Genomic DNA, 143236 nt, shown 5'->3' on the forward strand with positions numbered 1-143236 from the left:
GGAAATACCAGCTACACCACCCGTGGACTCAGATGACCCCTCTGAAGGCTGGGCTGAGCCTCAGGCCCACGCCAGGCCACCTAGGGGAACTGCCTGTGGCCAGTGCTCATCATCTGCCTGGGAGACATTCTCAGGTAGGAGAAAGATCATGACCACAGGGTAAGGAGTTGCCAGTGTCCAACCCCAGAGGCCACTGGCACTGCGTGGCCCTCGGCTCTTTCACTGGAAAGGTAGGAAAAGTGAGAAGTCCCTGAAAAATAGTAAGATCCCCATGTACCTCAGCAGTCACTCCAAGACTAGGCTGGGTAACACATGTCAGGCACCTGTATTAGCACCTGACATGTAGTAGGTCAACAGAATCCCCTCCTCTGCCCCTTCCTAAAACAACATTTACTTATGCTCACACAGAGCAGAGTCCCTGGTGTAAAAATCACAGCACTGGACTGGAGTGAAGACACAAGGTTTTGGATCCCTGCTGCTGACCCCTGGGCTACGACACGGTTGCTCTGTACCTTAGGGTTAACTCATGTATAAGACACTTCAGGTCTTTTGGGACACAAACATCTTCCTACTGCACACCACAGTCACTACCTAAAAATGAAATTGGCTGTGCTTCCAAGGAATCATCATTGTAAGCAGAGAAAAATCTAGATCCACCCAAAATGTTCTTAAAACATGGAAAAGGGATGGGCATTTGGCACAGCAGTTAAGATGTTACTTGGCACACTAGCAGCCCAGGTCAGAATGCCCGGTTAGAGTCCCAGACACTCTGCCTCCTATCCAGCTTCCTGCTAGTGCACATCCTGGGAGACAGCAGATGATGGCTCAGGTACTTGGGTCCCTGCCACCAATGTGGGAGCCTGGAGGGAATTCCTGGATCCTTTCTTCGGCCTGGCCCAGCCCTGGTGGGAGGAGGCAGATGAGTTAATAACAGCCAATAGAAGGGTAAATCTCTTTAAGATGGCACAAAAGGCTTCAGTCCTCCCAAAAGCTGCCTTTAGCAAGACAAAAGTGCCAATCCCACTCCTTTCCCATGAGAATAGCAAGGAAGTAGTGATTCCACCCACTGAGTTTTCAGTTTAGAGTGAAAACAGAAAGAAGGCCCTTTTTGTTTTATCAGGAGCAGACAAGACAGGACAGACAAGATTACAAACCCAGCCTTTTGATGCGTTTTGTCTCAGCCTCCTAACTGACTGTTAGCTACTATTCTGTTTTTTACCCCAAAGTCGTACTTAAGAGACTGGACAGTTTCTGGGGGCTGTCTCTCTTGGATAACCCTCCTGGCTGCAGTGGCAGCAGGTTTCTGACTTAAATAAAATAAAGCTCACTTTGCTCACTGCTGTGTCCAGGTGGAAATGCTTCTTTCACGGGAGACAAAGAACTGAGGATGCCTTTCTTCACTGCTGTTTTACCCGGAATACTGGCTGTGGCAGCCATTTTGGAGAGTGAACCAGCAGATGGAAGATCTCTCTTTCTCCCCCTCTCTCTCATTCTTATTCTCACTCTCACTGTCTTATTTTCTGTCACCCTGCCTTTCAAATAAAATGAAAACAAATTTTAATTTTTTTTAAATATGTAAAAGCTTTCCAAGGGCTCTTGAGGCAACAGTCATGTTTGTTCTTGAGTGTTGATTATGTGTGAGATCAGAGGACAAAAAACTCATTTACCTGTACACATGTGTGTACTTCTTGGTATGTATACTGTTTTTCAACAAAAATTTTTCTTATAAATGTGAAACTGTACATATTATATTGTGTCTTTTTTATTTATTTTTATTTGACAGGTAGAGTTATAGAGAGTAAGAGAGAGACAGAGAAAAAGGTCTTTCTTCTGTTGGTTCATTCCCCTAATGGCCACGATGGCCGGCGCTATGCCGATCCGAAGCCAGAAGCTGGGTGCTTCCTCCTATTCTCCCATGCAGGTGCAGGTACCCAAGCACTTGGGCCATCGTCCACTGCCCTCCCGGGCCACAGCAGAGAGCTGGACTGGAAGAGGAGCAAATGGGACTAGTATCCAGTGCCCCAACCTGAACCTGGGGTGCCGGTGCCACAAGTGGAACATTAGCCAAGTGAGTCACAGCGCTGGCCTTCAACAAAGTTGTTTAAAAAGGGGGGGGGGGCGTTGCAGCTCAATAGGCTAATCCTCTGCCTGTGGTGCCAGCACACCGGGTTCTAGTCCTGGTTGGGTTGCTGGACTCTGTCCACGTCACTCCGTTTCCTGTCCAGCTCTCTGCTATGACCCAGGGGAGCAGTAGAGGATGGCCCAAGTCCTTGGGCTCTGCAGCTGCATGGGAGACCAGGAGGAGCACCTGGCTCCTGGCTTTGGATTAGCGTGGTGGGCGGACCTGAGCAGTCATTGGGGGGTGATCCAATGGAAGGAAGACCTTTCTCTCTGTCTCTCTCTCTCACTGTTCACTCTACCTGTCAAAAAAATAAAAAATAAAAAATAAAAAAATAAAAAGGGGGGAGGGCTCTGAGGGCAAGATCAGCAAGAAAAGTACGCATGCTGAGTTGTCATAGCTCAAGTTTTTGCATCTATGTCATTTTATAAAATATGCCCCCCACCACTACCACAGAAAACTGTCCAAGGCTCCTGCTCTAAAGGCAACATAATTTGTTTGGCACAGATCACCACAGAACTCAATCACTCGGCCTGTGACACTGCCTATGGTGGAGTAGGATCCCTGGGGTAAGCAGTCCCAGAGAAGGAATGTTCTTCCAGATTCTATCTGGAAAGCCTGGCTCTGCTCAGCACACTGTGGGTAACTGGAATCAAGCAAAGCAACCGTGGGATGCTAGTTAGCAAACTGACAGAAAATCAAGAGGATAGGAGGGAAGAGACAGGACAAAGAGCACTCTTTTCTCTTCTCCCCTCTTACTTTCTCAGCCTGCCTTGGGGGAAGCGTGGAAGACAGCACCGGAGAGCAGGTAACAGAAGGGCGATAGCTGTGAGAGGCCTCATTTGTCCTGCAGGTGGAGCAGCAGGGACATTGAGAGTTACACACAGAGGGGAAGAGGGGGGAAATGAGGGAGGGAGGGATATATATAGAGGGAGACAGAGACAGAGAGACAGAGAAAGTCTTCCACCTGCTGGAACACTGGCAGCAGTGAGCTGAGTGGAGAGTATTGGAAGCCAGGAGCCAGGAGCCTCGCCAGGAACTCCTCACGGGTGCAGAGGCACAAGGACTTGGGGCGTCTTCTGCTGCCTTCGCAGACCACTGCAGAGAGCTGCATCGGAAGTGAAGCAGCCATACTCGAACCGGCGCCCATATGGGATGCCTGCATTGTGGTGGTGCCTTTACCGGCTACCTCACAGTGCCAACCCTCCCAGAAGTCGTTCGCCGTGGGATCCAGGCAGGAGGCAGGAGGCAGGAGCTTCATTGAGGACCCCCACGAGGCAGGGAGGTGGGGTCCCTGGTCACAGCCTGGAGAGGCCGGACTGGAAGTGGCCTTGGATGCTGCAGTGTGCTGGTGCGTCCTGGGTTGCCACGGTGATGGCCCGTGGAGAGTGCGCCTGCGCCTGGCACCTTGACCCGGAAGTGCACCTGCACTCCTGGCCCCTACTGCCAGGCAATGCTCTGCTGGCAGTCAGCGCCGCATCCGCTCCTGCCAGAGAGCCAGCGCAAGCCTTGAGGAGAGGAGCCGTCCTCGACGCTGCTGGCCGAGCCTGAGGGAGACCCAGCAGCCCCAGGGTCAGGCCGGGATCAGAGGCTGCGTGTCCGAGGCTTCCGTGCCGTTTCCCAGGCGTGTTGCTCTTCATTGGCCCCTTCTGGAAGCAACGGCCTTCGCAGACCTCTGACCAGGCAGCAGACCAGAACCCCCTTGGAGGTGAGTGAGGCGCGGCTGTTGCGGTTTCTGTTGGGCGTCTTGTTGGGTCCCGAAGGTGCGCGTAGAGAAGTGGTCGTGCTGTGTGGACGGTCTGGAAGGGTCCCCAGGGTGCGAGCAGCTGAGCGAGAGCAGAGGTGGCTTGGTCTCCTCCCGGAACGGCCCAGGTTCCCGTCTGTTTGCTTTTTGAGGGCCCAGCCGCCCTGCTCTAGACGTCAGAGACTGCTGATGGGAGGAACGAGAGCGAAAGTGCATGTCTGTTTCCTGGTCTAGGAGGCCAGTTTCAGGTTCCTCCCGTTGGGTGTGATGTTAGCGCTCTGTGGGCTTTTCATGAAAGAGCGTTGTCGGGCCGAGGTGTATGTTCCATTCCTGATGTGATGATTTGTGTTTTAGTATCCCAGAAGTCATGGAAGTTTTTGTGAACTAGGTTTTCTGTGTCTATCGGGATACTTTGTGGGCTTCCCCCATGTGTGTTCTGTTCCGGGAATGATTGATTTTGTAGGGTAGCCACCCTTGCATTTCCGGAGTAACTCTCAGTTGGACACGGTATGCTAAGCTTTGGTTGTGCTTCTGGATGGCGTCTGGTAATATTTTGTTGAGGCATGTGACACATTCGTGACGGATATGTGTGTGGCATTTTCCTTATGATGTGCTTGTGTTGGATGCTGGGATAAGGCTGGTCTGATGGAATGAAATGGAAGGCTTTTCTTCTTCATCTCCCTTTTGGAAGGGTTTGAGAATCACAGATTTTAATTATCTTTTCCATGGGAGTTCTCACCCGTGGAGCCATCTGGTCCTGTGAACTCCACTCCGGCTCTGTTCAGGGCCTCAGATAGGTGGGAGGAGGCCATTGCCAGGCAGGCGCTGACTCCTGGTTCCACGACTTACTAGCTGCTTGGCTTTGGGCAAATTGCTGGAACTCTCTGTGCTGTAATCGGCTCTTTTGTGACTTGGGATGGAGCGTCTCTGTTGGGAAGTTGCTCCAATTCTTGCCCTGCTTTCCTGGGGCTGTTCCTGCTGGATGATCCTTCTGGATAGTCCCTGCCTTGCCAAGTGAGCACGGTGGTGGTGTGGAGAGGCAGAGCTCACCTAATTAGTGTGGGCGGGCTAGTTTTTCCTTAGCTTGGCCAAACTCTTTGTAGGCATCTGATGCCTGCCAATGGGCATGGCTGCCACAGAGTTAATCTGCTGCCCCAGGGAGTCTGAGATTAGCCTGGGACTTGGGGACACACAGTCCCTGTGATTTGCTGCCCCTGTCATCAGGAAACATTACTGCCCAGTGTTGGGCACCATGAGGGTATCTGCATTGGCTCAGAACACACCTTTCTTTGTCAGGTGGGCCACAGGCCTTGGTGTGGTTGGTCTTGCAAGTGGATGTGCAGGCTGGACCCACAGGCTTCTCCCTGCATGAAACCAGGTTAGGGGGACAGGGGCCTAGACTTAGAGAGCTGTTAGTGCAGGTTTATACAAATGTGTGTGTGTGTGCAGGCTCAAGGGGACTTCCCAAAGGTCATGGAAGAACAGAACTAAAAGTAATTCATTTGGTGCCAAACATTTTTGAAATCCATGCTTGCTTTATTCATAATGTACATTTCTCTTGAACAATCTGAAGTTTCCTCATATGAAAGCATTTCAATTTTTTTGGCATCAAAATAAACTTACCATTTCATTCTATTTTCTGTGAACATCTTGAAGTATCCTTGTGTGTATTTCTTTATAAAAGCATGATAAAAGCTCATTGCAGAAAATTAAAAAAATGTAAAACCATTTGAAATTACCCATGATCCCCTGACTCAAAGCAAACTGATATTAGTGTACAGATATATTTTCTTTTATTTTTCTACTTGAGTACTTTGATGCATTTGAAATCACATTGTACATTCAGTGTGGCATCCTGTTTTTTTTTTCCCCATGGAACTTGTTTTGATCTGTTCTAATTATAAACTGATAGCCGTGACTTGGTCCACGCTATTGTCACTATTGTCTGCTCCCCCGTGTCAGGTCCTGTTCATGACTGGAGGGGCAAACTCTGGTGGCAGCTAGTGCTAGAGTGAGCCTGCTGACTGATGGGCCAGGGTCCTACATTCTGCAGGGTTATTAAATGCTCACGCGGCCCTGGGGAGGGACTACTTACTTAGGAGGACAAGGAGAGAGGTGTTTCTGAGGCACGGGTTGGAATCACTAACACTGGCCAAGTGCTGCTCTAGACCAGGTTGTGTTCTAAGCACTTGGCTTCCATTACCTTGTTGACCTGGCATGACAGCCCATCTTACAGATGGCTAAACTGACAATCACAGAAGTTTGGTGGCTCACCTAGGACACGCAGGCAGGGCCGGTAGGTGAGCCCAGGTGCCCTGTCCTGAAGCATGTGCTCCTAACCCTCACGGTGCCTGCCTCTCCAGGCAGGTGCTGGGTCTCAGTGCTGGGGGCTGTTACCTTCCATTGATTGATTGATTGGTAGCAGAATGAGTCCCTTGGATATAGTGTCCTACTTGTCGGGGCGCGGAAGGGTTGTGTGTATGTGTGTGTGTGTGTGTGGGGGGGAGACAAGGCCCATAGGAACGCAGCCCGTGAGTGGGGCTGTGAAGGACAGGTGGGACCCCACTGTGGAGACAGTGGGTCTGGCCATGTCCACAGAGGCAGCAGGCTGTGCTGGTGGAGGAGAGCTGGCAGCATGTGGGGCTGGAGTGCCCTCCTGAGGTGCCTCAGTGTGTGTGCTCCTCCTGCTGCAGGTGCGCTGGCTCAGAGCCTGCCTATGCTTCTTGCCCATGCCCGGCTGTGTGAATGGGCAGCTGACACAGTGGCTGCTGTTTACAGACTGTGCTCTTAGAAACAGCTTGGAGAGGATGTTGGGAGGTGCGGTTTTGCAAGGCTTGGTGACTTGTCTGACATGGGCTGTGCTTAGGAAGGGGGTGGCTGCTGGTGTGGCTCATGCACAGGCCATGGAGGCAGTCAGCTTGCATTTCCTGTGTTCTTGGGGCCTTGGAACTGGCCCCAGCAAGCAGGGCCCACTTGGCTTTCTGTCACCTGGCATCTCTTACCCGTTCCATTCCTGAATGAATTGACTGAGCTAAAAAACAAAAAAGTGGAGTTCATTAAAATCCACGTAACATGTCTGTAGACTTCCTGGGTCGCTGGAGGGTCTCGGTCCCATCCGTGGTGCGAGAGGAATGGCATAACTTCTGACTCGAGCTGGTACAGCACCCAGAGTAGGTGTCCCAGGGTAGTTTGGACCTCACTCAGGGCTGCGGTGCAGACTGGAGAGTAGGAACACACACAAGGCTTCAGCGATCTTTGTGTGCCCACCAAGGATAGCTACTGTGAACATCTGAAGTCCCCACGTGCTGCAGCTACACAGGAGGCAGACCACAAAGCCAGTTTGTTAAAGCAGTTTTGAGCGTGACATCTGTTAAGCTTTGCCACATACCAAGATCATGCTGGACACAGCACAAGTCCAGAATCTTCCTCCTACTAACCATCCCTGGCTTCTCCTCCTCCCCTCAAGTCTCTCTGGGAAGGTTGCCTCATGCTACAGACCTGGATGCTGGGCTCTGCAGTGCACTGCCCAGGAGCCATGACCGACCCACCCTTCATGTGACCGATGTGTCTGTGTCATTCTGCTGGCTGGCCAAACACTGGACCTCACTGCTCAGGGCTGTGCAGCATCTGTGCTTTCCCCTGTGAGCAGGAGGGCAGTGGGGCTGGGAGCTTCTCAGTGGAGCAGAGTTGGAAGGGGACCTTGTGGTGCAGCCATTGGAGGTTGTCAGTTTTCCCAGGTGTGCTGGCTGCAGAGAATACTGGGCCTTGGTTGGCTGTCTGACACCTCACTCCCAGTTGCTAATGAAGGAGGGATGGCCGCTTCCCAGGTCACACTGGGTGTCCCTTGTGTCTCTTCCTGTCCTTCTAGAGGATGCCATGCTGTCAGTGATGATGACCCCCCATTCCCTGCAGAGGTCACCGTGTGCAGCCTCTGCACCAGCCCCCGATGCAGTGGCCATAGCCCCTATGCTGTCTGTGGACAAACGTTGTCTCCGAGGATTTACCATTCTGCAGTGTGCTCCAGGCCCCAGGCCGCTTCCTCTCAGGCCCTGCCTGAGGCTTAGCTCTTAGCTTTGTGTTTCTGATTCCGATTTCTTTCTCTGAAGCATTGTCCCAGTTTGGTCTCTCTGAATCTGTTGTGAATTTTCTATGCTGTTGGGTGGATTTCCACTTGAATCTTTTTCCTCCTTCCAGTTTCTTAAGATGTACATTGCTGTTTGAGTGTTTTCAGGTAAAATTGGGGTCATGGATCCGATGTCTGTTTTCTGTGTAGCAATACAGTTTCCCATGTGAAATTAGTCCTGCCAACATGGAAAACTGTATGGATGTACCCACTACTGGTAACATATTGAAGGAAACAAAGTCATTGTGTAAACAGAGAGGATTTCACAGGCTTATGCTTACTGCAGTAGGATGCACAGTAGGCAGGCTATGCAGTCTGTATATGCATGTTATGGTGTCCATAGCCCATAATGTCTTTATTCAGTCTTCAGGTGATGGGCATGTTGGCTGATTGCATATCTTTTCTATTGTGAAGTGAGCTGTAGTAAATATGGGGGCAGAGATAACTCTTTTTTTTCATATGCTGATTTCATTTCCCTTGGGTATATGCCTTGTGTGGAATGGCTGTCTCATATGGTAGGTCTGTATTCAAATTTCTGACTTATCTCCATACTGTCTTCCACAGTGGTGATACCAGTTTACATTCCGACCAGCAGTGGATGAGGGTGCCTCTTCCCACACATCCTCAAGGCCGTTGTAGTATCGATTTGCATTTCCCTGATGGCTAGTGATCCTGAGCATTTCTGCATGTGTTTATTGGCCGTTGAGATTTCCTTTCTTGAAATATTTGGCATGTTTAAGTTCCTTGGCCAATTATTGTGTGGGTTGTTTGTTTTGCTGTTGTTGAGTTTCTTGAAAGTTTCTGGCAGTTGATTCTTTATCAGTTGCACGCTTTGCAACTGTTAGTTTGCCTCTTCACTTTGCTGAGTGTCTCTTTGGCAGTGCAGAAGCTGCTCAATTTGTTGTTGTTGTGTTTTGTGTGTGTGTGTCCTCTTCTATTTCATTCTTTAATCTTTTGTGATTCCCATATATTGAACATCCTTGTTTAAATCTATTCCAAGCTATTTTATTTTCTTTGTAGCTTTGTGAACGGGATTGGTCTTTGAAGTCCTTTGTCAGCCATGACATTGTCTGTGTATACAAATAGGCTGCTGATGTTCTCTCCTGCCACTTTACCACACTCTGCTCTGAGTTTCGATAGTCTCTTAGTGGAGTCTTTTGTCCCCGCATGTACACATTCCTTCCAGGGAGATGAGCCATTACACTCCACAGCATTTCAGGACCAGGATTGTCTAATGATTTAACCCTTTACTTACAAATCACCGGCAACAAGTCATCCTTTGTAGGCTTGGGAAGATGTCACCTCTCACTCTTGCTTAAATAGTCCCAGATTCAGAAAAGTCTACTGTTTAAGCTTTCCAACAAATGTCCTGTCATCCAAGTGTGCGAGGGTGTGCACCCATGCAGACACATGCACATATGTAGCCACAGCCACACACTCCTGGATGTCTTTTTTTCTTCTACAAGAGTGCTTGCTGACTCCATGCCAGCGTAATTGAAGATTCATGCAGGTTTTGATTGGGCCGAGCTTCTTGGGCTGCGTCTTTCCCACGGGTGCTGGAGCTCAGCCCGAGTGCAGGGAGAAGCCGGCAAGCACAGGCAGAGCTGAGCAGTTCCTGCATCGTCTTCCAGTGCTACTTTGTGTTAAGATGCTGACACCACTTTTTTCAGGGGGAGAATGAGTGACGTGTGCCCCACAGTTGACTTCTGTTTCTTCTTTTTCCTCTGGCCGCACGTCCCTCTGTGGGATTTTGAGAAGGTGCTTTCCTCATTCTGTCTGGTAGCACAGAAACAAACAGGAAGGGCCTCCTTTGAGGCAGGGCCTGGTCTAAATCTGGTGCTCACAGCTGTGTCTTAGCCATAAAGGCTTTGGTTGTTTGGCGTCAGATGGTCCCTGAGTGTGCGCTGCCTGTGACTTGCACACATCATTTAAGGCACAGAGTTTCCTACAACAGAAGCAGAGTGTTCAGTGTCTGTCTGAGTGTCCTCATGCTGGCCTCCCAGGGTTCTGTGTGTGAGACCTGGAGTGTCACTGACATTCTGGCCTTGTGCCGGGGTGGATCGTAAAACAGGCAGCAGTTTCCATACCTCTTCTCGTGCACTGCTCCTTTTGCACCTGTGTGGGGGATGGCCCAGCCCCTTACAGTCCTCCACTGCAGGCAACAGCTTTACCCACTACGCCACAGGGCCGGCACCTTGAACTCTTTTTTTTTTTAAAAAAAATATTTATTTTATTTTATTTATTTGAAAGGCAGAGTGAGAGAGTGAGAGAGACTGAGAGAGAGAGCGAAATATTTCATCTGCTGGTTCACTCTCCAGAGGGTCATGATGGCCAGAACTGAACCAAACTGAAGCCAGGAGCCAGCTGCTTCTTCTGGGTCACCCACATGGGTGGCAGGGACCCAAGCACTTGCGCCATCCTTTGCTGCTTTGCCATGCAATCAGCAGGGAGCTGAATCAGAAGTGGAACAACTGGGACTCGAATGGGTGCCTATGTGAGATACTGACATCACTGGTGGAGGCTTAGCGTGCCCTGCCAAAGTGCCCTCCCCCACCTCTCTTGAACATTTTAAAATCATTTTCCTCTGCTCAGTTTCTTAGCCTACACTCAGAGGCTCCCTGCCCACATTTCTCCCTCTGTTCTCCCCTGGTGCCCAATGTGCTTCAGGGACTGTGAACTGTGTCCTATGGGGCTGAGGATGTGGTGCTGAAGCTGGACAGGGGCAGGTGCAGCATGTCCTGTCCAAGCAGAGGGACAGGGCGGGGCTGTCCAGGGAGGGGTTAGGTGCTCCACTCCCCTTCCCCGCCATTACTATCTCTGCCTGTCCAGGTGTCTGTCCTTTGCCATCAGCTGTTCATCTTTTGCTGGGTGAGCCCACAGTGAGTGCCTCCCACTGCTGGTGATGCCTGTGCCCTGGAGACTGCAGGATGAGTTGGACCCACCTCTGTGCCACTAGGCTCCAGGCCTCTGCACTCACTGCTTGCTGGGCTCCACTCATTCCTGGCTGTCCTCTGTGCATGTCCAGTTCTGTCCTCTCCGCAGCCCAGGCCATGTGTCCCCTCCCGAATGCTTAGCTTCCCCATCCAGCGGAATTCCACCTCTCCAGCCTCACACGGTCTGCTTGTCCTCTGTTGCAGAGATGCTCACCTCACTTGGCAACAGTTGAATGTATGTGCACCACGTTTACATGCCAGTCCCCACCAGGCATGTGCTTAGTACATAATCACTGCTGGGGGGCTCCTGGTGCGGTGTAGGAGTCAGACCCGCTCATCTAATGGAATGGAGCTCTTGTTATACATCCTGTGTTTTCCTGCTCCACACCACTTGCCACAGTGAGTGGATTTCTGGGTGTGTCTCCTAGAAGGACCTGGAAACTCCTGAGTGACTAAGAGCCTTCCAGCCTGTGGGCCTACTGTGTGCCAGATGGCAGTGGCTTTCATACCAGGGTCATGATGGAGAAGTTTGATCTTAAGAGAAAGTGGAAGGCCTTTAGGCGCAACACTGTGGGCTTGCTAAGTTCCGTTGGTTGGGAGTACAGATGGGACCTAAATGAGCAGGCAAGAAGGGCAGGAGAACACAGGATGCCTGGCCCTGCAGCTCGGAGACCACTGGATGGCAGATTCCCAGGCGGTTATCCCGGGTTCTCGGTGCACAACACTCAAGAAAAGAATTATAATTGGAAGAATGGCACCGTTTCACAGGCTTGCAGTCAGGGTTGGACCGCAGAGTGCTGGATGCTGTGTGGTCTTGGTGCCCTCCTGATGATGGGATGGGGAGCAGAGCCCATGCAGAAGTCAGGGAGAAAATATATGCACCGATCTTAGTAGGTACCTGCTCAGGGGAGCACGCACAGACACCAGCTGCCTGGCTCTTGGTGTTTTGGTGACAGCACTTAGCACTGAGCCCACGTTTGCCGCCTGTTCCTCCCCTTCCTTTGGGGTTGTGGTTGGCCGATGCCTCCTGCAGGTCTGCTACAGTCAGGGTTGATGTTCCTCACACCTCCCTTCTCCATCACACACACCGCCTCTCGGTCCCCCTGCCCCTAGGGCTCAGTGGCCTCAGCCCCAGAGTTCATCTCTCTAGTGAAGCACTTTTGAGGAAGGAAAAGCCCTCTGGACAGGCGAGGAGAGTGCTGTAGCTGGTTGTAACATGTAGCCCTCTGCCCCACTAGTTATGGATTTCTGATAGGCTAGATGGGCAGCCGCCAAGTCTGGGACCCAGCAGTTCAAGCCATTGGGCAATGAGTATTTCTTTAGTTCTGGGCCCCCAGATGTGGGCAGTGAATTCAGCAGGCAGTTACTGTCCCCATTCTCTATGATGCAGTGGTGGTGATATTTACACATTACTCAGATTAACAGGAGCCTCATCTCCATCTGGTCTATGTTGGGGGCTTCCGCTGTGCAGTCAGACCTGTCCCCTGAACCCTCTCGAGGGCAGGGGTCACGTCTTCCTGGTGTCCTTGTCTTCAGAACCTTGCCTCCTGCCTGCCATGAGGCTCCTCGGTGGCTGTGCAATGAATGCTCCTTGCACGAGTGAAATGGGCAGTGTGGAATGCGAGAAGCAAACCTCACTGGGGCCTGGGCTTTCTCATCCATCATCCCATCCGTTTATGGGTGCCGCGTTGCTGTGCTAAGACTTTGCATCACTTCGTGTTAGCATCATGCCGACTCCATTACCACCTGCTCTGCGGACAGGGCATCTTGGCTCACAGAGGACTCACAGCCCTCCCTGTCCTGAGAGCTGCTGAAGGGCAAAGCTGGGCATTACACTCAGGTCGGCGCATTTGAGAGCTGCCATACTTCAGTGTTCCGTGTTGTTTTCTGCATTCCCTCTGTGAAGTTCCCTTGTACACATCCTCCAATTTGGAGTTCACTCTGGCTCTGTTCAGGGCCTCAGCTAGGCAGGAGGAGGCCATTGCCATGCAGACTCCTGGTTCCACGACTTCCCAGCTGCTTGACTTTGGGCAAATTGCTGGAACTCTCTGTGCTGGAATCAGTTTTTTTTTTTTTTTTTTTTTTTTTTTTTACAAGCAGAATTAGAGAGAGAGAGAGAGAGAGACAGAGAGAAATGTCTTCCTTTTTCCATTGGTTCACTCCCCAAGTGGCTGCTATGGCAGGCTCATTGTGCCAACCGAAAGCAGGAGCCAGGTGCTTCCTCCTGGTCTCTAATGCGGGTGCAGGGCCCAAGGACCTGGGCGATCCTCCACTGCAGTCCCGGGTCACAGCAGAGAGCTGGACTGGAAGAGGAGCAACTGGGACAGCATCCCGCACCCCAACCGGGACTGGAACCCACTGTGCCGGCGCTGCAGGCAGAGGAACAGCCTAGTCAGGCACGGCGCCAAGCTTTAATCGTCTCTTTTATGACTTGGGATGGAGCATCTCTGTTGGGAAGCTGCTCACTAAACAGTTGCTCCAATTCCTGCCCTGCTTTCCTGGGGCTGTTCCTGCTGAATGGTCCCTCCGGATGGTCCCTGCCTTGTCAAGTGAGTGCAGTAGTGGTGTGGAGAGGCAGAGCTCACCTAATTAGTGTGGGCGGGCTAGTTTTTCCTTAGCCTGTTCAAACTCTTTGTAGGCATCTGATCGCCTGCCCATGGGCATGGCTGCCACAGAGTTAATCTGCTGCCCCAGGGATGTTTAATCAGCTGGCTTAGACGAGCCTGGGACTTGGGGATACACAGTCCCTGTGATTTGCTGCTCCTGTCATCAGGAAACATTACTGCCCATCCACAGCGTGGGGCACCATGAGGGCATCTGCATTGGCTCAGCACCCACCTCTCACTGTTGGGTGGGCCACAGGCCTTGGTGTGGTTGGTCTTGCATGTGGATGTGCAGGCTGGACCCACAGGCTTCTCCCTGCATGAAACCAGGTTAGGGGGACAGGGGCCTAGACTTAAAGAGCTGTTAGTGCAGGTTTATACAAATATGTGTGTGTGTGTATGTGTGTGTGTGTGTATGCAGGTTCAAGGGGACTTCCCAAAAGTCATGGAAGAACAGAACTAAAAGTAATTTATTTTGGTGCCAAACATTTTTGAAATCCATGCATGCTTTATTCATAATATACATTTCTCATCAACGCTTTGAAGGTTCCTCATATGCAAGAATTTCAATTTTTTTAGCATCAAAATAAACTTACCATTTAATTCTATTTTCTGTGAACTTGTATCCTTGTGTGTATTTCTTTATAAAAGCATGGTAAGACTCATTGCAGAAAATTCAAAAAATACAAAACCATTTGAAATTACCCATGATCCCATGACTCAAAGCAAACTGATATTAGTGTACAGATATATTTTCTTTTATGTTTCTATTTGAGTACTATTATGCATTTGAAATTACATTGTACATTCAGGGTGGCATCCTGTTTTTTTTTTTTTTCCTGTGGATCTTGTTTCCATCTGTTCTAATTATAAACCAAATTATAAACCGAATGCCAGGACTTGGCCCATGCTTTTGTCGCTATTGTCTGCTCCCCCATGCCAGGGCCTGTTCATGGCTGGAGGAGCAGAACTCTGGTGGCAGCTAGTGCTAGAGTGCGCCTGCTGACTGATGGGCCAAGGTCCCACACTCTGCAGGGCTATCAAATGCTCATGTGGCCCTGGGGAGGGACTACTCACTTAGGACAAGGAGAGAGGGGTTTTTGAGGCACAGGAGGAATCACTAAGACTGGCCAAGTGCTGTTCTAGACCGGGTTGTGTTCTAAGCACTTGGATTCTATTATCTCATTGACCTGGCATGACAGCCCATCTTACAGATGGCTAAACTGACAGACACAGAAGTTCCGTGGCTCACCTAGGATACGCAGGCAGGGCTGGCAGGTGAGCCTAGGTGCCCTGTCCTGAAGTAGGCGCTCCTAACCCTCACGGTGCCTGCCTCTCCAGGCAGGTGCTGGGTCTCAGTGCTGGGGGCTGTTACCTTCCATTGATTGATTGATTGGTAGGAGAATAAGTCCCTTGGATATAGTGTCCTACTTGTCAGGGCATGGAAGGGTTTTGTGTATGTGTGTGTGTGTGTGGGGGCAGGGCACACAGGAACGCAACGCATGATTGGGGCTGTGGAGAAACCATTTTGCACAGTGCTCCAGGCCCAAGGCCGCTTCCTTGCCGGCCCTGCCTGAGGCTCAGCTCTTAGCTTTGTGTTTCTGATTCTGGATTCCTTTCTCTGAAGCGGTGTCCCTGCTTAACGCGGGTCTGTTTCCCTCACAGCAGTACAATACAGAAAATGTTCATGGTGGGGAAACTTAGCTTCACTTGCCAGTGCCACAGACCTTCATTTCGTCCGCAGGTCCCATGGCTCCCCAGGAGGGATGGTGGCCTGGCGGGGGCCTGTGGCCGGGCGTGATGCATTCTCCCTCCTCTTTGTGCCTCATGGCCTCTTCTGATTCAGGACTTTTCCTGGGACCTTTTTCTCTCTGACATCTTGAATGTTTCTCGTCTTTGTTTTTGAGCGTGTGCCAGAATTTCCAGCCAGTTTTGTGTCAGTCTCATTGTGCCTCTGCTTTGCCATCACCATCACCATCACCATCACTATTGTTGTTATCATTGCAGAGAAACTGTACGGTGACTTCCTGAGCTGGAAGCTGGAAGAAACCCTCACCCAGTTTCCCCTGCAGCCTGGGCAGGCAGCCACCTTCAAGGTCACCATGAAAGAGAGCCTGGACTTCTGCCAGGAGTGTCTCCTGCAGGACCTGAGTGATGGTAAGCAGCTCCCTCGTTTCTGAGAGCTCACCTGCTCCCAGGTGTGCACTGTAGTCAGCTCACTGAGGTGCCTGCCACCGGCCATGTGACTCGCCCATCCGAGACCTCACCCCGGCACTTTGTTAGCAGTGTGGCTTACTGCAGGCACATTATAGAGACAATTTCTCAATTCCCACTCTTGACTGTCTTGTCCTGATTTGCTAGGTGGTCGTCCTAAGGGAGTGGAATGCTGTGATTTTTACCCCCAAGTGTACCCACTGTGTCGTTGGGATACACAGTGGTGATGATGGAGTTCTCCCATCTGGTGATGCCAGTAAGGAGATGGAGCCAGGGGCAATGGGAATTGTAACTTCTGCAGCAACAAGCCAGGCTGCGTGGGGACATGAGTTCACGGGTTAGCTGTGTCAGGTTGTCACATGCTCTTCTTGAGGCCTTTGGGGGTGTGTTAGTCAGCTCAGGCTGCTGTAACAAACCCCACAGCTGGCCTGGCCCAACCACAGGCATTGATTTTCTGATGGTTCACAGCATTGCAAGTCCGACCCAGGTGCTAGCATGGTTGGGTTCCTGGTGAGGGCGGCTATCTTCTTGCTGTGTTCTCATGGGGTGCAGACAGATCAGCTCTCTGGTATTTCTTCCCCTGCCCTTTTTTTGTGTTTTAAGATTTATTTATTTACTTGAAGGGCAGTTACGGGTGTAGGGTGAGGGAGACACACACGGGGACGCGTGTGTGCACACAAAAACACACAGAGAGGGAGAGAAGAAAGATCTTCCATCTGCTGCTCCACTCCCCAAATAGCCACAAGGGCTGGGACTGTGCGTGGCAGAAGTCAGGAACCTGGAACACCATCTAGGTTTCCAGTGTGTGTGTCAGGGGCCCAAGCATGGGCCATCTCCTGCTCCTTTTCCTGGCACGTTAGCAGGGAACTGGATCAGAAGTGGAGCAGCCAATACTTGAACCGGTGTTCACATGGGGTGCTGGGGACACAGGCAGTGACTTAGCCCCTGTGCTGTAACACCAGTCCCAGTAAGAACATTTCAATCCTGTCTTTTAAGGACTTTGGAGTCCTCATATACAGTACGTGACTTTCGTCTCCTTGAACATGCTTTAAATGACAGACCCTCCTGTGGGTGTTTTGGGTCCGGGTATTCCTGGGTGCGCTGCAGCTGCCATTCCTTGTCTGTTCACCTGCCAAGGGGCATTCATGCGTTTCCATTGTCTTGGATGTGATGAGCAGTTCTGTAGTGGACATGTGAGTGCAGACATGGCTGTGCCATATACATGCATGTATTCGTGTATATACCACATACACACATTACACTCACATGTACATATCGCATACATGTACACAAACACATCACACATATACACGTCACATACATATTTCACGCAATACATGCATGTAAATATACATATTACATGCACATGTACATAAATCTGGACGTGAGCTGGTGGGGTCATGGGAGAGGTTGAGTTGTTTTTAGCTTTTTGGGACCCGCCATGATTGTTTTCAACATGCTGTACTGACATACGTTCCCTTGAGAAGTGTGCTAGACCCCTCTTTCTTTTTTTATTTTTTATTTTTTATTTATTTATTTTTTTTGACAGGCAGAGTGGACAGTGAGAGAGAGAGAGACAGAGAGAAAGGTCTTCCCTTGCCGTTGGTTCACCCTCCAATGGCCGCCGCGGCCAGCGCGATGTGGCCGGCGCACCGCGCTGATCCGATGGCAGGAGCCAGGAGCCAGGTGCTTTTCCTGGTCTCCCATGGGGTGCAGGGCCCAAGCACCTGGGCCATCCTCCACTGCACTCCCGGGCCACAGCAGAGGGCTGGCCTGGAAGAGGGGCAACCGGGACAGAATCCGGCACCCCGACCGGGACTAGAACCCGGTGTACCGGCGCCGCTAGGCGGAGGATTAGCCTAGTGAGCCACGGCGCCGGCCTAGACCCCTCTTTCTGCACCTGTGGCCTGGGTCTTTTGGTAACAGCCAGTCTGGTGGAGTGACATGCCATCTTATATGGTTTTATTTTTGTATATCTATTTTTTTGACAGGCAGAGTGGACAGTGAGAGAGAGAGAGAGAGAAAGGTGTTCCTTTTGCCATTGGTTCACCTTCCAATGGTCGCCGCAACCAGCACGCTGCAGCCAGCGCACCACGCTGATCCGAAGGCAGGAGCCAGGTGCTTCTCCTGGTCTCCCATGCAGGTGCATGGCCCAAGGATTTGGGCCATCCTCCACTGCACTCCCGGGCCATAGCAGAGAGATGGCCTGGAAGAGGGACAACCGGGACAGAATCTGGCACCCCTACCGGGACTAGAACACGGTGTGCTGGCGCCGCAAGGCGGAGGATTAGCCTATTGAGCCACGGCGCCGGCCTTGTTTATCTATTTTGAAGATTTCAATGTTTATTTGAAAGTAGAAGTTGGAAGAGAGAGGGAGGGACAGAGATAGGGCTCTTTCATCTGCTGGTTTGCTCCTCCACTGCTTTTCCTAGGTCATTAGCATAAGCTGGATTGGAAGTGAAGCGAGTGGGACAAAAACCAGTGCCCATGTAGGATGTCAGTGGCTGTCAGTCTGCCCCTCTCAGAAGCATTTATCTGTGGAGCACATGTGGGCCCCGTTTGCTCCCTGGCAAGGACTCACATGGCTCACAGGCTTCTGGAATGAGGTGTTGCTGTTTGCAGCAGAGAACAGGCTGCTGCATGCCTCAGGGGCACGGGGGAGTCCGTGGTGCCGTGTAGGAGGCTGTGCTGGGCTCTGTCTTCCTGTGATTCCTGTTGACTCTCCCAGCAACAAGTGTAGCAGAGAGCAGGCTGCTGGATGCTGCAGGGGCCCGGAGGGAGTCCATGGTACTGGGCATTGTTTTATGCACTCTCCCACCAACAAGTACAGCAGAGAGTAGGCTGCTGGATGCCGTGGAGGCATGGGGGAGTCCATGGTGCTGGGCGTCGTTAGGTGCCCTCTCCCATCAACTCTGTAAGGTAGATACTGGTATTTCAATCCCTGCTTGGTAGAAAGAATTGGAAAGACTATATTGCTTAAAGATAGAAGAGAAAGAACAATCCAGTGCTACGCACTGTCCTTTTTTTAAAGATATATTTTATTTATTTGAAAGCCAGAGTTACAGAGAGAGCTAGAGACAGAGAGAGAGATCTTCCATCCACTGGTTCACTCATAGATGGCCGCAATGGTCAGAGATGTGTTGATCTGAAGCCAGGAGCTTCTTCCTGGTCTCCCAGGTAGGTACAGGGGCCCAAGGACTTGGGCCATCCTCCACTGCTTTCCCAGGCCATAGCAGAGAGCTAGATTGGAAGAGGAGCAGCCGGGACTACAACTGGCACCCATATGGGATGCTGGCACTTCAGGCCAGGGCTTTAACCTGCTTTTCCACAGAGTCGTCCCACGCTGTCTTTAATCATATAAGTTCTTGGAAAAATAGAATGAAAATAAACTTATTTTGGTGCAGAAAAATGGAAATTCATGAATAGATGTTTTTCATAAAATTCATTTTCCATGAACTTCCTGAAGACTCCTTGTACTCTGGATTAACAGAAAAGGTTAAAGATATTTTAGGAACGATTGGAGAAATTTAATGTATGCTGTACTCGACCTGATGTTGCTGTATAATCACAACTATACTGAGTGTGATTATGGAAGTGAAATTATATCAGAATGTTTTGTTCTTAGGAAACACATGCAGGTTAGTTATGGGTAAAAGAGCATCATGTCTGCATTTGTTTGATATAGTTCAGGAGACAAAAAGACAGTGAATATGAAGTAAAGTGAATGTTGAATTGTTCCAAAATAGTAATTGTAGATAAAGAGTTGATGGATGGCTATTTGTACTCGTTTCTATGCAATTTAGAAACTTTTTTTTGTTTTATTTCAGGGGAGGAGGGAGATAGGGAGGGAGGGAGGGAGGGAGGGAGAGAGAGAGAGAGGAGAGAAGTCTTAAATCTGCTGGTCCATTACCCAATTGGCTGCCATGGGCGGAGCTGAGAGTGTCTGATGCCAGGAGCCAGGATCCTCGCTGGGATATCCTCCTGGGTGAGAGGTACAAGGACTTGGGGCGTCTTCTGCTGCCTTCGCAGACCACAGCAGAGAGCTGTGTCGGAAGTGGGGCAGCCGTACTCGAACCGGCGCCCATATGGGAAGCCGGCATTTCGGGCGGTGGCTTTACCTGCTACCTCAGAGTGCTGACCCTCCCGGAAGCCGTTCACCATGGGCTCCAGCTGTCTGCTAACCTGCCTGGGAAAGCAGAGGGAGACAGTCCAAGATTTAGGCCCCTGAACCCAGAATGGAGTGCTGGCTAAAGTCCCTGGCTTCTGCTTCAGCCCCTGGCTTCTGTCCAGTCCCGGCCTTTGTAGCCACCTCGGGGGTGAACCCCCAGATGGAAGACCACTCAAAGAGAGAGAGAGAGAGAGAGAGAGAGAGAGCTGGCGAAGTCCCCTGCACTGCTTCTCTCCCCAAGTGGCTGCAACGAGCGGCCAGCACTGGGCCAGGCAGAAGCCAGGAGGCAGGAGGCAGGAGGCAGGAGGCAGGAGCTCCATTGAGGACTCCCACGAGGCAGGGAGGTGGGGTCCAGAGAACGTGGGCCATCAATATCTGCGTCCCTGGTTACAGCCTGGAGAGGCAGGACTGGAAGCGGCCTTGGGGCTTCGGACACTGGATGCCACAGTGTGCAGGTGCGTCCTGGGGTGCCATGGTGATGGCCGGTGGGGAGTGCGCCTGCGCTTGGCGCGGTGACCCGGAAGTGCATCCGCACGCACACTGGGCGCGACTGCCAGGCAGTGCTCTGCTGGGAGTCAGCGTCGCGTCCTCTCCTGCCCCAGAGTCTGTGCAAGCCGTGAGGGGAGGAGCCGTCCTCGACGCTGCTGGCCGAGCCTGAGGGAGACCCAGCGTCCCCAGGGTCAGGCTAGGATCAGAGGCTGCGTGTCTGAAACTGCCGCGCTGGTTCCCAGGCGCATTGCTCTTCATTGGCCCCTTCCGGAAGCAACGGCCTTCGCGGACCTCTGACCCGGAAGCAGCCCGGGCCGCCGTTGGAGGTGAGTGACGCGCGGCTGTGGCGGTTACCCGCTGGGCGTCTTGGCTGTCCGCGTGCCTGTTGCTCTTGCGTCCTGAAGGCACGGATGGAGTCGCGGTCGTGCTGTGCGGACGGTCTGGAAGGGTCCCCAGGGTGCGAGCAGCTGGGCGAGAGCAGAGGTGGCTTGGTCTCCTCCCGGAACGGCCCCGCGTTCCCGTCTGTTTGCTTTTTGAGGGCCCAGCCGCCCTGCTCTAGACGTCAGAGACTGTTGATGGGAGGAAGGAGAGCGAAAGCGCGTGTCTGTTTCCTGGTCTAGGAGGCCGGTTTCGGGTTTCTCGCGTTGTTTGTGATGTTAGCGCTCTGTGGGCTTTTCATGAAAGAACCTTGTCAGGCTGAGGTGTAAGTTCCGTTCCTGATGTGATGATTTGTGTTTTAGTATCGCAGATGTCATGGACGTTTTTGTTAACTAGGTTTTCTGTGTATGTCAGGATACTTTGTGGGCTTTCCTCATGTGTATTCTGTTCTGGGATCATTGCTTTTGTAGGGTAGCCACCTTTGCATTTCCGGAGTAACTGTCAGTTGCGCACAGTGTGCTAAGCTTTGGTTGTGCTTCTGGATGTCGTCTGGTAATATTTTGTTGAGGCATGTGACACATTCGTGACGGGTATGTGTGTGCCATTTTCCTTATGATGTGCTTGTATTGGATGTTGGGATAAGGTTGGCCTGATGGAATGAAATGGAAGGCTTTTCCTCTTTATCACTTGGTGGAAGGGTTTGCGAATCACGGATTTTAATTATCTTTTCCATGGGCGTTCTCACCTGTGGATCCCTCTGGAGGTGGACTTTTCTTCATGTCTGTTTGGTTTGTTTGATTTGGGTTCCCTGCTACTACAGTCTCTTTGCAAATCATAAATGTATTCAGAGTTTCTTGTTTCACTGTATTTAGTTTTAGTGGTTTTTGTCTTTCTGAGAATCAACTCACTCTATCTGGGTTGACCAAATCCTTGGGCCGTGGTTTTTCCCCTTGGGCCGTGGTTTTTCCATAGTGTTTTTGGATTATTTTTTTGGCAAGGTTGGTAGCGATGTCCTCTCTGTCATTTCTGTTGTCAAGTCTCTTGAGTCTGTTCTCCTTTTTTCCCCTGTTTCCTGTGGATAAATGTTTTGTCAGGTTGACTGAGTTTTCAAGCACTGTAGTTTGGTCTCTCTGAATGTCTGTTGTGATATTTTCTATGCCGTTGGGTGGATTTCCGCTTGAATCTTTTTCATCCTTACAGTTTCTTAAGATGTACTTTGCCGTTCGAGTGTTTTCAGGTAAAATTGGGTTTATGGATCCGATGTCTGTATTCTGTAATATATACCTGTATAGCAATAGAATTTCTCACGTGAGATTAGTCCTGTCAAGATGGAAAATGTATGGATGTGCCCACTACTGGGAACATATTGAAGGAAACAAAGTCATTGTGTAGACAGAGAGGTTTTCACAGGCGTGTGCTTATTGCAGTGGATGCACAGTAGGCAGGCTATGCAGTCGGTATATGCATGTATGGTGTCCATAGCCCATAATGTCTTTATTCAGTCTTCAGGTGATGGGCGTGTTGCTGATTGCATATCTTTGCTAGTGTGAAGTAAGCTGTAGTAAATAGGGGGGCAGAGATAACTCTTTTTTTTGTATGCTGATTTCATTTCCCTTGGGTATATGCCTTGTGTGGAATGGCTGTCTCATATAGTATGTCTGTATTCAAATTTCTTTTTTTTAACTTTTATTTAATGAATATAAATTTCCAAAGTACAGCTTATAGATTACAATGGCTTCCCCCCCATAATGTCCCTCCCACCCGCAACCCTCCCCTTTCCCACTCCCTCTCCCCTTCCATTCACATCATGATTCATTTTCGATTCTCTTTATATACAGTAGGTCAGTTTAGCATACATTAAGTAAAGATTTCAACAGTTTGGTCCCACACAGAAACATAAAGTGAAAAATACTGTTTGAGTACTAGTTATAGCATTAAATCTCAATGTACAGCACACTAAGGCCAAAGATCCTACATGAAGAGTAAGTGCACAGTGACTCCTGTTGTTGACTTAACAAATTGACAGTCTTTTTTATGGCATCAGTAATCACCCTAGGCTCTTGTCATGAGCTGCCAAGGCTATGGAAGCCCCTTGAGTTCACCGACTTTGATCATATTTAGACAAGGTCATGTTCAAAGTGGAGGTTCTCTCCTCCCTTCAGAGAAAGGTACCTCCTTCTTTGATGATCTGTTTCTGACTTATCTCCATACTGTCTTCCACAGTGGTGATACCAGTTTACATTCCGACCAGCAATGGATGAGGGTGCCTCTTCCCCCAAATCCTTAAGGCCGTTGTAGTATCAATTTGCATTTCCCTGATGGCTAGTGATCCTGAGCATTTCTGCATGTGTTTATTGGCCGTTGAGATTTCCTTTCTTGAAATATTTGGCATGTTTAAGTTCCTTGGCCAATTATTGTGTGGGTTGTTTGTTTTGCTGTTGTTGAGTTTCTTGAAAGTTTCTGGCAGTTGATTCTTTATCAGTTGCATGCTTTGCAACTGTTAGTTTGCCTCTTCACTTTGCTGAGTGTCTCTTTGGCAGTGCAGAAGCTGCTCAATTTGTTGTTGTTGTGTTTTGTGTGTGTGTGTGTGTGTCCTCTTCTATTTCATTCTTTAATCTTTTGTGATTCCCATATATTGAACATCCTTGTTTAAATCTATTCCAAGCTATTTTATTTTCTTTGTAGCTTTGTGAACGGGATTGGTCTTTGAAGTCCTTTGTCAGCCATGACATTGTCTGTGTATACAAATAGGCTGCTGATGTTCTCTCCTGCCACTTTACCACACTCTGCTCTGAGTTTCGATAGTCTCTTAGTGGAGTCTTTTGTCCCCGCATGTACACATTCCTTCCAGGGAGATGAGCCATTACACTCCACAGCATTTCAGGACCAGGATTGTCTAATGATTTAACCCTTTACTTACAAATCACCGGCAACAAGTCATCCTTTGTAGGCTTGGGAAGATGTCACCTCTCACTCTTGCTTAAATAGTCCCAGATTCAGAAAAGTCTACTGTTTAAGCTTTCCAACAAATGTCCTGTCATCCAAGTGTGCGAGGGTGTGCACCCATGCAGACATGCAGACACATGCACATATGTAGCCACAGCTACACACACTCCTGGATGTCTTTTTTCTTCTACAAGAGTGCTTGCTGACTCCATGCCAGCGTAATTGAAGATTCATGCAGGTTTTGATTGGGCCGAGCTTCTTGGGCTGTATCTTTCCCACGGATGCTGGAGCTCAGCTCGAGTGCAGGGAGAAGCCGGCAAGCACAGGCAGAGCTGAGCGGTCCCTGCATCGTCTTCCAGTGCTACTCAGTGTTAAGATGCTGACACCACTTTTTTCAGGGGGAGAATGAGTGACGTGTGCCCCACAGTTGACTTCTGTTTCTTCTTTTTCCTCTGGCCGCACGTCCCTCTGTGGGATTTTGAGAAGGTGCTTTCCTCATTCTGTCTGGTAGCACAGAAACAAACAGGAAGGGCCTCTTGCGAGGCAGGGCCTGGTCTTGAATATGGTGCCCGAGCTGTGTAGCTTTCTGTGATACTGCAGCCACAGAGACTGCTCACTGGCCTGCCTTCTGTATGTCTATCTATCTATCTCTCTATATATCTATCTCTATCATCTATCTATCTTACAAAAATTGTATTTATTTACTTTAAAGGCCGAGTTACAAAGAGTGGGGGAAAGACAAAGAAAGAGATCTTCCATCTTCTGGTTCACTCCCCAAATGGTTGTAATGGCCGTGGCGTGGCCAGGTTGAAACCAGGAACCTGGAACTCCATCCAGTTTTCCCATGTGGTGCAGGGGCCCAAACAAGTAGGCCATACTCTCCTGCTTCCCAGGTGCATTAACAGGGAGCTGGATTGGCAGAGGAGCAGCCAGGACTTGAACTGGTAGCCATATGGGATGCCTGCACTGCAGGCACCAGCTTTACCCACTATGCCACAGGGCCGGCACCTTGAACTCTTTTTTTAAAAAAAAATATTTATTTTGTTTTATTTATTGGAAAGGCAGAGTAAGAGAGTGAGAGTGAAATATTTCATCTGCTGGTTCACTCTTCAGAGGGTCACGACGGCCAGAACTGAACCAAACTGAAGCCAGGAGCCAGCCGCTTCTTCTGGGTCTCCCACATGGGTGGCAGGGACCCAAGCACTTGCGCCATCCTTTGCTGCTTTGCCATGCAATCAGCAGGGAGCTGAATCAGAAGTGGAACAACTGGGACTCAAATGGGAGCCTATGTGAGATACTGACATTGCTGGTGGAGTCTTAGCCTGCCCTGCCAAAGTGCCTTCCCCTGTTCATGGCTGGAGCGGCAAAACTCTGGTGGCAGCTAGTGGCAGAGTGGGTCTGCTGACTGCTTAGCCGGGGTCCCACACTCTGCAGGGCTAGCTCATCCTCATGTGGTCCTGGGGAGGGACTACTCACTTAGGACAAAGAGAGAGGGGTTTTTGAGGCACGGGAGGAATCACTAAGACTGGCCAAGTGCTGTTCTATTCCCGTTGTGTTCTAAGCACTTGGCTTCCATTACCTCATTGACCTGGCATGACAGCCCATCTTACAGATGGATAATCTGACAGTCACAGGAGTTTGGTGGCTCACCTAGGACACGCAGGCAGGGCTGGCAGGTGAGCCTAGGTGCCCTGTCCTAAAGCAGTTGCTCCTAACCCTCATGGTGCCTGCCTCTCCAGGCAGGTGCTGGGTCTCAGTGCTGGGAGCTGGTGCCTTCCATTGATTGATTGATTGGTAGGAGAATAAGTCCCTTGGATATAGTGTCCTACTTGTCAGGGTGTGGAAGGGTTGTGTATATGTGTGTTGGGGGCGGGACAAGGCCCACAGGAATGCAGCCTGTGGAGGACAGGTGGGACCCTAATGTGCCTGCCACCAGCCATGTTACTCACCCATCCGAGACCTTTTCCCAGCACTTTGTTAGCAGCGTGGCTTACTGCAGGCACATTATAGAGACAATTTCTCAATTGCCACTCTTGACTGTCTTGTCCTGATTTGCTAAGTGGTTGTCCTAAGGGAGTGGAGTGCTGTGATTTTTCCCCAGAAGTGTACCTGCTGTGTTGGTGGGACACACGGTGGCAATGATGGAGTTCTCCCATCTGGTGATGCCAGTAAGGAGACGGAGCCGGGGCAATGCAGCACCAGGCCTGGCCGTGTGGGGACATGAGTTCATGGGTTAGTTGTGTCAGGTTGTCACATGCTCTTCTGGAAGCCTTGGGAGTGCGTTATACAGCTCAGGCTGCTGTAAAAAACCCCACACCTGGCCTGGCCCAACCACAGGCACTGCTTCTCTGACGGTTCTCAATATTGCAAGTCCGACCCAGGTGCTAGCATGGTTGGGTTCCTGGTGAGGGCGGCCATCTTCTTGCTGTGTTCTCATGCGGTGCAGACAGATCAGCTCTCTGGTATTTCTTCCGTGCCCCCTTTTTTTTAGATTTATTTATTTATTTACTTGAAGGGCATTTATGGGTTTGGGGTGAGAAGACACACACAGGGATGTGTGTGCGCGCACACACACACACACACACAGGGAGAGAAGAAAGATCTTCCATCTGCTGGTGCACTCCCCAAATAGCCACAAGGGCTGGGACTGTGCGTGGCAGAAGTCAGGAACCTGAAACACCATCTAGGTTTCCAGTGTGTGTGTCAGGGCCCCAAGCATGGGCCATCTCCTGCTCCTTTTCCATGCATGTTAGTAGAGAACTGGATCAGAAGTGGAGCAGCCAATACTTGAACCGGTGTTCACATGGGGTGCTGGGGACACAGGCGGTAACTTAACCCCCTGTGCTGTAACACCAGCCCTAGTAAGAACATTTCAATCCTGTCTTTTAAGGACTTTGGAGTCCTCGTATACAGTGTGTGACTTTCGTCTCCTTGAACATGCTTTAAATGACAGACCCTCCTGTGGGTGTTTTGGGTCCGGGTATTCCTGGGTGTGCTGCAGCTGCCATTCCTTGTCCATTCACCTGCCAAGGGGCATTCATGCGTTTCCATTGTCTTGAATGTGATGAGCATTTCTGTAGTGGACATGTGAGTGCAGACATGGCTGTGCCATATACATGTATGTATTCGTGTATATACCACATACACACATTACATTCACATGTAATGCTCTTTCGTCTGCTGGTTTGCTCCCCAGATGGCTGCAATGGTTAGAGCTGTGCCAGGCCAAAGCTAGGAACCGGGAGCTCCTGGATGCAGGGGCCCATACACATAGGCCGTCCTCCACTGCTTTTCCTAGGTCATTAGCAGAGAGCTGTTTTGGAAGTGAAGCGAGTGGGACAAAAACCAGTGCCCATGTGGGATGTCAGCCTCTCAGGTGGCAGCTTACCCACCATGTCACAACACTGGCCTCTCTGTTGTGATTTTAATATGCATTTTTCTGATAATTGGTGATGGTTACTTGTATGTCTTCTTTTGAGAAATGTCCATTCAGGGGCTGTTTGTTCTCTTGTTACTGATTCATTTGAGTTCTTTGTATTTAGGTAGTAGCCTCTCACCTGATAAATGATTTCAAATATTCTCTCTCAGTGTGTGGGTCAGTTCTGTTTGAGAGAACTGTAGCTTGTTTCCTTTGCTTGGAGAAGGATTTTCTTGTATGCAATCTCATATGTTTATTTGTGTTTTTGTTGCCCACACATTTGGGGTCACATCCAAGAAATTACTGCTCAGACCAATGCCATGGACCTTCCCCTCTGCTTTTCTCTAGTCATTTTAGAGTTTTGGGTGTTATGATTAAGAATTTATTTATTCATATACTTACTGGGATATGTGTGTATGTATGTGTGAATGTGTACCTATATAGATATCAAGTCTCTAGCACAAACCACTATCACAGGCATTTAATTTTAATTTATTTTCATCTTATTTGAAAGGCAAAGGAGGCTGAGAGAGAGAGAAAGAGAGAGGGAGAGAGAGAGAGGAGAGGGATCTCCCATTTTCTAGTTCACTCCCACAGTGCCCAAAATGGCCCAGGGGCTGAAACTAGCAATCAGGAACTCAATCCAGGTCTCTGACAATGGTGGCAAGAACCCAGTTATTTGAGCCATCACCACTGCTTATAAGGGTCTGCCCTGGCAGGAAGCTGGAGTCAGGAGCCCGAGCCCTGATGTGTGACATGGGTGTCCGAAGCACTAGGCCAGATGCCATCATTTAGAAGGTGCGTGGCACAAAGACACCGTCTCCTTCTGTCCTGTGTTCCCAGTGTTTTGGCTGTGACAGGCAAAGGGTTTTGTGTCTTGTGGTATGGATCATGAACGGGGCCTCTTTCTCCTGCTCCTCCCCTGAGTGTGTGGGTTCTGAGTTGTGTTCCTGTTCTTTCCTGTTTTTTTTTTTTTTTTTTTTTTTTGACAAGCAGAGTTAGTGAGAGAGAGAGACAGAGAGAAAGGTCCGCCCTTTGTTGGTTCTCCCCCATATGTTCGCCACAGCCGGCACGCTGCGCCGATCCGAAGCCAGAACTCAGACGCCTTCCCCGGTCTCCCATGTGGGTGCAGGGCCCAAGCACTTGGGCCATCCTCCACTGCCCTCCCGGGCCACAGTAGAGAGCTGGACTGGAAGAGGAGCAACCGGGACAGAATCCGGCGCCCCAACCGGGACCAGAACCCAGGGTAACAGTGCCGCAAGTGGAGGATCTGCCTAGCGAGCCATGGCGCCAGCCCATGTCCTTTCTTGAGAGCATGTCCCCCTCAGAATTCCCCCCAGGTTCTCTGGGGAGTTGTTGAAGTTCTCAGAGTTCTGATTGTGCCTCTGTGGCTCAGCTCCCTGCATGGCCGTTTCATCTGCTTTCCTGTAGCAGGGAGCTTGTTGGGGTCTCTCTTGCTACTCCATGTTGTGCAGCTGGGGCTGCTGGAACAGAGCACCACAGGACGTGTGGCTCAGGCAGCAGAAATTGCTTTCCCATGTTTGGAGACTGGGAAGGCCGAGAGCACGGTGTGGCAGAGTGGGTTTCCTGCTCGCTGTGTCCTCACTGGAGGAGGCCTAGGGGAACTCTGGTGTTTCTATCTCTTCTTATCATGGGAGACCCCACCCTCCTGAGCTTAGCCACCCTGGCCACCTCCCAAAGGCCTCGCCTCCTCACGCCCTTGCCTTGGGGTCCAGGGCCTCAGGACATGGGTTTTAGAGGGACAGACAGTTCAGTCCATGGCAGCGTGCATAGAATTTGCTGTCTCTGCAGTGTTTGACAAACCATCGGGAAGTTCCTTTGGCTCGTGCTGGTGCTTAAGAAAACATTCTCTTTATGTTGTTCACAAGCAGGCTTAGCACTGCGCGCATTAGCAACGGAGACAGTCAAGGGGACGTCTTACCAGGCTTCAAGCATCAGATGTGGTGGATTTTCTCGGTTTGTGGGGTGTTCTGTGCCTCTGCACTGCGTGTTCCTCTCAGTGGGCAGTGGGTAAACAGATCCCGACTTCTCCCCCATAAGGGAGTTGGGCATAATGAGTGGTGCCCAGGGCCGGGGTCCTGGGCAGACTCGGCAGTCAGACTCCCAGTGGAGTTTGTTTATGAGCAGCAGGGGGCAGTACCACCCATGTAATGTCGTTCCCTAGGAACAGCATAGAAGCTTCCAGTGGACATCTGAGCTGTGTGGGTTCTGGTGGCACCTTCAGTGCTCGATGCTGACCTGCTTGGTGGTGTGGTTGCCTTGGCGTCTGTCATGGGAAAGGCTCAGGCATTCCCTCTGCCATCCTAAGTGAAGAACGAAGTGGCAGTTTGTGGCTCACATATGGGAACACCTTCCTCTGTCTTTTGAAATGAAAGCAAATCAGAAGTAGCATGCTGGATACCCTGTGGTTTGTGAATGCAATGAGGGAGCCACACACATACATGGGACAGGACATGTGTGTGTGTGATGCCCTCCTTGCTGACCATGGTTAACAGAAGTGCAATGCTGATTGTTTGCACAGAAAAAGGCAGAACAGGCCAGTGTCATGGGAGAGCAAGGTGGACAGCCAAGGCCCTTGGGGATTTTGGTCCAGGCTGTGAATTATCGCTTGCAGTTCCACCGGTGCAGTCAGGAGGCCACCGTGAAGCCCTCGTCTAGGAACAGCTTCAGGCTCGGGGGCAGAGTCTCATCTGTGGCCTCCTGCAAGCAGGAGTTGACCCTGCAATGGCTGTCAGTCTGCCCCTCTCAGAAGCATTTATCTGTGGAGCACATGTGGGCCCCATTTGCTCCCTGGCAAGGACTCACATGGCTCACAGGCTTCTGGAATGAGGTGTTGCTGTTTGCAGCAGAGAACAGGCTGCTGCATACCTCATGGGGGAGTCCATGGTGCGGTGCATGAGGCTGTGCTGGGCTCTTTCTTCCTGTGATTCCTGTTCACTCTCCCAACAACAAGTGCAGCAGAGAGCAGGCTGCTGGATGCTGTGGGGGCCCGGAGGGAGTCCATGGTACTGGGCATTGTTTTATGCACTCTCCCACCAACAAGTACAGCAGAGAGTAGGCTGCTGGATGCCGTGGAGGCATGGGGGAAGTCCATGGTATTAGGCATCATTAGGTGCCCTCTCCCATCAACTCTGTAAGGTAGATACTTGTATTTCAGTCCCCGCTCAGTAGAAAGAGTTGGAAAGACTGTTCTTGATTAAAGATAGAAGAGAGAGAAGAATCCAGTGCTATGCACTGTCCTTTTTTTTTTTAAAGATTTATTTTATTTATTTGAAAGCCAGAGTTACAGATAGAGGTAGAGACAGAGAGAGATCGTCCATCCACTGCTTCATTTTCCAGATAGCCGCAGTGGCTGGAGATGCGCTGATCCGAAGCCAGGAGCTTCTTCCTGGTCTCCCAGGTAGGTACAGGGGCCCAAGGACTTGGGCCATCCTCCACTGCTTTCCCAGGCCATAGCAGAGAGCTAGATTGGAAGAGGAGCAGCCGGGACTACAACTGGCACCCATATGGGATGCCGGCACTTCAGGACAGGGCTTTAACCTGCTTTTCCACAGCGCTGTCCCACGCTGTCCTTAATCATATAAGTTCTTGGAAAAATAGAATGAAAATAAACTTATTTTGGTGCAAAAAAATGGAAATCCAAGAATAGATGTTTTTCATAAAATTCATTTTCCATGAACTTCCTGAAGACACTCTTTGTATTCTGAATTAAAAGAAAAGGTTAAAGATATTTTAGGAACGATTGGAGAAATTTAATGTATGCTGTACTCGACCTGATGTTGCTGTATAATCACATCTATACTGAGTGTGATTATGAAAGTGAAATCATATCAGAATGCTTTTGTTCTTAGGAAACATGCAGGTTAGTTATGGGTAAAAGAGCATCATGTCTGCATTTGTTTGATATAGTTCAGGAGACATAGAGACTGTGAAAGTGAAGTAAAGTGAATGTTGAATTGTTCCAAAATAGTAATTGTAGATAAAGAGTTGATGGATGGCTATTTGTACTCTTTTCTATGTAATTTAAAAACGTTTTTTGTTTTATTTCAGGGGAGGAAGAGAGATAGGGAGGGAAGGAGGGAGGGAGGGAGAGAGAGAGAGCAGAGAAGTCTTCCATCTGCTGGTCCATTACTCAATTGGCTGCAATGGGCATAGCTGAGAGTATTTGAAGCCAGGAGCCAGGAGCCTCGCTGAGATCTCCTCATGGGTGCAGAGGTACAAGGACTTGGGGCGTCTTCTGCTGCCTTTGCAGACCACAGCAGAGAGCTGCATCTGAAGTGAGTGAGCACCCATACTCGAACTGGCGCTCATATGGGAAGCCGGCACTTCGGGCGGTGGCTTTACTCACTACCTCAGAGTGCCGACTCTCCCAGAAGCCGTTCACTGTGGACTCCAGCTGTCTGCTAACCTGCTTGGGAATGCAAAGGGAGACGGCCCAAGGACTTAGGCCCCTGAACCCAGAATGGAGTGCCGGCTAAAGTCCCTGGCTTCTGCTTCAGCCCCTGGCTTCTGTCCAATCCCGGCCTTTGTAGCCACCTCGGGGGTGAACCCCCAGATGGACAATCCCTCAGAGAGAGAGAGAGAGAGAGAGAGAGAGAGAGCGAGCGCTGGCGATGTCCCCTGCACTGCTTCTCTCCCCAAGTGGCTGCAACGAACGGCCAGCTGTGGGCCAGGCAGAAGCCAGGAGGCAGGAGCTCCATTTAGGTCTCCCATGAGGCAGGGAGGTGGGGTCCAGAGAACCTGGGTCATCCGCGTCTGCGTCGCTGGTTACAGCCTGGAGAGGCAGGACTGGAAGAGGCCTTGGGGCTTCGGACACTGGATGCCGCAGTGTACAGGTGCGTCCTGGGGTGCCATGGTGATGGCCGGTGGGTAGTGTGCCTGCGCCTGGCGCCGGTGACCCGGAAGTGCACCTGCACGTTGGCGCCAACTGCCCCGTGGTGTTCATTTGGGAGTCAGCGCCGTGTCCTCTCCTGCTGGACAGCCTGCGCAAGCCGTGAGGAGAGGAGCCGTCCATGACACTGCTGGCCGAGCCTGAGGGAGACCCAGCGGCCCCAGGGTCAGGCCGGGATCAGGAGAGGCTGCGTGTCCTAGGCTGCCACGCCATTTCCCAGGCGCATTGCTCTTGTTTGGCTCCTTCCGGAAGCAACGGCCTTCGCGGACCTCTGACCCGGAAGCAGCCGGGGCCACCGTTGGAGGTGAGTGACGCGCGGCTGTGGCGGTTACCCGCTGGGCGTCTTGGCTGTCCGCGTGCCTGTTGCTCTTGCGTCCTGAAGGCGCAGATGGAGTCGCGGTCGTGCTGTGCGGACGGTCTGGAAGGGTCCCCAGGGTGCGAGCAGCTGGGCGAGAGCAGAGGTGACTCGGTCTCCTCCCGGAACGGCCCCGCGTTGCCGTCTGTTTGCTTTTTGAGGGCCCAGCCGCCCTGCTCTAGACGTCAGAGACTGTTGATGGGAGGAAGGAGAGCGAAAGCGCGTGTCTGTTTCCTGGTCTAGGAGGCCCGTTTCGGGTTCCTCGCATTGGTTGTGATATTAGTGGTCTGTGGGTTTTTCATGAAAGAGCCTTGTCAGGCTGAGGTGTACATTCCGTTCCTGATGTGATGATTTGTGTTTTAGTATCGCAGACGTCATGGAAGTTTTTGTGAACTAGGTTTTCTGTGTCTATCGGGATACTTTGTGGGCTTCCCCCATGTGTATTCTGTTCCGGGAATGATTGCTTTTGTAGGGTAGCCACCCTTGCATTTCCGGAGTAACTGTCAGCTGCGCACAGTGTGCTAAGCTTTGGTTGTGCTTCTGGATGTCGTCTGGTAATATTTTGTTGAGGCATGTGACACATTCGTGACGGGTATGTGTGTGCCATTTTCCTTATGATGTGCTTGTGTTGGATGTTGGGATAAGGCTGGCCTGATGGAATGAAATGGAAGGATTTTCCTCTTCATCTCCTTTTGGAAGGGTTTGCGAATCACAGATTTTAATTATCTTTTCCATGGGAGTTCTCACCGGTGGAGCCATCTGGTCCTGGACTTTTCTTCATGTCTGTTTGGTTTGTTTGATTTGGTTTCCCTGCTACTACAGTCTCTTTGCACATGGCTGGCTCGTTTAGGATGTCTATACCACTTTACATTCCCACCAGCAGTGGATGAGGGTGCCTTTTCCCCCACATCCTAAGGCTATTGTAGTATTGATTTGTATTTCCCTGACGGCTAGTGATCCTGATCAGTTTTGCCTGTGTGTGTTGGCCATTTATATTTCCTTTACTGAAATATTCCTGTTGAAGTCCTTTGCCCTTTTTTTTGAGTGGGTGGTTTGTTTTGCTGTTGTTGAGTTTCTTGAAAGTTTCTGGTAGTTGATCCTTTATCAGTTGCATGCTTTGCAGATAATTTCTCCCTTTCTGTTAGTTGCCTCTTCACATTGCTGAGTGTTTCTTTTGCAGTGCAGAAGCTTCTCTGTTTGTTGTTGTTTTCCTCTTCTATCCCTTTCTTTAATCATGTGTGATTCTCAGATATTGAACATCCTTGGTTAAATTTATTCCAAGCATTTTAGTTATTCTGTAATTATGTGGACAGGATTGGTCTCAGAAGTTCTTTCTCAGCCATGACCTTGTTTGTGTATAAAAAGGCTATTGATTTTCTGTCCTGCCATTTTACCAACCTCTAGTCTTTGTTTCAATAGTGGAATCTTTTGGATCTCATGTATATAGAATCATGTCATCTGCAAATAGGGATAGTTGGACTTCCTCCCTACCAATTTTTATCTAACACTGAGAAATGAGTGGGAAAGTACCAACATGATAACATGCTCATGGAAAAAGTCAGATGCTATCTTTCTGTATTCTCTCTTGCTTTGTGGAAGACATGATTTGTCCTGTTTCAAACATGATCCATACATTAAATGCAGGGCTAGACTGTGGAAGGTGGGTATTGGGAAGTAGACCTGTTCAGTGGAGAACTGTGTAGATCACAGGTGTTTCAACTCCTTGTGTGAGTGGGTACATAAGTGTTGAATAAATAAATTACAAAGATTTCCTGGTGTGTAAGTCAGAGGTAAACCACACAGAATGTTTTAAGGAAGAAGACAATGAATGGTTACCTGAATGTTTTCTAAGACGGAGTTAAATACTTTTTCAAATTCTGTGTTAATAGGGTATTTAATGCATACAGTTGCAAATTTGACATAGCTCTAGTAGATGGCCTTGATGTAGTATTTCATTTATAGCTATATCTCCCTTTTTAAAAATTTTTACTTCTTCTCAAATATCTTGTTATTTGAAATTCATAGTTATACACAGAGAGGATAAGATGCAGAGAGAGAAAGAGAAAGAGAGAGAGAGAGAGAGAGAGAGAGAGAGAGAGAGACAGATAGGTTTTCCATCTGCTTGTCCACTCCCTAGTTGGCTGCAATGGCCAGAGCAGAGCGAATCCAAAGCCGGGATCCAGGAGCCTCCCCGGGATCTCCTGCATGGTTGCAGGGGCCCAAGGACTTGGGCCATCTTGTACTGCTTTCCCAGACCACAGCAGAGATCTTCATCAGAGTGGAGCAGCCAGGACTCGAACCAGCGCCCATATGGGAAGCCAACACTGCAGGCAGTGGCTTTATCTGCTACCCCACCGTGCCAGGCCCTCCCAGAAGCCATTCCCCGTGTGATCCAGCTGGCTGCTAACATGACTCAGAAAGCAGACGGAGATGGTCCAAGGTCTTAGGCCCCTGAACCCAGAATTGAGCACTGGATAAAGTCCGTGGCTCCTCTTCCCAGACCTTGAACACTGAGAGGAACTGGAATGTTGCTGTGTGACAGAGGCCTCCTGCAATTTCTGTGAGCTGTACTGAGTCCCCATGACTCTGCTTCATGTTTCTTTGGTACTACACTTTCAGAACTGTACTGGCAAATGACTTTGGGGACAGTCTGTTCTTGCTCTGTTGCTGCTCTGAGCCTTCAATCAAGGTCCACACAAGGCCAATGATAGAAATGTTGCATCCAGAACAGCCCCCTTATTACTAAGATGACCTCCAGGCCCCATAAATGGATCTTGGATCAGAGGTCAAGACTTTCTGTGCAACTTGAACATTTCCTGCCTTGGGAAGTTCACTGCCCCCACCCCCAGGACATGTTCTGAGCTGCTTGGTCCTAGGTGTAGAGGCTCTGGCCGCTGGGAATGTTGTACTGAGTTGACTTCTGAGTGTCCAGATGCCAGAAAACATGTAACAGAGTTCCGCAGATCTGTGCGACCACTTGGATATCCAACTGTGATGGGAGGCACACATGGTGGATTTGTGAGTGCTACTTCAGGGTGGAGCTGAGTGCTTCCTGTGGGGAATGTGGGATCTTGCTGGGATGCCAGGATGGCACAGCAACCCATGTTGCTCTGGTGGCTCTCGCTGAATCTGTGTGTAGCTTAGATGGTAAAACTGTGTCTTTTCACTAGTATGGAGCAGACCCTCAGAAGGGTGGGGAGATGGTCTTATGAGAACTTAATGCTGCCGGCGCCGCAGCTCAATAGGCTAATCCTCCACCTGCGGCGCCGGCACCCCAGGTTCTAGTCCCAGTCAGGGCGCCGGATTCTGTCCCGGTTGCCCCTCTTCGAGGCCAGCTGTCTGCTATGGCCCAGGAGTGTAGTGGAGGATGGCTCAAGTCCTTGGGCCCTGCACCCGCATGGGATACCAGGAGAAGCACCTGGCTCCTGGCTTTGGATCAGCGCAATGTGCCGTCCACAGCGCGGCAACCATTGGAGGGTGAACCAACGGCAAAAGGAAGACCTTTCTTTCTCTCTCTCTCTCCTCTCTCTCTCACTCTCACTCTTACTGTCCACTCTGCCTGTCAAAAAAAAAAAAAAAAAGAACTTAATGCTAGGGCTGGTGCTGTGACACAATGGATTAAAGATTTGGTCTGCAGTTCTGGCATCCCATGTGGGTGCTAGTTCGTGTCCCAGCTGCTCCACTTCCGATACAGCTCTCTGCTATGTCCTGGGAAAGCAGCAGAAGATGGCGCGAATCCTTGGGCCCCAGCATCCACATGGGAGACCCAGAAGAAGATTCTGGCTCCTGGCTTTGGATCAGCTCAGCACTGGCCATTGCAGTCATTTGGGGAGTGAACCAGCTGTTGGAAGACCTCTTTCTCTCTCTCTCTGACTTTACCTCTCTATGTAACTCTTTCAAATAAATAAAATAAATGCTTTTAATGAAAGAAGTCAATGATAATCTGTGCATTTGTTTTAACTTGGAAAGGAAATCTCATTCCTCTGCTTCAAGTCAGCTTGCAATTCAGGAACGGCAGCATTTTTGTGCATTTGGAGAATCTCTAGGCTTCTTGTTTCTTCTCTACTGGCTTCTCCCTTGAAATTATCATGTAGCATCATCCTTTGCTCTGTTAGGATCCATTTTTAAAACCATGTTTTTTCTCTTCTTCATGAGGATACTTCAGAAAGTTTATGGAAAATGGAATAAAAGATAACTTTGTTTTGGTATAAAATTTTTTTGAAACTCATGCATTTTTTTGTAATACATATTTTTCATATAATGTTTGAAGATCCCACGTGTATCCTAACAAGTCTTTACAAATCTTTATTTTTTTTTTGACAGGCAGAGTGGACAGTGAGAGAGAGAGACAGAGAGAAAGGTCTTCCTTTACCGTTGGTTTACCCTCCAATGCCGCTGAGGCCGGCGTGCTGTGGCCAGTGCACTGTGCCAATCTGAAGCCAGGAGCCAGATGTTTCTCTTGTTCTCCTGTGTGGGTACAGGACCCAAGGACTTGGGCCATCCTCCATTGTACCCCTAGGCCACAGCAGAGAGCTGGACTGGAAGAGGGGCAACCGGGACAGAATCTGGTGCCCCAACTGGAACTAGAACCCGGTATGCCAGTGCTGCAGGTGAAGGATTAGCCTATTGAGCCGCGGTGCCGGCCTACAAATCTTTGTGATTGTCTTGTTCCTTTAGTTATTAGGAATAAGTTATTTTGTTAGGTTGAAATTAGCTTATTTGAATTAGTGACGGATCATATTTGCTGTGACATAAAGAATTCCTTTATGGATAATTAAAGCAATTTTAGTGGTGTGATCTAAAGGAGAAAACAATATTGCTCGAGCTATTAACACCAGGGGACTTCTTGCTGACCTCTTACAGTGCCCTGTAGACTGTACATTATTGCACTCTTGAGGATCCAGGGGCTGAAGTCTGACCTGAAGTTATTAAAGAGAATGCCCCATGTGCAAAAGTCATAAAAAAGCAGAGAAATAGAGAAATATAAGTAGCAATAAATGAGAATACAGAAAAGACTTCTAGAATTGAACTGACCACAAGGTTTGCTGGGATTTTTTGAGCAGTACAGCACTAGGTTGTCTGTATTGGGCACCAGGTACAATCACTACAGACTTGTGAAATTAAAAACTCTATGAAGTTCTGCAGAATTGTGTTTGAGACTCACTAATAGGACCCAACCTACAAGGAATGCAGATGAGACAGAGCATCTCTGACCTTAACAGTAGCGATGTGATTGGTCATTCTTTACTTTCCGTTTATATTGCTATAGCAACTTTAAAATGCCTTTTATTTAAAAACCTGAGGAAATGTATGTAAAAAGTCTTTTGGCAATCTTTTGTTATCAGTAAATTCACCATCTTAAGTTTATTATAACTTATTGAACCCGTGGTACTAGGAACTGGATAGAACTTTGCAGTATTAGAATACAATTTGCTGCTTGCTTGAACCTGAGGGAGTTGGAGCTTACCCAGCATAATTAGAAATGTAGCCTCTATTTGAAGCCTTGGCAAGAACAATAATTTAGGATTGTGGCTTTGTGGCACTGGTAGAACATGTTGTTCAGTCCTGAGTTTGGACACCTTGTTTGTATATGACAGAAAAACAGCTTTCAGAAACTTGCTGGCGGATAAAGTGTCCATTTCACAATCTGGTGGTTTCATTGCTTTTTTTCTAAAGGTTTCATTTTCCCTTCAAGTGCTGGCATGTTCATTTTATCAAAGCTGGCATTTTCTCATCTTTAAAAGTAAATCTTGAGTATGTGCTAGGGAATATACAAGCATGTTGTGTGAGCATAATTACAAGGATGAACTGCTTTGCTTTTGAGTAGTAATGGACCAACCCTTGATGTGATAAGAAACATAGTTTTTATTCTATCTTGTGGTTCAAAGCCTGCTTACTACTGCTCCTGATCATAATCTTAGTCCTTTTTGTCAAACGGGTTAAAGTCCAGCCCACCTTTTTATCCACCTTCTCTCTGAAAAGCAGTGGGAGATAGAGCAAATTTTTAAAAATTGATGTATTTATTTGTGAGGTAGAGTTACAGACAGAGGTCTTCCATCCACTGGTTTGCTGCCTACATGGTTACAGTGGCCAGAGCTGAACCGATTGAAAAGCTGGAGCCAGGAGCTTCTTTGAGGTCCCCTACATGGTTTCAGAGGCCCAAGAACTTAGGCTATCTACTGCTGCTTTCCCAGGCCATAAGCAGAAAGCTGGATTGGAAGAATAGCATCCGGGACACGAACCTGCACCCATAAGGGATGCTGGTGCTGCAGGTGACAGCTTTACCTAATTTACCACAGTGTTGGCGCACAGAGCAAATTTTTAAGTCAGAGCATTTGATTCTAATTCTGCATTCTGAGGACAAAACTTAATTTCTCCATGCCCTAGTTTCGTCTTCTGTGAAAGCCAAAGTACTTCTTAGAGAGTATTCGTGGGTGTAAGTTAAATGTAATGCTCCTGAGAAGCTTAAAGCATATACGTGATGACCTCTTTAGACTTAACAGTGATTTAAAAATGTTTCTCAAAGGACATCATGTTAAGTGAAAATAAGCCACTTGAGATTTAATAACGATTTAAACATGTTTCAAAAGGATATGATGTTAAGTGGAACAGGCCAGACAGATAAATACTTCCCATTATCCCTCAGAAGTGGAAGCTAAAAACCTCAGTTTGAACACAAACGATGTTTATTCGAAGATGGGCGGTGGGGATAGAGGGAGTTGGATAACACACACCAAATCAGAGTTTGATCAAAAACCCCATCCCTGGTGTTCAGGCATGGCTGGCTGACTGTATGTCACAGTAACTCATTATGGGTTACATGAACAAGCAGAATGGGGCTGTTTCAGGACTCCAGTATCCAAAAAGTGGTATCAGGCAAAGGAATGTTGGCTACCCTGATTTTAGCGGTAGATATTGTATATGCGTTTGGAAATGTCACACCGTAGCCCATGAAGATTTATGATTATTATTAACAATAAAGTATGTCAAAATTCAAGGGTTTTTAAAAATATTTTAAAATATTTATTTATTTATTTGAAAGTCAGAGTTACAAAGAGAGATGAGAGGCAGAAAGAGAGAGAGAGAGAGAGAGTGAGTGAGTTCTTCCTTCCGGTGGTTCACTCCCTAATTGTCTGCAATGGCTGGAGCTGCGCCGATCCGAAGCCAGGAGCCAGGAGCTTCCTTGGGGTCTCCCATGTGGGTGCAGGGGCCCAAGGACTTGGGTCATCTTCTACTGCTTTCCCAGGCCATAGCAGAGAGCTGGATCAGAAGTGGAGCAGCCGGGTCTTGATCTGGTGCCTATATAGGATGCCAGCACTTCAGGCCAGGGCGTTAACCCACTGCACCACAGCACCAGCCCCCAAAAGATATTTTTGAAAGGCATAATTACAGAGAGGGAGAGAGAGAGAGTCAGACAGACAGGAATTGAGGGAGGGAGAGAGGGAGAAGGGGTATCTTCGACCCTCTGGTTCACTCCTCAAATGGCTGTAGTGACTGGAGCTGGGTGCATCTGAAGCCAAGAGCCAGGAGCCAGGTTTCCCATTAGGGGTTGCTGGAGTCCAAGAGTTGGGCCATCCTCTGCTGCTCTCCCAGGCACATGAGCAGGGCGCTGGATTGGAATCGGAGTACCAAGAATCAAACTGCTGCCCATATGGTATTCTGGCACCACAGAAGTCACCACTACACCACAGCGCTCGCTCCTAAGTTTTTTGTTTGTTTTGTTTTCGCTTTTAATTCTTCCTATGGCTTTATCCATGAGCAGAGGATAGGGCAAGTGTTCCCAGCCTCATTGGGTCAGAAGTAAATAAAGTCTGAAATAATGGCTGCATTTGTTCATCTGGAACGTGATACCAGAGCCCAGAAATTTAGTTTTATAAATATTGAAAATGTTTGGCTCTAGGGTTTAAATGAAATTAGGATCTTTTTTTGTTATTCTGAATGTGTTTTACTTGTCCCTAAAGTGTGCACATTACAAAATTATGATTTAGAAAGTGGAAGTTGAAAAAAAGAAAATGGAAGTTACCCCTCAGTTCTATTTGGAGATGTCCAAGGCACTGTTGACAGTTTTGTGTGCCCCTTTACAGGTGCTTTCCCTGCATTAATAAAAGTGTGTGTTTGTGTTTGTGTGTGGAGGGGTATTTGTATGTGTACAGTGCTCACATGCACATAGAAATGACTTTGTGCAGAACTGTGCTCTTAATAGGATGGTTTTCCATCTTCCCTTTTATACTTGCCAGTATAGTAATTTTTGTATCATTATAAACATATAGATCTAATTCTCTTCAGTGGCTGTATAAGATTACATTGTATTCCAACATAAGTGGTTGCTATTTTAATGAGAATTCTGATTTTTCACCATTAAAATAATACTGCAGTGAGAAACCTGGAATATCCATACCTGAGCATCCCTGGAACTGCTGTTTTGATGACCTGTGTTATTTGAGAATCACTAGGTCAAGTACAGTCCTGTTTAACATGTTGCTAGGTCCTTCTAAATTATCCTCCAGGGATAATTGCATCCATCTACACTTCCACAAACAGTGAGGTAAATTTGTGCTTTCCATCAACACCAGGTTTTTGTAATTCACATTCCTTTCAGTGATGCATCTCTGCTTTGGCACAAGACATCTGGAAGGGGAGAGCTGCCCTTCCATCACTGCCTGTTGGCACACCAAGGGCAGGCAGTGTAGAGGAGTCTGTTAAAGCTAACAGGGAGGTGAGCATCTGCAAAGCTAGAAACAGAGGTGTTTGGCTTCCATTCCTGTTTATTAATTCAGATAATGTTTATTGAAAGCTGTTACTGGCCAGGGACCCTGGGAATAGCATGATAAACAAGACCACACTCTGCCTTCACAAGCTTGCATTCTAGAGTGGGTCAGCCTTGAACACATCCAGTAGGATATAATGTCAAATATGGTGGAGACTTCAGATGAAAAATAAAGCAGAGAAAAGGACAAGGGAGGAGGTGTGTGTAGGGAGACCAGGTGCAGGAGAGGATGCCACTCGGATGGTCTTGGAAGGTTCTCTGCTGATGGGACTCTTGAATACAGACCCACATGCAGTAAAGCCTGAGCCCCACTGATAACCTGTAGAAGCCCACTGATAACCTGTAGAAGGCCCCATCCAGCTGGGTCTGGCAATAGCAAGTACAGAAGGCCTGAGAAAAGAGCCAGTAAGGCAGGTTCCAGAAGAAGCCCAGGAACTGCACTGACTTTTGATTTGCTAGAGGGAGATAATTGAGCTACTTACTTTCTTTGTCAAATGCCGTGTTCAGGCGAATGAAACTGTGAACGGCATGTGTGTCTTTGAAAGAGTGAGGCTGTTCATGTACAGCAGCACTTGAACCACTAGAACGCAGCATCTTAACCACTAGACAGGAAGTCTCTGTCAGCATTCTGTAGAATGAAGTGGCGTTGCATGCCAGCTCTCTCTACCACAAGGCGGACTTTGTTGAAATTTACACAGGTGTTGAACAGACCTCCGCACCTTCAGTGTGGAAAAGACAAGAGCAGTGCACTCTTGTGCCTGACTTCCCTTCGTTCTACCTCTTTGTGTTGTACATTATTAAATGTGCTTTCAAAGCTCTGGTGCTCACAGCTGAAAATAAAGTAGTAGGTTGGAGGACAGTCACAGACAGCACTGTCCACTCAGCAGGTCAGGTAGTTTCTCCTTAACCATCATACCAAATGCTCTTCTCCACCCATTATTAACTCTCGTCCTTTCAGGGTTATTAGCTGTGTTATAAAATTTCTAGATTTCTGGGTGGTTTTGTAAATCTTAAAGTAAAAATTAAGAACATTGGTTGCTGGTGTTGTGGCTTAGGTGGTAAAGCCGCCGCCCGTGATGCCAGCATCCCATATAGACACTGATTCAAAGTCCCAGCTAAACTTCCAATCCAGCTCTCTGCTAATGCACTTGGGAGGGCAGCACAAGGTAGCCCAAGTGCTTGGGTTGCTGCATCCACATGGGAAAGCCAGAAGAGGCTCCTGGCTCTTGGCTTCGGTCTGGCACGGCCCTGGCCGTCGTGTCCATTTGGGGAGTGAACTAGTGTGTGGAAGACCTCTCTCTTTCTCTGTCTCTCCCTCTCTTTCTGTAAGTCTGCCTTTAAAATATATGAAATGTTTTAAAACAAGAACCTTTAACCATTCAAAGAAAGCCTCAAGTAGAAAGAAAAAGAATCTTGCTGAGCCACAGTACTCAGTGACCCAAAACCTTGACTGAAATTTTTGTTGAAGTTTGCTGATAAAGTGTTCACCAGAAATGACACATACTGACTTGTGTGAAGTGAGCTGGTAGATATTCTTGAAACTGTAAAAATCACTTCTGCTAGTTTTTACACGATGTACCTGTTATACTCTTGAGCTACGTGAGAGCTGTTGTGTAGAGATGTTATTACTGGCAAAGTGGTCACACGGCACAGCTCCCGTGGGCACCGTAACACTCTGTGACTGGCATTTCCAGGGCTGGTGCTGTGCACACCTGGGAAGTCTTACCCACAGGTGGTGTGGTATCTGCACAATGTCTGCATGATGGTTCTCTTTTCATTTAGATGGTTGACGGGGTTCTGTTGGTACACAGTCTCTCAACTTGTGACATTTCAATATTGCTCATTCACATGTTTTTGAGTCCCCTCGGGGGTTTGGGTACATTTATGGCCCTGAGGGGTTGCCCACTTTTCTAGAGACAAGCATAGGCCGAACCTTGCCTCCTGGAACTTTGTCTGAGTTAGAAACGTCTTAGAGTTATTGTACATCCTTGAAATTTTGTATTTAATGGTGTATCTTCAAGCAGAGGAATCTTATAAAGATAGTGCAGCAGTCATAGACTTTTTTTTAAAACTTTATTTTTTTTTATTTTTGACAGGCAGAGTGGACAGTGAGAGAGACAGAGAGAAAGGTCTTCCTTTTGCTGTTGGTTCACCCTCAAATGGCCACTACGGCCGGCATACCATGCATATCTGAAGCCAGGAGCCACGTGCTTCTCCTTGTCTCCCATGCGGGTGCAGGGCCCAAGCACTTGGGCCATCCTCCACTGCACTTCTGGGCCATAGCAGAGAGCTGGCCTGGAAGAGGGGCAACCGGGATAGAATCCGGCACCCCGACCGGGACTAGAACCCGGTGTGCTGGCGCTGCAAAGCGGAGGATTAGCCTATTGAGCCACGGTGCCAGCTTAACTTTTATTTAATGAATATAAATTTCCAAAGTATAGCTTATGGATTATAATCGCTTTTTCCCCTCCGTAACTTCCCTCCCAGCAGCAACCCTCCCCTCTCCCACACCCTCTCCCCTTCCAATCACATCAACATTCATGTAAAAGAAGTATTTATTTATTTATTTGTGTTTTTTTATTCTTTCTTTTTTTAAACATTTATTTAATGAATATAAATTTCCAAAGTACAGCTTATGGATACAATGGCTTCCCCCCCATAATGTCCCTCCCACCCGCAACCCTCCCCTTTCCCACTCCCTCTCCCCTTCCATTCACATCATGATTCATTTTCGATTCTCTTTATATACAGAAGGTCAGTTTAGCATATATTAAGTAAAGATTTCAACAGTTTGCTCCCACAGAGAAACATAAAGTGAAAAATACTGTTTGAGTACTAGTTATAGCATTAAATCTCAATGTACAGCACACTAAGGCCAAAGATCCTACATGAGGAGTAAGTGCACAGTGACTCCTATTGTTGACTTAACAAATTGACACTCTTTTTTATGGCATCAGTAATCACCCTAGGCTCTTGTCATGAGATGCCAAGGCTATGAAAGCCCCTTGAGTTCACCGACTCTGATCATATTTAGACAAGGCCATGGTCAAAGTGGAAGTTCTCTCCTCCCTTCAGAGAAAGGTACCTCCTTCTTTGATGATCCGTTCTTTCCACTGGGATCTCACTCGCGGAGATCTTTCATTTAGGTTTTTTTTTTTTCCCCCCAGAGTGTCTTGGCTTTCCATGCTTAAAATACTCTCATGGGCCTCTCAGCTGGATCCACATGCCTTAAGGGCTGATTCTGAGGCCAGAGTGCTGTTTAGGACATCTGCCATTCTATGGGTCTGCTGTGTATCTCACTTCCCATGTTGGATCATTCTCTCCCATTTTTATTCTATCAGCTAGTATTTGCAGACACTATTGTTTATGTGATCCCTTTGGTTCTTAGTCCTATCATTATGATCAATTGTGAACAGAAATTGATCACTGGGACTAGTGAGATGGCATTGGTACATGCCACCTTGATGGGATTGAATTGGAATCCCCTGGTATGTTTCTAACTCTACCGTTTGAGGTAAGTCAGCTTGAGCATGTCCCAAATTGCACATCTCTTCCCTCTCTTATTCCCACTCTTATATTTAACAGTGATCACTTTTCAGTTAAGTTTCAGCACTTAAGTATAATTGTGTATTGATTATAGTATTCAACCAAAAGTATTAAGTAGAACAAACAAACAAAAAATACTAAGAGGGATAACATATTAAGTTGCTCATCAACAGTCAGGGTGAGGGCTGATCATGTCACCGTTTCTCCTAGTGTTCATTTCACTTTAACAGGTTTCCTTTTTGGTGCTCAGTTAGTTGTCACCTATCAGGGAGAACAAGTGGTATTTGTCCCTTTGGGATTGGCTTATTTCACTCAGCATAATGTTTTCCAAATTCCTAACAGGGATCACCTTTCAGTTAAAATTTAAAAACCTAAGAATAATTGTGTGTTAATTACAGAGTACAACCAATGGTACTAGAATAAAAAAAAAATACTATAGTTGATAAAGTATTACACTCTACATCAACCGTCCTTTCACCTTACACAAAAATTCACTCAACATGGATTAAAGACTTAAATCTATGACCTGACACCATCAAATTATTAGAGAGCATTGGAAAAACCCTGCAAGATATAGGTACCGGCAATGACTTCTTGGAAAACACCTCAGAAGCACAGGCAGTCAAAACCAAAATCAACTATTGGGATTGCATCAAATTGAGAAGTTTCTGTACTGCAAAGGAAACAGGAAAGTGAAGAGGCAACCAACAGAATGGGAAAATATATTTGCAAACTATGCAACTGATAAAGGGTTGATAACCAGAATCTACAAAGAAATCAAGAAACTCCACAACATCAAAACAAACAACCCACTTAAGAGATGGGCCAGGGACCTCAATAGACAGTTTTCAAAAGAGGAAATCCAAATGGCAAACAGACACATGAAAAAATGTTCAAGATCACTAGCAATCATGGAAATGCAAACCAAAACCACAATGAGGTTTCACCTCACCCCAGTTAGAATGGCTCACATTCAGAAATCTACCAACAATAGATGCTGGAGAGGATGTGGGGAAAAAGGGACACTAACCCACTGTTGGTGGGAATGCAAATTGGTTAAGCCACTATGGAAGTCAGTCTGGAGATTCCTCAGAAACCTGAATATAACCCTACCATTCAACCCAGCCATCCCACTCCTTGGAATTTACCCAAAGGAAATGAAATTGGCAAACAAACAAGCTGTCTGCACATTAATGTTTATCGCAGCTCAATTCACAATAGCTAAGACCTGGAACCAACCCAAATGCCCATCAACAGTAGACTGGATAAAGAAATTATGGGACATATACTCTATCGAATACTATACAGCAGTCAAAAACAATGAAACCCGGTCATTTGCAACAAGATGGAGGAATTTGGAAAACATCATGCTGAGTGAATTAAGGCAGTCCCAAAGGGACAAATACCATATGTTCTCCCTGATCAGCAACAACTAACTGAGCAACAAAGGGGAAACTTGTTGAAGTGAAATGGACACTATGAGAAACAGTGACTTCAAGAAGTATTTATAAAGATGTCTCTGTTCTTTCCTCTTGGAAAGACAAGATCTGAAAGTTAAGAGTGGTGATAATTTGGTATATAAAATGTATGGCAAATTTCTATGATTAATGGTTGTCCCCATTCAGTTAGAATTTTTCTTAAATTTTATTTGAGGAATACGACTTCATGCATTTCATATATACAAATTTGGGAACATGGTGATTCTTCCCACCCTACATCCCACTCATACTTCCACCTTTCTCCTTCCTCACTCTACCATTCCCATTCTTATTTTTTTACAAATTAATCAGTTAATTTTATATACGTAAGATTAACAGTACACTAAGTAGAGAGTTCACCAAAATTGTGAAGAAAAAAGAAAAACAAACAAACGAAAAACATTGTTCTTCAACAGTCAAGACAAGGGCTATTCAAAACCATTACATCTTAAAGTGTCAGTTTCACTTAGTTACCACAGATTAGAGAGAACAGTATTTTTTGTGTGTGTGTGTGTGTGACTGGCTTATTTCACTAAATATAATGTTTTCAGCTGCATCCGTTTTTTTTTTTTTTTGCAAATGACAAGATTTCATTTTTTACTGCTATGTAGTATTTCACAGTGTATAGATACTATAGTTTTTTTATTTTTATTTATTTTTTTATTTAATAAACGTGAATTTACAAAGTGCAACTTTTGTATTGTTGTGCCCCCCCAACCTCCCTCCCTCCCACGGCCCTCCCCTCTTCCAATCCCTCTCCCATCCTGCCCTTCATTAAGTTTCATTTTCAATTACCTTCATATACAGAAGATCAACTTAGTATGCACTAAGCGAGGATTTCAACAGGCTGCACACATACAACTGCACAAGGTATAGGGCATTGTTCGACTAGTAGTGTTGTTTTTAAGTTTCATAGTAAAACACATTAAGGACAGAGATCCTACATGGGGAGCCTGTACTCAGTGACTCCGGTTGTTGATTTAACAATTGGCATTCTTATTTATGACATCAGCAATCACCCGAGACTCTTGCTATGAGCTGTCTAGGCTATGGAAGCCCCTAGAGTTCACCAACTCTGAACTTGTTTAGTCAAGGCCATATCACAGTGGAGGTTCCTTCCTCCCTTCAGAGAAAGGTACCTCCCTCATTGATGGCCTGTTCCTTCTGCTGGGGTCTTGTTCACCAGGATCTTTCATATAGATTGTTTTTTGCTACCGTGTTATGGCTTCCCATGCCTGTGAGACTCTCACGGACCTTTTAGCTAGATCCGAATGTCCCAAGGGTTGATTCTGAGGCAGGAGTGCTATTTTGGGCATTTGCCATTCTGTGAGTCTGCTGTGTGTATAGACTTATTTTTATTATTCTATTTTTATTAAAGAGGAGGGAGTAAAGTATTATTGGTCAGTGCCCATGGTGCTTAATGTGGAATCTGGAGGTGGAGATGGTGTTTTCTTACTTATATATAGTTTATGATTTCCAATTATCGCCAAGAAGTAAACACTAGAATTAGGTCTAGGCTGTGGATCTGGCTGGTATGCCTCTGTTTTAAATTTCATCTCACATCTGTTTAGCATCAAGATTTCCAGTTTTCCAAGGCTGGCCACAAACTTAAACCAATTGTTAGAAGAAAAGATACAGTAGTGGTAACGATGATGCTAAATGAATCATTTGTGTGATATCTGACACCTCATCATCTAGTTGAAATAGCTTTTGTTTTCTTGTTTACTGGAATGAAAATAATTCTGACTTACCGAAACTATACATTTGCATTCCTTCCACATATGAGACATTCTATTTCTGAATCACTGGGCTTCTAAAATTCTGTGGGTAGGGGCTAGTGTAGTGGTGCAGGGGGTTAAGCCACCACCTGCAATGCCAGCATCCCATACTTGTTTTCTTTCTGTAATGCAGTAGTTAAAAACAACCACCACTCCCAATGCATGAGTCGTGTGAAAGCAATTTCACTTTATTTAACACTCTCAGGAGAAAAAGCAGATGAGTATATATGGTACCTAAAGAGAAAAACTCTGTCAAATTTTAAATGGAATGGTGGAATAAATTCCATGACAAAAGTGAAACAAACAATCGACCTGTGGTCCCCCTGCACTGGAGCACTGGAGCCTGGCCTCGCTTCCTACTTGGGACTGACAGCAAGAGCTCAGGAGAAGCCTGGAGCCATATGCCCTGTGCAGGCCCGTGCAGGCTTGGTCTTTGTTTTCTGATTGGACAATCAGAACTAATGCATGCCATTGAATTCTGAGTTTATGAAAAGGGTGCTCAGTGCTGCTGTTTCGCTTTTCTTGGTGTCCAGCATTATGGAGTTCTTCATTGGAATGTGTGCTAAGCCGTGGCACTAAGAATAAGGAGGTGAGCAGCCAAGAACAACACTGCAGGAAGGGCCGGACTGCTGGTGTTGGGGAGTGGCAGTGGATTCAACAGGACCCTCAGGTTTGACCATCCTCACCTGGTGAGTCTTCTTGAAATGTTTGTGCGTATCATATGCCGGTCCTGGACACAGGCAGGGGACACATGGGGCTTCAGAAGCCAGGGGGAAGGAAGAAAAATTGTGTATTATATTGTACGTTATAAATTAAATACTATATTTTATATTATAAATTTTTATTATGTAAGTTTCATATCATATGTTCTAAATAGATTTTAAATTGTGTTTTGTAAAACGTACATGTGCTCGGAGGTATCATGTACAGTTCCAGGAGGTGTGAGCCTACCTGGCTGAATTCTGATGCCAGGATGGGCGAACCAGCAGGTGAGTCATCTTTTGGGTGGGCAATTAAGATGCCCAGTGACTGTGTTAATTTCCAGGTCTCTTGTTTTATTTTCTGGGTTTATAGTTCTACTTAGTGTATAGGAGCTGAGAAAATGGATCTGGTCATCCAGAAAGGAAGTTCCTGCTCGCAGGATTTGCTTCCTGTTTTTCCTAATTTGCTAAGATAATTTATCTCAATTTGCATTGAAGGTTCTGCCACACAGCAGTGATAGCATTGAGTGGTAAACCCAAAAAGATGGTTGTATATTGTTATTGTTGCCCCACTGAAATCTGATTCTGCCTCTGTGCTATCCAGTGTTTCCCTAATTTTTTGAAAAAGTTCCTGAGGATTACATTGTTATATTGTGTTAATGAATGTGGTTATGTGGGGAGACATATCATGTAAAATTTACATGTCCCAGTCATATTATTGCATTGACTAGGAGTATGGGGACTCTGTTTATCATCAGAAGCACCTAGATCAGAGGATGGCACCAAAATTTTTAGAAGTCAGCATTACTTCCTAAGTATATTTGTTGCAGTTATAAAACTATAAGGTTCTGAATAACTCAGTACAGGTTCTTTTACTTCTAAATTAGATTTTGAAATATGAAGTATTGAAATCATTTGGATTATGATATGTCGCTCCCCATCTTCGTGGAGGAACGACACAGGACCCTGCGTTGTTCTTTCGTCTGCTCAGCCCTCCCTGGGTTTGCTGCTGGTTCTTCCCGGGTTGGCTACCGTCCCTTCCACCTCCATGGAAGGGCGGTTCCCCCTGCCACTTTCCCCACTTCCGCGGGGGAGTGGCACACCGCCGGCCGGCTCTCTCGGGGGCTGCACAGGTGTTCCTTCAGATAGATGTTCCTCTTAGATGTTCCTGGTGCATGCCGTCTCTCTCCTCCTTTATAGTCCTCTTCCACCAATCCCAACTCCGCTACCCACACGCTGAGTACGCTGCTCTCCTCCAATCAGGAGCAGGTCCTACAGTTTATTGGTTGAACTGGAGGCAGCTATGTAGAAGCTGTTTCCTCCTCTCCCAGCGCCATATTGTGGGAGAGCAGATGCATAGAATAAGTCTTAATTCCAGTAACAGTCTAGTCTGAGTTGCTCCCCACAATGATATGTTTAGAGAATTTTTAGGTCTGAGAAGGCAGGGGCATTGTTTCAGTACAGTATCCACAATGGTTGCCACGTAATTGGTTCTAAAATTTCAGTTGATGAAATGAAATCCCTATTTGTCCCTGTGTTTTAAACAACACAAAATTTAAAAATCCATAGGTATTGTGTTTTGTGGTTTGGTTCTTACAGTATGTGGTGAATTATGTCTCCCTTCCTTCTGGTTAGCAGTTACTAGTGTTGGCACCCAAGGGTCATTCCTTGAACCTCATCTTATGAGATGCTGACCAGTGACTACTCAGAAACCACCCCTTGGTGCAAGTCCTCATGGATGTTCCAGTTTCCTCATTATCCACTCTTGGTGTTCCTTTTAGTCCTGATTGTTCAAATCTAGAAGTTGAAATGACTCCATATTAAGTCTAACTGTTGTTCACACTGTTCTCATCCTAGATAGCCTTATCTCTATACCGTGTTTCAGGAAGGCCTTGGCTTTTTCTCCCATCATTAGCTAGACCTGTTTATATTGCCTATGGTTTTCTCCTTTTGGCTATTTTCAAACTTGATTCCTTGATTCCATAATTCCTTTCCCTCACACACAACACACCAAGAAAAATCTGTTCTTTTGTTTTCTCATGCTCCCAATCCACAGATGTTCTCTGATAACAATCACCAGGCATCTCAAAGGCTGGCTGGTCCCTACACCCTTCTCAAAGCCACAGGAATGTGTGATTCTTTTGCTTTTTGCTTTTATGTCTCAATTCCGTCACCTTTTCCACACCTCTGCTCCTGTGACCACCATTAAACTTTAGCATCTCCCACAAAAATCCTAGGCTAGCAATTTCTAGTGTACTACTAAGAAGTTGTTAAAATATAGAAGCTTTCTGGGGAAATTCCAAAATTAGAGTGGTTTATGCCAAACATCTTAAGATGCTTTTCCTCTGTTTAACGAAAGTCACATATGTGGGGGAAAACTAGATGGAGAGTTTGCTACAAACAATGCCTTTGTTTCACCTTTATACAATTTTGTTTGTGAGTTATGTAGGCCTCAGTGATTATGAATGGGAAAACTAAAACTGACTTGCAGTTCAACATTGGAAATATTTTGAAGCTTTCTACTGAAGTGCTGTAGTGTGAGAACAGGCATGGAGTCCAGGAGATCCTTCAATGGATTGGTATATGTGTAGTTTTCAGAATGCTGCTTTCAAAGACATTTAAACTTTGTAAGCATTATCTTACATATGATGTTAAATTTCAAATTGCTGCTTCAGCAAACATTGAGCTTTATGTGATTGGTAACCTCTCCTACACTAATGAATCTCCTTGCTTGATTTCCTCCCTGATTACTGTGGAAGATTGTCGCGTCCCTCAACCAGCAAAGAAGACACAACCCGAACTCTTCTTCAAGCAGTTTATTCAGGAACCTTGAACAAGCTTCTTCTTCCGCCTCCTTCCCTCTCCCATCCCTCTTATAGCCATCAGCACACCAATCAAAAGCAGCCAAGTGGCAAGGATTGATAGGTACAGCAATGTGGAAGCCAGAAGGGAGCTCAACCATCTTATTAGGAGTTGTTTGTTTCTCGCCAGTCCTTCCAGGAGAAAGGAGCCGGCGCCATCTTTAGGGCACAGTGCAATGGCTCCCCACAGTTCCCCCTTTTTGTTTTAGAACCAGGCATCTAAGGATTACAGGAGAAGGTAGGGGTTTGTCCCCCACTGCCAGGCATCCACCTGGAACAGCATCCTTTTCGCGGGGGTGGGATCTGGGATGCCAACCCACATGCAGACAGACTTGCCTTCCAGAGAACGTAATGGCTCGTTCTCTCTGCAGTGCTTTGCCTCGCACCCTGCACCCATGCCTAGCATTCAAGGAAGGCCAGCCATGCTTGAGGCGATTGTCCAGCCTCAAGGGCATAAAAGGCTTGAGCTATCATGGCCAATTCCCGCCGATGAGCTGTCCTCATCCTGCACAAACACCACAGGCAAAATAACACAACAAGTAACAGCAACCCCGTCAAAGCTCCAAGTCCCGCCCACTCCTTCAGGTTGGAGATGGCTGTGCGGATCCAGGATGACAATCCAGATGGGAAGGAGACATCCACACGTGTGGAGTTGATGGTGACCACAGCAAGGCGCAGTTGCTTCAAGGTGTAGTCAAATTCTGCGGACCAATTCTGCAAGAGCATCTGAGACAACTGTTTAGAGTAATTTGCTTCCTGAGTCATGTTATCGTACTGAACAGAGGTCACACACAACCCTGAAAATTTCCACTCACATCCTAGCTGAGCAAGCTGCCAGAGTATCCACCTGCTCCTGTACCAAATCCACACGCTGATTAACAATCATCAAGCCTCCCTTTATTTGTGCATTTAAGGATGTCTGAGTATCCAAAGCAGCAGCCACAGAGGCCGTTAAATTATTCAGGGTATTAGCAGTTTGAATTGTCCCTGTGAGCGCTATAGCAGCTGTTATAGCGCCCACAGCTGCAATGGAAATGGCAGTTATAATGGCTGCAGTAATGATCCCAATCAGCAATGTTATCATAATGAAGATTGAGGGGCTGCTTTGTGACATTGTCTGTTTGCCGCACCAGTCGCTCAGGTAACCATCGAGAATATAGAAACATGTCCACGTCCCCATATTAAAACAGGGTCAGGTCCATACCATTGAGCAGTTAGAGGGTCTTTCCACTTCACATAGACTTGTTGTCTTTTGGTTTCAGGATGCCAGTGACGATCAGCTGCAGTTTTCCCTTGATTATCCAGTATTAGAGAATTTAAAATGAAAAGAGCATGTGATAGCCATTTTTGTGGGGAATATGCCATGGTCCCGTATTCCCCCTTTTTTATTTTTTGTAAATAATTTTTTAATGTGGCATGTGCTCGTTCCACAATACCTTGTCCCTGGGGATTATAAGGAATCCTGGTGATGAGAGATGTGGAAGTTAGTACAGAAGTGCTTAAAAGAGTTGGAAGTATATGCTGGGCCATTATTAGTTTTTATCTGTATAGGGGTTCCTAGAACAGCAAAGGCCTGAAGGCAATGAGAGATGTTTGGCAGCCTCGCCGCATTGCGGGGTGGCAAAAACAAAACCTGAACATGTATCTAAAGAAACATGTATGTATTTTAGTTTACCAAATTCAGAAAAATGGGTAACATCCATCTGCCAAAGCTGATTAGGCATAAAACCTCTAGGATTTACACCATAATAAGGGACCGGGAGAAATGTGACACAGGAAGGGCAGGATTTTACAATTTGCCTTGCCTGTTCCGGGTGATTCAGTATCTTACTGGTAAGGTTTGGACATTGAGGTGATGCAAATCATGACCATGGGATGCTTCTTAGACTTTGTCAGTCCCTCTTTAAAGGATCTGGCTTCTGAGCCAGAGACTGGAGCAGCTAGAAAGAAACTCGTTTATAACTGAAGTTTAGCATCATTTCACATCTTGGCACCACTTTTAATCTAAACAGCCCGATTGGTTATTATCTCTGCAAGATGAGAGATATATCTTTTGACATCTCCAGGGGCCCTCTGGAGATACCAAAAGTCCAGAGAATTTAGAACTTTGCTTTTCAGAAAGTCTGTTAAAGGTGCCAAGAGAACTTAGAGTATCTGGTCAAAATAGAATTCCTTAGCATTTAGTCAGGGCGATTTTAACACTTTTAGACCAGATCTGATCATAATAATATTCAGCATAACTTTTTAAGACTTAATACTTTTTATCAATCATAACTTAATAGACAGTAGTGTTAAAAAGAGACGTTACAGTTTTTGCAACAACAGATTTTAAGATTTACAATTGAGACCATTTCCAGATAATTACTAACATTAGTACACATTTTTTTTTTAACTTTTATTTAATGAATATACGTTTCCAAAGTACGAATAATGGATTACTATGGCTTCCCCCCCATACCGTCCCTCCCACCCACAACCCTCCCCTTTCCCACTCCCTCTCCCCTTCCATTCACATCAAGATTCATTTTCGATTATCTTAATATACAGAAGATCAGCTTAGTATACATTAAGTAAGGATTTCAACAGTTTGCTCCCACACAGAAACATAAAGTGAAAAATAATAGATGATTTTTTTTAATGATGATGAAATCAGATCAGACCTATTGTCATGTTTAATCCCAGTGAGAGTCAAGTTGGGTGTTGATAGTTTCTTTTTTTTTTTTTTTTTTACAGAGGATCAGTTTAGTATGCATTAAGTAAAGATTTCAACAGTTTGCACCCCCATAGAAACACAAAGTGAAATATATTATTTGAGTACTCGTTATAGCATTAAATCTCAATGCACAGCACATTAAGGACAGAGATCCTACATGAGGAGTAAGTGCACAGTGACTCCTGTTGTTGACTTTACCAATTGACACTCCTGTCTATGGCATCAGTAATCTCCCTATGCTCCAGTCATGAGTTTCCAAGGCTATGGAAGCCCCTTGAGTTCTCTGACTCTTATCTTGTTTAGACAAGGTCATAGTCAAAGTGGAGGTTCTCTCCTCCCTTCAGAGAAAGGTACCTCCTTCTTTGAAGACCTGTTCTTTCCACTGGGATCTCACTCACAGAGATCTTTTGCCAGAGTGTCTTGGCTTTCCATGCCTGAAATACTCTCATGGGCTTTTCAGCCAGATCTGAATGCCTTTAGGGCTGATTCTGAGGCCAGAGTGCTATTTAGGGCATCTGCCATTCTATGAGTCTGCTGAGTATCTCACTTCCCATGTTGGATCACTCTCCCCTTTATTTATTCTATCGGTTAGTGTTAGCAGGTACTAGACTTGCTTATGTGCTCCCTTTGACTCTTAGTCCTTTCATTATGATCAATTGCGAACTGAAATTGATCACTTGGACTAGTGAGATGGCATTGGTACATGCCACCTTGATGGGATTAAATTGGAGTCCCCTGGTATGTTTCTAACTCTACCATTTGGGGCAAGTCAGCTTGAGCATGTCCCAAATTATATATCTCTTCCCTCTCTTATTCCTACTCTTATGTTTAACAGGGATCACATTTCAGTTAAATTTCAACACTTAAGAATAACTGTGTGATAATTACAGAATTAAATCAGTCATATTAAGTAGAACAGACAAAAAAACTACTAAGAGGGATAATGTATTAAGTTGTTCATTAACAGTCAGGGCTGTTAAAAAAATTTTAAAAAATTTTAAAAAATCCCATTGTTATAACAGAAGATCAGACTTCAACTTTAGGTTAGTGTAATTTTGGCATTAACATTTAACTTATAGAAAATTCTGTAAACAATGTTTTAAAATCGTAAACTTTTTACAACTTTTCATGACTTGCTCACACCTTCTGAAACTTTATACCTGTAGTTACTTTTACAGTCTTGAATTATCATGTATGGACAACCTATGAGAATACATGCTGGCAAACTTAAAAGTCTCTCTTATCAAATTTAAGATGTTAAAAGTACACATAATACATTTTCCATATTTTACTTAGCACCGATGCCTGGATAACTTAAAACACTGAGCTATTAATGAATACCACACCATTATCTGAATTAAAAGTCAAAATTACATTTCCATGCTTTTAAGTAACATAAGGATAACACCACTTGGGCAGCAACAGTCACTAGTGCATATTTACAACTTTGAAAAGATCTTCATCCTTAAGAGAAACAAGTTTAAAGCATATCAAAGACATGTAAATGTAAAACTGAGCACGTGAACCAAAGGGCATTTGCATTAACCCAATTTTCTGAACCAATCTGTATTGGCTTACTTGAGTTAACAACATAAAGGCTTGTATACACAGAATTTACTCTCATTTTTATAAGACTACTCTAGCTGAAAAGCAAAAACATGAAGACAACATAGATTTGACATCATTTACTACATTTTAATATACTTTGTATAATTTGAATTGACTCAAACAGCTGTTACTTTAACAAATTTAGAGTCCCATCCTTTGAGAGTTCCAGGGATCCGTCTGGAAGCCCCAAAGTTGAAAGACTCGGTTTAGAATTTAAACTATCAGAGAGTCAAACCATTTTAGTCAAAAATTAGTACGTTTAACCAAGGCTGTGGACTAGATCTAATCAGAGTTAGGTAATCACTCAAACATTAAAGATATAATGTAAACAGCTTCATGGTGCAGTTTTTCCAATCAAGACTCATACTGGCAATAGAAAAATGCGAAACCTTCAAGACACATGAAAACTCTCATTAGATAAGTTAGCTACAGCAGCACAGAAAAGAATTGATTATCAGCGTATGAGCCCATTGCTTAAGTTTTTATTAACTGTAAAGAGAAAAACCCATCAAGTTGGAAAGGGTTATCGAATTAAGACTTTTCTCTAGGTCAAGATACCTGTGGAATTTTTCCTCTCTCTTTCTCCTGGCCTGTCACGTCCCCCTTTTTGTTTTAAAAGATATTCTTTCAGTGTGCGGTGTGCTCGCTCAATTATGCCCTGGCCCTGAGGATTGTACGGCAATCCATGGACAAGTTGAACCTCCATTTTTTGGCAAAAGGTGGTAAAGGTTTGAGATGTATAGGCCGGGCCATTATCAGTTTTTAGCACCTGGGGTCTCCCCCAGGCGGCCCATGCATCCAGACAATGAGCAATCACCTGACGTTAGGGATGCAATTGGGCTAGAAGGTTTAATCGGTCCTGCGGTTTCCAATATCTTTAATGCGTTCACCACATATAAGGAATCTGACAACAAGTTAAAGGCAAAAGAGCACTGCTTAAGGACTTTAATAACTATTTTTAATTCCACAACTTGAGGTGAGCCTGGCTGAAACTGATGAAATACTGGGTCATTACCCTCTACCATATAAACCCCACAGCCTGTTTTTGACCCATCCGTAAATATATTTGGAGCACCTGGTAATGGCTCAGCGGCTGTAATTTTTGGAAATCCTCATTTGCCGATTGAATTCCCGTACTTGCTTTATACCAGACACTTTGTTATCGCCACACTCTTCAGACTCACTGCTGCTTTCTGAGCTACTTTCTGCACTAGTACTACTTACTAAGGAGGGGCTGCGCAACTCGGAAAGATCAGGGTACAGTTTTTTCCTAGTTGTTTTCTGACTCTCCTTCAAAGTTTTCCCTTTTTCACTGGCAGCTCTCTCGGAGTGCTCTTCCTGAAGCTCCTCCAAGGCAGCTTGACCGCTCAGAATAGTTTCACTATACCGCTCATCCTCGAGGCATGCTCGCACTAACTTCCATATTGGTCTCACTCCCCTTTCGAGATTACCCTGTTCGAATGCAAAATCCAAATCCCTGCCTAGTTTGTCCCATGAAGGGATAGTAAGGCTTCCCGAAACCCCATACCAGGGTGCAATGGTATCGCAGTTACGTAAAAACCTATGCAATGTACTAGGCTTAAGTTTCAAACCGTTTTCTCAAAGCAGCGCATTCAGTGCCAGAAAAATTTGATGGGACTGTGAATTACCCATCGTCAAAAATTGTACTCTTTCCCTGGCCACGGGTCAGAGCTCCTTCTGCTTTTGTCGCAGAACTTCCTCTGCTTTAATCGCAGAGCTATCCTCCCACTATTGTCGCAGGACTACCCGCTCTTATCGCGGATCCCCACCTTATTTTCCTGGGGGACTTACCAGCGCTGCCCTGACTGCAGGAAGTTCTGAGTTCGCGTTTGAGATGGTTCCCCGTACGGGCCACCAGTTGTCGCGTCCCTCGACCAGCAAGGAAGACACAACCCGAACTCTTCTTCAAGCAGTTTATTCAGGAACTTTGAACAAGCTTCTTCTTCTGCCTCCTTCCCTCTCCCATCCCTCTTATAGCCATCAGCACACCAATCAAAAGCAGCCAAGTGGGAAGGATTGATAGGTACAGCAATGTGGAAGCCAGAAGGGAGCTCAGCCATCTCCTTATTAGGAGTTGTTTGTTTCTCGCCAGTCCTTCCGGGAGAAAGGAGCCGGCGCCGTCTTTAGGGCGCAGTGCAATGGCTCCCCACAGAAGATGGCATGTGAGTGTCAAATGGGGAAAGAAAGGTTGTTTGAAGATTAATTTATGTATTTGAAAGGCAGAGCTATACAGAGGTTGGGGCAGAGAGAGAGAAAGAGAGAAGTCTTCTATTTACTGGTTCACTCCCCATAGGGCTGCAATGGCCAGAGCTGAACTGATATGTAGCCAGGAGCCCGGAGCTTCTTCTGGGTCTCTCACGTGGGTGCAGGGGCCCAAGCACTTGGGCCATCTTCCTCTTTCCTAGGCCATATCACAGAGCTGGATTGGAAGTGGAGCAGTGGGGACTCAAACAAGCGCTCTTATGAGACGCTGGCACTGCAGGCAGAAGCTTTTCCTGCTCTGCCACAGTGCCTTCCCCAAGAAATATTCTTGTGATAGACTAATGTTCATGGTGTATAGCCCTCTGCTCTATGCAGGTGGAATTTGAGTAATTCTTGGCAGACCCCTACATTTTGAGGTACATAGAAATAACATGATAAATGTAATGAGATGCACAGTTTTCCAGCAGAATACCTCATGATATCTGCTGGGGTCCTGCCATTTATGAAAATGGGTTGTAAAGCAACCTGATCAGTGAAGACATTGCCACCTATTGATCCAGTGAAGCAAGTGCAGAGTGAGCACCTCTAACCCTGGCAGAGGCTCCACCCCTGGTGACTAAGATGCTGTAGACCTGTGCTGCTACTCATTCCACGGGGAAGGCCCTGCCATACTGCTGTGAGCATCCTGGTTTAATATTTTGATATTGTCATGTTTTGGTTTGTTCTTCAACTTAAATACAAGGAATCTCCATTTGGTTTGTATATTTCATCTTGCAGTTTTCACAGCTAAATTTTTTAAGTAATTTTTATTTATTTAAAGGTGAACAGATATCATGTATTTCATATACAGAGATTGAGGAGTGTAGTGATACTTCCCACCTTTTCTTCCTCCCCCCCAGCATCCTGCCCTCCTTCCTCCTTCCTTTCTTGTGATTATAAAATGAACTGAAAGAATGTCATTGTGAAAATTATAGGAAAGTGTAAATTCTAAACCTTGACCGAACTAACTCCATAATGTGTAGTCCCCAGTATGATCTCAAAATGCAGATTGTGTTGTTTAAAAATTGTCATGCATTTAAATATGGAAACCCTAGGAATTTAGGTTGAGTTTAGGTGAGAAACTACCATGGTGCCTCCCCAAACGTGTGTTCTCTAAACATAATGTGCCCACAACCAAGTATTGCTTTGAACCAAAGGCCACTGTGGTCACCAGTGATGGGAAATGGAAGGCTTTTTAGGGCAGTGAACCTGAGGGCTGTGACCAAGACCTGTCCCAGTGAGTCAGTGAGAGCTCAGACTGTGCACTTGCCCCATCTTCCTATCAGACTTCATTTACAAAGCACAAATTCAAGTTAAATCCAGTAGGAATTTGGACAGCAGGGAGTGTACTCTTTAGAGTTGGGTCCAGTTGCAGTGTCACTGGTCACATACTGATGAAGCGGGCCCTGCATTTTCAGTTCCATAGTGTAATTGGGCTAACTCTCAACCTGCCTGTAATATGTAACTGTGTTGTATGCACATAGGAATGTACACACCTTGGTGGGCGTATAGCATGTATTAATTTATAATTCTCATTTCACTTTTCACTTTCCTGGTTTCCTTCAGATTCACTTCCTTTCCTTTTCTATTTCTGAGTTTTCAGTTTGAGGGAGGTGAGATGGCAGTGTAATATGTTACTTGGATATTGTCTTAAATATTCTCTTGATAGACTTCCTGAATCTTTATTTTCAAGATATAAACCGCCTGAAATTTAGTTTAGTCAAGTTAATGAATTTTTTTTAAGATTTATTTATTTGAAAGAGTTATACAGAGAGAGAAGGAGAAGCAGAGAGAGAGGTCTTTCATCTGCTGGATCATTCCCCAGTTGGCCTCAATGGCCAGAACTGTGCTGATGTGAAACCAGGAGCCAGGAGGCAGGAGCTTCTTCCAGGTCTCCCACGTGGGTGCAAGGGCCCAAGGACATGTGCCATCCTTTACTGCTTTCCCAGGCCATAGCAGAGAGCTGGATAGGAAGTGGAGCAGCCGGAACTTTAACCAGTTCCCATATGGGATGCTGGCACTGCATTTGGTAGCTCACCTGCTATGGCACAGTGCCAGCCCCAGTCATGACTGTTTTAAAATCATTTCTGTCCCATGAAGCCCACCCAAACCCCACAATATTAACCTAAGTTCCTTAGTTTTATTTGCATCTTAAGAATAGGAACCTATCTTTGCATGTTTTATTTTTCCAGCCTTATTACAGTATAACTGAGAAACAAAAATTGTATATATTCAAGGCACGCAGTGTGTATTTTGATATGAGTCTGATCTTTAGAATGCATTTTCACACAAACTTTTTGACTCTCCTGGTACTTACAGTACCCCATGAGAGGATTAGTACAATGAAGCTAGTTAACAAATTTATCACTCTTACAGTGTTTTTTAAATTATTTTATTTATTTATTTATTTATTTATTTATTTATTTATGTGTTTTTCCACAAAACCTTTATTTAAGGTTTAGATACTTCATGCATTCCTTCAGTACAGCTTTAGCAGCATAGTCATTCTTCCTACTATACCTGCCCTCTGATTTACACACCTATACTTTTTATAGTGTTTTTAAAAGAATATTGACCTAGGAAATTACAAGTACAGAATATAGTGGGAACTGGTTACCCGATGTATGTTTTAGATTTTTCAAAACCTTATCTCATAATTGTAAATTTGATTTTTTTAAGATTTATTTGAAAGGCAGGGGCCGGCACCATGGCTCACTTGGTTAATCCTCCACTGTGGTGTTGGCATCCCATGTGGGCGCCGGGTTCTAGTTCCAGTTCCTCCTCTTCCAGTCCAGTTCTCTGCTGTGACCTGGGACGGCAGTGGAGATTGGTCCAAGTGCTTGGGCCCCTGTACCCACTTGGGAGACCAGGAGGAAGCATCTGGCTCCTGACTTTGAATCAGCACAGTGCAAGCCGTAGGGACCATTTGGGGAGTGAACCAACAGAAGGGAGACCTTTCTCTCTGTCTCTCTCTCACTGTCAATAACTGTACCTGTCAAATCCAAAAAGAAACGCAGGAAACAGAGAAAGAGAGTAAGACAGAGAGAAAGTGAGTGAGAGGATGAGGGATATCTCATCTCATGCATAATTTCACTCCTCAAATGTCCTCAGTGGCAGGGCTGGGCCCCAGGTCTCCCACTTTGGCACAGGGGCCCAATTCATGGGGTCATCTTCTAGTGCTTTCCCAGGCACATTAGCAGGGAGGTGAATGGGAAGTGGAGCAGCTGGGACTCGGTCTGGTGCCCATAGGAGATGGTGGCAGTCCAGGTGGAGGCTCAAGCTTTTACACCCCAGCTCCAGCACCATAACCATATATTTGTATCTTTTGACTAACATCTCTTCATTTTCCTGCTCCCAGTTCATCAAAACACCATCCTGCTCTCTGTGTTAGTTTGACTTTTGTATATTCCACATGTAAGTGTGCTCATGTGGTGTTTCCTATTTCTGTGTCTTGTTTCATTCCTGTAATGTCCTATAGTTCCATGCTTTTGGATCCATCTTGTGACAAGTAGTAGTATTTCCTTTCTTTTTAAGGTTGGCGAGGATTCCATTGTGTGTGTATCCCATTTTTCCTTATGGGTCCATCAACAAACATTTGGGTTATTTCCTTATCGTAGAATTGTGAATGATGCTGAAGTGAATGTGGGGGTGCATACAGTTCTGTGAGATGATGATTTTCTTTTGGATTCATGGCATTTGGGTAGTGAACTACTAGATGGGTGGTATCGCTCTCTCTCCCTCTCTCCCTCTCTCTCCCTCTCTTCCTCTCTCTATTTCTCTCTCTCTCTTCCCCCCTACCCCTTATTGATTCTCTGTTTTGCTTTTGAAACCAATTGCAATATTAAAACTAGGTGGAAAAATGGATACAGATGAGTATCACAGTAGCAGTAGATTACTGAGTAATTTCCTAGAATCACACAGGTGGATGTGTGTAGCTCACAGTGATCCATTATATCTGTTGTTAGAAAATGAAATAAAGGAGCTCAAGGCTCTGTCCTTAAAATAATGTCAAAAGATTAATGTAGACTTGATTAGTACAAATTTTATATGAGTATTGAAATGTCACACCAGCCCATAAATATGTACAACTCTTGTTGATAAAATGTACATAAAAATACCAACATGTTACTTGGTGTATAAAGTTAAGGGGTTTAAATGATTAATGTCACAACTAATATTATGGTATTTGAAGATGGTTAATTAAGACAAGCAAAAACAGAACCTGTAAATAACTGAACTGTTCTTTCTTGTCATGTTCAGTCAAAAGGCTACTATGCTGTGTTTTAAGTTGGTGACAGATATTTATTTTAGATTGTTTCTTTTAATTAAGAAAAATGGTAGTATATTTTCATGTGTATGTGAAATTGAATAGCATCAGAGCAATACAATGAATACAAGATAAGCTTTTTTTCATATTTGGGATTTTACTGATTTTTGAGAATCACTACAGAGACATTTCAATTTGTGTACTGTTCTTAACAAACCAAAAATTTAAAAAGTGAGGGCTTCCAAATGATAGAGTTAGAAATGTGCCAGGGGATTCTAATTCAATCCCATGAAGGTGGCATGTACCAATGCCATCTAGCTTCAGTTCACAATTGGCCATAATGATAGGTCTAAGAGTCAAAGGGATCACACAAACAAGACTAGTGTCTGCTAATACTAATTGATAGAATAAAAAAAGGGAGAGAACAATCCAACATGGGAAGCGGGATACACAGCAGACTCACAGAATGGCTGATGTCCTAAATAGCACTCTGGCCTCAGAATCAGCCCTTAAGGCATTCGGATCTGGCTGAAGAGCCCAGGAGAGTATTTTAGACATGGATAGCCAAGACACTCTGGAAAAAAAAAAGAAGACCTAAATGAAAGATCTCTGTGAGTGAGATCCCAGTGGAAAGAACGGGGCTATCAAAGAAGGAGGTACCTTTCTCTGAAGGGAGGAGTGAACTTCCACTTTGATTATGGCCTTGTCTAAATCATATTGGAATTTGTGGACTCAAGGAGCTTCCATAGCCTTGGCAGCTCAAGACGAAGAGCATAGGGTGATCACTGATGTCAAATATAAGAGTGTCAGTTGTTAACAACAGGTGTCACTGTGCACTTGCTTCCCATGTAGGACCTCTGTCTTTAATGTGTTATACTATGAGAATTAACGGTAAAACTAGTCTTCAAACAGTACTTTAAACTTTGTGTTTAATGTGTGGGTGCAGTCTGTTGAAACCTTTACTTAGTATAGAACTGATCTTCTGTATATAAAGATAATTAAAAATGAATCTCAAGAATGGGAAGGAAGAGGGAGTAGGAGTTGGGATGGTTTGTGGGTGGGAGGGCGGGTATGGGGGGAAGAGAAGAACTGCTATAATCCAAAAGTTGTACTTGTGAGATCTATGTTTATGAAATCAAAGGTTTCTATAAAAATGTCTACTATACCCATACACAGTAAATTTTAAAATGATCATTCTTAAGAATTTGTTTGAAAAAGATATAAAAGAAAGTTTCACAAAACTATATTTGCAGCAATACTGATACACACAGGCATTAATTATTTTTCTGATTTTCTTTTGTTGTCGTCTGATTTTTTAAAAGAAAATTTTAGCTCCCATGTATAAAGGAGAACATCTAATATTTGTCTTTCTGTGTCAGGATAATTTCACTGACCATGAAGTCTTTTAGTTGCAGTGATTTTGATGCTAATAACAGGATTTCATTTTTTAGTACTGTAATATTCAATTCTACATATATACATCCAATTTTGCCAGAACCACTTGCTGACTAGATTATGATTTTTTTCCAGTGTATATTCTGGGCACTTTCATGAAAAATCAATTGGTTTTGCCTGTTTGTATTAATTAATTAATTTCCACTGTCATGCTGCTTTGATTGCTACAGCTTTGTAGTAAGCTTTGAAGTCAGGTACTCTGACGTCTCCAAGTTGATTTTTTTTATTTTGCTCAGGATCATTTTGGCAATTATTGATATTTTGTGATTTCTTAGGGAATTTAGGATTATTTTCTCATTCTGTAAAAAAATGTCATTGATGTTTGATAGGAATTTCATTTATTTTGTAGGTTCTTTTAAGTAATATAGGTATTTTAATTATACTAATTCTTCCAATCCGTGAGCAAGTTATATTTTTCCATTTTGAGAGTCCTTGATGATTTATTTCTTCAACGTTTTAGAATTTTCATTGTAGAAATGTGCCAGGGGATTCCAATACAATCCCATCAAGCTGGCATGTACCAATGCCAACTCACTAGTCCAAGTGATCAATTTCAGTTCACAACTGATCACACTGATAGGTCTAAGAGTCAAAGGGATCACACAAACAAGACTAGTGTCTGCTAATAATAACTGATAGAATAAAAAAAGGGAGAGAACAATCCAACATGGGAAGCGGGATACACAGCAGACTCATAGAATGGCCGATGTCCTAAACAGCACTCTGGCCTCAGATTCAGCCCTTAAGGCATTCGGATCTGGCTGAAGAGCCCAGGAGAGTATTTTAGACATGGATAGCCAAGACACTCTGGAAAAAAAAAAGAAGACCTAAATGAAAGATCTCTGTGAGTGAGATCCCAGTGGAAAGAACGGGGCCATCAAAGAAGGAGGTACCTTTCTCTGAAGTGAGGAGAGAACTTCCACTTTGACTATGACCCTGTCGGAATAAGATCAAAGTCAGAGAACTCAAAAGGCTTCCATAGCCTTGGCAACTCATGACTAGAGCCTAGTTAGATTACTGATGCCAAAAACAAGAGTGTCAAATTGTTAAGTCAACAACAGGAGTCACTGTGTACCTACTTCTCATGTGGGAACTGTCCTTAATGTGTTGCCCAATGTGAAGAAATGCTATAACTAGTACTGAAACAGTATTTTACACTTTGTGTTTCTGTGTGGGTGCAAACTGATGAAATCTTTACTTAATATATACTAAATTGATCTTCTGTATATAAAGATAATTGAAAAAGAATCTTGATGTGAATGGAATGGGAGAGGAAGCAGGAGATGGGTGGGGTGCGAGTGGGAGGGAATTTATAGGGGGTGAAGCCATTGTAATCCATAATCTGTACTTTGGAAATTTATATTTACTAAATAAAAGTTAAAAAAAAAGAATTTTCATTGTAGATATCTTTCACTTAATTGGTTGCATTTATTCCTAAATGTTTTATTTTTGTCCCTATCATTTATGGGATTAATTTTTAGATTTCATTTTTGCCAAGTTGGTTATTAGAATATAAAAAGCTACTGTTTTTGTATATTCATTTGTAACCTGTAACTTCACTGAATTGGTTTTTCATCCTGAACCATTTTTTGGTGGAGAGTTTAGATTTTTCCATGCACAGCATCGTGTATTCTACAGTGTTGTTGAATTCAGTTATTGTTAACAGTTGTGTTGAGGAATATTTAATGTCATAAATATAAGAGCATGTCAAAAAGGTTACCTTTGGAAAATTTCTCTGTCGTTTGCTATATGGGAATTAGAGTAGTACCTGGTAGACCTGTGGATTGCCATTGCTAATGGGTGCATGCACCCACCCAGCTTCCAGTGGGCTATTTGGTCCTCCAGTGCTCATGGTCTGTTAACAGGATCTGGCTGGCCTTCAGTTGTCACCTAGCATCCACCTGTGACACTATGTTGAGGACATCGTTTCAACTGAAAATCAAGAGGAGGAGGAAAAATGGGCCTCTAACATCAGCAACTGACTTCTTGACCAAGTGGGCGTGGACCTTAGTTCCATACGAGATGAGAGCTTGCAACCTCAATATTTTGGTTTATCACGGCTTTCCATGTCCCTCCAGAGACTCCCAGTGAGACAGTGAGGCTTCTTAAGGGAAGGCCTATACTCAAGGTTGTGTGCAGAGTGTTGCTGGCAGCAGCATCTAAGTAACATGGTCTCATGGGATCATTTCAGACATTTGTACCTCCACCTGGGTAATGCAGAGTCTGGATGCACCAGATGACCGCTGGCTGCCCCTCACATGCTGCTAAGTACCACCCAGGAAATGGTTAAAAAGTTGATGCCTTGTCTGCAACTGTCTCAGATGGTGAAGTGCCATATCTCAGACACCAAGGAAAGTCCACACAGATGTACACCCCTTGCTGTGGATGGAGACACAAAGCCTGCTCAAAGACTGGACAGGGACACGTAGAAAAGGGCAACCTTGCTGTGTTCCTGACAGGAAGTAGTCTATAAATCACTGGGCAACAGAGTTGGCAGCTGGCAGCTCTCTCTGAACTACATCAAGATCCTGTTCAACTTGTCTGGAAAGCACAAACAGATGGTGTCATGTTGGCACAGAGGGTGAACATAAACTGTCCCTTTTTCTACTGCAGTGGGTGTCCAGAGCATGTGAAACACCACACTACAGCAAGAGCATCTTTATTTCAATGGACGGTGTACAATTAAGAACAAAAGAGTGCTACTGAGGCTGTTAGGCATTCTTCAGCGAGTATGTGCAGCCACTACCCCTGAATGGCAAAGCTGCCCCTTGGACAGTCCCCAACAAGCTACCTTGGACCCAGTGGAATCATTTATCTGCTTACTTAAGCATTATTCATTATGTTTCATTGAAAGACAAGAAAACAGATTTCCCATTGGCTGGATCACTCCACTTGAGTGGCTGGGGCCCAAGTATCTGAGCCATCCTCTGTTGTTTCCCAGGGTATGCATAAGCAGGAACCTGGATTTGAATGCACGACAGGTATTGATCCTAGATACTGTGTAATGGGATGCTGGCACCAAAAATGATGTCTTTAATTGCCGTGCCAATACAGTGTATTCAAGCCTTTAATTTTTGATTATTGGAATGGTAGTGCGAGATAGAGAAAGATATTTCCATCTGTTGGCCTCATCACCAAAGCCTGCAAACATTATGGAAGGGCTAGGCCAAAGTCAGAAGCCAAGAACTCCATCCAGCTCTGTCACATTAGTGGAAGAGACCTAAGTAAGTGACCAATGCCTGCTCTCCATTAGAGTGTACATTAGCAGGAAATCTGACTGCAGGAAGATTATACTGAAATCCAGGCACTCTGATATGGGGCGTGGGTAAACCAAATGGCATCTTAACAACTCTGTCACAGTTCCTTGGCCACTGTTTTATTTCAGTGATTTTTATTTGGAAAAAATATTGAGGGAGAGACATAGAGATATCATCCAATCCACTACCTCACTCTCCAAATGGCTGCAACAGCTACAATTAGCCAAGGTGAAGCCAGGAGCAGGAACTCCATCTCCTCATACATGAGTTGCAGAGTCCTGAGATCTTCCAACATCACCCACTGTCTATCCATGCACCTTAGGAAAAAGCTGGACTGGAAGTATAGTAGCTGGGGCATGACAATATGAAATGGAAGCATTGTTATCTGAAGCCTTACCTGCTGTACCATAGCAGAGAGCTGGATGGGAAGTGGAGCAGGTGGATCTCGAACCAGCACCCATATGGGATGCTGGCACTTCAGGCCAGGGTGTTAATCCGCTGCACGATAGCACCAGCCCCACCATTTACTTTTTAATTTAAAGGCCAACAGTGCACCTTTATGAGACTTTCAGTGGGCTGCTTCTGTGGTCCTCCAGGGCTCATGGTCGGTTAACAGGATCGGGCTGGCCTTCAGTTGTCACCTAGCATCCACTTGTGACACTATGTTGAGGACATCGTTTCAACTGAAAATCAAGAGGAGGAGGAAAAATGGACCTCAAACATCAGCAGCTGACTTCTTGTCCAAGTGGCTATGGACCTTAGTTCCATACGAGATGAGATCTTGCAACCTCAAATTTTTGGTCTATATTTTGAAAAACGAATTCAGAAAAAATCCCCAACAAATCCACATATATCTCCTTTTCCTCAGTGATACAGTTGCAACCAAGGAAGCCCAGCACATTTTCACCTTCTGATAACACCAATTTCTTCACCTCTAGTGAACCCTAAGACCCACCTATCTCACCAGTCACCCACAAGGATGCACCTTGGTCAGGCATACTTCCAAAGAAAAAGCTAAGGACTACTCTATGGATAGTTTTTGGTTCTGAGGGTCACGTGGGTACAGGATTTCAAATTAACTCTGAGGTTTTAGTGACACTACTGTTTGACTCACAGAGTTTGGACTACCTCCGTCAGCATCATGAGCTGGGTCCTGGCCTCCAGCCCCTGAGAATCTCTTGTTAAATGGAAGTGGTATTTTCAGAGACCAGACACACCCACACCCTGAGGAGTCTATGTCCTTATTGAGGATGTCAGACACTGTCTTTTTGGAGACCCACCATCAGTCATCTCACATCAGATACCTCCTTCCAGATACAGGGGTAGTGTCATGTGTCTCAAGGGGCAGAACTTGTGATCATCCTACTTGTTGTTGAGCAGTCCACCCTCACTCAAGGCCATCTTGAAATTCACATGTCCACCAATTCTAGGGACATCACCAATTGCTAATGGCCTTTGTGTGGCTTGAAACTGGACCATGCATACCCTTACATTGGAGTACCTCCTTTGGTGGATCACTGTTGATATCTTTGCTACTGGCGTATCCTCACGGACCAACTCAGCTATTTTGATTGCCAAAATTCGACTGCCTTTTAATGTAGCAAAACTGCACTGTATGTTATCTGCATCCTTGCTTTCATAGTGGAGCCTCCCATGCTTGTGTGGTTTGGGACATCATAGGCCTATCAACTTGGATTTGAGCTTGTAGCTTATCTTTTGTATCCAAATCAGTTGTGGAAGTCTCCCAGGAATGCCCACAGTACAGACAAAACTGTCATTCCTCCTTCTCGCATGGTTGCATTTAGAGCGGTGATTATTCACATGCTACCTGGCAAGTGGATTTTATTGAACCTGTTGTAGCAAATGGCAGGTACTTACTGTTATGTAAGCCTACACCAGACTTCTCGTTGCTTCTTTGTTAATGGCTGAAATTGTCATCAGATTCTAAGTACTTCATCCCTGGTGCATTAAACATGGGACGAAAAGTATCTGAAATACTTAGTTCCTGTCCATTTGGTGTATGCACAGTGATGGAGTTTCTAGTTCATATAAAGATTTTTTTGAAAATTTTGAAAATAATAATTGTACATACTTAAGGGCTACTGTGTGCCATTTTGGTACATGTCTGCAGTGTGTCCTGATTAAAAATGGGATGATCAATATTTCCCTTTATTTGTCAGTACTTATGATTGAAGTCTTGGAATTTCTTCTATATGTTCATTCAACACATACTCAGTTATTGTGAGCTATCTTCTCCATTATTCTGTGTAACATTAGAAAGTTACTCCTTGATCTAACTCTGATTTGGTCCCCATCATCCAAACTCCTTGCATTTTTCCCTCCAATCTCTTACATCCCTTATTAATTATTATGTATTCAGATAGGTGTATTTTAAAGATCTATTTCCTTTTATTTGAAAAGCTGAGCTACAGAGAGAGGGAGAGACAGAGAGATGTTTTCCTTCTGCTCATTCATTACCCAAATGGCTGCAACAATTGCATCAGAGCAAATTCAAAGCCAGGAGCCAGGAGCTTTTTCTGGGTCTCCCAAAGTGGATGTAGGGGCCCAAGCACTAGGGCCATCTTCCATTGCTTTCTCAACCCATAACCAGTGTGCTGGTTCAGAAGAGGAGCAGCAAGGATATGAACTGGTGGGTGCCCATTTGGGATTCTGGCACCACAGGCAGAGCCTTAACCTACCATGCCACAGCACTGGCCCTCGATTGTTTTAGCTTGTGTTTGTGAGGGAGTGGGTACAGTATTTGTCTTTTTATGTCTGTATTGTTTTCACTTACTTCCAGTTCCATACATCTAGCTTCAAGTGTCAGGGCGTCATTCTTTTCAAATGGCTGGATAGTCTTCTGTTTCATATATATGCAACAAACTCTTGACCCCTTTGTCTGATGAACTCTCAACTCATTTTGTTTGCCAAAATACTATTCCCTTTTAGTGAGACAAAAATGCAGTCTACTTTTTCTGCATCCCTGCCCTCATAGTGGAGACTGTGGTACCAAAATGAGTTTGAACTCTTGGGCATATCTGATTTGGGGACATTTTCCTATTGTGGTACCAGAATGAGTTTCTTGACCCAGGCATATCTGATTTGGAGACATCTTATGGCTGTCATTTTGGATTTCTGATTGTGGTTTTCCTATTCCATCCAACTCAGTTGGAAAGTCCCCCAGGAATGCCTGCTTTGCAGACAAAACTTCCATCATTCCTTTTTCTCCCGTGGTGGCATTTGGAGAGGTGATTACTCTCACATGCTACCTGGCGGGTGGATTTTATTGGTCTGCTGTTGCAAGAGGTAAGTGATTATTATCCTTGATAACCACACCGGGCTGCTCCCTGTTTTTTCCTTCATGGCTGAAAATGTGCTTCAAACATGAGACTATAGATACATGAACTACTTAGTTCCTTTCTGTGGGACATGTACCCAGTGGTGGTGTTGCAGGTTCATGGTATGGTTCTGTTTTCTGAAAATTTTGACATTAACGATAATGTCACCTACCTAATGGCTACAGTGTTATGTCTCGGTGCATGTCTGCAATGTGTCCTGATGAAAAATGTGATAATCAGCATTTCCCTTCCTTTGTCAATATTTTATGATGGAAGACTTGGAATTTCTTCTGTATGTTCATATAATACATCCTAGGATATTGTGAGCTAGTCTCCTCACTGTGCTGTGTAACAATAGGAACTTTGATCTAACTGATTTTGTGCCCTTCATCAAAACTCCCTTCATCCCCCATAGTGCCTGCCATCCTTTATTAACCATTATGCATTCAGGGTTTTAGCTTGCTTATGTGAAGGTTTGCATGTGTTGTCTTTCTGTAGCTGGCTTTTTTCATTTAACGTGATATCCTCCAGTTGCATACATTTTGCTGCAAAGGACAGGATTTCATTTTTAAATGGCTGAATAGTATTCCATTTAGTATATACACAACAAATTCTTGATGTCTTCATCTGCTGATGGATACATTGGTTGATTCCATATCTTGGCTGTTGTTAGCAATGCTGCAGTAATCATGGTGGAGCAGGTATCTCTTAGATACAATGATTTCATGATTTTGGACGTATACTGAGTATTGAGATTGTTGAGTCATATGGCAGTTCTGTTCTTAGTTTTTAGAAATCTCCACGGTGTTTGCTGCAGTTGTTGTACTCATTTGGATTCCAATGCGAGTTCTCCTTTCTCCATATCCTTGGGTGTCACTCCCCCTCTTCCTGGAGGAACGACACAGGACCCTGCGCTGTTCTTTCATCTGCTCGGCCCTCCCCGGCTTTGCTGCTGGTTCTTCCCGGGTTGGCTACCGTCCCTTCCACCTCCGTGGAAGGGCGGTTCCCCCTGCCACTTTCCCCACTTCTGCGGGGGAGCAGCACACCACCGGCTGGCTCTCTCGGGGGCTGCTCAGGTGTTCCTTCAGATGTTCCTCATAGATGTTCCTGGTGCATGTTGTCTCTCTCCTCCTTTATAGTCCTCTTCCACCAATCCCAACTCTGCTACCCACACGCCGAGTATGCTGCTCTCCTCCAATCAGGAGCAGGATCAGCTCCTGCAGGTCATCACTCAAGTTGGCGAGAGGCAGCTGCGTAGAAGTTGTTACTCCCTTCTCAGCGCCATATTGTGGGAGAGCAGATGCATAGAATAAGTCTTAATTCCAGTAACAGTCTAGTCCGAGTTGCTCACAGTTGCTCCCGACACTTGGGAGAATTTTTTACTTTTTCTTTATGATAGGCATTTTAGCATTATGAGGTGATATCTCTTTGGGGTTTTGATTTGCATTTTTTAAAGATTTTTTTATTTATTTGAGAGGCAGAGTTAACAGACACAGAGGGAGGCAGACAAAGGTCTTCCATACGCTGGTTCACTCCCCAGATGGCCTCAATGGCGAGAGCTGAGCCCAACCAAACCAGGAGCCAGGAGCTTCTTCCAGGTCTCCCACGTGGTTGCAGGGACACAAGCAGTTCGGCCATCTTCCACTGCTTTCCAGGCCATATGCAGAGAGCAGAATCAGAAGAGCATCCAGGACATGAACCAGTGCCCACATGGGATGCCGGCCCCGCAGGTAGAGGCTTCACTTACTGTGCCACAATGTGAGCCCCTATCTTCATTTCTCTGATGGGTAGTAATAGTTTTTTTCATATATTTGTTGGCTATTTGTATTTTTTCTTTTGAGGATTGTCTTTTTAGGTCCCTTGTGCCCATTCCTTAACTGCATTAGATGCTTGATTTTGAGTTTGTTGAGTTCCTGATATATTCTGAATATTAATCCTTTGTTGGATAAGTAGTTTGCAAGTATTTTATCCCTTTCCATTGGTTGTTTATTTGCTCTATTACTGTTTTCTTTGCTGTACAGAAGCTTCAGTGTTTGTTGTAGTCCCATTCATCTAGTTTTACTCTTGCTGCCTGAACTTCTGGGGTTTTAACCAAAAAGTCATTGCCTCTACCACTCTTAAGAGATGTCTCCCTATGTTTTATTCCAGCAATTTTGTATTTTCAGGTCTCAGATTTAGGTCTTTGATCCATCTGAGTTGATTTTTATGTGTGGTGAAACATAGACATTTAATTTCATTCTTCTACATATGTATATCCGGTATTATCAGCACCACTTATTTAAAAGACTGTGGGATTCTCATCAAAAATCAGTTAGCTGTTACGTATGTATGTTCGTATTTATGTATTTTTTTTCTCTGTTTTCATTGATCTTTGTATTCATCTCATTCCAGTTTCATACTATTTTATTTACTAGACCTTTGTGAAATCAGGTATTGTTATGCCTCCAGGCCCCCAGCTTTGTATATTTTTTTTTGTGTAGGATCACTTTGGCTGCTCTGGGTCTTCTGTAGTTCCATATGAATGTTAGAATTTTCTTTTTCTGAATGTATAAAAATGTCATTAGTATTTTGATAGGACTTGCATTGAATATGTAAATTTCCTAAGGAATATGAACATTTTAATGTTAATCCTTCTAATTCATGAACAGAGGATGTCTTTCCATTTTCATGTGTCTTTGATGATTGTCAGCTTTTTTGCCACCAACGACTGGCCAGGACGCTGATGAAGGGTTCACAGAGGAGACTGAGAAGAATCAGGTTAAATGCTCTTTATTGTTTCACCAGCACCAGGAGGGAAGGCCACTCAGCTGGCTCCTGAAGGCACTAGGCTGTACAGACCAGGAGCTTCTCCCAGGGGGCACTAGGCTCTATGGACCGAGGAGGGAGGCTGAGTAGGGCTCTTATTTACAAGCGTCTGAGGGTCTTCTTATGTATACTTGTTTGGGGTCAGCCCTGCCTTTGTTCCCTCCCTTTGTTCCCCATAGTCATGGCAGCAATGGTTACGTAGTTATAACAACAATTTGCGCTTAGGCCATTTCCTCTTGCAAGCTTTGCTACAGCACAGTTTCTTTCCCTGATAAATGATGAGTTTCGTTTATTCGCAAATGGATCCCTAAAAGTCCTCCCTTTTCTTTTTCTTTAAATGTTCTCATAGCCCTGTAAAGCCCGTTGAGCCGTTGGGCCAAAGGGATGAGCATTCTTGAGCATATCCTGGATTGATTTCCAGATTCGAGGTCTTCTTTTTCTTCTATTTCTGGTGGGCTGGGTTCCTCTCGGAGGGCCAGATATCCCTTGGCAAAATTTTGTCCAATTGGGAAGAGGTGCTGTAAGATAGGCAAGCATACAAGGACTATACAAAATATTGCTCCTATTTTAAACCATTTCCAGGATGGGAGTCAAGAGGAAACTGTGTCAGTCAGAGTATTTATTGTCTGTCCCACTGTTTTGACTTGACCTACCTTACCTACCTTAAATGCAGCTATATTTTGAAGCTGTATTATATGTAGAGCTCTCTTAGCCTCAGATGAGCGGTTGCATTTACCCACTCTAGGCAGGTAGAATGATTGTGTTTGAACATATCAGCTAGTTGTGTTGCATTAGGAATGGATAGATTGATCCACGGAATGGTGGTAATGCAAACTCTTCCAGTAGTTTCACACTTGAGTTCTCTTTCCAAAGCTAATATGGTAATTATTTGTTCTATTTGTACCATGCATGCTTCGAGCATTTGGAGCCCCATAGCATGTGTCTTAAGCAGTGCTGACTGCTCACCTAGCTGAGCCCACTGCTCCTGAATTATCTTCAGGAGGGACTCCAAAGCATCTCCCTGTATTTGGGTAGTGCTTAGAGCCAGTGCTCCAGTCACAATGCCAGCTACCGTGGCTGCTGACACTGCTGTAGCGACAATGGCTGCTGTTACTCCAAAGTCTCTTTTTTTGCACATCGGTTTTATTACTATAGTCAAATCAGACATATTTACTGGTACATATGTGAATGGAGTTGCCTTTACCACCATATGTGGAGCCAAGAATGTTATCATTCTCTCTTCCCATTCCAGGTCCCTTATATAACAACCGATCTCCTTTTTATAATCTAATGGATGTGTGCATCTAGTATACAATACCTCCCCTTCGGTTCTGCATGTCCAATTTCCTGGGTCTTCCCTTACTGGAGTTTTTACAAAATGTTTGTGGAATATTTCATATCCTGCCTGCCAAAAACAATGTGTTGATTGATTATTACTTGGAGGTCTGCATCTAATATATCTATGCTTTGAGCCATTTTTACAAATAAAAGACACAGAAAACTCATCTCGAATTGTTGACCATTGTATTTTATATGTCTCGTTCATATACATGGTATATCCAAAGTCTGGAGTTGATAACTTATAGGGAATGTTTGATTCATTAAGGTAGTAACTCTCATTTTCATAATAGAAGGAACACTCTACATGACTAATTCTCTCTAGATCCTTTTCTTGTCCCTCCCCTATTTGGACTCCCCTGTTTTTTGAAGGTCATCCACACTAAAGAGTCCTTTACAGCTGCCCGGGAGCAATTGATATGCCCCTGAATCTTTGTTATAGTAAGACTGGGATCTATGTCATGGGCAAATGCAGTTTCCCATTCTGAGTAATCCATCCTCTCCTTAGTATTATTAACATATGGTTCGAAATATGAATGTTCTAACCCTAATAGGGTTAGATCTGGCCCTAAGAAAGGTATTTCTTCTGTGCACGTTGTTGCTACCCACGAAGTACAGTTAGGCTTTCCCCAGTAAAATTTGTCATCTCTGTTCAGGCTATATATGTCTTATATTCTAAGCATTTAATTAAGGCAAATGGGGGTCTGACACACAGTCTACTTAATCCTGCTTCAAACATTGTTTGTTTTAACTCATCACACACTTCATAAATAGTTCCTTCCAGTGGGCATCCTCTCATTGTGCAAGTTAAGGGAGTATTTTTCTTAATCTCTGTGATGTCTATACATTCCATGGATCCTGCATCAGTCAAAAGGATATACTTTGTTTTGTTATTAGATTTAAGGGCCCTGTCAGTTTTGGTACTACACCACTGCATGTCCAATTTGTATAATTATTGTGTGCATGACAAGTATAATTACCACATTCTATTTTAGACCTTTTACAGTTGCTAGAGAAAAATTGCTCTATTAAATTTCTCTAAGATCCACCAATTCCTTAGCACGGGTTAACCAAGGAATAGTATAATTTTTTACTTTTGTCTTAATGAGAGATAGAGTCCCTGTGGGCTCACATCCTGACCTTGGTATGTTTGATTCACAGGTAAAGGGTACATTATCAAGGTATGTATAGGCTGGTGGGTTTTCGACTAAGCCTGACACTTGTTCTTCTGTTTTTACATTGGGCAATACAATTAAGATGATAATGGTCATTATCAATCTGTAAGCTCTGAGCATAGGTAGTTCAAATCTTTCCCACAATCCCATTAAGTTACCTAATACTTTAAATTGTTTAAGTGTTTGCTTGCCTTCAATTAACTTACCTTTATCTAGGTCCCATCTCTTTAATTCTTCTTTTACCTGTTGTAGATGTTCTTGTAGTCAGGCTGCTAATTCATCTTGTTGGTCCTGACAATCCCTCAAAAGGATTTACAAGTGGTGTATTTTCTTCCTCACTTAATTGTTTAAATATATACTGTTCATAAAGGTCTTTTGCTTCTCTTCCTTTAATGTACATTTCTCCATTTGCTGCTGCTGTTGCCATCTCTGGAGTTCTTTAGTCCTAGCTCTGGAATATGAAATCCCTAATTCTTTCTGTAAAAAGCACAACTGACAGTGGTATCTACATTTCTTACAAACACATGAATTCTTTTGACAGGATAATTGCAATTGATATTCCATTAGTGCCTAATTGGAAATTCCCAAGTCTTGAGGTAAGATCAACACTTATATATGTCCTTATAGGCGAACTATCCAAAGGTTCCATTATGTGTGCATGCTTCAAAAGGAAAATTAGTGGTTGTTACAATGTTTATGTTAAGGCTGCCAATCTTTTCAATGTTCCTTGAGGTGTTAAGCAGCACACCAAAAATGTTCTGCATATCACACCTTCTTCCAATTTTCCTGTTCTAATCACCTTTTTCCAATTTTTACTTTTCTTGCAATACCAGCAACTAGTTGCCCTCGAAGCAAGCCCATACATTCCAGGTACCCACCGTTGCTCTGCTAATGGTCTAACATCCCTGTCAAATTTCCCATATTCTCCATTTTCTGTTATTATAGTCCTAGGATCTTTGGTTGTTAGAATAGCACTAGTCCATGGCCAATGATCATACAATTTTTCACTAAATTTTCATGGGGGATTTCGTATGAATCTTCTAATTTATAAGCTAAACATATTTGGCTGTGATCTATTCTTTTTTTGTTGTTGTTTTTGACAGGCAGAGTGGACAGTGAGAGAGAGAGACAGAGAGAAAGGTCTTCCTTTGCCATTGGTTCACCCTCCAATGGCCACCGCGGCTGGCGTGCTGCGGCCGGCGCACCGCACTGATCCGATGGCAGGAGCCAGGTACTTATCCTGGTCTCTCATGGGGTGCAGGGCCCAAGTACTTGGGCCATCCTCCACTGCACTCCCTGGCCACAGCAGAGATCTGGCCTGGAAGAGGGGCAACCGGGACAGAATCCGGTGCCCCGACCGGGACTAGAACCCGGTGTGCTGGCGCCGCAAGGCAGAGGATTAGCCTAGTGAGCCGCGGCGCCGGCAGGGCTGTGGTCTATTCTTGTCCAATCTCTAACTTGTGTCTTCTGGAGCTGGAACCATCCAAACATGTCTTTGGGGCAAGCTAATAATCCCCTTTTCAGATGTGTTGATCACTACTGCTCCTTCTGCTCTCCAAAGGATGGCAGTGGGCCCTTTCCAGTCTTTACTGTTTGGTAATCTGTAAAAGCAAGAATATTTTTCTGCATGTAGTTTTTGTACTGGTAGCTTTTGATTAGAAGCAGTCCATTGTTGATAATAATATCTCTCCATTGGGGTGTATCCTCCTATTCCTCCCCTTCTTTTTTTGTTAAGAGCTATTAGTGCCAATTGTAATTGAGCCTCAGTAGTCTGTACCTCGTCCGTAAATTTGTCCATCATACTTTTCAATGTTTGATTGGCTCGCTCTATCATTCCCTGGGGTTGTGGGCAATATGGAGTACCAGTTGTATGGTTGATATTTAAATATTTACATAGTCCCTCAACAAAAACCAGAGAAACAGTCTGCCTTACTCACCTTTCCAATGTATCTGAGTCCATCCAAGTCATGGCACCAATGATGCTGCAAGAATTTCAAGTCTATTCTTTGTCTCACAGCAATAAATAATCCCAACATGGATGATGAGGGTGGGGGAGCAAAAGCAAAAGTAGGTTTTCTTGAGAAAATGATACTCCTGCTAGCCAGGAGGGGGACTAAGGGAGGGGTCCAATAAGGCCTGGGTACAAGTATAATTAGGGAGTTATATTAATGGATTCATTTTCTAAACAGAATCAAACACCACATTTCTGTATCTTCTCTCTTGGGAAATGGCCATAACCCCTAACCATGTAAAAATGTTACCTTATTGACCATCTGAAAAATGGGACAGTATATTCCCTCTCTGCCTGTAATTTCTTTTACTGCATCCTCACCTTCCCTCCTCCCAGACAGGATTCCATGAATAACCCTTCATTGTTTCACTTCTCATATAAGGGCCCCTTCTCTTGGGCATTTCACAAGAGGCTACTGAGAGGCCACTTTCTGGACTCAAGGGCTTTCCTCTGGGGCTGGCCAGATACAACACATCCAGGTGAAGAATTTGACAATACTCCTGCCAATCCCTGGGCGACCCTTGCTCTTTTTAGCCTGAGTGTCTGAGGTCCCTGCCTCCTCCCTCCACCTCCTCCTCCTCCTGCTGTTTGCCTGGGATGCTCTGTTTCTCTGATGCTGCCTGGGAGCAGCTCCTGACTTCTAAATCATCCTCACTGCTGTTGGTGCTTAGTGTGGTGGAGAGGGAGGTCAGAGGATCCTGGCTGAGGACTGCACAGGCAGTGGGGATTCTTGTCAACATGACCAGTTGGGAACTATCTGTCCTGCAGGACTCACTGCTACTCATACTGGGAGTCCCATGGCAAGGATTCTGCCCCGATTGGTCTTCTGCAAGTATTAGTGGTTGGGAGTTGAAAGCAGCACACTCATGGGCTCTGCTGTTGAGTGTCCCTGGAGGCAATGGAGAATGGGACAGCTTTGAACACCAGGGATGGCATGAGGCATGGGCTTCACTTTGTTGTGGCCTTTCTGAAGTCCTGGGGACAAGGCACTGGCTTGTAGCCTGGGTGGCAGGGAGCCTGCTTTATGGTCCAGCTGGAATCCCAGGTCCTCAAAAGACCTTAGAGCTTCAGGACACTGAGGAGATACTAAAGGCTCCACTTCACTATGCCCACGTATTTCTTGCATGCTGTAGCCCTGCTATTGGGATTTCACCCAGTGTGGCACAGAAGACAAGGGGTCATCCCATTCTTTAAGGCACAGTTGAGTGCATAGGCCCCCTGGGAATTCCTGTATTTCCTGTTCCTGGGGGAAAAACAGAAACCCTTCACTTGTTTCAGGTACTTCATGTCCTGCACTGAGCCACTGGTAGCCCATGGTGTCTGCCACTGTGGGCCTCACTTCCGGGTCATGGGTCAGTAACCTTTCCAACAGGTTACTAAGCTCTAGGTTTACATAGGTGGGAATTTGGTAGAGTCCGGACAGGATGTTTTCCTTCAGCTGCACAAAATCCTCCCCATCAAAAGGTAGTGACCATGTCACCATGGTGTACAGGACCACACCCAGACTCCAGACATCGGCCTTGTACCCACTGAACTCCTCCTCTAAGAATTCCTCAGGGGCACAATACTCAAATGTCCCACACAAATCTTTCAGGTTTTCTCCATCAGCCAATTTGCAGGTGAGCACAGAATTGGTCAACTTAATATTTAGATTGGCATCTAGAAGGAGATTTTCTAATTTTAGATCTCTGTGCATGATACACTGCTCATGGCAGTAATGCACAGCTAATAAAGTTTGGTTAAACAGCTGATGTATCTCTTCATCCTGTAGGCAGCCTTGCTCTATCATGTACCACCTAAGGCCCCCCCTGATAGCATACTCCATAAAAATGTAGTCTCTCTCTTTTGTGTGCCTTAGCTGCAACAGTTTTATAATGTGAGGGTGATGCAGCCCCTTCATTATTTCTGCTTCTGCCTGCTGCTCACTACGGGGCAGCAGGTCCAATGGAGCTCCTCAGGGCCAGCCTGGGGATCTCAGGGGCCAAGTGGGATGATGAATGTTGGCGGCAAAGGAACCACACCAGAGCCGGGAGATCAGTCAATGCCCAGGGCGCAGCTGGGTTCTCGACTTTATTGGGAGGGGGAAAAGCTTTTATAGACATAAAAAGGGGGCTGTCCAAGGCACAAGGGAACCGAGCCAACCAGCTGAAAGGTCAGGCAGGACGTGAGCCGGGCACACCCTCAAGGGCCTATCACAGCCGAGGACATAAACTGTTCACGAGTACGGAAGTCTCCTGTCAGGCTAGGTACCTCCCCCGGGGGCCATCTTGGGTTGTTGGAAATGCTGTCACTGGAATTCGGAAGTGCGGCAAACTCGAGCAAAGGCTTAGCGGCCTTGTTTCCTTTCAGTTGGAGCCCCCTGCATCTCCCCCTTTTCTTTTACTTTGAGGGTAACCGTGCCTGTCTTAGGTTGTCCCCCCCCTCCAGTAACTAGAAGTTGCCCATCATTGGAGAAGCCAGGAGCAAGGGCCTGGCCATCCTGTCTTAGGTTGACCATTCCCGGGGGATCTTACCCATCATTGGCTACCAGCACCCTATTTAGGAAATGAGAGGGTAAGCAGAGAGGTTTGGCTAGTAACCCAGGGGGTATCCTGTTGACTAACAAGGGCCTTGTACCTTACTTCCAGCTGGTTGACATGGATTGAACAAAGCTATTTTCTAACAAAGGAACCTAAGGCGTTAACCACGCAGGGGCCTATGAGCAGAAGTGCAATTATGGCAGTGATTGGACCAAACAACGGCAGGAGGTAGGGCAGCCACTCTCCCCACATCCCTCCCCAGCCATTATAAAAGTCCATTAGGCGTCGCTGGCGACTTTCAAGGCTGTCTTGAAGTTGTTTAATTCGATCCTGGACGACTCCAGATTGGTTAACAAAAAAGCAGCACTCCTCCTTGAGGAAGACACAAAGGCCTCCCTCCTTTGCCGTTAGTAAATCCAATCCTCTTCTGTTTTGAAGGACTACTGAGGCCAGGGAGGAGATCTGTTCCTGTAAGACTCTAAGCAATTGGGTTATTTCTCGCAGGTCCCCAACAACCTGAGAATGTAATCGGTTGTTGAGATAAAAGGCGGAGATCCCAGCCACACTGGTACCCACCCCAACAGAAACACCCAACCCCACAAGCAAGGGGATAAGGGCTGGCATCTGGGCTATCTGGGCTTTTCCAGTGAGGGGAATTGGAAGGGGCTAGTAGCCAAGGCAATTTCAATCTGTGGAAGCAACAAAACAGGGGAGCAGGTTTGATCGCTTCTCATGGTACGGGTTAATAGATGCTGGCATAGGAACAAGCAGTTCCAGGTGTGCAATAAGACCGATTAGGCAGTAGAGTTGTATTACCTATTTTTGAGACGTTGGTTGACACACCCCCTGCTCAAAGGACAGGGGATTTGTCAGGGGGCATGGGACAAGAGAGCTAGCATTTAACTCCATGCCAACAAGCATAATAGGGGGTCTCCTTTGGTGAGGTATGCATAGCCAGCAGCTTTGCTGAACAAGTAACGCGACAATCATTCTTCCCGGTGGCGGGTGTTGACACGATGTGATTTCTGCCCAGTGCTCTGAATGTCAAAGTAAAGAAATTCAATGAAGCATGGAGAAGCCAGCGGGAGCGCTGGGAGGCCGGCGGTGGCCCTTAAAAATCTGGGGAAGAGGGTGGAAATCTCACGGCGGGCCGTACCCATATCCTCAGCAGGTCTCCAAGGTGAACAGGCTCTGGCATGTTGGAACAATGTAAATGTTAAAAAGGACAATTACAATTGGGTTAATTTCTATAAAGGAAAAACTCCATGTCTATTGCCAGGCTCTGTTGGCTGGTCTCAAAGTGGCAGCGCACAAGATTGTGCAAAATTCGAATTTGGACTTACACTCCCATGGACTGGGTAACTCTCCTCCCCCTTGCCTTATCTCAGAATTTGAACTTTACCTTAGAACCAGGTCTGGTCCAAAGTCTACTCTCCCTGTCTTATCAATGAAACAAATCGGGTATCCCACCCTTCTGATGGCTCTTCTGTTTTATCTCGTGCAAGCCAGAAGATATTGCTTTGTAACTTGCTGAACTTATTTTGCAATTTGTTTTAACAAATTTCTGGGTGGTCAGTACTCAATGAAACAGTAATAGGTAATTAAAACTTGTTTTAGATAAGTACAATTTTAATTTTAATTAAATTCAGATACAGATATATAATATCAGCATCTTAAGTCATTTAGGTGTAACTGCTAATTTAAATTGGGTGAAGACAAAATGACATAAGTGTCTAAATGTAAACTTTGGTACTTTCAACATTTTATGTCTATAAAAAAACTACTTGAATTTGCTAACATGTTTTCATAGATTGTCCATATAAAAATAGTTCAACATCACTTAAAAGTAATTAATGCTGAAATTTGATGTGTTACCTTGTTTAAAAATGTTGTCTTGATTTAAATATTTTAATAGGTTATTTCAAAATGTAAAGCAAGAAAATTGACAGATGAAAAACATCACAAGTATAAAAATAAAATTTTCAAGTAAGTTAAAGAGGGTGTGTAAAAGTCACACAAAGTTATAAGAAAAAAATTTTTGGACATGAAAGCTATTACTGATTCTCTGTTAGAGCAATAAATTAATCTCTTATGTTCTCTTGATGTGTCTGTTAAATTCTAATTGTTTAAAAACAAGTGAGTTTTTATTAAGAGCTATGGGTTATTTAAATATGTGCTTATTTTCAAACCTTTAAATAATTACCTTGTAACAGTGATCAAATTTGGCCTGTATTATGTATGATATAAAATAGTATTGATACAAATGTCTGAAAATTATAAAGTCTGGTAATTTAGTGTTACTAAACATAATGGTCATCTTGGTGAAGGGGCCCCAGAGGCCTAGAAGAGTTAAGTGTGCCTTGTAAAATCCTACAGGTGCTTTCAAAAATGCTATGTAAAGTAAACAAGTGTCTCTTCTTGGTTAACAAGTTTGTAATTTTAAATATGACAACTTAAGGTCTTTTGTCATCACAGTTTTGTATATCAGATTTACTGCTCATAAAACTAAAGCATTGTTGGTTCTGTGTTTAACTGTCCTCCTATAGGTTGCAATGAACTTTTTCCAGCTACATCTGTTGTATTCAGTACTTTGGGATGACTCTCTAAACTGATAAAGCCAATAATGTATTACAGGTACCAACTGGAAAAAAGTATATTTAACTGAGGTTACTAAGATCAGAAAGTAATTAAAATCAATTGGTGATTTATAAAAAAGGTTAAAGATTCTAACAATTATCACCGAAACTGCTTTATTGTTCTGGTGTATGTGACCCTGTAGTTTGCTGTGAAACTAAATGCATTTATCTAATCAACTCCTCTGTAGCATTTATGTATGTTTTTCTAATGTCTCTGCTGGTCTAAATGTTCTGTATACAAGAAAGTTATTTCAAGTGTTACATATTGCTGTAGAGCTTGATTATATTGTTATCTGTAACAGAATGTTTCCCGTAAATTTAAAAGGCTAAAGTTGATTGAAAATTTGTGTAACCTAAACCTCTGTAAACTTGTTAAAAGAAAAAAAAACCTGAAAATATTTTATATACTTGTGCTTAAATTTGCTGGTTAAACAAGCTACACCATGTTGGTTATTTAAGAGATGTTTCCGAGTACATGTATTCTTAAAATTTGTGAAGGACATTGGACCTTTTGGTAGGTTATTTCCTAAGTTGTTGTCTAATAATTGAATCTCCTTGCTAAGTTTTCATTTGATATTATTCTTAAAATGTTTGTGTGTGAAAGAACTGCCCTGACTTTTTGACCCTATTGCCATATATGATTATTCCTTGTGAGATTACTTAATTATTTGGATTAAAGACTAGCGTAGAAAATTAAAGCCACTGCCAGGCAACACCACACAGAGTAACATATCTGTTTTGCCTCTGGTGGTGCAAGGTTTTTTAAGCATGGCTGGTAACTGGTAAGATTTTGTAGTGACAATCTGGCAATATCCTTGCATAGCTATTTGGGTAAGGACATAAGTCAGTTCTGTTAAAGGTCAACCATGTTCAGAAATCAGAGTAACTCAGCCCAGCTAAATATTCATAAGAAACATGCCTATAACTCTGGACTTCTAGACAACAAAAAATAGAGATGGGACTTAGCACCCCCTTGACTTGCATTCTCTGGTCTACTTTAACAAGAACCAGGAGGAAAAGAAAACTGGACATCAGAAGCAATGTAAAGATGGGTGGCAGGCCTATTACAGGCAGCTCTGAACAGTGATCTGCCCTCAGGAAGACCCAACAGGCCAGGCCACTGCAGTGGCATTCGATGTGGTAAGCCTGGGCTTCAGCAGAAGTCAGCTTATAAAGAGCCTTGGCAGCTCTGCCAGCCATGAGTTGGATCACTGGAAATGGACCTGCCCTGGAGTTGGAGGACTTCAGGTCAGAGCCACAGATTTTATTGGCTCTAAGCTGAAAAGCCCTTCTCTTAGCCCAGCCTTCAAAGTGACCGCCACTGTTGAGAGAATGGCCAAGTAGGGTCAGTGACATTGCAGACAGAGCTTTAAATTTGCTGTTGGAGATGCCACCTACCTTTACCTGGCCAGCTCTCCTCCCCGGCCAGGTAAGTAATCAAAGTTAACAGAGTGCCTTCCCCAAGGAGGTTCACACCTCCCTTAAAATGTACCCTATGTAAAAAGATAGATAGGTCTAGGTCCCTTAATTTACAAGGCCTAAAGCCACCAGGTTATTATCAAGCCCCTTTTATCAGGTTCTCTTTGCCTCTCAATCGGAAAACTTATTTATAACTTGAACAACACCTTTCTTGACTCCTCTAATAGCAACTCTGTCCTTTGTTCTGGACCCTGTCTGGCCCACTCCTTGGCCTCATTCCTTTGTGATTTCATTGCGTATTAAAGTCAGTGGTATACAGACATTCTGTACGTATCCTGTGGGGGCAGCAGCAGTATCTTTTAAACAGTATTACGGTAAGTAGTGTACTTCAAAATGTAAATTACCTTGTTCAAAACTGTGACTTTAACATCTGTGTAATTAGTGCATATGGTATCTACTCTCCATTATCAAGATAAATCATTATTAGGTAAATTTGGCTAGTTCTGTGAGCAGTGTTTCCTATTAAATATTAACTGCTGTCTCAGTTACACATAGCAACAGCAGCTCCGCTTCGTTCAGGAAAAGTAAATGCACAAAGTTAAAAAGTTAAAAGACATGCTGAAAATAACTGGTCATTATTCTGTGTATAAAAGTAGAGCAGAAATTAAACACTGAGGATTTCTGTGAATTCTTTGTTTTATGTAGTAGATTGGTATTTATACTCCCAACGTGTGTACTGATAATCATCTCCCACACTAATGAGTGGCTTTTCTCCTGGTTTGGGCTGGAATCTGCTTTATTCTCATCCTGTCTCTATACTACAGTGTCTGTTTAAGTGTTTACAGCTGGTTATGGAGCGAACCAAGGCCTTCGGTAACCAGTCGGTCAACCAAATACTACTACAGGAAGGTGCTCGGCTCCCCACCCAGGAGACAGTGGCTTAAGACATCACCCCATGGCAATGAAGAGTGCCTCTTTGCTCCACGTCAACAGGGGTGGCTCTGAAGATGGATTGTCATCCCTCTGCACCTCTTGGACTTCTGGGACTGATGTGGTGGGCTGTGCGCCACTCTGGAAAAGAATGCTGCTTTTACGCTGATTACTCGGGCCTAATTACAGATAACATGGCTGGGTAAAGTTAGGGAGGGGTTGGCAAAACGAAAAAGAGGCCTCTCAGGGTGGTTTGAGTCTATCAGGACTCATAGGGCCCCTTGTTCTCTGGATTTTAATTTTAACCTTTGGCCCTTGCATTGTTAACAAACTTGTACAGCTTATGAAACAAAGATTGGGCACCATTCAATTAATGGTCCAACAGTCCCAATATAAACCCTTAAATGTTTGTAAAACCTATAAAATGTCAGTCCAAAACCCATGATTGGTTTTTTCAAATATGTACAAAAACAAGGGGGGGAATGAAGAGCCAAAGTGACTCCATTTTAAAACAATAAAAAAAGCAGCCTCCGTTTCCCATAACAGACCCGAGTCTGTAAAAGCAGGCATTCAGGCATTCCGAAGATATCAAAGCTTACCAGGGACAGCTAGCTCGGTAGACCAAGGACAGCACAGTAAAGATTGCTAAACAAAGTAACTCCCTGTACCCAAAGCTCCTGTGCTGTAAGTCCCCGCTGTAATGTATATGTAATGTATAGCTTCCATGCTATATGTAACTCTTTTCCTGCTGATGTAGCCCTTTTTTCCTTTAAAAACTCTCCCAAACACCGGGGCCTCACTCCTTCCTTCGCTGCGCAGGTTGGTTGGATGGCGTCCCTGTTGCGGCTTTGTACTCCCGAATAAACCTTGCTTTTGCAGTTCAGTGTGATCAACTCTCTGGGGGACTCTGTGGGGATCTAACGATCTGGGCACAACACTCCCACCCCTGCAATCTGACACTAGGAACACTTACTAGTCACCTGAGTTAACAACAAAAACTGTGAAACAAAAATCAAGAAGACACAGTATGCTAATATTTCTAACAGATAATGCTAATGATATGAACTACAGTATACTAATACTGTATACTAATACAGTATACTAATCACTAAAATCAGTTGTATCAAAATTAAGAATTAAAAGAAAACACACAGGATGTTAAAAATGGTAAAGTGAAACAACAACTATCTTAACTATGGCAACAGTTCTAATCAGTAAGTCTTACAGTGATCTTATCTAAATCAAAGGATCAAAAATGAGAAAAAATCAAAAACATGGGGGAGACACAGCAAGAGTAATAAGTGAAAACAGTATAAAATACATTTAGCCAGAAACAATAAAAACAAAACAGAAAATAAAAAAAAAACATGAAAAAAAGTAAATACACAAGAATACAAAGTAGAAATAGGCAGCGGAGAGAAATTGACAAAATAGAAAAATAATAAAATAAATAGAAAAAAAAAGAACCAATGTAGTAAAAAGAACAAAGACATCAGACAGACAAAACAACAATACAAACGACAAGACAAGGGAAAACCAGTAATGTCAACCAAGTTCTTCAGGCTGCCTCCACAGAACTTCCTGGGCCAACTGAACAAGAACTGAGGCCAAGCCAGGGAACTGTTAAGGCAGTTGGAATGACATAACAGTGGCTCCCCTGATGTCAGAGCAAGATACAAACCAATCACAGCTGGGGATACACCATGGTGGTTTTCTGAAGAAACTTTTACTTGGTTAAAGTGAAAGGACCCCCAAAATTTTTTGCTTAAGTTGGTGATAGTAATTGATATTTAGGTTTTGATAAATTGACACCTGAAGGCTGTTTCAATGGGCTTTTCATTTCTAGTATAAAATTTGTAAATAACTCTTGGCTTTGGTAGGACTCCTCAAGCCTACACTCAGAATATCTAACATGCTAGGTCTCAACACGTTGGTACCACTTCACTGGCAAAATGACAACAAAATTTATGCTTGCCAAGTCACCATCAGGTGCATGGTTCATATCCATAGAGCTGAGAGGGAGGTTTCTTTCATCATTTACCCTGAAGTTCATCATCAGATTGCTCCTCAGTAACACTGGAAAGCTGCACAGTAGTGGGCTGATATAGTCCAGTGCAGACGTCAAAGTAAGAGCAAACTGTGAAATCTATAGCCTTCCAAAACTGTTCAGATCATAAGGAGGAAGAGAAGACATTCCAGGATATTCCAGTCCTTTGGGTTACCGTAACAAGACCCTGACCTGGGTGACCGAAAAAGAACAGGAATTCATTTTTCACTGTTTTGGAAGTTGGGAAGTCTGGCTCAAGGCCCAACAGATTTACGATCTGGCAAGGGTTCACTCTCTGCTTCTAAGATGGTACCTTCTTAAAGAAAAAAAAACACTGATAAGGAAATCAAAGGCTGGTGGCTTAGTGTGGGCAATTCAGCCCATGTGTAGGCGTTGAAATGTTGCACAATTTTGCCCAATACCCAGATACTACTTCCAGAAAAATACGGTGCCTTCTTAAGTTTCCTCATGAGGAATGGCCTTCTAAAGCTGTCTTCACCTTATAGAAAGTCCCCCATCCTGGGGCTGCTGTCATGGGTGGGGTAAGCCACCACCTGTGATGCCAGCATCCCATATGGGTGCCAGTCCTAGTTGTAAGGGTGTTGGTGGTAGGGAGAAGACGACACAGAATTACTTACATAGCTGTTCCATAGGGGAAATACAAATCTCCATAGAGAGGCTCCTTTAAAGAGCTGAAATTCTATGAACAATTGTTCAATGAGGCTACAGCCGCCTAGAAAGAGCATGGGCTTCAGCATCAGATCTGGTCACACCCAGCTCTGTCATAGCTGCTTTAAACTAGGCAAGTTTCTGAATTTCTCTGAGCCATTCTTCTATAAAATAGAGACAACAGCACCCACCTTGTATGGGATTAAATAATCTAAATCGCACAATGGCAAATGTGGCACTCAAAAAAATTTAGCTATGGGGACCATTATTCAGAAAAATGTATCTGAATCCTCAATTCTGTAGTCAAAAAAAACTCTAAAAATATAAATTTAGCTTATTTAAGTTTTATATTTTAAGTCATTTAACAACCTATTTTTCTTCACACTTTCCCCCATATTATACTGTTCGAGTCATCTTCAGGCTTTTTTTATTGTTTCAATATACATATATAAGTACTGATCCTTTCATTTTCTATTTTCACCCTTATTTCCACTCCCCTTTTTCATTTCCTCTTGGTTCATGTCCATTAAACAACTCAGATGTATTATACACCTAACAAGTACAGTGTTCTAACCCTATTTTTTAATTAACTCAGTTGACACACTCTTCTCCATCAGGATGGTTCTACTAAAACCATCTAAGGTTTTTTATTTTCCCCAAATTTGAAAGCTACATGTAACCATCCAATTTCCCCTTCCTGTAATGTTTCAAAAACTCTTCATTGTTAAGGGGCTAAATTTAGCATGACATCTAATAAATAAGGAAAATGAGGACCGAGAACTTTGACACAGAGAGGACCACAGGGAAGTAAATGTCTGAGAATCCTAATAGTACATGATCTTGACTTATGAGAGGGTTTGTTACTAGAGTAAGTATGAAAGAAACAGCCTTCTTCTAATTCATGAAAAGAGGATGTCTTTCCATTTCCATTTGTCTTTGATGATTTATTTCATCAGTGCTTTATACCTTTATTGTGATCTTTCACTTATTTGGTTAACTTTATTACTAAATATGTAATTTTTGTAGCTATTGTAAAATTAGGCTTCTTTTTGCCTGTTTCATACTGTTTTATTTTATTTATTTTTTTTGACAGGCAGAGTGGGCAGTGAGAGAGACAAAGAGAAAGGTCTTCTTTTTTCCGTTGGTTCACCCCCCAATGGCCGCTTTGGCTGGTGCACTGTGACTGGCGCTCCGTGCTGATATGAAGCCAGGAGCCAGGTGCTTCTCCTGCTCTCCCATGCGGGTGCAGGGCCCAAGGACTTGGGCCATCCTCCACAGCATTCCCAGGCCATAGCAGAGAGCTGGACAGGAAGAGGAGCAACCGGGACAGAATCTGGCTCCCTGACCAGGACTAGAATCTGGTGTGTCAGCGCCGCAGGCAGAGGATTAGCCTGTTGAGCCACGGCGCCGGCCACTTTTTATTTTATTTAAGATATACAAACTTCATATATTTCATATGTACAGATTCAGGAAGGTGATGATACTTTCCACTCTACTCTCCATCCCGCTCATATTCCCACCCTTCTTCCTTTTCCCTCTACTATTCCCATTCTTACTTTTTATAAAGATCTTAAACGTAACTTTACAGAGGATCATTATTAGTGTGTAATTGTTTTGTACATTGATTTTGTATCCTGCAACTTATTGGTTTATCATTCCCAACATGTTTTTACTGCAGTGTTTTAAGTTTTCCTGTCTAAAATCATGTCTTCTGAAAAAACAGATATTTTGACTTCCTCCTTCCCAATTTTCATCCATTATTTCTTTAGTTTGCCTGAGTACTCTTGTGAGTACTTGAGATACTGTATTGACTAAGAATGGTTTATGTGGAGTTCTTTTCTTGTTCAACACTCAGGAGAAATGTTTTCAGGTTTTTCCCATTCAGTATGGTATTGGCTATTGTTTTATCATATAGCTTTGATAATTTTAAGCTATGTTTCCTCTGTACCTTGTTAGTTCCATTTTTTTCTTTATCATGAAGGGATGTTGAATCTTGTGACGGAAGCATCCACTGCATCTATTAAGATGTGCATTTGTTTTATGTTGTTCATTCTGCTGATGTGATTTCGTTGATTTTTATAGATGTTGAACCACACGTGCATGCATGTGATAAAACCCACTTCATCATATTACATGATGTGTGTGTGTGTGTATATATATATATATATATATATATATATGAAGATTTTTCTAAAGCCATGAGAACAAGCATCCTGACAAAAGGAACTAAAAATATATTCCAAAATTTTGCTGGAAAGGAATCATGCTTTCCTTGGTTGTTTCTACACAATAAGCAGTAGCTTTCTGCATGTTCTTATATATTCGAATCCTCTCTGATAGGACTGCTGGCCAGAATCAGTAAAGTGTCATTAGGTTTGCATATTTGATTTATTACATGCTGTCTTTCTGTGACCTTGGGAAATGTTTTCAACTTTCTGGGATTGAAAAAGCATAGGTAGTGAGTTCAAGCATTCTTATTTCAAACACTGTCTAGGCTGTGAGGCTCTGGAAATGTTACGAAGTCTTAGTTTGGTTGTACTGTTTGTGCAACTCAGATCTAAAATGATTTCTTCTAAAAAGTTTAGATGCAGAGATTTTTTTTTATGAGTCAACATACACATGAAGAACCCTCACGTCATCAGATTGTTTTGTGTGCTCATTTTTAATAAAATACCTATTTTCAACTTTATACAATTTAAGGGGTGGAGTGTTCTAAGTTTAGAGTCTGTTTATCATAAAAGTCATGACGTTTGGCCGGCACCGCGGCTCACTAGGCTAATCCTCTGCCTTGCGGCGCCGGCACACCGGGTTCTAGTCCTGGTTGGGACACTGGATTCTGTCCCAGTTGCCCCTCTTCCAGGCCAGCTCTCTGCTGTGGCCAGGGAGTGCAATGGAGGATGGCCCAAGTACTTGGGCCCTGCACCCACATGGGAGACCAGGATAAATACCTGGCTCCTGCCATTGGATCAGCGCGGTGCGCCAGCCGCAGCGCACCGGCCACGGCAGCCATTGGAGGGTGAACCAACGGCAAAAGGAAGACCTTTCTCTCTGTCTCTCTCACTGTCCAAAAAAAAAAAAAATCATGACTTTTGTTCCTTCAAATGAGGGAAATAATCTTTGTAGCTAATCTCAGGTGATACCAAGTTGGCAGTATATTACTTGATAAATTCAGAGCTCCTTCAATTTCCTGATTAGTAGTGTATTTATAGTGAACGGCACACAGTTGAATGCTTCAGAAGATTTATCTACTTATCTGAAAGGTGGAGTTAGAGAGGGAGAAGCAGAAAGAGAAGCTTTCTATCAGCTGGTTCACTCCCCAAATGGCTGCAATGGCCAGGGATGGGCCAGGCTGAAGCCAGAAGCCAGGATCTTCATGTGGGTGTCCCACATGGGTGCAGGGGCCCAAGAACTTGTGGCCATTTTCCATCGCCCTCCTAGATGCATTAGCAGTGAGCCAGATCAGAAGTGGAGCAGCCGGGACTCTAACCGCCACCCAGCTGGGATGCCGGCACTCCAGATGGTGGCTTAACTCACTACATCACAGCACCATTGCCGCACAGTTGAATTTTTAATGTTATGCGTACCTGCTGACATCATGTCTTTCTTCAGATAAGGGAAATCCCTCTTTTCACAAGGACGATTACATAAAGAAGTTGGCAGGTGTATCTGTTGTCTTCTTTTCCTGAGTGTTTGGTTATCTTTGCAAGAACTCCTTTTCCTTCTCAGAAACAAACATCTGAGGTGTTACTGAGATGAACATTCCATTTCTTTATATGTTAATGGTTTATTGTCATTGGAGAAAGTCTTCATTGATTTTTCTCATCAGTACAATCCCAGACATTCACCTGAAAATCCACCCCAGCCGTTCTTTGTTCTTTATGGTGAGAGCTTTTGTGTTTAGATAACGAAAATTTGAGGGGTTCCAAGCTGTGGTGTAATGGTAAAGCTGCTGCCTGTAGTGCTAGCATCTCATGTGAGTGCTGGTTCAAGTCCTGGCTGCTCCACTTCGATCCAGCTCCCTGCTATGGCCTGTGAAAGCAGTAGAAGATGGCCCAAGTCCTTGGGCTCCTGTACCCACGTGGAAGACCTGGAGCAGTCTCCTGGCTCCTGGCACAACAGCTGGAGCTTTTCAGAGCTGTTCAAAGCTTTGAATCGGTGCAGCATCAGCTGTTGTGGCCAACTGGGTAGTGATCCAGCAGACGGAATACCCTCTCTCTCTGCCTCTGCTTCTCTCTCTGTGTAACTCCAACTTTAAATAAATTAATAAAGATTAAAAAATTAACATTTTGAGCTATGTTTTACTTTTGCCCAATAATTTTATTGAAAAGTGCTTTGAAAAAAAAGTGTTTTGAGAAATCAAAAATAAAACTATCCATGAAAAACTTACTTATTCTTACTATATTACAGCTATTTTTACTGTATTTTGCAGCTAGATTTTAATATTTTAATAGTAAAACATGCATTAGAATTTTGCCTATTTTTCTTTCCTACAAGGTTAGTTACTTCAATCTAATTCACGCAGATGGTATTTATCCTATAGTAGAATGGAGAAAAAGTATATAGATAAAAATGCAAACGTGCAAATTTTCAACTTCAAATATGTAAATAATTTCTTTTTCAAGATTGGTGTTTATTTGAGAGGTAGAGGAAGAGACAGAGAGAAGAAAAGACAGAGAAAAAAAGTCTTCCATCTTCTGGGTCGCTCCCCAAATGGCTGCTACAGTCAGAGCTGAGCTGATTGGAAACCAGGAGCCAAGAGCCTCCTTGGGGTCTCCCACATGGGTGCAGGGGCCTAAGCACTTGTGCCAACTTTCTTTGGTTTTCCTGGGCATAGCAGAGAGCTGGATTGGAAGAGATGCAGCCAGGTCAAACTGCTGCCTATATGGGACATGGGTGCTGCAGGTGGTGACTTAGCCCATTACACTACTGCACTGGCCCCAGTAATTCCTTTTGTAAGTTAAATGTATCATATTTGTTAGAGAGATGCTCTTTACACACACTCACTCACACTCAAAAGTTTGTAACCAAAAAGTCATATTTGTATTTGATGTTTGGAAAATACAGCAAGTCTATCTGCAAAGACACTTACGCAGGTCAAGGGTACACAATAATGAGACATTTATTAGGATGACTTTATGGAGAAGGTGATCTGCATGAATGAGAGCCATCAGAATAAAACCATCTTCTGTAATTTTGATCAAAGCTTTCTTATTCTTTTCTTGCTTAGTCTAATAAGGAATGAAATTGATAACAAATAGATGATCTGTTTCATAGTATTACATACATTTTACTAACACCATATGTGTTGAAAGTGATATTTGTAGGAGAAACAAGGTTGCGACTTCCAAACAAATTATGATAATTGTTGAAACTTAAAAGGTACCGATGATTTTGGAAGAGAATTTTAGAAGGAGTAGATAAGCACCAGTGATGATCTAGTTACACAGATTATTTCTCAGAAGTTGTGACGCTTTATAAAAACTACAGCATTAAGATTTGTAGTTCTAGTTAGTCCCATTTAAAAAGTTTTGCTTTTGTGGCCTGAGATTTTGGAGCTTTCCTCCTACATTGTCACCTAGGAGTTTTACCATTTCTATTCTTACAGTTACTCATTTTGAGTTGTTTCATATGGTAGAATGATCCAGTTCCATTCTTTTGCCTATAGAAATCCAGTTTATCCATAACTATCATTTTAAAAGATTTATTTTATCCTTTTGAAAGGCAGAGTTAGAGAGAGGAAGATCCAGAGACCTTCCATCTGCTGGTTCACTCCCCAAATGGATGCAATGGCCAGGGCTGGGCCAGACCAAAGCCAGGAGCCAGGAGCTACTGCCAGGTCTCCCATGCGAGTGCTGGGGCACACGTACTTGTTCCATCTTCAACTGATTTCTGGAAATGGAGCAGCTTGGACTCTAACCAGTGACCATATGGGATGTCATCATTCTAGGCAGCAGCTCAACTTGTTATGCCACAATTCCGGCCCCCATTTATTTATTTTTTAAGAAGTTGAAAATTTTATTTTGCTGCAGATTTGTTGCTTCACTGTATGAAATACCATTAGCAAAGACAGCACATTGAAAAGTTAATATGGTATTGTTCTCTTATATTGTAAAACTAGCAAAATCCTTTCTCTGCTTCCAGCTATTTTCTTTTAAGGGAAAGAGTTTATTGGGGGAAACCCAACAGACTGGATAGAAGGGACGAAGAAGGAAAAAGGCAGAAAGAGAACGCAAGAGAGAGACAGAGATCAGGAGATGGAGAGGAAGAGAGAGCTGTGCGCTCAGGAAGAGCTCCCTTTAAAACATTGCCAGGGGGTGGGCAGGGAAGTAGAAGCTGCGAATCCCATTAGGATGTGGATGGGGCTGATGTTGATGTTTGGACCATGTGGCCACCTGGCTTCCTGTCATGGCGGTGGGGGCTGGGGCATAGGATGGTGTCAGGGTGTAGATCACGCAGTAGATAAGACTGCATCATTTTACTAACATTCCCCCCATTTGTTTTTTTTTATTTATTTTTTGACAGGCAGAGTGGACAGTGAGAGACAGAGAGAAAGGTCTTCCTTTGCCGTTGGTTCACTCTCCAATGGCTGCTGCAGCCGGCACACTGCAGCCGGCACACCGCGCTGATCTGAAGCCAGGAGCCAGGTACTTATCCTGGTCTTCCATGTGGGTGCAGGGCCCAAGCACTTGGGCCATCCTTCACTGCACTCCCTGGCCACAGCAGAGAGCTGGCCTGGAAGAGGGGCAACCGGGACAGAATCTGGTGCCCCGACAGGGACTAGAACCCGGTGTGCCAGCGCCACAAGGTGGAGGATTAGCCTAGTGAGCCGCGGCGCCGGCCTCCCCCATTTGTTTTTTATGAAGCAGTTTTATGGGATTACATTAGCCCCAAAAGTCCAGGAGGGGTAGAGGGATGATGATCTGTCTTAAGCTACTTCCTGCTGACATGGGGTGATGAGGTACTTTTCGCTGGCATGGGGCAATGTCTCAAGCCACTGTCTCCCAGATGGGGAGGCAAGTATATCCCTGTAACAGCATTTGGTTGACCAGCTGGTTGCTGAAGGCCTTGGTTCGTTCCATAATCAGTAAGTAAATATAGTAGTATAAAAGACAGGGTGAGACTAGCAACCAATGATCCTAAGAGTGGCTTTAACCCGGTAATGAGAGGATTTCATAGAGGAGAGGAAATGTTTTAGTTTCATGATCAGAAAATCGGAGATATAAAACTGATGATAAGACTTCGAATAGGCGTGTTTAAAATTATAAGCTCATTAACCAACAGGAGACACTTACTTCACACAGTTTCAAAAGCAGCTAAAGGATTTTACAAAACACTTAACCCTTAAGGCCTCTGGGCCTTTCTCATTAAGATAACCATCACATCTAATAACACGAGATCATTAGACTTTTTATCTTTCAGACATTTGTATCAGTAGCATTTTATAGTATAAAAACTTAAAATATAACACCACTTCACATCTTAACAGTACTTCTAACATAATCCAAATAGCCTGATTAGTTGGTGTCTCTGTGTCTTTGACAGTTTCCAGGGACCCATCTGGAAATTGTCAAAGTCTAGATTTTTGAAATTTTGATTTTTTGAATGCCTGTCAAGGATGCCAAGAAGGCTCGAAAATCCAAAATATCTCATTTAAATAGGATGCCTTAACATCGTAACATAATATAGACCAAATTTGATGAGTTACAAGGTTATTATTCAAATGTTTTAGAATAAGCATATATTTAAATAACCCATAGCTCTTAATAAAAAACTCATCTGATTTGAAACGATTAGAATTTAACAGAGACATTAAGAGAACATAATAGACTAGCTTAACTGTTTTATCAGAGGATCAGATTCTATGTCATAGGAAAATAATTAATAGTTTTTGTGTCCAAAATTTCTTTCTTTCATAACATTCTGTGACTTCCACATACACTCTTCAACTTACTGGAAATGTTACATCATTTCCATTCCAGTCTAGAGTAAACAAGGCATCAGGATGAAGTAATTCTTACAAACCATGTCCTTACTTTATTCAAAAGAACTCTTTCCTTCTTAACCTTCCTTACCGATAACACTCTTTCCTTCTTAACCTTCCTTACCAAGTGCACATTTCCATACTTGTGATGTGTTCTGTCTGCCAATGTCCTTGATTTACATTTTGAAATCACCTGTTAAAAATCTCCAAATTAAGACAACATTATTAAATAAGGTAACACATCAAATTTCAGCCTGAATTACGTTAAGTAGTGTTGAACTATTTTTCTGGACAGTTTATGAAAACACATTTGTTAAACCAAATATTTTTTCTTTAGATATTACATGCTGAGTACCAAAGTTTACATTTAGATGGCATTTATCTCATTTGACTTTACCCAGTTTAAATTAGCAGTTACACCTAAATGACTTAAGATGCTATTATATCTCTGAATTCAATTAAAATTAAAATTCCATTTATCTAAAACAAGTACTAATTATCCAGTGCTGTTTCATTGAGAATTGGTTATCTGGAAACCTGTTAAAATACATTGGGGTCGTCACCCAAGCGCACACTGGAGCCCAGGGCTTATGCTGTAGAAGGGAAACAGGAAGTTGAGTCGTCACCCCCATCCACTGTTGCCCGGACACGGTGTCTGTAGAGACTAAAAGCCTTTGGGAGTTGTGGCTGGCGCCCAGTACTAGGACTTCCAGATGAACGTATAGAAGAGTAGAACCACAACTTGAAGTAAAAGTGATGGTGAGAATTTATGGTTCTTCACCTTAGCTCGGAATTTGGAAGGCTGGTGTTTGGATGGAGATCATGGAGGTTTTGGTGTTTTGGAAGGAGTTCTGGGGGTGTGTTTTGTCACTGGAAGAAATCCAGGACCCCAGAGCAGCTCAGAGATTCCCAAAGGGAGCGCAAAGTCACTAGGGGAGCCTGGATCCGAGTCATGGCACCAGTGTAAGGCCACCACAAAACACAGCAAACTCCAGAGTAAGTGAAAGAGTTTATGGGGGGAACCCAGCAGACTGGAGGGAAGGGGCGAAGAAGGAAAAAAGTCAAAAGGAGAGCGGAAGAGAGAGACAGAAACAGAGCTCCAGTTATTTCCAATGCAAAAATTATTACATATTTTTACTTCAATCCAGAGATGGATGTCAGCAAGCTACAGTTTTATGTAAGGCTTAAGATAGCAATGTTATCCTTGAGTCATGTGATATGTATAAGTATTTTTACCACACATAATTCCATAAATTCTCAATACTAGAGCCTAGTGTAAAAAATCACAGAGCATTGTGAAAAAGATCCATTTATTGTTTAGTATGCATACTGTATGTATTTGCAATCATGACAGAGTTAGGTATAATTTCACGCAGTCACAGATTTGCAAGTAGTATCTCTTCCCATACAAACTCCTGAGAAGTGCTATTTTAAGTTTATCAACCTCTAATTTAAGAGAACTGCACTGGATTAAATTATTCCATGCTATCTCATTGAGGGGCTGTGCTGTATTCTTCAGTATTTTTTATTTTCTACATTTCTCAGGCTTCTCTCCTCATTCATTCATCTAGCTCTGAAGGGTTATTCAGTTTCTTCTTGCTCAGCAACCATGTGCATAACAAGATATGTTGACAAATCCTTGCTTTTCTGCAAGGGCTTGTTTCATTTCTGTTAGTTCTGATATAGGAGAATAGATATTGTACACAATCAAGTTTCACACTTTGCAAAGCACCAAACTCATCTTGTTTCTGTTTTGTCCCATCTACAGATAGACTGCAGTAAACAACATCTCCCAAAGCTTCCTGTGCAAAATTGCTGATTCCCACTGTCCCAGCACCATTTATCTGTTGCTCTCCATTGGCTTTATCTGTTGCTTTCTCATTGGATTATCATGTTACTGTAGCTACTGTAGGTGACTAGCTAGTGTTCCCAGTGTCCCAGTACACTAGGTAGAAGAGATATCCTGACGACGAAAGGCGTCAGATCCTCCCACACTGAGAAGGAGGTGTTCCGTGGATATGAGGTCCTCGGGATCATTGGCAAGGGCAGCTTTGGGCAGGTGAAGCTGGCCCTCCATCTGGAGAGCAGAACCAAGGGGGCTGTGGAGATCACTGCCAGAGGTGACAGGGATTCTTCCAAGTTCCCGCAAGCATGGGTAGAAGCAGAAATTATGCATTCTCTGTATCACCCTAACATTATAAAGCTGTTACAGGTAGACTACACAGCAGATAGAGCCTGTCTTTTCATTGGGTATTTTAGCGGGGTGGGGGTGGACCTTGAAAAGTTTGTCGAGGTGTGCAGCCACCTTCATGAAGAAGCATGTTGGTACTTCATTCAGACATTAGCAGCAGTGAAGTACTACCACACGCAACACATTGTTCACAGAGCCTTAAAATTGGAAAATCTCCTTCTGGACTGATCTGTTAAGCTAATTGACTTTGGCTTTAGCCAAAAACTAACTGAAGGCCAACAACTAAAGTCGTTGTGGGGGACACTTGAATATTACACCCCAGAAGAATTCCTAGATAAGGAGTTTGATGGGTATAAAGCCGACATGTGGAGCCTGGGCCTGGTCCTGTTCACCATAGCAACAGGTGGGTGCCCTTTGAAGGGGAGAGCTTTGGGCACCTGAAGGAAGCGATCCTGGCTGGCTCGTAACCTAATCCCCTCCTATATAAGTGAGGAACTGGAGAGATGCTGGATTGGTTAATGACTTTTGACCCTGCTGAGGGGCCCACAGTGGCAGATGCTATGGGCCACAAGTGGCTCAGCATAGAGCAGAAAAAGGGCCCAAAGCAAGTGACATCACACTTTTCAGTCTCTGAGTTCTCCCAAGAACCAGGAAATTGATGAAGCTGTGGAGAACCTGGTGTCTCTGGAGGGCCTTAAAGAACTGGACTGCCCCATTCCCCGCCCCCCCCACCATGCAATGCTGGGGAAAATACCAGCCAAAGGCTTACAGCAGAGACGTAGAAAATCAAACTGACATGGGGATCCTGAAAGTCAGAAATACCTGCCAGGCCTTGTCTTCCAGCTGGGCTGTGAGGAGGAGGATGGCTGCTTGTCCCCTGCTCTGAGCTGTGGGAAATCCCAGCCAAAGACTTACAGCACACAAGGAGAAAACGAAATTGACATGCGGTTCCTAGGTCCTTCCAAAATTGCTGAAGGTCAGCAATACCTGTCAGTCCTTGTCTTCCAGCTGGGCCGTGAGGAAGAGGATGGCTGCTTGTCCCCTGTACTGGGCTGTGGGAAATCCCAGGAGGGCCTCAGTGGAGCAGCAAGAACTGAGCTCACTCAAGGGGAGCTTCTAGGATCTGCTCAGTACGCTGAGGCTCAAAACTACCTGTGGAGCTGGGCTTCCAGCTGATCCATAAAGCAGTGTCCCTGACGCCCAGTCTTCAGGCCAGTGCTGTGTCCCCAGTGCTGCCTGAAGGTCATAAGGCCTGAATGCCTGCCCTGGAGCCCACAGGATGGACAGATCCCCACCTGGTCTGATGAGGATCCACACTTCCTGGCCAGTCCTGAGGTACAAGAGCCCCTTGACCTCTGTGTCCAGTCTCAACACCAGCAGCAGTGAGGCCCGCAGTTCAGATAGTCCTCAACCTGGCATAAGGAGGAGGACCTACACTCCCAGTTCTCAGGTACAACAGCCCTGTGTCCTCCAAGTTGGAAATATTGCTGACTTAAAAGGAAGATTTGAAACTGAGGACTGTTGGTGAACAACAATTGTGTGCTGGCACCTAGGATACTGATTAAACCTTCTGCTTGTCAACAGCAGGACACGAAGGCTCAGTGTCTGCAGAAGCAGTCTCCCCATCTCTTATTTGGGCTATGGAGACAGCATGTCTTCATCTGAGGATGTCAGAAGAGAACCTCGAAAAGATGATGGACACACCGATGCAGAGGACCTGAATTTGCCTTCTTCAAGTCAGAAAATGACTCCTGAATCAAAGGTTTAGAAAAGAAAGTTTCCTCAGAACAATTGAAAGCCTCTCATCAGAATTGTGAATAGCATTTTCAAGAGACTTCAGAAAGGTATAACTAAGATGCTTATGTAATGAATTTTCTGCTTGTTCATATTCAGAACTGGCCTTGAGAATAAAGACAGTGGACGATGGCCCTCAAAAAAAAAGTCAGACTCACCCTGGCCTAATGCTGACCAGGGTGAGCACTGTGATGGCAGCTGAGGACAAGTTCTCAAACAGGTAAACACCTGTGAGTTTCTGAAAATGACCCCACTCCTGGGACAAAATGACAGAAGATTCGCTGGAGGATCCACAGCCTCCCTAGGGCCAGGCAGTGGCTCACTCCTTCTCTTCCCCAGGCCCCTCCATGGTGACTCTGCAACCAAGGAGGGGGGTGCTGGTGAGAGGCCATGGACACTCAGGGACTGGTGGAACCAGGGCAGCCCTTTGGTGTTCTGTGTGCTGAGGAAGCCCATGACCCTGCAGCTATGGGGGCAGCACATGAAGCAGAATCCCAACTCGTAGATCTGCAGCCTCCAGTTCTGTAACTGCTCATACTCAGCAATGATGTGTGCTGCCTGCTGGGCCAGCCAGACCTCCAGGGCTCACAGCTCCTTGAAGCTGAAAGGCAAAAATCCCATCATGACACAATCCCAAAGAACCACAGGGAACTGCTCCCCACAGTTCCTGTCCATCAGATCAGAGGGATCAGCCCCACAGGCAGTGCCTGAAACCAAGATCCCTGAATGGTGAACTGTGCAGAGGATAGGGACAATGAATAGCCCCACCCCACTTCCCTAGGAAGGTCACTCTTCATCCTCCTTGGCCATCCAGCTGTCCTCCCATGACCATCACTGCACCTGTGCAGAAGGCTCCCTGGGAACCACATGCCTGGTGGGTTCACAGATGGGCTCACCCCACACCTGAATTCAGTGCTCACCATATTGCCTGCCCAGACATCCATGTCCTTAACACAGGCTCACACACAGGCACCTACGCTCCAGGGTCACTCTGAGGAAGCAACGGCATGACTATATCCATGGTCATCACACAATGGTCACCACTGAAGACTCAGCCAGCATCACCCTCAGCAGCAGCCCAGAGAGGCCAGGGCCACCCACCTGGAAGCAAATGTCCCCAAGTCAGCAGGACGCACAGAGCTGGATCCACCCAGCTCTGCCAAACATGCCTCCTGTCTAGAAAATGATCCCCAGGTCAGGCAGTTACTGGACACAGTGGTCCTCTAACTGCCACAGAACACAGAAAGAGGGGGTTCTGGGTAATGGAAGCATTGTGGAGTTCTAGCAGCCCTGTCCCAGTGGTGCCCTCCCAGGTCAGGAGGGCCGAGTGTCAGCCTCCTCAACCTCAGAATAAACAAAATCCCCTACAGGGGGCTGCTGTGGTCTTTCCAAGGCTCAGAAAGAGGGAAGAACTGTGGCAAATGTGCCACGACCTAGCTCTGCCACCACCCTCTGTCACCTGCTTGATAAATCCCAACCTTCTTCAGGGCTCTACCTGTAACCTGTCCTCTTCCTCCAATACACCTCTATTTTGTAACAATGTGTTGTTGTTGTTGTTATTTGTTTTATTTGTAAATCAGAGCAACAGAGAAAAAGAGGGAGAGAGGTTTTTATAACCTCTGGTTTACTCCTCAAATGGCTGCGACAGCTAGGTGTCAGCCAGGCATTCTGTATTCTTCCATGGGTGTCAGGGACTTGAGAACTTGGGTCATCCTCTGCTACCTTCCCAGTCACATTAGCTGGGAGCTGAATTGGAAGTGGAGCAGCCAGGATTCAAACCAGCCCTCCAGTATGGGATGCCCGTTTCCCAAGCAGTAGCTTAATCTGCTATGCCATTGCATTGTAACAACTTTCAAAGCCTTGGCATTTTGAATTTCAGTTAGTGTAATGAGTTCCCCCCAACACCTCACCCAGCTCCCTGAGTTCAGTATGTGCCCACCCCTGAAGTAAGCAGGATTCCCATGGCTACAAACTTCTGACAGAGGACAAGTCTCAGCCCTGCTGATCCATTCTGTGTCCTCCCACTCTGCTCCTGTCCTGTTCTCTGTAGTGCTGTCAGCATCGGTCACCAGAGAGTTTTCCCAGGATGACAGAGAAGGGAGCAGATGGCTGAGCATGGCCTTCTTTGTGTCCTGTGTCAGCCCCACCTAGTCTGTCTGTGGGAGGAACTGGGCCTCTACCCTGGGTGCAGATGAGGGGTTAAGAGATGAAACACTGATTTCAGCACAGGTACTTGATACACATGTAGGTAACACTGAAGCTGATACAATAATGGCCTGGCAAGTGTGGAGGAGGGCAGGAGCACCTGGGAGAGCTGGGTGCTGGGGAGACCACCAGGGAATGCTAGGGATCCCTGTCCCCAGGAGCAGCTTAGCCTCCCCTAATGCCGTGTTCCTCCAGATCACCTCTGGCCCCTGCAGCAGTGTGGAGAACCTGGTGGGTTTGGTCCAGCTTTGTGGCTTGCTCCTGCTGCATTCCAGCGGCTTCTGCTCTTCCCAATGCAGCGGGGCCTGAACTGCACTCTTTGTGGAGTGAGCATGTGTGAATCTGTGTGTGCGTTTGTGTGTAAGTGTGTATGTCCTAGCTCTGTGGTTTCTGCTCCAACTGGGCCTGGCTGCTCCACACATGAGCATACAAGTCCTTGTCACTATCACCAATGGCATGAGTCTGGCATCAGAATTGCTGTGGATACTCCCCAATTTCCCCACCACATTTTCGTGGGACATCCTTGGGGTACAGATGGAGATTCGTGGATGCTCCGCAGTTTCCCCCCACACTTCCCTGGGACATTCTAGGGGAACAGATGGAGGGTGGCAGAGTTCACAGCCCCATATTTAAGCTCAACCTCAGATGGAGGGGGTGCAGGTAGTGTGTCAGGTGTTAGGTCTACCCAGCATGGCAGGAAGCCACACACAGTCAAGAATTCAAGTCCCGGCCGGCGCAGCAGCTCACTAGGCTAAACCTCCGCCTTGAAGTGCGGGCACACCAGGTTCTAGTCCCGGTTGGGACGCCGGATTCTGTCCCGGTTGCCCCTCTTCCAGGCCAGCTGTGTGCTATGGCCAGGGAGTGCAGTGGAGGATGGCCCAAGTGCTTGGGCCCTGCACCCCATGGGAGACCAGGATAAGTACCTGGCTCCTGCCTTCGGAATAGCACGGTGCGCTGGCTGCAGCGTGCCGGCCACGGCAGCCATTGGAGGGTGAACCAACGGCAAAGGAAGACCTTTCTCTCTTTCTCTCTCACTGTCCACTCTGCCTGTCAAAAAAAAAAAAAATTCAAGTCCCCTTCGGAGAAGCCCTTGTGGAAAATGCTGAGATGAGGTGCCCCAAGCTGGTGGGGGACCAGGGAATGAAAGCTCTGTTCTCACCCAAGGTCATGGGGCAGCTGCCTGATGTCGTCCTGCTGATGTAACCTAGGGTTAAGGCTATTTAGGAGGAAGTTGGTCGGACTCACCTGAGGAAGGTCACTTCTGTTCTGTGGGATGTCAGCTTGTGCTTGTGGGGGGTCCAATCTGTCTTTCTCCACTGCTGCCATCTTTATGAGCCCTGCAGAAGAAATGGAAGTGAGTCAGGGTAATGTTTCACTCCAGCCTTTGGCACCATAACCTCAGGCCACCCTTAACTGCTCTTCAAACCTGGCCCTGTCATTGATAACCCCAGACCCATTTGTGTCCTGGGATCAGGCACAGGGCCCCTCAGGGATATGTGGTAGCACCGGGTTCTCACTAGAAGGCCTGCTCCTTTGACTGACAGTTGTTCAGACATCACCAAGGATGCAGTTAGATCTGGATCTCTCAGGTCTCCATTCCACACCCTCCTGCATGTCACCTCCTCTTGGCACAGCCTCTTTTTGCTCATCTGCTGTAACCATTAACCTTTCCCTGACACAGGGACCACAGTGTCCAGAGACCCTACGGAATGAATGTTGTCCGTGCCACATTCTGTTTAGGATGCACCATCAGCTTCCTCATTCCACAGACACCCACCTGTGTCCACGAGCCTACTCATATGCCCCATTCACTCCCTTCTCTGCCCCATCTTGAGTTCCCAAACAGCACTTGCTGCCCCTTCTAGAAAGTTCTCTTCAGGAGGGTGAGTGGTGAAGCATCCTGGGAACCCAGAGAAATTGCAGAGCCATCATATCCACCCGCTTCGGGTTCTTTTTGACACTTACTGTGTGCAGCTACCACTCATTGTGTTTATCTCCTTACTTCTCTAAAGTCACAGGCAAGGGTGATGTCTTTCTGGTTTGCATCTTATTGCCTGATGCATGGCTGAAGCCTAATAAGTAAAACAGATTGAAACATGTACGATTCACAAACACACTGGTGTCGAGTGGCATTGTAGGCAATAAAGATTCCTAGGTTTAAGTGCAAGCATTTCTCACAGCTCTTGTTCCACAGCTGTCAGCAGCTGAGTCCAAGTGTGAGAAGAGTTGCTGAACTGTGCCTTCTGCACCCAGACGATTACTCACTGTCATTGTGTTTACTGTTAAATGTTCATGCTACCCAAAGTGATTTACAGATTCAATATAATCCCTATTAGTATATATCAAGAACATTTTCCAAAAGATAGAAACAAACCCTACTTGAGTATGCAGAGCTGAAGTAATCTTGCGTGAAAAGTGGTAGTAACTATCTGACTTTATTCTACAAAGCTCTGGTTATAAAAATAGCATGATATTGTCATAAAAGCACACACAACAGAAGAACAGGTGTCAACATTGTGTTGCAGTGGGTTAAGCTGCTGCCTGCAAAGCCAGCATCCCATATGGGTGCCAGTTCAAATCCCAGATGCTCCACTTCTGTTTCAGTTCCCTGCTAATGTGTCTAATCCTTGGGCTCCTAAACCTACCTAGGTGACCCAGATGGAATCTTGTGGCTTTGGCCTGGCTCAGCCCTGGATGTTGTGGTTATTTGGGGAGTGAACCAGTGGATTAAAGATCCCTCCTCCCTCTCCCTCCCTCACCTCTCCCCGCACCTTCTAAGTAAATAAGTAAATCTTAAAAAAATCTAAAGAAACAGCCTAGAAATAAACCCACCACCCACCTTGCCTTTTGGGTGTTAAGAATGTACTTTGGCAAAACAATCATCTCTTCAGTGAAAATCATTTGGGAAAACTGGGTATCGCATGCAGCAGAAGAAACTGGATGCTCTCTCTGAACATGTTCATAAATAAACTAACATGGATCAAAGTTCTAAATTTAAGACCTGAAGCTAGGCTGGCACCACGGCTCAATAGGCTAATCCTCCACCTAGCGGCGCCGGCACACCGGGTTCTAGTCCCGGTCGGGGCGCCGGATTCTGTCCTGGTTGCCCCTCTTCCAGGCCAGCTCTCCTGCTATGGCCCAGGAAGGCAGTGGAAGATGGCCCAAGTGCTTGGGCCCTGCACCCGCATGGGAGACCAGGAGAAGCACCTGGCTCCTCCTAGCTTCGGATCTGCGCAGTGTGCTGGCCGCAGCGTGCCAGCCGTGGCGGCCATTGGAGGGTGAACCAACGGCAAAAGGAAGACCTTTCTCTCTGTCTCTCTCTCTCTTCACTATCCACTCTGCCTGTCAAAAAAATAAATAAATAAAAGCCCTGAAGCTATGAACTAGTAAAAACAAACACGGAGGAAATTCTTCACTGTATTGGAATGGGCACCCATTATTTTCATCAGACCCCAAAAGCATAGGAAAGGAAGCAAACATAGTCGAATGTGATTTCATCAAATTAAAAAACTTCTGTATTCCAAAGGAAGCAAAGACTAGGGTGAGGAGACAACCTACAGAGCAGAGGAAATATTTGCATGGTATACTTTGAGAACGGATTGGTAATGCTATGTAAGAAAAAATCAGTAGCAAAATTAACATGATTCTATTATAATAGAATGCACAGATTAAGCAGAAGTTATTTCAAGGAAGACAGAAGTGACCATCAGGGATATGAAAAAGTGTTCAACATCACATCATCAGGGTGATGGAGATCAAATCCACAGTAAGATATCAATCACGACACTCCAGTTATCTCGCTGTCATCAAAAAGACAAAAGATAAGGGTTCCATGGTATAGCTCTACACAGGAGATAGAAGTGGTGGTCTGTTTCACAGGAGGGTGACTACAGATAATGATAATGTACTGTGCATTAAAAATATTAGAAGATAGGATTGTGAATATTTTCAGCATGCAAAATGATACCTGTTTGAAGAGATAGATTTGTTTAACCTGATTTGAACCTGTGTAAAAACACTATGTATCTCAAAATATAACATAGTAGTCTATAAATATGTATAATTTTTGTTTGGTGGTTAAAATTTTAAAAGTATATAAATAATAAAATCCAAAGAAAAAGAGAAAAATTATCCCAAAGGAAGTAAGTTCAAATAACAATGATCATAGCAGGCATCATACAATAGAAGAATTAACAATTTTCAACGTTATTTGAAATAAATCAACCAAATATTTACACTAGTATTAGAAAAGCTATTATTTTATTTCTTCATCATATATTAGAATTATATACGAGAAAATTGAGAAAAATTCAGTGTATTAAGGTAGGCCTCAGGATATGAAGTGAGCATGCAAAATTCAGTGGTATTTCTATTAGAAAGAAATGAAAATGAAATAATTTACAGAAGAATTAAAAATCATAAAATACTTGGGAATTTTTAAAAAAGATTTATTTATTTATCTGAAAGGCAGAGTTACAGAGAGGCAGAGGAAGGGGGTGGGGGCCTTCCATCCACTGGTTCACTCCTCAAATGGCTGCAACCACTGGAGCTCCACTGATCTGAAGCCAGGAGCCAAGAACTTCTTCCAGAACTCCTATGCAGGTGCCAGGGCCCAAGGACTTGGGCCATCTTCTACTGCTTTTCCAGCCATAGCAGCGAACTGGATGGGAAGTGGAGTAGTTGGGACTCGAAATGGCACCCAAATGGGATGCGTTACCTGCTACGCCACATTGTCAGCCCTGGGAAAAGATAAAAGCCATATAATACCCCTATGCTAAGAATAAAATAGTACTGTGAGAATTTAAAGAAGATCCAGTTGAATGGGAGAGACATATGTTTATGATTTTAAAAATGTTTTTGTGATATACATTCTCCAAATTTGATTTAAAATATATAGAAATGCCATCAATCCTTACAACTGTGTGTGTATTCATGTGAAAATCCATCTGCTAATTGAAAATGTATTTGAGAATGCATAAAGCATGAAATAATCTAACAGATTTTGAAAAAGAACAAATATTGTGATATTAAACTGCCAGTATCAAAACTTACAATAGAGCTGCACTAATACAAATCTATGATCAAAAGAAGAGGTGAAGGAGTCAAGAAAGAGACACAAGCATGCAGGGCATGAGATTTCTGGTCATATGCTTAGGGGAACCTAGGCCTGGTTCCTGGGTGCATTCTGGACCCACGTTCTATTGGGTTTCCATGTCCACAGGCCCAGAATCTCTGAGAGCAGCTCTTTGTGTTAACCTCAGACCAGCTGGAAGAACCTTCTGGGAAATCCTTAGCTGTGAGGAGATGAAAATGCATTCTGTTATTTATTTGTTTGCCAGACTGAGCCACAGTATTTCTTCATTTCTTTGAAAAAAATTTTTTTCTCAGAACTAGACAGTTTGGGAATTAAAATATGGTAACCATGGAAATTAGAGTCCTTGGCATCTCAAAATTATTTTAGGTAGTAGTTCATTTCTATAGTGAGCTTATCAAAATATTTTTAAAGTCTTTAATTCCTGTGATGTGTGGTTGCTGAACTTTTTGCAGCATTATCTATGGTCATAGTGTTACTGATATTTTCTTAAACAGCAAACTGTTACAAACACTCCTTTAAACACAGACATTTCTGGTGGATGTGATGGTCACGTCATGATAAAGAGTTTTCCAAGAGTTGATTCTGATCACAGTTTCTTACATACTGGTTGCTCCAATGAAATGACATGTCCATGAGTCTTCCTAGATCAACATTCTATGTGGGCCAGCGCTGCGGCTTAGTAGGTGAATCCTCCGCCTTGCAGCAATGGCACACCAGGTTCTAGTCCCGGTTGGGGCACCAGATTCTGTCCCGGTTGCTCCTCTTCCAGGCCAGCTCTCTGCTGTGTCCAGGGAGTGCAGTGGAGGATGGCCCAAGTGCTTGGGCCCTGCACCCCATGGAAGACCAGGATAAACACCTGGCTCCTGCCTTTAGATAGGTGCGGTGCGCCGGCCGCAGCGTGCCGGCTGCGGCGGCCATTGAAGGGTGAACCAACGGCAAAAGGAAGACCTTTCTCTCTGTCTCTCTCTCTCACTGTCCACTCTGCCTGTCAAAAAAAAATTCTATGTGGGATCTTCAGTTCATTTTATGAACTTAAGGGAAGATAATTCTTTACTGATGGTCTGTGAAATAGAAAAGTTTTACTCAAGAAAATATAGGAAGTTGATTACAGATTACATACGATTTTGTCATTAAAAGCAATGTGTAATGGAAAACCAACAGGAAATTTTAACAAGGAGTATATAAATTGATAGAACTTGTGAATTTTAAGCACATTAAATCTGCAATATGGAAAATGGAATACAGACAGTTAAGGGTATAATATGTCAGATTCTAATAAGAGATACATTAATACAAGACTATTAAATGAACCAAGAGCACTGAAATTATTATTTTCCTGTGTTCCAGAAGAGAGATTGTTGTGTATCAACTGATTGCAGAAAGTTGATATGGAGAAGTGGATGGAATTAAAATCAGATTTGGATATAAAGTCAATAAAACTATTAACTAATTGAGCACCTAGGTTTATTCAAATATGATGGATAGATAAATGTGTGTGTGTGTGTGTGTGTGTGTGTGTGTGTGTGGAGAGAGAGAGAGAGAGAGAGAGAGAGAGAGAGAGAGAGAAAGAGAGAACGCGAGCGAGCCCTGAGAGGGAGAGGAAGAGGTATAGAGAGAATTAGACACAGGCACCAAGAGCTGGAACAGGTAAGTTTGGTGCTTCCTATTAGACATACTTCAGCATGTCATGTAGCGAAGTGAATTTAGAAGACAATCTGAATATAAGTGATTTCAGCTTAGGGAGAGAGGGATATCCAGATTTTATCAGCTTCCCAATGGTCTCTGAAATTGGGAGACTGAGGGATATCCCCCAGGATGCAAGTGTTGATCAAGGAGGCTTGTCTTGCCGTTTCCTGCAACAGATCCAAGACACAAAAATCAATTACTTCTTACAGCTTCCAGCGCACATGTCACTCCTGAGGGTAAGTCTTCCCTGATTTTTGCCCAGTGTTAACGTGTCCGTCTCTAAGTCCCCTGTAGACCACAATACATGTCTTTGTCACTGCACTCATAGTATTGATTGATTCATACAGAGATGTTTCCATAGCAGTCTTCCCCATGGGCTTCCCATGGGTGTTCATGCACTACTAGTTCCAGAAATTCTGGTGTGTTCTGTGTGCTAAGGCTCAGCTCAGTGTTGTATTTAGGGGGAAGAGAGACCTGATCCATCCCTGTGAGTTACTGACCAATCCTGGAGACTCTCTGTAGAGAGACTGGGAGATGATAACCGTGAGATCAAGAGGAGAGTCCTGTAGAACCTTGCCATGTTGATTGACCTGTATCCTTGAGGACATATCCCCATGCCTTTTGCTCACAATGTGCACTGGATTATTTTAACAGCACAATCTGTTTGGGCAGCAATAGCCTTGGCTTGGGGATCTTGGGCTTCTGTTAGTGGCAGGCATGGATCAGAGGAACCCAGACCTCCTGACCTCCAGTCTAACGTCCACACAACCAAGATGCCAAAATTGACATAGGTAAGTGAGTTCTTGGCTGAAGGACTCATTTCTAAATTCTCACTCATGGGCTTAGGAATTGAGTAAGCTGAGAAGATCCCTTTCTTGCCTTTCTTCATGGAGATTATGGATGAAGAAGATGTGAGCAGAAATGACATAATTACAAAGCATGGCACTACAAATCCCAACAGTTGAGGTTAATACAGAGTTCAGGATGTGTTGGGCGCTGTCTGAGGAGTATTTGCATGTAGAAGTACTTTTACTCTCATAAGTTTTGTCAGTGAGTCCCTAAACTCCAGGATAAAGTCTATAACTCCTCTGACCTAGTGTTCTAAGTGTAAGCTAAGTTCTGCATATCACTGTACTTTATGAGTACTGGCTTAGGGACATTTGGATACTTTGCATGGAAACAGTATAGAGTTGACACCATTAGAAAAATGTGCTGCTGCCCTACCACTCTGGAGACTCAGCCACTGCCTCTTGAACCACAAACCAAGCCCTGCATGACAGCCTGTAGCCACAACTCCTGTGCAAGGCTGCTCAGGCTTGCTCTTTGCTTTCTGATTGGTTGGCACCTGTGGGCGGTTATCCAGTCAGAGTTGATGTACTCTGTTGGCTACCGAGTTTATATAAAGGCTGCTCAGGGGCGTTGTTGCTCTTTTGCCTACTTGGAGTCCTATGTCGCATGTTACTTTCTTCAGGTGGGTGCTGAGTGCTGCTGTGGATCCTCGGAACAAAGAGGTGAACTGTGAAGAAGCACAACTGCAGGAAGAGCAGTCCCGCTGGTGGAGGAGGCGTGGCAGTAGGCGTGGCAGTAGGTTCACCAGAGTCCACAGGGTCATCCTTCCTGGCCAGGTAAGTCCTGTGGAAATCTGTGCATGTTCCCTATGTGGGCACTGGCCACAGGCCCAAGAACTTGTGCCTTCAGGAGCGGGAGGCAGGAAGAATAAATTGGGTATTAGATTGTATGCTATAAATGGTAGGTTTTATTATATATTAGGAATTGTATATTCTATTGTATATGATAAAGTATAGATTATGTTGGTGGGATCCTATACAGTTGCAGGAGGGATTTAGCCTACCTGTTTGCCTTCTGATGCCAGGTTGGGGAACTGCCAGGTGGGTAGTCTTCTGTTGAGTGGGGTATTAGATGCCCTGACACTATGTTAATTTCTACCACTTTTCATAGTTTTTTGAGTTATTGATGCCATCCCTCCAAGTGAACTCTGATTCTGCTGCTGTGATGTGCAGTGTTTCCCTAATGATGTGAAAAATTCCTGAGGAACATATCTTGCTATAATTGCCTGTTTTCTATTCACTTTATGAACGTGGTAATATGAAGAGAAATATCATCTAAAAGTCTATGTCTTCTTGCATATTTTTACATTTAAAGGGAATATGAGAACTCTGTTTATCATCAGAGGCAATTCTGTTAGAGAGCTCCTCCGTAATTTTAGGAAGTAATGGCTGCTGGCTGAGTACTCATTTTAGGACATTTTAGTAGGTAATGGTTACTTGCTGAGTATGTTTGTTGCAGAAAGCTGTAAAATTGTAGACTCTGAATAACTCAAAATAGATTATTTTTTTCTTGTAAGCTACATTTTGGAATATTGAGTTAGTATCAATTATGGTATTTTTAGACCTGAGAGAAAAAGAGGGCAACCTTAGTGGGTCGGTCTCCCTCATACCATGTACTGGTTCCATTACCACAGATGTTGCGGCTGGAGCTGAGTAGGAATCTGGTAGAAACCGGCAGATGCCAGTTTGGCCTTTACCTGCCTGCTCATGGTCTGGGCTTGTTGCCTCAAGTCTGTCCTTCTGTGCTTTGCTGACCTGTTCTGCTGGGTTACATGGTCCAGCAGGTGACACTGAGCAGTGTGGCACGCTGGGGTTGTCAGTACCCACATCTCAGCTGAGACAGACTTGGTATGCACATACCAAAAGTTGATGTTGTATTGTTATGTTATCCCATATACAAAAGTGGAGGTGATAGGCTGATGGGGGATAAGAGATCATATCACAGTCATGTGTGAGGAGTGTGGAATTAAGGTGGAGCAAGAGACTACAAAGTGATGGAGTGGACCCAGAGGACTATGGCCTCATTCCCTGGAAGCTGGAGATATTTCAGAATATTTCCAAAAGCTTGTGGAATGACATTTGGCATAGTGAGAAAGACTGCTTGGGATACCAGAGGCAGTAGGTAATGGCTTAAGTAGTTTCATTCACACTACCCAGATTGGAGACTGATATTGAATTTCCAGCTCCCAGTTTCAGTCTGGCCCCGATCAGCTCTGCTTATTGTGGGCATGGAACTGCTGTCTCCCTCTCTTTCCCGCTCTCTCCCTCTCTCTCACACACATGCACATATATTCTCTCTCTGTTTTCTTTGCCTTTCAAACAAATTCAATTTTTAAAACTATATGGGAAAACATTTTGGATATTTGGTGCCAGTCAGAGTTACATCAAAGGAGTAAGTTCCCCGTGATACAGTATAATTGGGTGACTAGTTCACAGTAATCTATTACATGTTTTATGAGAAAATAGGAGAAAGGAGCTCAAGGACTTCAACCATAGAATAATGTCAAAGAAGAACAAATGTTGATTTAATAACCATACATTATATAAGGATATTGAAATGTCACACTGTAGCCCATAAATGTGTACAACTGTTGTTAATAAAAATTAAGCTAAAAATACCAACATCTTATTTGGTCATAGGGTTAAGGGGTTATAAAAAGTTTAATATCATGCTAATATTAAAGTACTTGGAAATATTTTAATTCATATTGACAGTAATAATAAAGAAATAAGTGAATTGATTTTCATTGTCATGCTGAGTGGAGAGACTGATAGTGAATATTTATTTTTGGTTGTTTCATTAACATAAGAAAAATGGTAGTGTGTTTTTATGTGTATTTGGAACTGAATTGCTTTAGAGCAATATAAAAATGAAATATGGAATTAAAAGAGGCTTATTTTTTTGTTTGAAATTTAGATTTTACTGGTGTTCAGAATCATTAAACAGACATTTCAATTTGTTCATAATTCTTTTTTTAAAAAAAAGGTTTATTTATTTGAACGGCAGAGTTATAGAGGGAGAGACAGAGAGAGAGAGATGTCTTCTATTTGCTGGTTTACTCCCCAAATGACTGCAATGGCTAGCACTGGGCCAGGATGAAACCAGGAGCCAGGAGTTTCTTCTGGGTCTCTCATGTGAGTGCATGACCCAAGCACTTGGGCCATCTTCCACTGCTTTACCAGGTGCATGAGCAGGGAGCTAGTGGAGCCACTGGAACTGGAACAGGTGCCCATATGGGATGCCAGAGCTGTAGGCAGCAGCTTAACCTGTTATGTATTTGTCTCATGGGACACAATACATAATTCTTTTTTTAATAAAGATTTATTATTGTGCCGGCGCCATGGTAAAGTGGTTTAATCCTCCGCCTGCAGCGCCGGCATCCCATATGGGTGACGGTTCTAGTCCCGGCTGCTCCTCTTCCAATCCACCTCTCTGCTATGACCTGGGAAAGCAGTGGAGGATGGCCCAGGTCCTTGGGCCCCTGCACCCATGTTGGAGACCGGGAAGAGGTACCTGGCTCCTGGCTTCGGATCGGCACAGCTCCGGCCATTGCGGCCATCTGGGGAGTGAACCAGTGGAAGGAAGACCTTTCTCTCTGTGTCTCTCTCTCACTGTCTGCAACTCTACCTCTCAAATAAATAAATAAATAAAAATAAAGAGATTTATTACTTATTTGAGAGGCAGAGTTACAGACAGAGTGAGAGAGAAAGGTCTTGCATCCACTGGTTCACTCCCCAAATGATGGCAAAGGCTGCAGCTGAGCAGATCCGAAGCCAGGAACCAGGAGCTTCCTCTGGTTCTCCTGCGTGGATGCAAGGGCCCAAGCACCTGGGCCATCCTCTGTTACTTCCACAGAACTTAGCAGAGAGCTGTATTGAAAGAGGAACAGTTGGGAGATGAACTGGCATCCATATGTGATCCTGGGGCCACAGGTGTAGGCCTAGTGCACTACACCATAGTGCTGGCCCGCCTATGTACATATTTCTTAACATACACACCAAAAATCTAAAAAAGCCACAAATGTCATTCTTTTTATATTTTTTATTTACTTTATTTTTGAGATAACATTTTAAATTTATGTTTAATTTAAAAGATTAATGCTGCACTAAAAATAGTTCAACAAGTAAGAAGTAAAAAGACCATAGTTCAGCAGGAATAAAAGCAGGGGCTATAACTATAAACAATAATCTAATGAAATCAATTGAATTTCACCTATGTGCTGTACATTTTAAAGTAATCACAGATCATTTAAATTATATTAGTATATAAATCTTGTTTTGACAATTTATGTAAAGGGGACAATGTTCATGTAGTTCATATATAAAATTATATATGAATATATTATTCATTTATAAAATTTATTTTTCCTTTAAATTCTGAAAAAGATTTTATTTACTCATTTGAAATGCAGAACTAGAGAGGTAGAGAGATAGAGAGGCTTTCCGTGCATTAGTTCACTCCCCAAAAGGTTGCAACAGCTGGAGTTGGGCTGATTTGAAGGCAAAAGCCAGGAGCTTCTTCTGGATCTCCCACGTGGGGTGCAGGGGCCTAGGCACTTGGGCCATATTCCACTGCTTTCCCAGGCCATTAGCAGAGAGCTGGATCAGAAGAGGAGCAGCCAGGTGACAAACTGGTGCCCATATGGGATGCTGCTGCTACAGGCAGAGTCTTAGCCTACTACGCCACAAAGTCAACAGAGTCAGTGCATCCTTATTTTTACACCACTGACATACTTGTAGTTTTTTTTTTTTTGTATTTTTCAGTTTTGTTTAAGGAACAGAACCTCATTCATTTGCTATATACAGGTTTAGGAACATGATGATTCTTTCCCCCTCCTCCTTCCCACCCATATTCCTGCCTTTCTTACCCCCCCCCCTTTTCCTGTCCAATTCCTATTTTTTACAGAGGTCAATTTTCGGCTAATTTTTATACTCATAAGATTAACCCAATACTAAGTAGGGAGTTCACCTATTAGAAGAAAAATGAAAAAATAAACAAACAAGAAAAACATTGTTCTTCGACAGTCAAAGCAAGGGCTGTTCAAAATCATCACATCTTCAAGTGTCAATGTTGTTTGTATAGATTACATTTTTAAGTACTCCATTAGCTACCACAGATCCCAGAGACCATATAGTATTTGTCTTTGTGTGACTGGCTTATTTCACTAAATATAATGGTTTCCAGTTGTATCCATTTTGTTGCAGATGACAGGATTTCATTTTTAGCACTGTGTAGTATTCCATGGTGTATCTATACCATAATTTCTTTATCCACTCTTCAGTTGATGGACATTTGGGTTGATTCCATATCTTAGATGTTGTGAATTGAGCTGAAATGAACACAGCGGTAAAGATCCTGATTTCCTATGATGATTTCATTTTATTTGGGTAAATTCCCAGGTATGGGATCACTGGGTCATATCGTTGGTCTGTATTCAAATTTTTGAGATATATCATACTGTCCTCCACAGTGACTGTACCAGTTTACATTCCCACCAACAGTGGATTAAGGTACCCTTCTCCCCACATCCTCACCAGCATTTATTATTTGTTGATTTCTATATGAGATTCATTCTAACATGGGTGAAGTGAAACCTCATTGTGGTTTTGATTTGCATTTCCCTAAAAGATAGCAATCCTGAGCATTTTTGTCATACATCTATTGTCCATTCGAATTTCCTTTCTTGGAAAATGTGCGTTCAAGACCTTTGCCCATTTCTTGACTAGGTTGTTTGTTTAGTAGTTGTTGAGTTTTTTTAGTTCTTTATAGATTCTGGAAGTTAATTGTTGGTTGCATAGTTTGCAAATATTTTCTCCCATTCTGTCAGTTGCCTCTTCACTTTGCTGAGTGTTTGGCAGTGCAGTAGCTTCTCAGTTTGATGTAATCCCTCTTGTTAATTTTGGCTTTGATTGCCTATGCTTCTGGGGTCTCCAAGAACTCTGCCTATGCCATTGTCTTGTAGGATTTCTCCAAAGTTATCTAGTAATTTGATGGTATCGTGGTGTAGATTTAGATCTGTGATCAATTTTGAAGATTTTTGTGTATGATGTAAAGTAGGGGTCTTGTTTCATACTTGTGTATGCAGAGAACCAGTTTTCTCAGCAGCATTTGCTGAAGAGACTGACTGCCCCAGGGGTTGATTTTTGCACCTTTGTCAAAGATACATGGCTGTAGATGCATAGATCAATTTCCGGAGTTTTTATTCTGCTGCATTGGTCTACACGTCTGTTTTTTGCCAGTACCAGGCTGTTTTGCTTGTAACTGCCATGTAGTATGTTTTGAAGTCTGAATTTTAGCATCATTTTTTCTAGATCTGAGAAGAATGTTGTTGATATTTGGATTGGTATCACATTGAATCTATAAATTACTTTAGGTAGTATGGACATTTGGAAGATGGTGATTCTTCGAATCCGTGAACATGGAAGGTGTTTCCACCTTTTAATGTCTTCTTCTATTTCTTCTTTTAATACAATTTTCATTGTAGAGATCTTTGATACCCTTGGTTAGATGTATTTCAAGATATTTAAAATTTTTTGTAGCAGGCAGACCTCAGGCAGGACGCAGAGTTCCTTGTCCCCACTCTGTTTTGAGGGGCCCAGCTACTGCTTCTCAGCCACCCCAGGTGGTGGGGGTCTCCAGGGCTTGAACATCGCAGGCCTAGGACAGCAGGAACTGGGAGCAAACAACGCTTCCTGACCCCCTACTCAGTAAGCTCACCCCCAAACAGGAACACTGCCAGGAGCCATGTGGGACAGGGCCCATGAGCCCCAAGACAGAGTCCTGAGACTTCTCCTGCAGCCCCTGCCAACTCAAAACACAGTGCCTGTGCCCCTGGCTGTCTGCTGACTTGGGGCTGAGGACATAGTGGTACTGGGCTGCGGGGGACCTGTGTCTTTATAGTAGGCTTCGCCTCTCAGGTTAGGGTCCCTTAGCACCACTGGTAGCTGAATCACTGCAGTGTCCCTGTGCTGGTCCCAGCTTCCCCCAAACTCTGGGGTCTGCCAGGATCCTGAAATGCACCCCCAATACCCCCATGGTGGCTTTGTGCAAAACAGCCCCGTCCTCATCCCTGTAGCCCCTGTCTGTGTCCCTGTGGCCTCTGTCCAGCTCAGCCTTCCGGTCACTGCAAACCACAAAGGCTTCCTGAGCCCTGAGCTCTGGGCTGGGCCTCAAACCACACACGGGCTTCTTCACTGCCTGGGGGAGGCATGGCCTTGGCAACTGGTGTGCAGGGGCAGGGGGGTGGCTCTCAGCCCTGGATGACCAAGCAGAGCAGTCTGAGACCAGGTAGTACCTCCTGGTTCCACTGTTCATGGTGGCGGCACCTGCAGGGTCAACGCTGGGGCAGCAGCCCTGCTGGGGGCTTCCCTCACGTGACCCAGACCTGCTGCTCCTTCCTCTCCTTTCTCCTGCCCCTGTGGGATGAAGAGAAGGAGGCCAAGACAGGCACAAGGCTGAGCCCCAACCGGGGACCTTGGACACTGTAGCATTTCTTGTTGTGGAGGGAGGGAAGGTTATCTATACCCTAAGGCCAAGCCCCCTGACCTGACCTTGCCTGGCGTGGCCCAGCCCAGCCCAGCCCCAGCCTAGATCAGCCTGCCCCAGCCCCAGCCCCAGCCCCAGCTCAGACCGCCCAGACCAGCCCAGACCAGCCCTGCCCCAGCCCCAACCCCAACCCAGCCCAGCCCCACCCCAGCCCCAACCTCAGCCCAGCTCCAGCCCCAGCCCCTGCTTAGCTCAGTCCAGCCCAACCCCAGCCCCAGTCCTGCCCCAGCCCCAGCACAGCTCAGCCCTACCTCAACCCAGTCCAGCCCAGGCCCACCCCAGCTCAGCCCAGCCCAGCCTAGGCCTGCCCCAGCCCCAGCCCCAGCCCGGTTCTCATGGCAGCAAGTTTGGGTTCTGATTAACTAGATTCATGAAGTTGATGAAAAAAAAAAACGGGATATAAATAAATATTCCTAGTACACTCCCTGCAGTCGTGAACTTTGAATAATTGGACAGAATTATGTGGTGGACTAATCAGGATTTTTTTTTTCTTTTTGCTATTTACTTCTGGGTTTCATCGATGTCAGAACCTAATCAACTCCCAACGTCTTAATTGACTCTTAGGAAATGCCAGTCATGGGAGCGCTTGGGACTCCTGTCAAGAGTTGCTGGGAGTTCCTTGGGGGGTGCTGGTGCTGGGTGGGTGTCCCAGGTGCCCCTGGGGTGTGCTGGCACTGGGTGGGGTCCAAGGTGCTCTTGGGGGGGTGCTGGAGTTGGGTGGGGGTCCCGGGAGCCTCTGGGGCATGCTGGCACTGGGTGAGGTCCTGGGTGCCCCTGGGGAAGGGCTGCCTTGGAGGGGGGAGGTGCTGGAACTGGCTCCAGGCATCCTCTGATGGAGACCCAGGCACCCTTCCCTGGCTGGCCATCCTGGGCTCCAGTCTCTTGTCCACTTGTCTAGCTGACCCATTAGGTGAGGGGCCTCAGGATGGGGTATGTGTAGGGGGGGCTTGGGATCCCAGGAGACAGGGGGATTTTTTTGGCATCTGAGGAGGAAGCTCTTCTGCCTGGGATGAGAGAAGCTACGCCTCTGAGAGGGTGTAGTATCCCCACCCTTGGATAGTACTTCCACATTGCAAACGTATAGGAAGCAGGAAGACATGTTGCACTGAGGGTCTTCCCTGGGCTCCTCCTGAAAGGAAGTCTGCTGTCCCTCTCTGCTTCTCCATTCTCTCATCTGGGAGATGGGCCCAAGCCCCCTGCAGAGCTGGAATCATCCCCACCCCTACTGTGGAGCCAGGGCTCCGCCTCCTGCTCCCCTTTCCACATGCTGGTAGGAGGGTGAGGGGGGAGCTTTCTCAGCCAGGCGGCTGCTGAGGGTCAGTCTTTGGCAGCATCGCCAGGAGGGGAGCTGGGGCAGTAGCTCCTCCCCCAGCTTCCGCAGGAGCCCGTTTGGGGGGGCCCCGGGTCCTGCCCCTAGAAGACAAGGCCATGGTCACGGCCCTCTCTGGCCTCGGTTTACCTTTCCGCACCTTGAGGCTGGCATCCACGCACCCCTTAGGGACCCTCTTGTCCTTGCCTGGCCCATTTCCACCAGTCCTGCACCTCTGCTCCTCCAGGGGACACACACCTGCCCACCTTTCCTGGCTGCAGTACATGGGAGGGGCCGGTCACAGAACAGTGGGCCACTGGTTTGGCATGGCCCCACCTGCTATGAGCCAGTAGTGCTGGGGGGGGGTCAATACCAGGAGGTTTTCAGACCCCAGCAGGACCTGTGACCACACCACACCTTCATCCTCAGCTTGAAGTAGAAGCAAACTCAAGCTGTCACTCCTCCTGCAGACAGGCTGGAAACAAACAGCCCCACACCAGTCCTACCACAGGCCCTGGCTAAGAGGGGACCCCCACCCCCACACACCGGCCCACGTGTACTAGCAGGAGCCTGGAGACCGGCCCCCAGGGAGGCTGCCCCTGGTGCAGCCTCTCTTCCCAGGGGAAGTCAAGCCTGACTGCAGCCTGCCGTGGCCAGCTGTCATGAGCACTCCAGGTTCTGGAACCCACGTCCTTGCCTGGTTTCTGGTGGTCCTGGGAGAGGGCCCTTGCTGGGTATGCTTGGTGGAAAGATGCTAATTCCATAGGCCTGGCCTGGAGGGATGCTGTGCACTCCTGGCCACACTGCTGCTGGCAGAGGTAGATGTTCCATGAATATTCATGCATGAATATTCATGAGGGTCATGATGCCACCCTTATTCTCCTGTCCTTGAGTGCCTGTGAGGTTTGCCAGCCCCTCCCCGACACCTGCACATATATGTTGACCCCTGCCTGTGAGCCAGCAGCAGCTGGCTGTCCTGCCATCCCTTGGCCAAGCTCTTGGGGATACGGGCCCCGCTTCCTGGGTTATAGCTGACCCCTCCCCATGCTTCTGTCTCCCTACTGACCTGCACAGGCCCTCCCACCCGAGAGGTGTACTGGGCTGAAGGTTCCAGAACCAATGCCAGTTCTCTGCTGCTGCTTTCCGGGGGCTGCCAGGGACCCCTCTGGGAAGCTGCACAGGTGGTGTCTGTCTAGAGACAGCAAGAGTCAGGTTCTCATGAAGACCCCACCCCAGGGCCAGGCACATGCAAAGTCCCTTGGGACATCTCTGCTCAGATCCCAGCTGCACCACTGGGAGGAAGTACAAGTGGCCTGGGGAGCTGTGGGTGGAGAGGAGTCCTCAATGGACCCTCGCTGGGAGGGGGGTGTCAGGCCCATCCTCCGCAGGACCTGGTCTAAGTGACAGCAGATCTGCTGGCCACTGTTGTGGTGACTCATTGCTGGGCAGCTGCCTTGTGGCATATGGGTGCCTGTGGGGTGCCTGTGGGTGACTATGGGTGCCTGTGGGGTGCCTGTGGGTGACTGTGGGTGATTGTGGGTGGCCATACCCATCAGGAAGCATTGTTTGCTCCTAGTTCCTGCTGCCCAGGGTGCCTGTGGGTGACCATGGGTGACTGTGGTTGCCCATGGGTGATTGTGGGTGCCCAAGGGTGCATGTAGGTGACCACAGGTGACCATCAGTGACTGTGGGTGATTGTGGGTTCCTGTGGGTGACTATGGGTGCCCATGGGTGACTGTGTGTGCCTGTGGGTGCCCGTGAGTAACTGTGGGTGATTGTGGGTGACTGTGGGTCTCCCTGGGTTCCCGTGACTGGGTGCCCATGGGTGACTGTGGGTGATTGTGGGTGCCCTTGGGTTCCAGTGAGTGGGTGGTATCTCCAGCCAGTGAGTGTCTGCAGCAGGCAGCATTCCGACATCACCTTGCTCACTCCTCTCTGGACAGGCCACCCCAACTCCATGACCAGGCCCCAGCTGCCGGTGAGAGCCACTTTTCAGGATGCCACACATATGTGTGCACCCCACGGGCTGGCAGACATGTGCGTGGACTGATTTGCCCGGCTGCCAGCATATCATTTGGTTCATACCCTCTAGCATCGGTGATGCTTGAGTAGGGTGTTTTCCGCCCCGGCTGCCAGTGGGGGTAGGCAGTGGAGAGCTGATGATTCTGGAAGCTTCTAAGGACTTCTGCCCTCTGTCAGGAGCTGGGAACCAGCCCTGTGGTTTGACATCAATGTCGTGTTCTGTCTCTCTGAGGTGGCAGGCACAGTGGCACCTGGGCCCCAGTGTCTGGGGGCTGTGCCCGCACCTGTAGGGTATGCCCTGTGCTACCTGCTCTGGTCTGTGCAGGAAGGCGGGAGGAGCCCCAGGTCCCTGTCCAGACCCCCCTGAGGCCCCGCACCTAGCCCAGGAAAAGCCGGGACTGAGCAGGACTGTGCCCGACGAAAAAATCCCACAGCATGGAGGTCCCCACACTGTCTGCACAGATGTCAACCCCAACAATGATGCGGATAGGCCTCCCCATGCCCCTGAGTCCCTGCTCCACCATGGAGGGTCCCCATCCTCAGCACACAACCTGCACAGGGAGGCCCATAACCTCCATAGAAAGCAGCTGGCTGCGGGGTGCAGGGCAGCCACTCTCGCACCTGCTGCCGGCCGCCTTTTGCCTGGCCACTGGTGTCACCTGAGCTGCCCCTGGGCTTGCCCGATCCTTGGAGGACGGGGTCCCTGTGCTGCTGGAGGGGTTCCTCTCCCCCAGATTACCCACAGCAACACTCCCATTGACTGCAGCTCTGGGTGGTCCCTGCACTGCCCTCACCCAGGCGGGACTGTGCCCCCTGCCATCCCACTCCCCTGTTATGTGGGATGAAGCAGCCCCCCTCCCTGTCTGCATCCTCCCCAAAGCTCCTCTGCCTCAGAAGCCTTGCTCTTACAGAGACATCCCTGAGTCGCTCAGCATGCTGCTTCTGCCGCAGTTTATGAAGATCTGCTGGAAAGTCTCAGAAAGGCCACTGAGTTCTCCCTCCTGGCCTCTGCATGCCTCCCCCGCAGCAGCTTGGGCTCCGGATTGGCCAGCGGGCCACAGAGAAAAGATAAAAGCCTCTGTCCCAGCTCCACGCTGCACCTGCCACAAACCAACACTGGCCACTCTCTGGGGTGTCAGCCCCACCTGCCAGGCATGTTTAGGCCTGGCCAGGGGTACAGGTGAGGCTGGGTGTGCACGAGTTAGGGTGGTGTGCACAGGTGGGGGGGTGCACAGGTGGGGGTGTGCACAGGTGAGGGGAGTGTGCACAGGTGGGGGGTGCACAGGTGGGGGGTGCACAGGTGAGGGGGGTGTGCCCAGGTAAGGGGGTGTGCACAGATGAGGGGGGTGTGCAGATGAGGGGGGTGTGAACAGATAAGGAGTGTGAAGTTGGGTGCACAAGTGAGGGAGTGTGCACAGGTGAGGGGGGTGAGTGCAGGCTAGGGGATTGTGCACAGGTGAGGCAGCATATGTGCAGGAGAGGGGGATTGAGCGCAGGTGAGAGGAGTGTGCACAAGTGAGGGGTGTGCACAGGTGAGGGGGGATGCACAGGTGAGGAGGGGTGCACAGGTGAGGTGGGGTGTGTGCAGGTGGAGGGTACACAGTTGAGCCACGAAGCCCTCAAAGGCTGCAGTGCCTGGTCAGGCCCAGTGCCTCCCCATCTGTGCCCCCCTGGCCTCCAGCCCAGCAGCTGGACCTGGGGCGGCTGTTTTCCTGGCGAGACCCGGGCATCCATTACCACCCTCACCCCCAGCTCTGCCAGGCCCAAAGCTGCCCGGCTCTGGGTCCAGTTGCAGCCGAGGGCAGAGCAGGCGGGAGCCCCATGCCCTGGGCAGATACAGGCCTGACTCCTGGCCCAGGGCCCGCCGAGGGTCACTTGGTGAAGATGGTGACTTCCAGCAGCTTCCTCTGGCCTGGGTGGGGGGACCAGTCTTGGTGACTCAGCACTAAGGGAAGCCATGGACCATGCCTGAGAGGGGCCTGAAGCCCTTCTGGGTTTCCCAGGGCCACAGGGCAGCAGCCCCAGCAGCTAGGCACCCCCTCTGCACCTGCCCATCTCTGCCCCTAAGTATGCAGGGGTGCCTCCACTTAGAGTCCCCACCCCAGTCACACACACACCCCAGGCTGGTCCCCTCAGTCCCTCCCATTTCTCCTCCTATTCCCCTGCCCAGGGCCCAGGTGCATCCTGGGAAATTCCGAGTGGACGCCCAGCCACGGGAGGCGGCTGCGTTCGGAGAGGGGTCTGAGGTGCTGAGAAGGAGCACATCCAAAGGGTGGGCCTTGTCCAGACTGGCTGAAGTCCTAACAGGAATGGAGGACAAGGGTACATACCCCACAGCTCCTGCAGAGGCCACAGGAGGAGCTGACCCTGCAGGGCCTGTGCACCTGCACATGGGACCCTAAGGGACAAATGTAGGGCCGTGGGGGCCCCTTTGCCCCTCCTGTCCTGTCCCAAGGCTCTGGGATCTGTGGCCTGCTGGGCACAGTCCCTGCTGCTCATTTGGCCCTTGGCCTACCTCAGAGCCAGGCCAGCAGCCCCATGCACCTGTCCCTCCACGATCAGGACCCCAAACCAGTGGCAGAGCCAGGAGTGAGACTGCCCCTTAGCTGGAGGGTGGGGTCCTCTCTCCGCTGAGGCCTTCAGCGAGCCTGGCTCCTCTGCACAGCCCTCGCCTCCCAGGAGTGAGCTCACAAGGGCAGCTGAGGCCACACAGGCGGAAGCGGCAGGGACTCAAGGGAAGTTTGAGGCCGCCAGGGGACCTGGTGGCCTCACAGAGCAGGTGCAGGAATGTGAATGCCGCCTTCTCTAACCGATTTCAACAGCTGCCAGGTGTCCCAGTGCACCTGCTCTGGGGCCCTCGCACCTCTGCTGGGGTGTAGCAAGGCATAGCCCCCGGTGCGCGAACAGGTACAGGAACCCGCATCCTGGTCCTCCAGCGTATTACTCACAGGTCCAAGTCCTCGTTGTACCTGTGGCCCAGACGCTCTGCCTGGCCATGCACACGTGGCAGCCCCTGCCCTGGAGCCCCGAGGCCAGGGTCCTTGCAGCACCGCTGGGCAGGGCGGTACACAGGAAGAACTTCCCCCTGCGAGTTGGCAAGGAGGCCTCCCTGTGTGCACGTGGGGTCTGCAGGTGGGTTCGGGGGTGGGGGGCTGCAGCGTGAGGGGCTTGGAGAGGCAGCAGAGTCACACCTGGGGGAGAAATGAGTTGCCAGATGTAAAGGTGAGCTGGAGCCCATTTGCACCACGTTTGAAATCCACGCAGGGTGGGAGACCCTCACAGGTTGTCAATCCCGAAAGATCTGGTGAGCCAGGAAGATCTGAAGGCAGCCAATCAGAGTGCCTGGGCGGCAGAGGGGATAAGAAGAGTCCCCCTGCTCTTGTGGGTCCCGTGTTTGCCACTGACCCTGAGTCTTTCGTCATCCCCCACCCCCATCGCGGTACCATAGTCATCTCCCCGCAGACCCTGCCCTGTGGGCTGGGAGGCGTCCTGAAGCCGCTGGGCCTGGACTCCCCCAGAACTTCAGGAGAAAAAGTGGATCCCGCTTGGGGCAGGTGCCAGTGGCTCAAGCCCCCATCCCAGGTGGAAGTGTGGGGGTGGGGGTGGGGGGTCCTGTGGCTGGGCCGTCTGTATCTGCAGAGCCCCAGAATCCTGCCTTCTAGAAGTCTCTTTCTGGCCTCGGGTCTGGGTCCGTGATTCAAAGCCCCTACCCTGGGAAGCTCTGTCCCCTGACTGGGGAGTGAGTGCGTAGACCAGGAGGTCCCTGGGGCCCAGGGTGACAAAATGGGATGTCTGGGGCCGTCTCCCTGTGGCAGAGAGAACACCGGCTGAGGACCCGGGCCCTCGGCTCTGCTGTGCAGGGGAGGACATGGGCAGAACTGCAGCAGCTGTTCAAAGGTGTCTCTAATTGGATTCCCGGCATCTGCAAGCAAATGAGAGGCTCAGCTCAGCTGTAATTGGCTCGCAGCAGCCCTAGAAGGAAGCATGGGTGTGGCTATCATTGCCGTGGCCTCTCTGCCAGGGGAGCCCCCCCCCCCGCCACTCCTCTTGGCTTTGGGGCTTTCAAAGGCTGCCGCCGTGGCCCCACCAGGCAGCCCAACCCCCAGGCAGATGCTGGCTGGGAAGCCAATCAAACTCAGTCCCTGGGGGCTTCGGCCTCATTATTGGGTATGCCGGCCTGGGGGTCTCAGCCAAGCTGGAGGGGCTCACCTAGAGTGGGCTGTGGCAGCGGTCACTGCCAGCCAGGCCCTGGAAGACGAGATGGGTGTGGGGGCAAGGGCAGCGCCTGCGCACTGGGCATCTTGGGTTCACCAGGACTGCAAGGCATGCTGGGAGTCCAGGGACAGTGCATTTAGCAGCCCCAGGCCTGGGGGTCCACCTGAGCCAGCAGGGCCTCCCGCCAGGGACCTGCTGTCTGCTTCAACCCCAGTTCCTGGGGACTCCCTGAGGAGGGGGAACCCGTGGGCATGGTGTCCTCAGCCCGGTAGCCTCTCCTCCCAGACCCCTGTTCCCCAGCATCCATTTCATAGCCCCCTCCCCTCCCATGAGGTCTCAGCTTTGACATCATCTAGATCCCCGTGATGGTCCCCAGTGTCCCTGTTAGACTTCTCTCTGGATGCTGACCCCAGATGTCGCCCCATATTCCTTCTGGAAATGATGCCTCCATCCAGTCGCTCTGACAGGTGTCCCGGGCCCTTATGATAACGTTGCTCATCACCCTGTCACTGCCTCGGCCTGGCCCAGGCCTCCCCCACGCTGGACATGGCCATCTCCAGGGTCACTTTGGTGGGAGCTGGCTTGGTGACCGGCTCAGGGACATGGCATGGCCTAGTGGCTTCCAGGGTTTTGTCTCTCTGGCTTTCCGGCGGGACACGGGGAGGACACTGTCCCTAGCTGCTTGGGGTAGCTGTCTTCCAGGGCCTGGGGAGAGGGAGACAGAAGGGACAGGAGGGGAAGGCGGGGCCCTCAGGTCCAGGGGTTCTCACGTTAGGCTGGGTCTCCCTGGAGCTGAGCACACGTGTGGCCAGGGGCGCAGCGGGATTGGAGAACGGATGGCCCGGGCCACTCTTGTTCGAAGCCTTGATGGCGCTGCTGCAGCGTGGGCACATCGATCCTGGTTCAAAAACCCCCAGGCCCCACCTTGGCAGTCCCACCCCTGCAGGTGGCACCTTGGCCAGCAAGCACAGCAGGCATAGCCGGCACAGGCAGGGGTAGCCCGGCGGGCATCTGGGACTGCAGCACCTGGGGACTTCCATCGCAGGAGGGGGCAGATCCTGAGAACATTGGAGAGTGTGGGTGCCAGGAGGGCTGGAGTCCACCGAAGGGTCTCCCTGTTTCTGTACCCTGCCCACCACCCACTGAGTCTGCTCCACGCTTGGGCCTCCCTGGCCCTGCCCCATTCTCTATCAGTCAAACCAGTGCCACCTGAAACTTTCCAGGGCCACTCAGAGGTGCCAGCCCTCTGCGCCCACTCCCCACAGCTAAGGAGGAGGGTCTGCCTGCTCCAGTTGTGGCCACGTGGCCGGCCTTGGTCCACCCATGCAGGATCCACCACAGGCTGGGGCTTCATCTCGCCAGTTTCAGCTCCATGCAGGTTCGGCTGGGTATGTCCCCCCACGGAGAGGTCGTGGCGGCTCTGTGGCCAGCACGAGGCAGCTGGCAGGGTGCCCTGGGAGCCCGCAGAGACGTGACCATGGCCAGCGTGTCGGGGTGCAGCGTCAGGAGGCTGGGGTCAGAGATAGGAGGTCCCAGTGCCCCATTTCCTGGTGCCTCACTGGGGAACAGCACAGCTTCCTGGGCAGCTGCTGGGGCACAAGGGCTCACAAGTGGTCCGCAGAGAGGTGGATGGGGACAGGGCAGGGGCAAGGATGGCGGCTGCTCTGTGTATCATCAGGCAAAAATCGACCCAACCTTGGAAATTCTCGCCCTGAGTCCTGGCTGCTCCCGTGGCTGGTGAGCGTCGCATCCCAGGAGGCACTGGGTCAGGGATCCTGGAGCCAGCGTCCCTCTAGTCCCCACCTCTCATCATTGCTGTGTTGTTCAGATGATAGGAAATCACATTTCTGGAGCAAATTAACTTCCTGTGATCAGAAACGTAAAAGTTCGTTTCTTCCACAAATTAAAGCCGGGGGAGCATCTTCCCAGGAGAGCAGCAGACACCCCATAGGTGCAGGACGGAGTCCTTGCAGCAGCCTTGGCTGAGATGGAGGCAGACTTGGTGGCCAGAGAGACCAGGGGCTGGGGCAGGGGTTGCTCCACCCCCTCCTCTGCCACATAACTCAGGCAGAGCCCAGGAGGGGCCTGGGGCCCAGTCCAGAGTCCTGGGGTGAGGGCAGGACTGCAGGCCTTCCTTGGTGGACATCACCCTGCTAGCCGGCGCGGCCGGGAAGCTGGAGGATGTCAGGAAAGAGAGCACCTGGGATCCTGCTGCTGACCCAGGGCAGGGAGGGGCCGCAGCCTCCAGCCCTGGGCTGGGATACGGAGGCCACACGGAGCCCCAGCAACATGTGGAAGACACAGCGGCACCAAGCAGGTACAGAGATGGGGAAAGAGTGACCGCTGCCAGGAATCAGCACCTGGTGTGGTTGCTAGGGGAGGGGCAGACGCCCCCTGCCCTGACCCTGGAAGCGGAGGCCACTGCTGGCTGGGCGGGAAACCCAGGGAAACCGAGACCCCGTGGTTCAGACGGGCAGCTGTCATGCCCGAGTGATGACCCAGGTCTGGCTGCTCAGCTCAGGCACTGCCAGGGCCAGGCCCACACCCGCACACGCTACAGGAATCTGCACAGAAGTGGGGAGGAACAAGCCATGGGGGCGGGGCGGGGATGGGGGGTGGGTAGGCACCGGCACCGACCACAGAGAGGGGCCGAGGGAAGGGATGGTGATGGGAGTTGGGTGAGACTGGAACGGCAGCTCCCGCGGAAATCTCGGCTTTGTAAGGTTCCCGCGGAAAACCAGCAGGTGCATCCGAACCCTGCCCCCTAGGCCTCCTCTCCCCGGGTCCTGAACTTTGGGCCTACGCCCAGGGAAACCCCAGTGCCTTCCTGGCTGGAGCTTCCTTTTCTCCAGGAATCTCAGATCTCCATCTAAGGCAGAAGCAGAGGCCCTGGGGGAGGGGTGCGGGACTTGGGGGCCACGCTGTGACGTAGGGGGCTATGACTTCGGGGGCACACGCAGCGTGGTCTCTCGGCCCCGGCTGTCCGCAACCTCTCAGGGCCGCCGCGTCAGAGCACCCCTGTCATCATCATGGCCTGACTGCCCAGCGGGGAGTGACACGGATGAGTGAGTCCAACAGGCCTGGCCAACTGCAACCGGAAGAGACCCGCCCCAGGGGGAGGAGCCAGTCTGACGGACGGGGGAGGCACCGCCCACTCGCTGTCCTAGCTGGTGAGCGCATTCTGCGGCCTCTGCTGCCCCCTTGCGGTCTCAGCTGGTAGCACAGGCGCCCCTGGCCTTCAGCTCAGTTCAGCAACTCCCAGGGTCCGCGGGTCCTGGCAGGCCCCTCAGCCACCATGGCACCGGGGTTTCGGGGTTAAAAAAAAAAAGGCTGAAGTAGGAGCCCGTGTGGTGGGTTAGCACGCTGTGCCTGGTTCACTCTGGGTGCTCCACTTCCCACCTGGCTCCCTGCTGCTGTGCCTGGGACGCACCCACGTGGGAGACCCCCATTGAGCTCCCAGAAGGCAGGCAGCACCTCTCCCATGGCTGTTTCCTACCGGGGATTTTCCTTTTCCAAAACTCCGGAAATCCCTGCTGGCCCCCTTTGTGGTTGCTGTGAGGTGGGTGGGGTTTCTGTTTTCAGCAGCTCTGCCTCCACCTGCAGCTACCTGCTCCGTGTCTGAGCCAGCTCTGCAGTGAGCTGCTGGGCACCTGCGGGACCCTTGGAGCAGCTCCCAGCACGAGATGAGCGAGAAGACATTTGTCTCCCGCACAGGTGGGCATCTGGGCGAGTGAGATGGATGGATGATTGATGATGGATGATGGATTGACGGACTAATGGATGGAAGGATGGATGATGGATGGATTGATTGATGGATGGGTGGATAGATGGATGGGTGGTGCATGGATGGTGAGCACAAGAGCCCAGGCTGAGCAGGGCTGAAGCCAGGACCTCTAGATCTGGGTCTCCCATGAGGGTGGCAGGGACCCGAGTACTTGAGCCATCACCACCGACTCCCAGGGGGACCATCAGCACCTGGATCAGAAGCAGTGGAGCCAGGACAGGCATCCAGGCACTTGGACGCGAGATGTGGGTGTCTGTAGATGCAGGCAAATGGAAACAGCCTGGAACCATGACCACTGCCAGGACACGAGGCCCCAGCACCCCACAGGCTGGCTGTCGGCTTCCTGCGGCCATGGTCTTGCCGCCTCCAGGAGGTCGGTGGCCGGGTGCCTCTTCCTCAGCAGACGGTGCCTGGCACTGCTCTCGGCGGTGGTGGCAGCTGTTCTCAGACCGTGGAGACTGTGAGCTGTGTCTACTCTGGGCCTGTGTGGACATTCGTGTGCAGGTCTTCCTGGGAGCACAAGCCTCCCTTTCCTGGGATACTGCCTGGATGTGTGGCAGGTGCATGTTGGACTCAGAAGCTACACGCTTCTCTCCAGGTTCCTTTCCTTTCTGTTGGGTATCTGAGCAGGAGCAGGTGGGGGATGCCTGTAGCCATCAGCTCTGCCCTCTTGCTACTGCCCAAGTCCCCACCTTGGTGTGGGAGTCTGTGGGGCCAGAGACCAGGCATGGGAAAACACCATCAGGGCAGCGGGCTATGGGCCCCAGGCAGGGCCTGATTTGGAGAGGCCACCGTGCATCCATGTGGGCACCCAGCCAGGGATGAGCCCAGGCTGCTCCCTGCGAGGCGTAGCAACCCCCTCCAGTCCTGGACCCGGATAAAGGGAATTCTTCCCAGGGTTCATTCAGCTCCCCAGGGAGAAATCCGACTTTGACACACGCAGGCCTGGGTCTGGTCTGGCTTCCTAATTCGAGTGGCTTCTAATCCTCTTTGCCTGGAAAACCTTGATGGCCAAAGGCTTCCTGCTCCCTCCTGCCTGCCACCCCCACTAGTTCGGAGCCACGCAGTCAGAAAGCTAATTGCTGGTTCTGTTCATCCGCAAAGCCGGTCCCGACAAAGGCGCTTCCTGTCCCGCCTGTCACCCTAAGTGGAGCCGCGTGGCCCTGGGATGTGAAAACACTAGCACAAGGCAACCTCAGAGGCGCCCAGCATGCCAGAGACAGTCACTCCCCCCACACACCAGACCAGGGCAATGGCAGAGACCAGGGCCCCGCCTGGATCCACTGCCCCTGGAGTGCAGGAAAACCCCAGAATTATGGCTGGGGCCAGCCCTCGGCCAGACCCTGGCCCCGCCCCTCAGCCCGACCCCGCCCTCGGTCATCCCTGGTCCCTCCCTTCAATACACCCCTGGCCCCCCGCTCTGGCACACACCTGACCCGTCCCCACACAGGTAGCCCCTGGCCCTAACCTCGGTCACAGCCCTGGCCCCGCCCCCTCAGCTACATGACTGGTCCCGCCTCTGACACACCATGGCCCCACCCTGTGGCACTCCTGTGGCCCAGCTCCTGTGACCCCATCTTGGGCTACTCAAAAGCTGACCTCTCAACAAGGGACTGCTCAGCCCAGCTGACAGCTGTGGCATCAGGGTGGTGTGGACATTTGTGGGGCTGGGCAGTGGGCAGTGCTTCTTGCACAAGCCTGGGGGCACAGAGCTTCGCGGCTGTGGGCCACCACAAGTGTCCACCTGTTTGTGGTCCCCAGTGGACTCCAGGGACTGAGGAAGCTCCTGTCAGGTGCCCAGTGAGGCCTTCTGCAAACATGACGTCGCTTAACCCTCTAGGCCACTCAGCCGTGAGAACTGATTCTGCAGGAGTGCACACCACGATAAGGATCTGGGGGGCAAGGGGCGGCGGTGGGGGTGGAGGGGCGGGTCACGCCTGGAAGGCGTGGGGCTCCGTGCCTAGGGGATGAGCAGTGACAGGTCCGTGGCACACGGGGACTGAGAGAGAGAGACCTGAGTCCAGCTCCGTCATCACCTCCTCCCTGACCCTAGTGCAAGGGAAGCTGCTCTCACACTCACTGGTGTTTTCAGCGGTGCCTGACTCGGGCAGTCGCCCCACCACGGGGGCTTCCCAGACATGGGCAGGGGTCCCTGCGCTTGGAGCCCCTCTGGGTTCCAGCCTCTGCCTCCAGAGGACTGTGCATGGATGCATCCTGCCTCATCCGCGTCTGTAACGTAAGCATGGGAGAGTGCCAGAGAGAGATTATCACTATTATCATGCCACAAGCCACTATGGAGCCACACCACAATCACCACACAGCACACGGAGCCACAGCACACAGCCACACCACAACCGTGGCTCCACGGTGGCATATGGTAGTTTGCTACAAAAGGTCTAGCAAACCGAGTGGCTTCAAAAACAGAAGGATATCATTTCACAATTCTGGAGGCTGGAAGTCTGATGTTGATGACAGAACTGTGAACCATTTCTGAACTTTGAGAACAAATCCCCTCCATGCCTCTCCCCTAGCTTCTAGTAGTTTCCTAGCAATCTTCAGCACTCATTGGCATTAAGATGCATAATTCTGATCTCTGCCTTTATGATATTCTCTCTAGATGCGTATTTGTCTCCAAAAGTCTTCTTTTTTCATAAGCACAGTAGTCATATGCATTGGAGACCATCCAAACCACCTCATTTTAAATTGATTTGCTCTATAACTATTCCATATTCAAGTAAGATATCATTCTAATATACCGGATGTTAGTACTTCAGCATATATATCGTAGACAGACATAATTCAACCCATACAGGAGAAAATATTTATTGTGAGTCTGCAGGCCAGATCTATTTTTTTTTTGTATTTATTTATTTTATTTTATTTTTTTTTATTTTTTGAAGAAAGCTTTTATTTAATGAATACAAATTTCATAGGTACAGCTTTAGGAATATAGCAGTTCTTCCCCCCATACCCGCCCTCCTACCCCTACTCCTGCCCCACCTCCTACTCCCTCTTTCATCCCATTCTTCATTAAGGTTCATTTCTAATTAACTTTTGTTTTCTTTTTTTTTTAACTTTTATTTAATGAATATACGTTTCCAAAGTACGAATAATGGATTACTATGGCTTCCCCCCCATACCGTCCCTCCCACCCACAACCCTCCCCTTTCCCACTCCCTCTCCCCTTCCATTCACATCAAGAGTCATTTTCGATTATCTTAATATACAGAAGATCAGCTTAGTATACATTAAGTAAGGATTTCAACAGTTTGCTCCCACACAGAAACATAAAGTGAAAAATAATAGATGATTTTTTTTTTAATGATGATGAAATCAGATCAGACCTATTGTCATGTTTAATCCCAGTGAGAGTCAAGTTGGGAGTTGATAGTTTCTTTTCTTTTCTTTTTTTTTTTTTTTTTTTTTTACTGAGGATCAGTTTAGTATGCATTAAGTAAAGATTTCAACAGTTTGCACCCCCATAGAAACACAAAGTGAAATATATTATTTGAGTACTCGTTATAGCATTAAATCTCAATGCACAGCACATTAAGGACAGAGATCCTACATGAGGAGTGAGTGCACAGTGACTCCTGTTGTTGACTTTACCAATTGACACTCCTGTCTATGGCATCAGTAATCTCCCTATGCTCCAGTCATGAGTTTCCAAGGCTATGGAAGCCCTCTGAGTTCTCCGACTCTTATCTTGTTTAGACAAGGTCATAGTCAAAGTGGAGGTTCTCTCCTCCCTTCAGAGAAAGGTACCTCCTTCTTTGAAGACCTGTTCTTTCCACTGAGATCTCACTCACAGAGATCTTTTGCCAGAGTGTCTTGGCTTTCCATGCCTGAAATACTCTCATGGGCTTTTCAGCCAGATCTGAATGCCTTTAGGGCTGATTCTGAGGCCAGAGTGCTATTTAGGACATCTGCCATTCTATGAGTCTGCTGAGTATCTCACTTCCCATGTTGGATCACTCTCCCCTTTATTTATTCTATCGGTTAGTGTTAGCAGGTACTAGACTTGCTTATGTGCTCCCTTTGACTCTTAGTCCTTTCATTATGATCAATTGCGAACTGAAATTGATCACTTGGACTAGTGAGATGGCATTGGTACATGCCACCTTGATGGGATTAAATTGGAGTCCCCTGGTATGTTTCTAACTCTACCATTTGGGGCAAGTCAGCTTGAGCATGTCCCAAATTATACATCTCTTCCCTCTCTTATCCCCACTCTTATGTTTAACAGGGATCACATTTCAGTTAAATTTCAACACTTAAGAATAACTGTGTATTAATTACAGAATTAAACCAGTCGTATTAAGTAGAACAGACAAAAAAACTACTAAGAGGGATAATGTATTAAGTTGTTCATTAACAGTCAGGGCTATGCTGATCAAGTCACCGTTTCCCATAGTGTCCATTTCACTTCAACAGGTTTCCTTTTTGGTGTTCAGTCAGTTGTCATCGATCAGGGAGAACATATGGTATTTGTCCCTTTGGGATTGGCTTATTTCACTCAGCATGATGTGTTCCAGATTCCTCCATTTTGTTGCAAATGACTGGATTTCGTTGTTTCTTACTGCGGTATAGTATTCTAAAGAGTACATATCCCATAATTTCTTTATCCAGTCTACCGTTGATGGGCATTTAGGTTGGTTCCAGGTCTTAGCTACTGTGAATTGAGCTGCAATAAACATTAGGCTGCAGACCGCTTTTTTGTTTGCCAATTTAAATTCCTTTGGGTAGATTCCAAGGAGTGGGATGGCTGGGTCGAACGGTAGGGTTATCTTCAGGTTTCTGAGGAATCTCCAGACTGACATCCATAGTGGCTTGACCAGTTTGCATTCCCACCAACAGTGGGTTAGTGTCCCTTTTTCCCCACATCCTTGCCAGCATCTGTTGTTGGTAGATTTCTGAATGTGAGCCATTCTAACCGGGGTGAGGTGGAACCTCATTGTGGTTTTGATTTGCATTTCTCTGATTGCTAATGACCTTGAACATTTTTTCATGTGCCTGTTGGCCATTTGGATTTCCTCTTTTGAAAAATGTCTATTGAGGTCCTTGGCCCATCTCTTAAGTGGATTGTTGGTTTTGTTTTTGTGGAGTTTCTTGATCTCTTTGTAGATTCTGGTTATTAACCCTTTATCTGTTGCATAGTTTGCAAATATTTTTTCCCATTCTGACGGTTGTCTCTTCACTCTCCTGACTGTTTCTTTTGCAGTACAGAAACTTCTCAATTTGATGCAATCCCAATAGTTAATTTTGGCTTTGACTGCCTGTGCCTCCCGGGTCTTTTCCAGAAACTCTTTGCCTGTGCCAATATCTTGAAGGGTTTCTCCAATGTTCTCTAGTAACTTGATGGTGTCAGGTCGTAGATTTAGGTCTTTAATCCATGTTGAGTGGATTTTTGTGTAAGGTGTAAGGTAGGGGTCTTGCTTCATGATTCTGCACGTGGAAATCCAATTTTCCCAGCACCATTTATTGAATAGACTGTCCTTGCTCAAGGAATTAGTTTTAGATCCTTGATCAAATATAAGTTGGCTGTAGATGTTTGGGTTGATTTCTGGAATTTCAATTCTGTTCCATTGGTCTACCCATCTGTTTCTGTACCAGTACCATGCTGTTTTGATTACAACTGCCCTGTAGTATGTCCTGAAATCTGGTATTGTGATGCCTCCGGCTTTGTTTTTGTTGTACAATATTGCTTTAGCTATTCGAGGTCTCTTGTGCCTCCATATAAATTTCAGCACCAATTTTTCCAGATCTGAGAAGAAGGTCTTCGGTATCTTGATTGGTATTGCATTGAATCTATAAATTGCTTTTGGGAGAATGGACATTTTGATGATATTGATTCTTCCAATCCATGAGCATGGAAGATTTTTCCATTTCTTGGTATCCTCTTCTATTTCTTTCTTTAAGGTTTTGTAATTTTCATCGTAGAGATCTTTAACATCCTTGGTTAAGTTTATTCCAAGGTATTTGATTGTTTTTGTAGCTATTGTGAATGGGATTGATCTTACAAGTTCTTCCTCAGCCATGGCATTGTCTGTGTATACAAAGGCTGTTGATTTTTGTGCATTGATTTTATACCCTGCTACTTTGCCAAACTCTTCTATGAGTTTCAATAGTCTCTTGGTAGAGTTCTTTGGGTCCCCTAAATAAAGAATCATGTCATCTGCAAAGAGGGATAGTTTGAGTTCTTCCTTCCCAATTTGGATCCCTTTAATTTCTTTTTCTTGCCTAATAGCTCTGGCTAGAACCTCCAGAACTATATTGAATAGCAGTGGTGAGAGTGGGCATCCCTGTCTGGTCCCAGATCTCAGTGGAAATGCTTCCAACTTTTCCCCATTCAATAGGATGTTGGCTGTGGGTTTTTCATAGATTGCTTTGATTGTATTGAGGAATGTTCCTTCCAAACCCAGTTTGCTTAGAGTTTTCATCATGAACGGGTGTTGTATTTTATCAAATGCTTTCTCGGCATCTATTGAGAGAATCATATGGTTTTTCTTCTGCAGTCTGTTAATGTGGTGTATCACATTGATTGTCTTGCGCACATTAAACCATCCCTGCATACCAGGGATAAATCCCACTTGGTCTGGGTGGATGATCTTTCTGATGTGTTGTTGCATTCTATTGGCGAGAATTTTATTGAGGATTTTTGCATCTATGTTCATCAGGGATATTGGTCTGTAATTCTCTTTCAGTGCTGCATCTTTTTCCAGCTTAGGAATTAAGGTGATGCTGGCTTCATAGAAAGAATTTGGGAGGATTCCCTCTTCTTCGATTGTTCTGAATAGTTTGAGAAGAATTGGAGTTAGTTCTTCTTTAAATGTCTGGTAGAATTCATCAGTGAATCCATCTGGTCCTGGGCTTTTCTTTTTTGGGAGGGCCTTTATTACTGTTTCAATTTCTGTCTCAGTTATGGGTCTGTTTAGGTTTTCGATGTCTTCCTGGTTCAATTTAGGTAGGTTGCATGTGTCCAGGAATCTATCCATTTCTGATAGGTTTCCCTGTTTGCTGGCATACAAGTCCTTGTAGTAATTTCTGATGATTCTTTTTATTTCTGTGGTGTCTGTTGTTACATTTCCTTTTTCATCTCTGATTTTATTGATTTGGGTCTTTTCTCTTCTTTTTTTAGTTAGTTGGGCCAATGGGGTGTCAATTTTGTTTATTTTTTCAAAAAACCAGCTCCTCGTTTGGCTGATTTTTTGTAATGTTTTTCTTGATTCAATCCTGTTGATTTCTTCTCTGATTTTAATTATTTCTCTTCTCCTACTAGATTTGGGTCTGGTTTGCTGTAGGTTTTCTAGATCCTTGAGGTGAATAGAAAGCTCATCTATTTGGTGCCTTTCCAATTTCTTGATGTAGGCACCTATTGATATAAACTTTCCTCTTAACACTGCTTTTGCTATATCCCATAAGTTTTGGTATGTTGTGCTGTTATCCTCATTTACTTCCAGAAAGTTTTTGATTTCTCTTTTGATTTCTTCTATGTCCCATTGTTCATTCAGGAGCATGTTGTTCAATCTCCATGTGTTTGGTATGCTCTAGGGATTCCTGAGTTGTTCATTTCCAACTTCATTCCTTTATGGTCTGAGAAGCTGCATGGTATGATTCTAATTCTTTTGAATTTGCTGAGACTTGCTTTATGGCCTAGTATGTGGTCAATCCTAGAGAAGGTTACATGTACTGCTGAGAAGAATGTATAATCTTTAGCTGTAGGATTGAAAGTTCTGTATATATCTGTTAGATCCATTTGGGCTATAGTGTCGTTTAAATCTACTGTATCCTTGTTGATCTTCTGTCCTATTGATCTGTCTATTTCTGAGAGTGGAGTATTGAAGTCCCCCAGTACTATTGTATTGGGGTCTAAGTCTCCCTTTAAGTCCGTTAACAAATCTTTTAGATAAACTGGTGCCCTGTAGTTAGGTGCATATACATTGATAATTGTTATATCTTCCTGTTGAATTGATCCCTTAATCATTATGTAGTGTCCCTCTTTGTCTCTCTTAACGGTTTTTGTGGTAAAGTTTATGGTGTCTGATATTAAGATGGCTACGCCTGCTCTTTTTTCATTTCTGTTGGCATGGTATATCTTTTTCCAGCCTTTCACTTTCAGTCTGTATGGATCTTTGTTGGAAAGATGTGTTTCTTGTAAGCAGCAAATAGATGGGTTTTGTTTTTTAACCCAATCAGCCAAACGGTGTCTTTTAACTGGACAGTTCAGGCCATTCACGTTCAATGTGACTAATGATAAGTGGTAACTTTGCCCTGCCATTTGCCAAAGATAAGTTCTAATATATGCTTTGAATTCCCTGTGATCTTTTGCTGTGAGCTTTCCTTCCTTGGTTTCCTTCCTTTACCTTCTTTCATATTGATGACCGTGTTTCTTTGTTTCTGTGTGTAACACATCTTTAAGCATCTTTTGCAGGGCTGGACGAGTGGCAACAAATTCTTTCAATTTCTGTTTGTTATGAAAAGTCTTTATTTCACCTTCATTCACAAATGATAGCTTTGCAGGATATAATATTCTGGGCTGGCAGTTGTTCTCTCTTAGTACCTGGGCTATATCTCGCCATTCCCTCCTAGCTTGTAGAGTTTCTGATGAGAAGTCAGCTGTGAGTGTGATTGGAGATCCTCTGAGAGTAATCTGACGTTTCTCTCTTGCACATTTTAGGATCTTTTCTTTATGTTTCACTGTGGAGAGTTTAATTACAACGTGTCGTGGTGAGGGTCTCTTTTGGTCGTGTTTATTAGGGGTTCTGTGAGCTTCCTGTACTAGGATTTCTCTGTCCTTCTCCAAACCTGGGAAATTTTCTGCTAATATCTCACTAAAAAGGCCTTCTAATCCTTTCTCCCTCTCCATGCCTTCAGGAACTCCTAGAACCCGAATGTTGGGTTTTTTAATAGTATCCTGAAGATTCCCGACAATATGTTTTAGATTTCTAATTTCCTCGTCTTTTCTTTGGTCTGACTGTATCCTTTCCTGTTCTCTATCTTCTAAGTCCGATATTCTCTCTTCTGCTTCTCCCATTCTGTTTGTAAGGCTCTCTATTGTGTTTTTCATTTGATCTATTGAATTCTTCACTTCAGTCACTATCCCAGTTTCCTGTTGTACTAGTTGTTTCGTTTCATTTTGATTCCTCCTTAATATTTCATTTTCACGAGAGAGATTTTCTATCTTGTCCATTAAGGATTTCTGTAGTTCAAGAATTTGTTTTTGAGAACTTCTTAATGTTCTTATCAATTTTTTGAGATCTGCTTCTTGCATTTCTTCTATGTCATCATCCTCATAATCTTGAATTGGGGTGTCTTTTTCATTTGAGGGCTTCATGGTGACTTCCTTGTTTTTATTACCTTGGTTTTTGCGTTTGTTATTTGTCATATTGGAGATATTTGGTTTCTTCACTGTGGTGCTTTTTCTTGTTATACTATGACTCTAGATTAAGTGGACTATCTGTTTTTGATGGAGCCTTAGGGCTTGAGATGGGTGTGGCCTGAGAGCTCTGTTTGGTGTGCCAAAGGTGACACTCCCAGGTTAGGCGTGGTAAACCTCTCTCTCTCTCTCTCTCTCTCTCTCTCTCTCTTTTTTTTGATTCAAAAGGGAAGTTATTCTGCACAGCTGAACGAAGTTGGAGGTAGTTAGCAGGCAAATGATATACCCACAGGAGCCAGAGATCAGAAGCTCTTTCCCAAGGACCACACAGGGAATCTGTTCGGCCCTTAGAGTGGGCTCAAATTCTCCTTCAGTCTCCCACTGGGTTGCCAAAGTTACGGAATTGTAGTGTCTCTGGAGAGTGCTCACGTGAATTCCGTGAGTTCTCTCCCCCACCGTCTCTTTTTTCACAGTCTCAGTTCAGTAGCACCATAAATTTACTAGTTCCTAATCTGTTAATTTGCCCCACCCAGAGTCAGGTTTTGCTGCTAGGCTCAGGGCCGGTGCAGACCTGAGGTCGCTCTGCTTATGACGTATGTCCAAGATGGCGCCTGCTCTTTGTCTTGCTCGCCTTTGAGAGGTGAGCGGAGAGAGAGAAACCCGTGTCTGTACCAGTCACCTTTTTTTTTTTCCCTCTCTCTCTCTTCCAGTTAGCTTGGTGAAGTCCCCCCCACCCCGGGGGTCGTTCCCTCTAGTCTCCTCTCTCCGCTTGCCTGCCGGTGTCTCGGGTTATTGAGGTTCGGCTCACCTCGCGTTCCAGCGCTGGTGTGTTGAGTCTGCCGCTGGTGTCCCGAACTGTGGGCTCCCACGCTCTCCACGCAGGTCTGCTCCCCTTCCAGCGCCGATGTGTGGATTCGGAGCCCTGGACGTCCCAAGTCTCTCCGCTGTTGCACTCTCCTTCGAGCACTTGCGCGCAGACCCTGCAGCTTGCGCAGCTCAGTCCCGCGGCTCGGCTTCCAGATCTATTTATAGTTACAGCACACTCAGCTGGTCTTTGCAGCACTTTCTGAGATAGTCAATGTTTCATTATTGCTATTTTCCAGTTTGTTTTATGCCTTCTCTAAATGAATATATTTTGAGCTTTTATTGTGTGCCAGAAACACTGTGGATGACAGATTTTGGTCTTTATGGTTTTGCAATAGATTTTCATTTTTGTGCCACATTCCTCAATGTACACACTTATTAGGTAAGATAAAAAGAAAAAAGGTCAGATGCAACTTGAAAAACAATGTACAATTTTTTCAAAATAAAAAAACATCAAATATAAAAGCTGCAATATCATATCAGATACTTCAGCAGTGCCTTTAAAGCCCTTTCCTGCTAAAATACTCAGTGTTACAAGAAAAGATCTAACAATGATTAACCCAGTTTGACTTTTCATTTATTAGAAATAATGACTACCCATACTGAAAATGTGCTAATTGAGCAAGAATGCTTGCTAAAAGCCATTTTAGAAATAAAACATGAAAGTTATCTGTAGTATATTTGAACTTTTGTAGCATGAAAATAATTTAAAATATCAGTTGATAAAACAATTTGAGTATTTTTTATTGTTGCAACATATAGCTCTACTTCAACAGACATTTTAACATTTAAGGGTAACTAAAAAGCTTCATGGAAAAATGCAATTAAAAGACAAGTTTGGGGGCTTGTGTTGTGTTGTAATGGGTTAAGGCACAGCCTGGAGCATAGGCATCCCATATGGGCACTGGTTTGAGCCCTCGCTGCTCCACTTCTGATACAGCTCCCTGATGATGCTTCTGGGAAAGCAGCAGAAGATAGCCCAAGTGTTGGGTCCCTGCAACCTCCTGGCTTTGACCTAGCCCAACCCTGGCTGTTGTGGCTGTTTGGGGAGTGAATCAGTGGATGGAAGACCTCTTCCCACACTCTGTTCACACCCCATAACTCTGCCCCTCAAATAAATCTTAAATAAATAAAAGACAAGTCTATTGGAACTAACATTGTGGCATAATGGGTAAAGCTGCCACCTGGGACACCTGCATTCCATTTGAGTTCTGGTTAGTGTCTTGGTTGCTTCACTTCTAATCCCTGCTCCCTGCTAATGGCCTGGGAAAAGGAGCAGATGACTCCTCACCCATGTGGGTGACCAGGATGATTCTCCTGGCTTCAGCCTGACCCAGGCCTGGCTATTGGGGCCATCTGGAAAGTGAACCAGCACATGAAAGATTTCTTTGTCTTACTCTCTCTTTATGTTAACTCTGACTTTCAAATAAGTAAATAAATCATTTTAAGTTTATTTTTGGCACAAAAGAATGCAATTTTTTATGATACAGAATTTTCAAGTGCTCTTTGAATATACCTCATATGCATGGGTTATAAAAATTTTTGCACCAAAATGAACTTATCTTTTAATTCCATTTTCCATACACTGAAGTACCCTCACACATTACGCTCCAACACTAAATAAGATGAATGTAATTTCATAACAAATGGTCAATGAATGTGTCCAAAAATGACTGCACATATTATTTGGCTAAATATTGAAATTTATTTATTTTAGTATAAAACAGATAGTATATAAAGCTAATTTATAATTTGATAATTTTGTATTCTTTTTAATTTTTTTTTACAGGCAGAGTGGACAGTGAGAGAGAAAGAGACAGAGAGAAAGGTCTTCCTTTGCCGTTGGTTCACCTTCCAATGGCCGCCGCGGCCGGCGCGCTGCGGCCGGCGCACCGCGCTGATCCGATGGCAGGAGCCAGGAGCCAGGTGCTTTTCCTGGTCTCCCATGGGGTGCAGGGCCCAAGCACCTGGGCCATCCTCCACTGCACTCCCTGGCCACAGCAGAGAGCTGGCTTGGAAGAGGGGCAACCGGGACAGAATCCGGCGCCCTGACCGGGACTAGAACCTGGTGTGCAGGCGCCACTAGGCGGAGGATTAGCCTAGTGAGCCGCGGCGCCGGCCGATAATTTTGTATTCTCTAAAGGTTGCTGAAGACTGAGTCAAAATAAATATTTTACTTAAAATTACTCCATCACAAATCATCCAAAATTATGGGAAAATAAACAGTGGCTTGGGACAGGGGTTCAAGAGTGTTTATGCTACTTTGAAATGTGTTAGTGACTCATAAATAATTGTACTATGAAAATTAATGGTAAAACTAATCTTCAAACAGTACTTTATACTTTGTGTGTCTGTGTGTATACACACTGTTTAAGTATAGAGTTGATATTCTGTATATAAAGGTAAATAAAAATGAGCCTTAATTAAGAATGGGGTTGGGGAGGGAGCAGGAGATGGGATGGTTTGTGGGTGGTAGGGTGGTTATGGGGTGAAGAACCATTGTAATCCAAAAGGTGTACTTTTGAAATTTATATTTATTATATAACAGTTTTATATTAAAAATAGTGTGGAAATATAAGGTAATGAAAGTTGTTTTCTAAATGTTAATCTAGTACAGCCACCTCCATAAAAAAGTCTTCCCAAACTCTAGGTGCCCTGCAGATGAAGTCTAACCTTCCTGGTATGAAACAGGTACATGTCTTACCATTGTTGGTGGAAGCCTAGTAAGAAAAGTGATTTTTGATCCAGAAATGGAAATATGGATTAACTTATAGAGGAAAATGAATGGACATTCCATGTAGAGAAAGAATAGAGAAAAGCTATACTCTGAATGAGATTGGTGTGTTTGGCAGGTCCAAAGAAGGAGATAATTTACATAGGTACTACAGGATGGTTGAGATGAATATGTACATAACTTCAGACTCTGGAGAAATATAAATGACAAGCTAATTTTATTAGTTCTTTATTATGCAACTTTCCATAAAAATGAGCACATTAATTACATGATTAATCTGCATGACGATGAGAAATACTTCAATATTTTTGAGCCTTCATGTTTATTATGGACATATTAAAATATTGGCTTATGGCCCTTTAATATCTGTAACTTCCACAAAAATCCATGAGCCCCAAATTCAAAGAGCCTTATCACATGATAGTCAAAAGTGTTGAACCAAATTTAATGTATATACTCATATGTCTAAGTGAACTTGGAAACTCCATTGCAGCATGAGAAAAGCCTGGAGCTATGGAGGTAATTCACACACATTATCCTCGGTCCATGACTCTACAGCTCTATCTCACTGCCTATCAAACACCCTGATTTGTATACTATGAACCATTTGAGCTCCTGGATGTAAAGCCAATGCTGTGCTAATTTTAGATTTAAGAAAACTGATGCTCAGAGACAGGAACACCAAAGTCATAAAACTAGTGTGGTGGTCAATGAGACAGACCAAGCCAATTGTATTTAAAAACCTATATGCTTTAAGCTTTTCTCATATTTATTTTTTAAACCTAGAAATATTCCCATATCATTCATGATCAATTTATTTTCCCTACTTCTTCACCAATTTGTTGAGTTTACCAGTCTCAGTACGTGACTTTTTTCTCTTGGAACGCCAAAGTATGCTTTTTTTTTTTTTTTTAAGATTTATTTATTTGAAAGAGTTACACACAGAAGGAGAGGCAGAGAGAGAGAGAGAGAGAGAGAGAGAAAATTGTCTTCCATCCGATGGTTCACTCCCCAGTAGGCCCCCTTCAATGGGCATGCCTGCTGCCACCGGGTCGTTGCCCCCACTCCCCGTGAGGTCTCCAGCAGCCGCCCTGTCTTTCATCGGCCACCCCCCCCCCCATCCCCGCGGCACATCATTGGACACCCGGAGCAGGGCCCAGCAGCGGCTACGTCAATGCTGCCACCCCTGGACGTTTCCTCCTGCGCCTTCCTGGGGCACCCGTGCTGCCACCGCGTTTTTGGGCCTCCAGTGATGTCCCCAGCGCTTCCACCTCCTTCCTCGGGCACCCCAGCTTCTACCGCGATTTTGGCTCCCCTGCGCGGCCCAGAAGCACCGCAGACTACTTACTCGACAACCCCGTGGCCAAGTCTCCGAGCACCCCACGTTTCTCCCAGCAGGCGCGCATTATTGGGCCCCCGCGTGACCCTCACCCCCCGCTGCCGGTGCGGTCTGTGGCACCCCGCGTGGCCCACAGCAACCGCTGCTTCCTTCATTGACACCTCCGCAGCCACCATGTCTTTGCCCCCCGCCCCCCCGCCCCGGAGGGTCCCCAGCAGCCGCATTGTCATAGCCTCCAGCCCAGGTGCTGCCTCCTTCTCCTTCC

The 143236-nt window shown here is 46.0% G+C and overlaps 1 long non-coding RNA gene across 4 annotated transcripts; it reads left to right on the top strand.

Moving 5' to 3' along the window:
- The first annotated feature begins 3512 nt into the window (after nucleotides 1–3512).
- On the top strand, nucleotides 3513–86321 carry LOC149120492 (uncharacterized). Of its 4 annotated transcripts, XR_016226032.1 has the most exons (4): nucleotides 3513–3827; nucleotides 15530–15679; nucleotides 48505–48660; nucleotides 51432–52975. It is a non-coding gene; the product is annotated as an uncharacterized LOC149120492 (long non-coding RNA). The 4 variants fall into 4 exon arrangements; XR_016226034.1 differs by lacking the exons at nucleotides 3513–3827; nucleotides 15530–15679; nucleotides 51432–52975 and adding exons at nucleotides 20130–20719; nucleotides 85161–86321; XR_016226033.1 differs by lacking the exons at nucleotides 3513–3827; nucleotides 15530–15679; nucleotides 51432–52975 and adding exons at nucleotides 20135–20719; nucleotides 65704–69477.
- The last annotated feature ends 56915 nt before the right edge of the window (nucleotides 86322–143236 follow it).

This window comes from Oryctolagus cuniculus, chromosome 19, assembly GCF_051225735.1.
Source record: "Oryctolagus cuniculus isolate XC-2025 breed Fujian yellow rabbit chromosome 19, ASM5122573v1, whole genome shotgun sequence".
Taxonomy (NCBI): domain Eukaryota; kingdom Metazoa; phylum Chordata; class Mammalia; order Lagomorpha; family Leporidae; genus Oryctolagus; species Oryctolagus cuniculus.